The following is a 107,614-nucleotide window of genomic DNA, read 5'->3' as shown; positions in this document are numbered from 1 at the left end:
ACAGGTGGGGGTGGGGAGAGCCATATGTTGCCTACCGATGTATATAAATAGGACAGCCGCTACACACGGAGAACGGTGTAGTATTATGCAATGAGACGCAACATAGCACCGACTCGCGGACTGTGGCGTTTCCCCGAGACTTGGAAATTGGGATGGTAAGGGGCGCCGCTGGCCTTTCTCAGCCTGGAGTTCGTGCATTCGGCTCGGCACACAGGGCAGCTACTTTAATGCCGGAAGCCCAGGGTGGCCGGCAGGGAGGGGAGCAGTCAGGCTGCAGGAGCCCTGTTTTGCTTCAGCCCAGCTGATCTCTGAGGCTGGGGGCTCATCTCAGAATCCCCCCCCCCCAAACCCTCCTTTCTTTCACCAGCGTTGTCCTTGGGAATGCTTTTCATTACTAATCAGGAATGTCTGAGTCCTCTCAGGCGCAATCTTGCTTCGTTGCTGTGGATTTTGTTTCTTGACTCCCGTTGAGCAGCTCCTTTTTCCCCTCTCAGAGAGCCTAGGGGTGCAGAGTGCAGCCTCCAGAACCCCCTTCTGAGTCAGGGCTCTGCAGCACCAGGGACCCAAAGCAGCCATCCTGCAAATGTCAGAGAATTTGGCTCCAGAGCCCATAATGTTTTGAGGACAGATCCCATTCTAAACCCTGTTTGGCCCCCACTGACAATCAAGTGAATTTGTTTTCTCCACGCACAGTCTGTATCGGAGGTGGAGGAAGGCGGGAGGGAGGGAGCTGATGGAACGGGTGGATGGAAGCCGTTTTAGAATCAGTTCTGTGCTGGATGATCCTCAAGCTGAGGGACTGGTTCTCCACCCATTGCTGCATAGGGGTCACTAACCAGATGCTGCCTTCATTGAAAGGATAGGGTTCCTGTCTTGGACTGTAAAGAACTGATACTCTTTCGGCCCATTGTCCTCATCTAAGAAGATGATCCCAAGGACAGACGCCAGAACGTAGTCAGACACGGTGTGACCCATCAATATCTACAGCTTCTGACAGGAAGTCTTAGAAGAGCACCAGGACGCCTCACACTGTATGCCTCAGAGGCATGAAAAGCCATGAAATCTCCCTCCCTGGCAGTGAAGGAAGCATATGTGCCTGGAACACACATGTGCACACACACACACACATGCACACACACATACACACATGTGCACACAGCATCAGGAGTCATGCTTGAATGTCCATCTCCCCTATGCCCCCTCCAGTTGGTGACAAGAAGGGGAAAATATGTTGGGATCTGAACGACTCTCTTAGCTACTTTGGGTAATTTCTAATTGGGATTGGGATCTAAACACAGGTCCTAATCTTCGGGTGAGGTCACTGAGGCAGGGCGGCCAGGAGAGAGGTCAGCCTTGCTGAATCCCGAAGGGCAGGCTTCCAGAGAACCACACCTCAGGATTCACTGTGACTGTCACTCAGGCCAGCTAGCGACACCCCTGCCCCGCCCGAGCCATGGCTGCAGTCACACTGCAGTAACAGCACACTCAGAGAGGCACACACGCACTAGGCCAAGGCCCTCTCATGGGACCTAGAAGTAGTGTCATGCCAAACCCTCTAAAAGAAGGGAAGATGAAAAGGCATCCAATTAGAGGTGTCACCCAGGCAACGAGCAATAACTTGGGGGTGAGAGATCCCCATGACAGAGGCATGTAGACCATGAGGACTTGATAAAAGGCAAAACAAGCAGCCAACCCAGAGGAAGTGAGCCCCCAGCACAGGAAGCTTAAGACCTAGTTAAATAGGTTCTTTGAGCTGGACAAGCCAAAGAGGTGTCCAAGTGATCCCACTGACCAGCACACAGGACCACACAGAACCACGTCTCAGACAGGAGGGAGCAGGACCCGCCTACAGAGAAGAAAAACTCACAACCTTCCTTGGCAGTCTTCTCTGTCAGCAGTGCTTCCTAAAGTCTATCCTAAATTGCTCATGCTGCAGCCTTAGCTGTTTTCACTTCTATGCTTTGCCTTTGGAAGGAGACAATTGTGAGCAGCTTGAGCAAGCTTCTGAAGGAGCCATAAGCCTGGCTTATGGGGACAGGGAGGGGACCCTTCCCTCTCATCAACCTTCCAGAGAAACACCAGCCCTCCAACATACAACGTTGTATGCTCAGGATCCAGAGGAGTGCTTGTATTTTTGCCCTTGTCCCCCTAACCTCCCCACCCCCCAAATTCAGTACATCACTGTCCTTCACCTCAGGCAAAAAAAGGCTCAGTGCCCCAAATGCCAGGGGCTGCTTCTCAGGGGGGGAAAGCTGGGCTTCCAAAGTTAGGGGGATAGCTGGAACCTAGACCCCTGCCTAAAGGCTTATTTGGCATCCTGCGAGCATTGAAAACTAGAACTGGGGTCCGTAGTCATTTCGGGAATAATGATGTTGATAGGGACCCCTTTCTTTGGTGCAGGTTCTCCTGAACCTCAGGCTAATAAAAGGTTCCATTCTCCTAGATGCTGTGGCCTCCCCCACCATGTGGGGATTTCCAGTCTGACCCACAGCTGGTAGCTCCCTATTGTCTGCAACTACCCCCAGCTCCTGGGGTTACTGTCTCACCTTAGGCCCATATTCACCCCTCTCCAGCTGGGTCTGTGGGGCTCTAAGCAGCCCTTGCCACTCACTGTGGCCACACAGAGGTCTTAGTGAGCAGCTGAGACTTCTCCAAGATGAGCAGACAGGTAAAGAAGCCATCCTTATGTCCTTGCTTGCTAATGAGGCCAGGTGGTCAGGCTCCTCTGTCCTCTGATTGAAAGCCAGAGCCCCCCAAGGCCTGGAGGAAGAGTCAGAAGGCTCAGACTGCGTCAGGCCCTCAGCCAGAAAGTCCTGGGCATTTGCCCAGGAGCTTCACACATCATAGCATCATATGTACTTTCACGGGCACGCGTGAGCGCATACACACACACACACACACGCACACACACGCACGCACACACACACACACCAGCCTTACAAAGAGCTACTAGCCCCCTTTCCCCAAGGAAAAATCCCAGTCTGGATCACGTTGAGAAGAAAGCTTTCCCATTTTTAACTCCCTGGAGATTTACTAAGGCCTGGAAAATTCTTCTCCGCCTTGGGGGAGTTTCACGTACACTTTGCATGAATTTGAATTTGTGTTTTACATAGAAGCCAGCGTCCAAACCCAAGCCAAACCGTGGAAGATAGCTGCTAAATTTACGCAGGCTCCTCCATCCCTCAGACAGGCCTCCTAGCAGACGCCCTCCCGTGTGCTTGGCGGTGAGGGTGGCTGCGCCCTCCCAGCCACAGGAGAGGCTTCTGGGCAGATGGGAGCCCACAGGGGTGGCGACCACGGGAGCTGTGGGCCAGGCGGTTCCGTCTTACTGTAACTTTTTACATTCTTAACAAACGAAAAGCACAATTCCACATGCACACTGTCTGGAAAGCACAGCCAGGCAGACTGCTTAGGGCCCTTCTGAGTCCAGAAGAGGCGCCGGGGCTTCTCGATGTCGCAGGGCTGTTGTATGGCGAGCTCATCGCGGCGGCGCTGGAGGCTGCACACTGCGGGCTGGGGTAGGGGAAGGGCTGCTGAAACCATCCCTGAGCCAGGACAGACTCGGGGGGCCTGGACCCGTGCCCCCCCCAACCCCCGCCCTGCACCCAGCAGCTCTAGCACCTTCAGGCACCTCATTAAGCGCTGAGAAGCGATGAGATTTCTGTACTAACCTGGCCCGAGACCCCCCCTCCTCTTTCCTTCAGCCTCTTCCTCCTCTCCCCCCTCCCAAGGGAAGCTCCCCTTCGCTTCACAAATCATTTTCTATGCTACTGTGTTCTCTCAGGAGGGGGGTTAGAGCATGCGGGGCAAGCCTGCAGGGTTTCTTAAACAATACATTTATTTTTCTGAGCAGTACTCCAAGAGAGGAGTCGAAGGGTGTTTAAATTAACGATGAATAAAATGCAGCCTGCCACCCCTTTGAGCTGTTTGCTGTCTGTTTGTCAGGGCCTCCTGCCTCCCCGCCCTCCTGATCACACCTCCTCTCAGGAGGCCCCAGGAGACCTCAGCTTCTTGGATTGGGCCCCAGCAGCAGCTCCCTGGGGAAGTTACTCAGCAAAACAACTGAACATCCTTCTGAGCTGGGGAGGCACCAACGGACCTCGCAGGCAGCTTGGCGGAAGAGATTGGGCCAGGGCCTGTTTCTAAGAGCCAGGCCTGGAGGGAAGATGGGCACCCACCCTGGGGGTGCACAAGTTTCTCCAAAGGCACCCCGAGAAGATCCTGATGCCCAGGCCCCTCCCACCCCACCCCACCTCTGAGATTCTGATTTCAGCCACCCCAGGAAGAGCTCAGGCAGGCACTGGAATTTTGTGGAAGCTGCCCAGGTGCCTCTCATGGGCAGCCAGTGTCTTGAACTCACACTCTAAACACAGAGCACTCTGGTCATGGTGTGGAAAGCACACTCACTTAGAAGCTAGGAAGTCCAGGGGCACCTGGGTGGCTCAGTGGTTGAGCGTCTGCCTTTGGCTCAGGTTGTCATGCCGACGTCCTGGGGTCCTGGGATTGAGTCCCACATCAGGCTCCTGGAGGGAGCCTGCTTCTGTCTCTTCCTCTCTCTGTGTCTCTCATGAAGAAATAAATAAAATCTTAAAAAAAAAAAAAAAGAAGCTAGGAAGTAGTCTGCAATCTAGTTCTGCATCTGGCAGTCACTTTGTTGGATCAGATCCTCAGTTTCCCCACGTCTAAAATGGGATAATGATATCATGTGCCCCCCACCCTCCATCCCCATACCACTCTGGAGTCTTATGAAAAGTAAATGAGAGCCTAAGAACTGAATACTGTGAGCTGTCCACAACTTCAAAAGTGTCACCCTGAGAGGGACCAGGTAGTCCCTATTGCTTCTGCAGTGCCAGCTGGGGAAGAAGGTTCCATCTAGATGATCGCTTCTGCCCATGGTGCCATTGCAAACCTTTTTGGCACCACCTTAATCCTCGTCATAATAGTGCAAACTTGGGACACCTGGGTGGCTCAGCGATAGAGTGTCTGCCTTTGGCTCAGGGCATGATCCCGGTCCTAGGATCAGGCTCCCTGCGAGGAACCTGCTTCTCCCTCTGCCTGTGTCTCTACCTCTCTCTGTGTATCTCTCATGAGTCAATAAATAAATAAATAAATAAATAAATAAATAAATAAATAAATAAATATTTAAAAAGTAGTAGTAGTGCAAACTCCACAGCCCATCCCCAGGTTACCCCTTTCCCTCGGGGTGCCCTCCCTGGAGCTGAGAAGTAGTTTCCAGGTCACTCAAGTATGGCCCTGCCCACCTCAATCTACAAAATCACCCTCTCTCCCTCCCCCAAGCCCAGAGGTTTCAGAGGACTGTAGGACGTGCTATATACTATTTTCCATTCTGTTTTGTTGTGTTTTAATGCTGGTCGAAGCTGTTAAATAGATTTCCTGATGAATCACATCCAGCAGTTTGAAAAACACTGGCCTACAGCGTTCTGGAATGAAGCCTTCCTATTACCCTGCTTCCAGCTAAGATCCATTAGCTAGCTGTGGAGTTGGAGGGGGGGCTTCTGGGGCCCAGCCACCCTCCTGTCCCTCCGGGCCCTGGGCCCCCCACTGCATAATCAGCCCAGGCGGCCCATTTACCTGCACCAAGTGGTCCTTACCTTCTCAAGGCCTGTGACTCCTCTGACGTTTCAGAGTGGCAGCCCGCCAGGCCCGGGGCTGCCAACTGTCTCCTCCTGTGGCCAGTCACTGTTCTGTTTTCCTTTACATTGACCAAGCCAGGCCCTTGGACGAGGGTTTGCCTGTTTGTCTCACTGTCCCCTACCTACTCTAGGGATTTGGTACCTTCCCCCATTTCGTCCTGGGTCAGAGGGGTAAGCAACTCGTCTAGTTTAGGGCCAGCCGCGCCCCCTCTTGTTAGGGGCTAGAGAGACCAGGGTGAGAAAGGCAGCACAGCCCCCACCGTCCCTGAACTCCAGGCCCCTGAGACCGGGCCGCGCAGTACGGCAGGTGCCGCGGGTGCACGGGGCAGCCTGGGCTCTGGGGGGCTTCCAGGAGGAGGCGGCCAGCCCGCCAGCCCACAGTCGGGGAAGGCCCTCAGAGGCAGGCTGTCCAAGCTGAGCGTGCCGCGGGGGGCGGCAAGTGAGACGACCAGAGAGCAGAAGTACGCCGGGAGCCACCTTCGCTGTGGGACTGGAGTCTGGGCAAAGCAAATTACATCCCCGGCCTCTTGCTTCTCCACTGGGGGGAAATGTTCACAGAAGGGAGGCTGGCGGAATGACTAAAGGAAGGCTTACCCAGAGACCTTAGCGCTCCCTTCTGCCTGTGGGAGAGCAAGACCTTCTGCGGGTAAAAGAAACGGTAAGAACAGGGACACGGTGGGACGCCTGGGTGGCTCAGGGATTGAGCATCTGCCTTCGGCTCGGGCGGTGATCCTGGGGTCCTGGGATCAAGTCCCGTGTGGGGCTCCTCCTTCTGCCTGTGTCTCTGTGTCTCTCATGAATAAATAAACAAAATCTGAAGAAAAAAAAAAAAAAAAAGGAACAGGGACACACATAAATGGCAACAGCTTCATGCATGTAGCAGAAGCCTATTATTCTGCCGTCGGTCTGTACTGAAAAGCGCACCCGCTGACACGCGCAGTGCCGGTGGCGGGACAGCCAGGCCTGCTCCAGGTCTCTCATCCCCTGCAGCCCCCGGATCATGCTTCCCTGAGACCCGGTCACCGACCAGCTCCCTGCTGCCCCTCACGTGACTGGTTTCTTGACATATTTTTCCTCCCTCGTTTCCACATACTTTACGTTCTGTGATGATAGTAAAACTGGGAGCCAACCCGGACTCGAGGCTTCACCTTGGCACCTGCACCTCTTGGTGGGGCCTTGGTAGCCCCTTCGGGCCTCTCTTTGTTCCAAGACATTGTCCTCTAAGTAGTCATTTCGTCTCTCAGGGGAACACGCCCCACGCATCTGCCGTGTGGCGGCCTCTCTCGCTGCTGCCAGCGGGCCTCCTCCTCTCACCGGGGCCCCCTTTCCACGTCAGCAAAGTGAGGCCTGGCCTTGGGGCTCTGTCACTCTGAGGCTCAGGAGAAAGGATGGAGGGGGGTGAGGAAAGAGTCCACGGGGATTCCTCCAGGAACCACACTTAGCAAACGTCTCTGCAGCCTCCCTTCTGTGAACATTTCCCCCCAGTGGAGTAGCAAGTGCCTAACCCAACACGGACGACGTGGGCCAGTTCTTGCTCCGTGGACTACGCTGAGCGGGACCAGCCATCTGGATGCAGGATGGAAGGAAGCGTGCCCGCTGAAGGCTGGCCGGCTTCCCCTGAAAGCTGCAGCTTCCACACACATTCCCAACCCTGTGAGAGCCTCTGTGAGCGCCAGGTCTTTGTTTCCATGTGTCTCTGCTCCCCCAGGACACATGAAGGATCATTCTCTAGAGTTGTGCTGTCCAGTGCAGTATTCACCAGCCACATTTTAAATTTAATTGTTTTAAATTTAAATGAATTTAAAATTAAATTAAAATTAAATTATCAATTCAGCTCTTCGGTTGCAGGAACCACATTTCAAGTGTTCAATACCCAAGTGTGGCCAATGGCTGCCATATTAGACAGCACAGATAAAACCCATTGTTGTCATGACAGCAAGGCCTATTACATAGGGCTGTTCTAGAGAGCTCTTGGGTCAGGAAGCTTGAACTCCAGGGCCATCCTGGGGCTGGGAATGGTATTTATTCAAATCTCAGCAGCCAATGAACAGGGGAGTTTATAGGCCTCTTCTACTCACCCTCCATGCTCAGATCCTCCCCCCTTAGATTGCTCAAGATTGGATTCTTAAAGCCCATCTCTTCCTAATCAGGTCACAGTCCTGCTGGGTTTCACTCAGTAGGCACAAACTATGATAGTCGGTCATAGTGATTGGCGTGGTACCCCCTGCAGGTGAGGGTTTAAGGGTGTTGAAAAGGCCTATCAGAGTACACGATGGAGCCTTTGCCTTTCCTGACCAGGACACTCTCCTGTCATCTTCTGGGAACAATATCCCTGTTCATCCCAATTCCCCGTGGTCTAGTGGACCTGTCAATCTCAGGGTGTCTCCTGTGTTAGGAATGTGTTCAGCTGCAATTAACAGAAAATCCAAGAGAGCTTAAAGAAGCAGGAGAAAGGGATTATTTGATTCAAATAAGCAGAAGTCTGGTGGCAGGTGCTGCAGTAAGGCAGGAAGGCCAGCTCCTCTTCTCTTCCCGCTCGCCATTTTTAACATGTTGGCTTTGGTCCTCAAGCTGGTCAACTCAGGTGCTAAGGCAGCCATACCTCTAAGTCTCACGTCTATGCTACCAGCAGCAAACAGTAGGGAGGGAGACTGCCTGGTAAGTGGCTTTCCCAGGCCTCCCTGAAGACATTCTGCTGACATCTCATGGACCAGAAGAGTGTCACACGGTCACCATCACCTGCAACAATCCTCTCTACAAGAGGATGTAAGGGGTGAGGCCACCTATGTACAGTACCTGGCACCCTCCCTGTAGGCTGGATCACCCATGGTTCCACATCTTCAGACATGGCCATTGGTCTAAGGGAAGGCCAGGGGAGGACCTCCTTTGCCTTACAAGGATGGTAGTTGATTGAGTGGCCTTCTCTTTTCTTAGATTACAAGCTAGGTCTGGTGCACCCGTCAAGGCAAAGTTAATGCAATAGAATCCAGTTCAGCTGGCTTAAGAAGAAAAGATTTATTATAGGTGATAAACTCTGACCTGGCCACCTAGGTCCCTGACACTGACAGCCTGACTGTGTGACATCCCTAACTCAGGCATGTTTTCAGGGCACCCCTAGCAGGGTCTTATGTGCTTAGGAGAGACACCTGGACACCATAATCCTGAGACGGGCACCACAAGCACCCAGCAGGTCCCTTCCAGTACCCCGTGTGTATACACCTGACAGGTCCAGTCAGCATCACTAGGAGACTTTGCTTTTCTGCTATGGGACAGAGAGAATTTGCAGTCTTTTTATTTTAAAAGACATTGCCCATTTCTCCTCCCTAAACCTCATCTGAACAGCCTTCCCAGACCCTGCCCTGGATCAGGTTTCCTGCTTGGCCATAAAATGTTTTCACTCTATTTTTGGTCTAATGAGCTTTACTTTGCTTGGCTATCAAATGGCCTGTACATCAGTGGGAAAGCCTCTAGGGAAGGCTCTCAGGACTGACTCTCGGGAGAAACACACCCAGAGAGCCAGGTTACTAAGAGGGCTGCTACCTCTCCCACAGTCAGGAAGCAGCCGTTTGCATAAAGGCGCCATGATAAAGAAGTCACTCCAGAAAAATGAGTCGCACCCACTTGCCAGCAGCAAACAGCAGAAGCACAGCTCTAGATCCAATCTGCCTTTCAAATCTCATGCAAGTGCATCTAACATGCAGAATCTGAATCTCATCCAGATTGGTAGCTGCAAGAGTCCGGGGAATGTAGTTTTCAGCCTCTAGTCTCTGCAGTACAGGACAGCTCTCTAGAAGGAGGGTGGAATGGATGCTGAGTGCCCAGCTACCACATCCTGCTCGCAAAGGCTGTTGGGCAGTTCTTGTCCTCCATCCCTGCCTCAGGGAGCGTCAGCTTGCAGGAAGAGAGAAGGAAACCACTACGGAAAAGGAAGCAGAGCCAGGCCTGCCTTAGCCCAGCTGTGCTCCCTGAGGCTGCCGCCTACATTTCTTCCTCCAAATGTGAGAGGATCCTCAACTTCTTCCCCACCAGTGCAAGCCAGTAATTTCCCTCTTCATCTATGGACTGCGTGAGATCACCCTGCAACTGAAAAAATGTGAACCAACATTGTCCTTTACCCAGGATAACTCCTTTCCTTCCCTGCTCTTGGAGAGCCAGAGTGTCTTTTATAGCAACAGCAACTTTCATGGGAAAGTTCAGCCTTGGAATGCCGACGTCTGTGGGAGAGAGAGTACAATGACATATTCTCACTAAAGTGTAAATGACTGTCAGTGGAGCCTCTTCCAAGACCAGGTTCTGATGGAACAGAAGGAGGTGGAAGCCTTGGCCCCCAGCAGATGGAGATGAGAACCCTACTAATCAGATAAAGGTCACAGAAAAGGCCAGTCTAGGGCATCACTGATCCACCTTCCTGACCCCGAGCTTCAGAGGACTAAAGCTAAATGTAAGCCCTAACAGTCCTTCCTTTAAAAGACAAATTTCCGGGGTGCCTGGGTGGCCTCAGTTGGTTAAGCATCCAACTCTTGATTTGGGCTCAGATCATGATTTGAAGGTGGTGAGATCGAACCCTCCATGCCCAGCATGGATCCTGCTTAAGACTCTCTCTCTCACGCTCTCCCTTTGCCTCTCCCCTTTCTTGTGCTCTCTCTCTTAAAAAAAAAAAAAAAAAAAAAAGAGAGCGAGAAATTCCAGCCACCGCTCCTTGCATTTCTAACAAGTGCTATCTCTAGCAATGACTTCATATTTATGTGACAGGGTCTTTGCCAGCCCAGCTTCTGATACTATTAACCAAACACCCCAAGATTCACAAAAGTATTTCAATCTGTCTCCTTCTTTCATGTTCCAACTTCCCTGGATTCTCTTCTGAGTAGCCAGATCTTGGGGCAAGAGGACTGGAGGGAGGTTTCTACTGGCTAGAGAGCTTCTCTGTTCTAGAAACTGGGAACATTTGTCCCTCCACAGCCCACTTATCCTCTCCTCACCCTCACCAGTAAGGGATTTCCCTTTCCACTGGTTAAAAATCAAAATAATACAAGTGGGGGAAATTGTTATTATGGCAATTTTATTCATCCTAAACAAGTTAATAGGAATAACGCAGAAGCACTAGGCATGGAATCAAGCTTTCTGGCTGGGAGACATCTTAGGGCACAGCCTTTCCCTGGGAGTTACAGCCCCTCACCTTCTTTACTTGATAGCATCAAAGCCCCCCTCCGCCGACAGCCTCAGCGCAGTGAGCACTGCCGTCGTCTGCGGGGCCTGCGTGCAGACTCCAGGCTGGGCTCACACCAGCTGCTCCACTACCAGCGTGACTCAGGAGCTTCACTCCTGCAGCAGAAACTCCAGACAGGGCCGCCTCGGGGGCTCGGCTGGTTAAGTGTCTGCCTGACTCAGGTCATGATCCCGGGGTCTTGGGATCGAGCCCCACATCAGGCTCCCTGCTCAGCGGGGAGTCTGCTTCTCCCTCTTCCTCTGCCTCTTCCCTCCCTGGCTGTGTTCTCTCTCTCTTGGTCTTTCTCAAATAAATAAAATAAAACAAATTTTTAAAAAGAGAGAGAGAGAGAGAAACTCCAGACCGATCTGCCATCAGATCCCAGGGCCCCCTTCAAGGCAGTGGTAACACAAGCCATCTGGTCACAGAAAGAGCAAGCTGAGCATCTCTGGCCTCTCGTTCCCCGCTCCAGCTCCCCCACCGCACACCAGGGGAGCCAGTGACACAAGGAAGGGAGCTGCAAGAACTCCCGCCACCCCCCACCCCAAACTCCAGAGCCTACACTGGCCACCCTGAGCCACAGTTCAGCCTGCCCTTCTGTGTTACAGATGAGGAGCCTGGCTGGAGAAGGGAAGTGCCCTGCCCTCCCGATTGTATGTGGGAAAAGCCTACAACAGAAGCAGATCTGCCTCTGCGATGAGATTTCAGGGCACCTCTTCCTCTTTTCACCAGCAGCACCCCTTAGAGAAAAATAACTGACACCCCCCAGCAGCTTCTGGATGCCCGGCATCAGGAAGACCACCTGCTGGAGGGCCTGTGAAACAGATGCGGGGCTCAGGTCCTGGCACCTTCTGTAGGGGGTCCTCAAGATCACCCTCAGGTCCAGTGAAGGACTCACAGAACTCAGACAAGCCATGATACCCACAGAGGAAGGGCATAGATTAAAATCAGCAATGGAGAAAAGCACAGAGAGCAGAATCATGGAGAAACCAGCTGCAAGCACCGGTGGTCCTCTCCTGGCGGGAGAGTAAAGATGTGTGACATGTGCAAAGTCTCGCCAGCAAGGGAAGCTCCCCTGAGCTGTGATGTCTAGGATTTTTACTGGGGGGCGTGGGGGGGGGGTGCAGTCAGTCACACAGGCACGGAGTACCCGCATGACTGAGCTTAGCTACTCATGCGCCAGCCCCTCCAGAGATCCAACTGATACAGCATCAGCCAGGGCCCAGGTGAACAGACAGGTGTTCACCATGCATCACATTAGCATAAACTACCTGGCAGACTGCCAGCGCTCGGTTGTACAAGGACACTTCTATAGGGACACCTGGGTGGCTCAGCGGTTGAGCACCTGCCTTTGGCTCAGGATGTGATCCCAGGGCCCAGGATCCAGTCCCACTGTTGGGCTCCCTTATGGGGAGCCTGCTTCTCCCTCTGCTTATGTCTCTGCCTCTCTGTGTGTCTCTCCGGAATAAATGAATAAAATCTTTTTTTTTTTTTTAAGATTTTATTTATTTATTCATGAGAGATACACAGAGAGAGAGAAGCAGAGACACAGGCAGGAGGAGAAGCAGGCTCCATGCAGGGAGCCCGACGTGGGACTCGATCCTGGGTCTCCAGGATCACACCCTGGGCTGCAGGCGGTGCTAAACCCCTATGCCACCAGGGCTACCCTAAAATCTTTAAAAAAAAAAAAAAAAAAAAAAGGATACTTCTCTAAGGCAAGATCTTCCAAGAGCTCAGAGGTTATTTCCCTGGAGCAGGTCAAGGGCCACTCCCTCGGTATGTGCTGGGTGCGAGCACCCCAGGCCCGCGGAACTGACCCTCTACCACACACACCTGCAGTTGGGCACAGCTCTTCACTGACAGCAGCCTCTGCCTCCGCGGGTCATGCCACAGAGGCCAGGGGCCAAAGTGGGAGGAAGAGTGGAAGCCACAGCCACCCTTGGCACCACAACCCTCCCAGCAGAACCAGCCCTGCCCAAAGGCCACCCCCTCCTTGAACAGGGACCTGAGGGGCTGATGTGTCCTCCTGATGGCTATTAGATTGTCCTGCTCGGGCCATCTGTGGCGACTTATTGCCCTGTGGGAGCCTCACTGTGCCTTGTCCCTTCTCCTTCTAGATGCCTTGCAGTGCGTGAGAGGCCAACACACTTCTCTCCCACGGCCACTGTTGACATCCTTCACATTTTCACTTTCACACACATCTCATTTTCTTTTTTTTTTTTTAAGATTTTATCTATTTATTCATGAGAGACAGAGAGAGAGAGGCAGAGACACAGGCAGAGGGAGAAGCAGGCTCCATGCAGGGAGCCCAACGAGGGACTCGTTCCCGGGTCTCCAGGATCATGCCTTGGGTGGAAGGCGGTGCTAAACCACTGAGCCACCCCAGCTGCCCCATATCTCGTTTTCCACTCTTTGCAGGGTTAGGTGTTCTCTCCCAACCAATGTTACGGTTTCTAAGAGCATCTCCAAAAGGGGCCTGGTTCTTTTCTTATAGCCCTCTTGCTCAAGGAGCCAGGGATAACGTTGGGTCAAAGGGCACTCTTAGGGCACTACCCTGAGTCCTACCCCCACAGGGCCTCTCCCCATAGAATTGCAACATCTAGCACAAGTGCCTTAGTCTTTGAAACCTTGTGGGAACTTTCTTCTCTACCCTCTCGACTCCCTGGTGGATAGGAGGGGGCAATCTCTCCATCCGTTTCAGGGATGTGCTCCAGGAACCTAGCACCCCTCCAAAGGCCACAAGGACTCCTGAGGGTTCCCATACAAACATACACCCAGAAAGCCAGGGCCTGTCAGAGCTGCCAGGTAAGCAAATGAGTCCCCCACAGAGATGCAAATAAAACAAGGTTATACTAATCCCAAAAGATGACATAGGTGAAAAAATAATGTCTACTATTGGCTCTATGAATAGAAATGAGAATTAGTATTCATTGACTGATAAACTTTTTCCTCCATCATATGACTTGAAGAGTAAATAACCAGGGGCACCGGGTGACTCAGTGGTTGAGCATCTGCCTTTGGCTCAGGTTGCGATCCCAGGGCCCCACAGGGAGCCTGCTTCTCCCTCTGCCTATGTCTTTGCCTCTCTCTCTGTGCCTCTCAGGAATAAATGAATAAAATCTTAAAAAAAAAAAAAAAAAAGAAGAAGAAGAAGCAGCTCAGGAGCCCCATCTCAAAGAAGACATGGGGGCAGCTTGCTCATTGGAGTGGGCCTACTGACAGGAGCCCTTCCCCTCACCGCACAAGACAGAGCATCTGTGAGGGGCAGGCCCATCAGGTCTGCTAGGGATAGACTCTGGAACCAGGATGCTCCCACAGGGCAGACGGCCATCATGTGGGGGAGTCACACAAAGGATTCAATCTCCAGAACCAAATCCCCAGTCTGGGCTCTCAAAATCCTGCTGCCTGCTGGCTCCCAGCCCTGTCTGCTTTGATGGTGACATCAGCTGAAGGCCAGGCCTGACAAATGCTGTTCCCAGACAGCCCCCAGCTTCCAGAATGAGGCTTCCTCTCTCTCTTCCTCTGAGGCCTGCCACTCAAGGTCACACTTGCTCTCAGCTTTTACACTCTGCGGTAGGCACTGAGAAGGGAGAAGGGTACAGTCTGCTGTCGGGGGGTGGGGGGCGGGAGGGAGGGCCACCTGTCTAGGCATACAGCATTCTTTTTTTAAAAAAATATTTTTATTTATTTATTCATTTGAGAAAGAGAGTGAGTGTGCATGAGCAGGAGGGAGGAGAGAATCTATCTTCAGCAGAATCCACACAGCACAGAGTCTGGCACGGGGCTGGATCCTACAACTATGAGATCAGGACCTGAGCCTAAACCAAAAGTTGGTTGCTTAACCAACTGAGCCACATGGGTGACCCTCCAGGACACAGCATTCTAGGCCAGGTGTGCTGAGCGCATGGCCATACCTGCCCTGACTCCTCCGGAACCAAAGAGGGGAAGCAGTCTTCCTGAGCTGACACTCCTGTTGCCCAGGTGTTGGGGAAGCCACCTTCTCCCTTACTCCCACAGCAGACCCTCAATCATGCCCAAAGCTGCTCCACACCAATCTACATCCATATACTTTTGGGGTCAGTGTACTGGGTAAACAACATCATAAAAGTCAACTTTTGGTGCTCACTTGATATGTGACTTCTAGAGTATGGTGGGTTTTTCATTCAGACTGGTTTAGATGAGGTTCCCGTTAAGCAAATCCCATACCCTCTGAGCATCAAACGGCTTGAAATGAGAAAACAAACCCACCTGGCTGCGTTGGTGTAACAATTATTGAAACTGTTATAAAGTGCCAAAAACAGTGTCTTGCAAGGACAGATGTTCAACGGATATCAGTTCCCCTTCTCCCCTCCTCTCTTAAATCCACAAGTTCTATACTTCCTCTGCCAACCTGCCTCTCAGGGGCCATCTATCCAACCAGCTGCCCATCCATCCATCCATCCATCCATCCATCCATCCATCATGTATTTATATTACATTATTTATGGAGCACCTTCCATGTACAAACCACTGCAAGTTGTCCACAGAAATAGATATAGGGACATACCCTCTGGAAGAAGAAATTAAACATTAAGACCAGACCCAAATAACTTGGCAGAAAGTAGAGTGTCCTAAAGGAGGTACAGAGAAAGTGCTGGGAGGTGAAACATTCCCAGGCCTCTCTCCAAGCTCCAACAGAAAGCAATTGCCAGGATTACATATGATTTACTAAAACATTTCTTTCTTTAATGGAGACCACCAGGATGGTTTTCTTTTTTTTCCCTTTTATACAAGGAAGAAGCCTCAAATTCTAATTATCCTAACCTGAGCAATGGCTTTGTCTCACTTTTCATTTTACTCTTTTCAGCTCTTAGTGGCTCCACTGAGGACAATGTACAGAGCCCAGATTCCTTCCAAGATTTTAATTGGACCCTCCATGAGGGCTTGTGAAAGCAGCAAAATGAGCTAAATGAGAAGATGATGGATGCATTGAAGGCAGCTGCTTGGGGCCAGACGGTCCTGCACAGCAGCGCTCAGGCCAGTCGGGGAAGGGAGGCTGGGAGGGGGGCAGCAGCCGACCTCCACCCCTCACACACCTCTCCCACCAGGTGGGTGGGGCCCATACTTCAGCCAGCCCCAGGGGGAGGGGGGTTCGTGTCTCGCTACAAAAGTGCCTGGTAAACAGCGGGGAGAGGCATCTCTCCAACACGAAAGAGGAAAATCTGACAAATTTTGTTGGCACCGTGAGAAAGGGCCCATCAACACGAGAAATGAAATGTTTGGAAATCTCCACAGACCACGGCTCACCCCGCAGGTGGAATTTGGCTGCAAGATTCCTGCGAAGACTCGGGGAGACAGTGCAGCCGCTGCCCCCCCCCCCCCCCCCCCGCGAGTTTGGGCAAGGCGCCCAGGGGGTCTAAGCTCCACGTCCGGGGTGCACGGGGAGGGGGGCGCTCTCGGTGAGCACGGCGCGGGGGTGGGAGGCTCGAGGGGCAGGAGGGGCAGCCCGTCCTTCCATCGCTCAGCTCCGCGACCTGGGGCAGGGGACTCCCTTTCCCATTTCCCAGCCTCCATCTCCATGTCTGCAGAGCTGGCGGGGTTGTGCGTGGATTAAATGAAAGGATGTGTGCAGAGTGCATGGGGCACACCGGGTGCTCGTTGGCTTCAGTTTCCTTCCCCTGGACCTGAGCTGTCCATGCTGTTTCCCTCCGCCCGGGTCAGGGTCTCCCTGGAACCCAAAGCTAAGGCCTCGACTAATGCCTTCGGCTGATTTCCAGTTGGAAAGCTACGTGGGCTCCGTAGCTCTTGACTTCTAGAAAGTGATTGTCCAGGGGATCCCTGGGTGGCTCAGGGGTTAAGCACCTGCCTTTGGCCCAGGATGTGATCCTGGAGTCTGGGGATCGAGTCCCACGTCTGGCTCCCTGCATGGAGCCTGCTTCTCTCTCTGCCTGTGTCTCTGCCATTCTCTGTCTCTGTGTGTTTCTCATGAATAAATAAAATCTTAAAAAAAAAAAAAAAGAAAGTGATTGTCCAAAACCCTTCCTCGTGTCACTACACCACCAGCTGCCAGTTCGTGCTCCCGTTCGGCATTCCTTTATAAAGACTTTAGAATCATTTTTCCAGCTCCAGCCTTTGCCAGTGCGGGGATTTTAGCTCTTTGTGTTTCAGCAGAAAAACATCTTTTTCTTCCTAGAGGCTGTGGCTGCTCATACAGGGCTTTTGTGGGAATGAGAAGGAGGTGGCCCTCTGAGCAGACAAAGCCTGGGCCAGGCCACACAGTGCAGCCGGGGCTGGCACACAGCCCACTCGGCCACCAGCTGGCCACCCTCATGCAAGGTCCAGAGCATGGTACAGCCCTACTCCTGTTCCTTCCATTTCCCTCTCCTCCCCCTCCTCCTCCAGCCACCACCACCACCTTAGTAGCAGCTGTTATTGAGGGCTTCAGAGCAGCACATGCTGCTCAGCTCTTCCCCTGCTGTACCTCTTCGAATCTTGGCCTCCTGGAAGGAAGTGCACAGACATGCTGTTCTCAGCCCAGTACCCCTTCTTCATTCCTTTGGGTCACGGTGCTCCTAGGTTTCCTCTAGGGAACCTGTCCTCCCCCAGGCAGGGAGAAGCAGTGAAGTAGGACAGCAGGAGCTAGCCCAAGCAGAGCTGAGAGCAGGAAGTAGCTGGGCCTGGGCACAATGGGAAGATCAAATTGCTTGTGGTAAGGGGCACAGGACTCAGACAGTCTAAGTGGGGAGAGTGCTCAGTCCTTTGACTGCCTGGACTGGTAGGGAGCATTTGGAGCCAGAACAGCAGAGATCTGGAAGCTCTAGGAAAGGGACCAGAGGGGGTAATAGCTACATGTGGAGTGGAAGCTACTCAGCTTCGAGACTTTTCTTAGTTGGCCATTGGGCTGCCAGGGCCCAGGCAGGATATACAAGAGAATGTCTTAAAGCTGGTAAGAAGCAGAGCCCCCAGAGCCCCCAGGAGGCGGTGTTGGAATTAATCTTTGAGCTGTCACCTGGGACCTCACCGGTGTGACCACAGAATCTGGGCAGGAGTCACCGCAGGGGTGTGTGTTGGGGGGGGGGGGGTGCTGTGCTGCCTCCATAAGCTCACCAGGTGCTCTCAGCCATGTAGATGGAATTGGTCACTAACCCGAGGGACTCAGAAAAAAGGGCAGCCTTTGATACCATGAGGCCAGCTGAGGACAAATAGGAGACTACTTCATGTAAGAAGGGACCAAGAGACAGGCATGGAGTGATCTCAAGCAGTCCAAATGATAATGTCATTAAGAGAGCCACAAAAAGGGGCATTTGGGTGGCTCAGTGTTTGAGTGTCTGCCTTCTGCTCAGGGTGTGATCTTGGGGTCTGGGATCGAGTCTCACGTCGGGCTCCCCGAAGGGACCCTGTTTCTCCCTCTGCCTAGGTCTCTGCTTCTGTGTGTCTTTCATGAATAAATGACTAAATCTTAAAAAAAAAAAAAAAAAAAAAAAGAGCACACCACAAATATGATAAAAGTCAGAAGGAAGCAGAAATGGCCTCAAACCAAAACCAAAAAACCCCTATGAGGTGACCCTGGGCCTCTGTCAGCAAGATTCTGGGAAGGCAGGAATTTGGCCAATGACTGTGTTAGTCCCGAACTGGCCATTCTTCCCCTGGAGTTTATTCTCCAGTGAGGTGTCCTTGAAGCACGATTCTTCCCCAAGGGGAGTACGGTATTTACAGCGCTGCCCTTTAGAAATATGACACAACTCCTAGAAAAAAGAAACTGTTCTTTCTTCCAGCTCATTTATTTTCTGTCTCCTCAGTTCTCAACACTAAGGGGAAAAAAAAAAAAGAAAAAAACTGGTGGGAAGTGGGGGAGAGAAAAGGATCATCTTAATAAGTATTATGGTCTTCTGGAAGTCTATAAGCAAGACACAAGAACAGTAATTACCATTTAGACCTGGTGCTCAAATAATCAGTTCAGGTTTATCTCTAGTGAAGTTAATCAATCCCAAGAGGAGAGGAGAGGAACAGTTTCTGAATACATAAAATTTATTATCCGTTGCTGTTCTCTTAATGACAGAGAATGTCATTGGAGAATGTGTGGGATGAAGCTTTGCTTTGGAGTCAGTGTGTGATTGGGCTGAGTGGTCGGAGGAGGTGCCTGAGGGTCAGGAGGCCCACCACCCAGCTCTGAGACCTGGGGCCACCTCTGCATGTTGGCTTCAGCACTCAGGCTGTCCTGTGGAGGGGCATTTTATTCCAGCCATGCACATGTCCAAGTGCTCCACAACCCTTCATGACCGCCCAGAGGGGGAGGTATATACCCGGGGGCACAGAGTCCATGCTCCAAGGTGCCAATAAGCCAGGCCCCCTGGAGCTTACACAGGTGTGTCCCTGAGGACCTACTCCAGGCCTACTGTGCTCAGAACTGTGGGCACGACAGACAAGGTCCCGAGTTTGTAGCTTAGTCGGATTCAGTGGAAACAGGATTACAGAACAGTGTGGAGTCTGATGAAGTTGTTACACGGGGAAGAGAACAGAAACCAAAAGATGCTTTGAGAGGAAACAAATATTAAAGAAAAGGGAGAGGAGGCTTCCAGACGGTGGGCAGAAGAGGACCAACAGGCAGAAGGGATCATCATCTCACAGCATTTACTAAAGTGCCAAATTAAAAACCCCTTGCTGTGGACAAGCCAGGTGGCTCAGTGGTTTAGTGCTGCCTTCAGCCCAGGGCGTGATCCTGGGGACCCTGGATCGAGTCCCACGTCAGGTTCCCAGTATAGAGCCTGCTTCTCCCTCTGCCTGTGTCTCTGCCTCTCTCTCATGAATAAATAAATAAAATAAAAACCCCTTGTCATTCCTAAAATGAATTTCGCTCATGCCCCAAGGAGGTAGGGAGAGCAGCTGAAGACAGCATTTCCCAGCCCCGTCAGTGTGGGCATGCGACTCAATTCTAGCTAGGAAGATGCAAGTGGAAGTAACGTGTATAGGGGATCCCTGGGGGGCTCAGCGGTTTAGCGCCGCCTTCCACCCAGGGCGTGGTCCTGGAGACTCCGGATCGAGTCCCGCCATCGGGCTCCCTGCATGGAGCCTGCTTCTCTCTCTGTGCCTCTCATGAATAAATACACTACCTTAAAAAAAAAAAAAAAAAAGTGAAGTAACGTGTACAACTTGTTTCCTTAAAGCTAGGAAGAACATCCTTGCTGCTTGAAACGCGGGTGCAGTTGCTGGGGCCCCAGTAGTCCTTGTGGACCATGAGGGGACCTCGAGAAGAGACGCCACACATGGTGGAAAAACAAGCTCAAAGAATCCAGGGTCCTTGATGTTCAGGGAACCACGTTACTGAGACTTCCTACCTCCAGATTTCTTTTACATGATAGAAAATATAGTTTTCAAAAATGAAATCATATTATCGTGATATTCGTAAGAGAAAAGCAGTGGTCCTCCTCTCACCGCTGCCCTGCTCACTGTCCAGAGGTAGCTGCTTTCAGCTCTTAGAATCCTCTGGCATTTGTCCCCTGCTTTTTATAACATGCTTATGCTGCCATTTCCTTATTTTGCAATTTTAGACATTATCTTACAGAAATACTGGCAGATTTCCTCTCTTATGCCCTTCCTTATCCCAAATATGTGGTTGGTTTTTTTTTTTTTTTTTTTTTTTTTTTACTATTTTTCTTGCATTACTTGTTGGTGTTTAAATTATTATGACTAGGGATCCCTGGGTGGCGCAGCGGTTTGGCGCCTGCCTTTGGCCCAGGGCGCGATTCTGGAGACCCAGGATCGAATCCCACGTCGGGCTTCCGGTGCATGGAGCCTGCTTCTCCCTCTGCCTGTGTCTCTGCTTCTCTCTCTATCTCTCTGTGACTATCATAAATAAATAAAAATTAAAAAAAAATAAATTATTATGACTAACTTAATAAAACAGAGTGGAAATCGGTGAAATGGAAATGGACAAATGATAAAAGAAAATCAATGAAACCAAAAGCTGGTTCTTTTAAAAGTTAAATTGATACAAGAGGCACCGAGTACTGTGTAGATTTGCTGAATCACTCTATTGTACACCTGAAACTAACAGAACACTGTTTGCTAGCTATACTGGAATTAAAAAACAAATTATTATAAATAAATGAAGAAGACTGACAGTTGAAGTGGGCAGTATACTATCATGATACTTTTTTTCGAATGAAATTTTGATACCCCTGGAGTTAATCCCACTCACCTTTCTTCCTGCTTTTTCTTTGTAGCTATTATTAATTGAACCCCAAACTCCTCCATTATGCAAAAACCCAGCAGGTTTACCCTCCTAGGGATTCCTGCCCTCCACCTGGTTGCTGCTGGATTTGCTTCAAGCTATTTTTCTCTTTTTTTTTTTTTTTTTTTAAGATTCATTTATTTATTCATGAGAGACACACACAGAGAGAGAGAGGCAGAGACACAGGCAGAGGGAGAAGCAGGCTCCCTGCAGGGAGCCCAATGCAGGACTCGATCCTGGATCTCTCGTGAGCTGATCCTGGATCCTGTGAGCCGAAGGCAGATGCTCAACTGCTGAGCCACCCAGTCGTCCCGAAGCTACTATTTTTCAATCTTAACTTAAATCAGAGCAAATTCCGACCGTCACAGCCTGCTTTATCTCCCCACCCCACTCTCCCCCAAACCTGGACTTAAGCTTATGGAGGTTGGGAGTGCTGCTTTGATTCAATCACCTAGCCTTTCCTCTCTCAGGCAACCAGAGGTCCTTCTCCATTCCGTCTGCTTGGAATTCACCAAGTTGTTTTTCTCCATTGTCCAGTTGTTTTCACCAGTTGTTTTTCTCCATGTCCAGTTCTAGCAAAGGAGCCACCAAGTTTCAGGGAAAAGCATTAACAGTGAGTATTTCTAAACCTCGACATACTTGGATGCTAAGATCACAGCTAATAATAGGAAATAAAGCAGCCAAGTGTGCCGTTCCTGATGAGAGAATTACCAGCTGGATCAGAAACATGGTACTTGGAAAGGGAGAGACGAGGACGGGACCACTTCGGGGTACCAACTGGGGTGCCAGCATAGACTTAGCCGCAACAGGGCTCGAGTCCTTTTTTTTTAGCAGGTGTCCAACATTCATTTCATATAATCAGGAAATGTTAGACTACCCCAACGGACACAAACCGGTGGCCTTTGGACAAAATCAGACCTACATAGTCTCAGTCAGCAGTGTTCCTAAACTTTTGAATGCTTTAAAAAAATTATTTATTTATTCATGGGAGACACAGAGTGAGAGGCAGGCTCCTGAAGGGAACCCAATGTGGGACTCGATCCCAGGACCCGGGGATAATGCCCTGAGCTGAAAGGCAGATGCTCAGGTGCCCCTTGCATGCTTTTTAGGTTGGCATTCCCTTTCACCCCACTTCCCTCCATACCCCACCCCCAAAAGTGTGGCGGAGAACTCTAATAACCCAGTCTCTTTAAGGTACAGAAGATGGAGGGAAAAATATTCGAGGGGGGATGGTTCAAGTCACGCAGCTAGGTGGCGGCCAAGCAAGGACTAAGCAACTCCAACAGCCTTCCGGAGACGCCACATTGCCGCTCTCTCTAACTCAGCCGCACGTCCCGGCCTGTGCAGGCTGAGTCATCAGTTTACTCACTAGGAACAGATTTAGAGCGCAGTGATTGAGAGAAGCGCCAGGGCTATTCCCCACAGGCCGGGCAAAACATTCCTGGCTCACCAGAGAACATCCATAACCTCCAAGTCAAGCGATCAGAGCATCTGAGCGCACCCGCTTCGGTGTCCTGCTATAAACACTGCTGACTTGACTTTCCATTTCATTCCCCCGTCTTGCAGGCTTCTGGCCAACCATCTCTTTTCGTTTAAACATAATCCTTTGTCCAGAGTACAATGCAATCACTTGGTATCAGCTATTTGGTGATTTTTAAACATCTGAAAGAACTCTTGTAGCTGCTTACTCAGTGTCCTTTGGTTAACAAGCCCTAGACGGCGGCCCCGTAGCAGCCGTAAACCAGGCAGGCAGCAGGGCCCTCGTGGATGGACACCTCTTGCTGTGCCTGCAGCTCCCGAGAGAAGGCTTCCACAGGAGTGCCAGCTTCCTCAACAGAATTAGAAACACCTAACATCTGCAGCACACCTCCCTCTATTTTCCTTAACTCCTGTTCCTTTGCCTACACCACTCATTTTGACACTAAATAATATTTAGAAAGATTAAATTTATCACAAGTGTGCCTTTCAGATTCCTAACGATATTTTAAGGCTCTAAAAGGAAAGGGGAAAAAAAGTACAGATTTTGGAGACACACTCCTGGTGTGCAAATCCCAGCTCTGCCTTTTATTGGCTGTGTGACCCAGGCAAGTCCCTGAGCCTCTGGGCCTAAGTGTCTTCATCTGTGGAGCACAGACAGAGGTGCCCACCTCTAAGAGCTTTTGGAGGAACCAGCACAGGACCTTGTCCTTTCAGTTACTCATCGAGTATTTAATGTTGCCAAATTGTTCATCCATGTTGTAAAGTCATTTTCATGATGGACTTGGCTGAGTCACACAATGCTTAACAATAAAATATCACATTAAAATTGATACTAAATTGGAAGTCTTGATCATTATGTGAGGAAAAGATGGATAAAATACATCTTGCTAGATGGACAAGGCAAATTAAAACTTCAGATCAGTGGCTGAAAATAGTTCCGCTGTCCTAGATTTAACTACGTTTAATTTGGTTTTAAGCTATTTCCATTCAAGATTATTTGTAGAATTAAACTGACTGCTAGTTATAAGATTCTAGGAAATAAACACAATAGTAATAGTGTGATGATACAGGTTTATGACAGAATTTTCCTTTCCTTCTGAATTTAACCATTTAAGGGAGTTTGTAATTTCTCTTTACCTTTTTGAGATGAACCAAAGGCAACAGCAATGTGGTTCTCTATTCACCAAACTCTAGAAATAAGATCAGGATGGTCCAGTGAAGGCTGCCCAACATCCCATATTGTTCATGCCACCGCTGAAATTTCCCACAGAGCTGGATGAAGGATGTGTGTGGGCACTTCTGTTGGACAAACCACAAGCCAAAGCAAAAATATGCTAACATACATTGAATTTGGACCATGTTCTGAATGTTGTCTGACACCATGAAACACTGCTTCCAGGGAGGTGGGGAAGCTGCTGTGTCAAAGGCAAGGCGAGGGCTCTGCATTTCCCTCTGCAGAATGAGGGAGGCATCGCTACCAGCCAGCACGGAGACGTTTTCTACAAGGGACTACTTTCTCTGTGACACTCAAGCACTGCAGCACAAGATTCACAGACATCTGAAGGCCAAATGGATACATTCCGAAGCAGGATTAAGAGAAAGCGGCAGCTCTGTCAAGGGAAGTGGAATGAAGAGAACATCACGCAGAAAACTATTATTTTAATTTGGGCTCCACTTCCAGTGTTAGCCTGAAACTGCAGGTATCACTTGGCATTTGCATCACCGTCCCCAGCCACACCCAATCCCCCTAACCCATACACGCTGCTGCGTCCAGGAAGGCAGGGTCAGATTTCCTTACCAAATCCTTTACTCATTTGTTCTTCTTCATAAGCTGATTAACAGTGTTTAATTTATCTCAGACCAGGAACTGGTTTTCCTCCTGTTCAGCACACCATTTTGATCAACAGAATGTAACTAACAAGCTTAAAGAGCCACTCAATACTGAATCAGCAGCTCATACCATATGCTGTGGGTAAAAACATACTTCCCAAAAAAGCTAAATGCAGAAAGACCAAGGATAGAAGATGCATTTAATACTTAAGAAGTCTAACAGGATGTGCTTAGTATGTGGAACATTGAGATTTTGAGGGGAAAAAGTTATTCTTTAAATATATCTATCCTAAAACATTTTTCTTCTGTTCTGTTACAATTTTTATCCTCAAAACAGTATTTTAAGGAAAGAAATCAAATTAATTACAAAAACAATTGCATCTTGGATGGATTCTTAGTGCTAACTTTTAAAAATGCAAAAATCATGTATTTTCTCAGAAACGTGGTTATGTGGCCAACAGATTTCATGGTAACAGTATGGTTAAGTTCTAAATCTTGGAAAATATATATTTGACTTTACTTGATAATATCCAAGTTCATGTCTGAGTGAAGAAAAACCAAACCACACTCAAATTTAAAATTTTAAATGCGACGATCTTTTGCTTTACATCCACCATTCCAAATGGAAGGAGACTGGAATTAAAGGCCTTGTTGCTTCATTAGCATATTCATATAACAAGCACAGCTTAGGTCTGAAATATCTTAAAGGGCTCTATTACGTGTTTTTCAATTTCAAAAACATCTTACAACTAAACACTGTAAGATTTAAAAAGAGATTCTCTGTAAGATTTAAAAAGAGATTCTCTAAATCTCTTTTAGAGAAATGAAAGCAGCCTGATTTATCAGAGCTTGAGAGACTGCGTATGTTTTCTTAGCATCAACACCCCCTCCCCCCATTTCTTGTAGGGCTAACAACTAAAACCATGGGCTGATTTCCGTTTTATGCATGCTTTTGTGTAGCAATCTAAAAACACTCTCACGGCTAACTAGGGGATGAAACATTTCACTGGAATGTTAAAATTGCTTTTGAAATTATATGAAAGTCTTCCACTTGGAAGTGACTGATTTTGTCACCAATAAAAATTTCAACATTTAAATTTTTCCTCTGTAAATTTACCTTCTTCCTAAGCTTTTGGTATCCAGAAAAGACAAACTGATATAACTCATCCTAAACTGTCGATGATGAAAAAGAGCATGGTAAAGTAAAATGAGCATTTTAATATTTTATTTGACAGAGAAGGCCAGCGGGCACAAGCAGGGGAAGTGATAGGGAGAGGGAGAAGCACGGTGGCTGGTTCAATCCCATGACCCTGGGATCATGACCCGAGCCGATGGCAGATGCTTAACTGACTGGGCCACCCAAGTGCCCCTAAAATGAGCATTTTAAAGGGCCCATTAGTCTTAAATTTTCATTTGTTCTTGTAACAAAAATAATGGCAGTTGGAAAGTAACTATAAAGCACCTGCACGACCACACCTGGTAGAAGACAGCAGGCTCTAGCATCCTGGAAGCCTGCTAGGGGCACCCCGGAATTGAGACCCTCATTCTCTCCACTTACATATTCAGTGTTCTTTAGTCTCAGCCCTTGTTAATACACCACCAAGCAGTATTTTACCTATTCTTCGACTTCAAATGAGCAGGAAAAAACTATCATGCCTTATCTCTCATTTCTTTTGCATATTGTTGTTAAGATTCCATCCATGATTATTTTGCAAAGCTGGAATTCATTTCCACAGCTGGGTTGTTTCCAGCTAGGGTCTATCACAAACATTCTTATCTACTCATCGTAGTACAACACGTACAAGCATTTCCAGAGTATGCACCTAGGAGGATTGCTGAGTCCTATGCGTATTTTCAGCCATAGTAGAAAATTATTCCCACCCAGCAGTGTTGTCAGGCATCCTCACCAAGCAAGATTTGGCACTGTCAACACTTTAAATGACTGTCAATCTGGTGGGGAGGGAGGGGTAACACAGTAGAGTTTTCATTTTCATTTTTCTCAGTGGTGACTGATGACCTTTACATGTGTATGAACCATTTAGATTTCTCTTGGATAAAGTCCCTGAACTCTTTTTAAGCCAAGTTTTATGGAGATATAATTCAGACACCATACGATGCACTTATTTAAAGTGTACAATTCAGTGCCTTTTGGTATACTCAGACATGTGCAACCATCACCAATTTTAGAACACTTTCATTTCAGGGCACCTGGGTGGCTCAGGGGTTGAGCAGATATCTGCCTTCGGCTCAGGGCGTGATCCCTAAGTCTTGGGATCGAGTTCCACATCAGGCCATCAGGCTCCCTGTGGGACTTCCCTGTGCTTCTCCCTATGCCTGCCTTTGCCTCCGTGTCACTCATGAATAAATAAATAAAATCTTCACACAAAACACAAAAAAACCCAAAACCACTTTCATTTCAAAACCAAACTTAGCCATCATATCACCTCCCTAGCCACCCATTTTCTGGCCACCAGCCCTGTGCTACTAAACTATTCTTTCTGTAGTATTTTGTATTCCCATATGAACAGAATCATATATAAACTCTTGTGCCTGGCTCCATCACTCATGTCCATCCACAGCTCATCCAAGTTGTTTTTGTTTTTTTAAAGATTTTATCTATTTATTAATTCATGAGAGACACAGAGAGAGAGAGAGACACAGGCAAAGCGAGAAGCAGGTTCCATGCAGGGAGTCTGACGCGGGACTCGATCCCCAGGTCTCCAGAATTACCCCAGGCTGCAGGCAGCACTAAACCGCTGCACCACCAGGGCTGCCCAGCTCATCCAAGTTGTAACATTTATCAGTCTTTCATTCTTTTTATGGCAAAATAATATCCCACTGTATAGTTATCCCACACTTTATATGTTCATTAATTCATCAATTGGCCTTGGCCAATTGAGGTGCTTTCACTTTTTGGTTATTATGAATAATCTTGCTATGACTTTTGTGTACAAGTTTTTGTGTGGATATTTCACTTGGATATATACCTAGGGATGGAAATGCTGCATCATATGTTTGAGAAAATCCAAGGCTGTTTCCCATAGTGACTGTACCACTTAATATTTCTTGGTGTGTGAGAATTCCAATTCTTCTACATCCTCATCAATACTTGTTATCTTGGGACGCCTGGGTGGCTCAGTGATTGAATGTCTGCCTCTGGCTCAGGTGGTGATCTCAGAGTCCTGGGATTGAGTCCTGCATCAGGTTCCTTGCAGGGAGCCTGCTTCTCCTTCTGCCTATGTGTTCAGCCTCTCTGTGTGTCTCTTATGTATAAATAAACAAAATCTTAAAAAAAAAAAAAAAAAACCTTTGTTATCAGACTTTTGATTTTAGCTGTTCTAATGGGTGTTAAGTGGTAGCTTACTGTGGTTTTGATTTGCATCTCCCTAACCGTATCCTTCTGTACCTTGTCAAGTGCCTACTGGCCATGTGCGTATCTTCCGTGGAAAAATACCTCCTCAGATCCTTTGGCTTTTAACTGGATTGTCTTTTTGTTATTGAGACGTATCAAGACTCTTAAATGCCCGTTTTCTTAGTAACTGTATAGTAGTTCTTTATATATTCTGGCAATAAATCTTTGGTATCTTATGTAGTATTGGTATATTCTCCCAATATGGATCTAGTCTTAACATATTGTGAGGACTTTTAACAAAAAGAGGTGCTCAGTTTCAATATAGCTGAGTAGATGGTGTTGTGACTTAAGAGATTTTTCCCAAAGTCAAGATCATGAGAATATATTTCCTTGTATCGTTTTCTGTAGATCCACAAAACTAAACACTAAAAGCTTTGTAGTTTTGTTTGTACATTTATGTAAAAAATTCACTGGAGTTCACTTTGTATATGGAGTAGGGATTCAATTTCTTTTTGTCCTTATATGGACACCCCATCATCCCATCACTATTTATTGAAAAGATGGTCCTCCCCACCCATATTCAGCAGGACTAGTCACTAACCCTTAACCATTCCATCTCCTTCCTGTAAAAGAAGAGAAGTGGACTAAATCAGGGTTCCAAATCTGAAAAGTTTTATTAAAATCTGGATTTCTAAGTCTCCCCACAGACAAAGACAGAATGGCAGACAGGGTGGAGCTAACACCAGAACTCTGGGTTTATAATAAATTCCTTGGCTGATGCATATCTGGCCAACCTGGCTCCTGCCAACAAATGGATACTGTGGGGATCAATGGAAATGATTCCCACAGTTCCTTCTAGCTTAAAGAGCCTTTACTTTTACAAAGTCCTTGGCTGCGACTTGTTTTTTCCATACCATTTGGGAATACACATGTATAGAAGTTCTGTTACAGAGAAATATGATGCATTTCAAATTCCACAAGCTACATTTTATTTATAAAATTCAACACATTGCCTACTATTGCCCATGTCCATTTAAGTATTCCTCAGCTACAGCTCTCATTCTTCCAAAATAAAGATCTTTGAAAATGTACTCAAAGTATTACTAAATATTTTATTAAGTTGATATCCCGTGAGCCTCAAATTGCCAACACTATGAAAACAGGGTTAATATAAAACAATACAAAAGTATTACAGACAATAGCTTATCAGTATTTTCTTCACTCCTTTGGTGGGATTTTCTCATGTAGTAACTTTGATTCGTGAAATGATTTCATTTACAAAACTATTATTCTTTGCTATTACTTCAGCTTTCAGCTGTTTTAACTTCATTGTGATGTTTTCTTCTGACATTTCAGTAAAAGGCACTTGCTTCACCTTGGATAAAAACTCCTGAATAATTTTTTCGCCTTGCTGAAAGACATACGAATGCTCCATTAGTCTTTAAAATGGCTTTTCAGAAAGTCACATTAAATTGTAATGAATTCTTTCCTTACAGAAAGTCCTAAGTTGACCATATTTCTTTATAGCAAATTATTAAAGTATATTTATGTTTTCAGCTGCTAATGAAAAGGGGCTCGATATTTTAGTAGTTCCGAAATCCCTCACCTTTTAAAATCAATATAAATAGTCTTAATCTTCTGGAAGAAAAAGAAATCAAGCTTTATAAATACTGTAAAAGGCATAAACAGTCTCTGAAAATTTGGTGCTCCTATACACACAGAATTTTTAAAGTATTTTACTGGCCAGTTATTGCCATTCTAAAGAATATGGCCATTACTTGCCAAGTGATCCATGGGGAAATCCCACATTCCTCATTCATAAGATGGGGATGATAACATTACCAACCTCACAGGGCTGTTGGGAGAACTAGAGAGTGAATATGTGTGCTTAGAACAGTGCCTGGAGAAGGCTAAGTACTACATAAATATTTATCATCACATATGAAGCAGAACCAAAAAATCTGCCTTTCATACAGGGAGTTAGTTAGTAATAAATAGCTTAAGGGTTGAAAGGTAGCTATCCAAAGGGAAGGTAAAGAAGATGTATTTCTTTATTAAAGAAGTACACTCTTTTTCAAATAAAGATAGAAGCTAGATGCAGCATCCACTGATGCAATGACGCATGCATCTCCCTTAGCTTAAAGTCTTTTCAAAATACAACGTAATTAATATTATTAAAAGTACATGGTTTCTGTTCTAACTGGAAACCAGGGATTACATAAAAGAGCCTACCTAACCACAGATCACCAATAGCTGTGGTGCTGATACCAAGACTATTCCACAGCAACCTTCCAAACAAACCAGGAACAAGATATAATACATTCCTCCTGCCTGTACTGGTATAACAGATAAAACTATACCTTTTAAGCTTAAAAATCATACACAATCATCTATTATTCTAAGAAGTATCTACCCTTCAGGTAAAAACAGCATCAAAAAACTCACTGGGTAAAAGCTACATGACAAGAAGTTCTCACAATGCATAACCGTAAATGGTAAATGTTGCCAGGACCCAGCAGAGAATTAAGATTCTTTTATTTTCCTTAATGCAGAGAATTATTAATTTTAGTTTTTTAAAATTTTTAATTATTTTATTTATTTATTTTTTTCTGCCTAATTATTTTATTTAAAAAATACATTGGGCATATGCTGTACCTTTCTGTGTGAACACCTGAATTTCATCCATCACTCAGAGAAGGCCTAACTTAAGATGCACTTCCCCCCTGAGCATTAAAAACATCCTGCCCACAAAGCTTCCCAGAGCAAACATGTGTCATACACGTTATTCTCTATGACATGCTTATTATCTCCCCAACTAGACTCTAGATAACTGGAAGGCAGGAACTATGTTTATTTCTTTGCTATCCTCTTAATTAAGCACTGAGTAAATATGAAATTAACTAGATTTGATCTATCTGTTTATGAAATAATCAAAAAACTGCCTGGGTGCCTGTAACTCCTTTGAATTACTTACTTTACACCTAGACTAATATTTCCATCCTCCTACATTTTACAGCTGGTACTGAAAATCTCTCTTTTGGTTATGTACATAGTGCAGAAATAAAAACAATACAGATGACATCTTTGCCATGCAAAGAAATCTAAGTGAAAGCCAACACTTATCAAGTAAGTATTAGAATCACACAGGGAACAAATAACTCATCTTGGTGACCTGATAAGATACAATAATACAGGGTTAGATAACTATAGAAACAATCTGACAGACCTCTCTTTCCAGATAGCACCTCTTTGCTGCTGGTTCCATTTCATCATATCCTTGTGATCCTCCAATATTCTGAAACTCCTCTAGTTCCAGGGCTTTTTGTTTAGCACACTCTATTACATGCCTAGGGAAATTTGCAAGCTCTGCAACGTGAATCCCAAAACTTTGATCACAGACACCTATAAGAGATTTGAGGGTTGTGAGGAGCAGGGCAGAAAGAGACAGCAATTGATGTAAATAGAACGTGTTCATCTCACCTTGTCATTAGGAAACTTAATTCTGTATTTCAAGTGTATTTGCCAAATGTTTCAGAGAATCTTAGAGGAAGGACTTTTAATTAAGCCTTCAATGGAAAGTAATTATGACTTGGCACACAATGTTTTATTTTCTCCTTGACAAATGTAGTAGGAAGAATAAAAATATCCCCCAAAAAGTTTGATAATGAATCCTTAGGGGTCTAGACAAGTATCGGAATCTGAAGAAAAATTAATTAACTCAATTATCCCTCTGAGGTTCTCATTTCATAGGGGAGAAACTAAATGAAGTACTAAGAAAAAAACAAGATAAATGTGTGTCACTAATTAAGAGCATTTAATTCAAAATATTACCAAACAGTCTATCCTTTAGATCTGCCTACATTTCCTAGAGACAGTGACTTCAGGAATTTGGCTGGATAAATGTAAATATTTACAATACTGGTCTCGGAAAGTTACCATTCTTACATAATCTTATTCTGATTCTGACCTACTGGAAAACACATGACAATGGAATCTTTGACCCAAATTACTAGTAAATTTTATAGACTGGGTAGCTTTTCTTTACTCCCATTTGCAAAAAATATAGTGACTTAAGGTATTCTTTCCATGTATTTAATACAAATGATGCTCACAGAGTTATCAAGGAGTTTCCATTTTTGCCTCAACTATGTATCAACTGCAAAATTTTTGGCCTAGTTATATATCACATGCATTCTGGGCCTGGACACCCTGCACAACTAAGAGAAACAAAAATAAAATAGAAGCAAATGTTTGATCAACATCCACAGTGATAGAGGATGTATTTCTATCTTCTCCTCATGTCATCTGGTCTTTTAAAATTCTGAAGCCATTTACTGGGGCACCTGGGTGGCTTAGATGGGTAAGTGTCTATCTCTTGGTTTTGGCTCAGGGCATGATTTTGGGGTTTTGAGACTGAGCCCAACAGCAGGCTACACACTCAGCAGGGAGTGTACTAGAAGATTCTCTCCTCTGCCCCTCCCCACCCTCTCACATGCTCACACTCTCTCTCATATCTTTTTTTTTCTCTCAAATCTTTTAAAAATAAAATTAAATTCTGAAACCACTTCTTTATTATATAAAACATAAAACAAAAAACAAAACTTCACGCTAAATGTCAGGTCCAACCAGAAGTATCTGTATCGGTTTTAAGGATTTTATTTTATTTATTCATGAGAGACAGAGAGAGAGAGGCAGAGACACAGGCAGAAGAAGAAGCAGGCTCCTCGCTGGGAGCCTCATGCAGGACTTGATCCTCGGACCAAGGGGATCAGATGACCCAAGCCAAAGACAGATGCTCAACCATTGATCCACCCAGGCGCCCCTAAAAGTATCTGTATTTTATATCAATAATACTAATAATGTAAACACAGTAACTCAAAAGGATTCCCATTGAAGCATAGCAACAAAGGATAAAAGAACCAAAAACAGTATCTCATTTATATGCAACCTACTGATGCAGGAAAACGTGTTCTTGGGAAATCAGAAAGCTATCTGAAAAAGGTATTCCAATGACTGGTGAAATGTTTAATCTCATCAATTTGGTGATCTCATTAGCTGCCAGACCCACAAATGACAAACTTTTCTGAAAGGAGGAAATACCAACAAACCACAATTTCAGGATTTTTGAAAATCCTATCTTTAAATGAACCTGTTTATGTAACACATCCTTAAAAATACAATTAGATAATCATAACAAGTGGTTTATTTAAGATTAACAGAGTCTTGGAACTTCAAAGCCTATAATTGTTAGCATCTACAAGATACTCTGACAAGAAATCAGATTGTCATGGGAAGTAGTACAAAACTCTCAGTAATAATGTTGTAGACAATGGGTTATTCTTCCCGCAATCTTCTTATAATGAGCAGTCCTACTATGAGACACAGAAATATAGTCAATGTATCCTGTCCTTGTACCCAGATTATGAATTGAGAGTAAATGTGTTCTGTACAAACATCAAATTAATTCACACTCAGAATAAGACAATGACTGATGACGTCAAGGGTAGTAAATTTCCCAGTCACGCCCGAATTTATGGTACATAAGTGGTATACACTCACCTTTCTTCACCTGATAAAGCATAGTTAAGGTCTCTTCAGTAGTTAGTGCTGTGACATGTAGATTACTAACAGTTGGTATCTGATTGGCCAAGGCAGTAAGTTCATGAAAATGTGTTGCAAACATGCAAAAAGCACCAATCTTTGTTGCAATGTACTCGGATATAGCCCACGCTAATCCAAATCCATCATAGGTAGAGGTTCCTCTTCCCAATTCATCTATGATTATTAAAGAATCTTTGCTTGCAGACCTGAAACACATAATTACATGAAAATCCCCCAAGATATATGATAATACAAAAACCAAAATTAAGGCAATATAATGGGAAAGAAGTGTTAAGGGACACAAGGGATTATCTTAATATATAAAAAATTAATATCTTAATATATAAAAAACAAGGGATTATCTTAATATATAAAAAAAATTCAGTAGTCAATAAAAAGAAAATGGGCATGATCATAAACAACTGATGGAAAAGGAAACAAATAGTGAATAAGTATTTTTTGAATTACTAATCTCACTAACAATAATCAAAGAATTTCCAAATCAGCTATCATTTATTTTTTGCCAATCAAACCAGCCAATATTTTAGAAATGGGACAAGGGTGTCATGTTATGGACACACACTGGTAGTCATGTAAATTGGCATGCCAGCCACAGCCCTACCAATCAGATATTAGCATTCTCTTCTTTAACCAAATATAAGGTTATGCTCAACCACTGATCCACCCAGGCGCCTGTAAAAGTATCTGTATTTTATATCAATAATACTAATAACAAATACAAATATAAGGAGGGGATTTTGTTTGTTTTTTTTTTTCTCAATTAGAGAATGCGACAGTACTTTTTTTTTTTTTAAAAGTAGGCTCCATGCCCAGTGCGGAGCCCATGTGGGGCTTGAGTTTACAACCTTGAGATCAACAGTTGTGTGTTTAACCAACTGAGCCACCCAGGCGCCCTAAGAATTCAACAATTCTTTGTGTGCTTACTGGTCATTTATTTTTCTGTGAATCACCACTGACATATTTTGCTTATTTCTTTAGTTTTTAAGTTATGAATATTAGCTTGTTGTACTGCTTCTATAATTCCCCACAAACAACAGTAATTGTTGGGATCTACTATATGTGATGTGCTTTAGAAGACACCAAGAAATGGAAGGCATAGCTTCTCTATCTTTAAAGAGGCACCTAAAAAGTGAAATAAAGAGATTTCAGTAACCTTTAAAATAAAAAAACCTAATAAATTACAGGCATGTCAGAGAGTTCAGAGAAGAAACACCCATGACCTGAGGCTTATGTGACAAGGAAAATCATCAGAAAAACAGAATTTCTGTCATTAAGGCCTTCAAAGATTAGAAAGGAAAGGGGTAAACATTCCAGGTACTGTGAATAGTTCAAGCAAAAGCATGGCAGTAGTGAGAGTTACAAGGTGAACACTACCAGAAACCATAAGACAAATTTAAAAATCAAAGCAGCTTTCCTCAGTGATTACCAATTATCCTTTTAAGACAATATGAAGTGCATAAAGTTCACAAGACAACTACTGAACTAGATAAAGATTCTCCGATGTTTTATAGATGAATCTGCAAATATACTTATCACAGGAAGGAAATATTCATTTCCAGTCTGAGGGGACTGGGAAATTCACTCACCTGAGAATAGAAGCAGTCTCTAGCATTTCAGCCATAAATGTGGAGACTCCTTTCAACTGACTGTCACCAGCCCCTACACGGGCCAAGATGCAGTCCACAATGGACACTTCCGCTGACTCACACGGCACAAAACACCCAATCTGGGCCATGAGAACTATCACCCCAGTTTGGCGAATATATGTTGATTTACCTCCCATATTGGGGCCTTTAAAATAAATTACATCAAAAAGCAAGATTATTAAGTTATTTCTGCCACTAATAAATTGCTAGTCCTAAATCATACATTTGTGACTTATCACCTGATTATATAATATGGCATATAAACAGAACCATTAACTGCCAAAGTAATGTTATTTTCTCTTCAGACAAACCTACATGGCATCTTTCATCAAGAGGACCCAAAAAATACATCTTACCTGTAATTTGCCTTTAGAAGAACCAAGATTTTCCCACAGCTCATACAGTTACCTGCACAATAGTTTTATGTCATCCAGAAAAGTACATACCTAATTAACTAACTGAACACGGTAATTCATTAATAAATGAGGCTATTAGGGAATGGGTAGTATGGTCTAATCCCTCAAATCACTTAAACTCCACATTAAAGCCCGAAGAGACATAGCTCTTCTTTTCACTAAAGCATAATTGATCTGTCTAGGTTAGATCATATGGACAACTTAAAGATCTAGTTGGGGAACTAGAATACAGTCACTGTTTCCCAAATACATTTGCCCAAAGACTATCTGCCCTGCTCTTCACTTTTGTTTTCTAAAATCTGGTTAAGATCTAAAAACACTTTAGTCTGAGACATGCTACATTAGTCTAGAAAACAAACTTTTTTCACATTTCACAGGAATACAGTCCCATGTCTTTAAAAGAATTGCTACCTCAAGCTGAGGGCACTGCAGCAGTCAGTTTTGTTTGACCTTCAATGACCTCACTATTGAATGTTCTGGCTCAAAGGGAGGCTTTGAGGTTAAAGGAATATTCCTATCTAAATGCACTAAACCCGTGGAACAGATTTCTTATAAAGATCATTCGCTCTTTAAGGCCTCCTCCTCCTTCCTAAATCTCCCCTCTAACCCAAATGTGAGCATATTACTAACTAGGATGAGTAACACGTTCTTTTTCGAATATCAAAGACCAGGATTTTCTTCATCACTTTAAAATATTTCCACTCCACCATAACAATTACCCCCCCAAAGAAAGCCCATAATTTAGGTGGGGGTTTTTTGTTTTGTTTTTGTGTTTTACCAGTAATGATGTGGAACATCTGTTTATCTTTTTCAAAGTGAACATCATTAGGAATAAATGCAACTTCATCTTGAACTTCAACACAAGCATGTCTGGATGCTTTCAATGTAATTCTTCCTTGTCCTTTTTCCAAAATGACCGGTCGTACATATGGAACAGGTGCTCCATTTGACACATGAGCGAAGCTGACAACAGCGTCTAGCTGAGCTAACACATCATTGAGTGTCTGCATTGGTTCGACATAGCCTATATAAAAATAGAAAATGTGCACAGGAATACTGAATAAAGAAAATATATATAAGCAGTTATGGGAATAAATTTAACTTCCCTATTTGGGAATTTAAAATCCATTTTCTTATTTATATACTTTAAAAAATTAACAGAAGATTGCCATAATTAAACTTGAAAGAATACCTAAAACCTCACAAGATTAAAATGTATTACTACATCTTCCCCTAGTATGAACAGATTTCAAAAAAGTGTGATGCCCTCCCTTACCAAAATCCATTAAACTAAAAAACACACAGCTGCTTATCATAAGAAACATGAAAACACCAGATTGTAAGATATAATAATGTGACCATCAAGGCCTGTGTCTATATAAACCTGACCAGGAGAGTTTCTTAAGCTTTTTTTTTCCATCAGTATCACATGCGGTTGAATTATAGCATAATTTAGATCCATAATTGTCACTCAAAATACTTTCAACGAGATTCTACTCTGCTAGGCAATTAAACTAAAAGCTATTATGTACACTAAAAAGTCCCTGACACATGCCAGGCAATGCATGTTTAAGCGACAAAAATGGTCAAATTTTGTAGAATAGATCCTAAAATTTCAATAGCTCTGAGGGGTTGGTGTGACATACCCACACTTATGTAGAACCATCACATGGGCACCAATGTGTCAAGAGCTTCAAAGGAAATTCACAAGAATAGGGTTTTAGAAAAATACAAAGTTATGAGTTTAATTAAGTGGCAGGAAATAGGATTCCTCTTTGACTTTCTTATTCCCCATAAAAATTATAAAATATTTTAAAAATAAAAATTAACTTATGAATGGCTGAATCTAAGTAATTCTCTTACTGTTACACCACTTTAAAATTCATTCCTGTCTTACCTAACATGTATTCTTTCTTAAAAAGGGGGGAGCAGCCCTGGTGGCCCAGCGGTTTAGAGCTGTCTGCAGCCCAGAGTGTGATCCTGGAGACCTGGGATCGAGTCTCACATCGGGCTCCCTGCATGGAGTCTGCTTCTCCTTCTGCTTGTGTCTCTGCCTCTCTCTCTCTCACTGTGTGTCTCTCATGAATAAATAAATAAAATCTTAAAAAAAAAAAAAAAAAAAGGAATGATTCACACTACTCTCTCATGTAGGAACCCTACAAGAATCACCTGAACATTAATGGAGTATTTACTATATAACTCCTTTAAAAAAGGAAAACCGAAGCCTCTTAAGTCTACACTTGGTATCTCACATCACCTGGCTCAATAGCATCACCTTTTCTGGTTTAACAGCAAGATAGAAAACTACGAAAATAATCCATTACATTTTTAAATAAAGATAATGTGTATATTAGACCAAGAAAAGGTTTCTTTTTTTTTTCTTTTTAAAGATTTTATTTATTTATTCATGAGAGACACACAGAGAGGCAGAGACACACACAGAGGGAGAAGCAGGCTCCACGCAGGGAGCCCGATGTGGGACCCAATCCGGGGACTCCAGGATCACGCCCTGGGCTGAAGGCAGGCGCTAAACCGCTGAGCCACCCACGGATCCCCCAAGAAAAGTTTCATTTAAGTTTAAGGTAACTCTAAATACAAACCACTCTCCTCTATTTAAATGTTTAAAGCTAGCAGCTTTAATAAGTGTTTGATGAATCAGAGGGTTTTTTTTTTTTTTTTTGAGGAAGACTTCTAGTTTGAATATACAGTATTTAGTGGGCCAATAAAAAAATGCATAGTAGGCTCAGGAACATAATTCAACTAGAGTTATGTTACTGTCAAACAAAAACGTAATCTTTACAAATCTCATTCACCTCAAATCAATATATAAAGTATATTAAAATCTTTTAAGTTTATGTTTAACTTACTATAAAATTCGTAATAGTAAAATAATTTACAGAATTATACAAGCGCATATAGTTTTTTTATTTGTGCGTAGCTTTTAAATAACTTTTTACCTAGAAAAACGAGGACATCCTCTTACTTAAGATACACACCCAAAAAATATGACTCCGATACCATATTATCTCTTATTAAATTTCACGTATTTGTCCCAAATGTCCTTGGTAGCTCTTCTCTACCTCCAACTCCTAGTCTTAGATCCAATAAAGGACCATCTATTGCATTTGCTTGTCATGTCTCCATTAAGTCTCCTATAACCTAGAATAGATCCTGCCCATTCTTTTTTTTTTTTTTTGCTACCATGACACAGACAGTTTTAAAGAGTACAGGACTTAAAAAGACTGTCCCACAATCTAAATTTATCTAAGCTTTCCCTTCTTGTTAACAATCAGGTTAAACATTTTTGTCAAGAATACCACATGGGCAATACTGTGCTCTTCCCTCCACATCACATCAGGAAATTACATATATATATATCCTCTGTCCCAGTACTGATGATACCTTTGATCACCTGGTTGAAGTAGTTCTTTGGTATATTTTTGAAATGCACAATAAAAGCTACAGTCAATACACCCATGACGACAGGCAAGCCTTCCAGTTTGACATATTGGCCCTAGTCCTGTGTGAAATATACATTCATTCCGTGCTAAGGTCAATATTGTAGTGTCAAGTCATGCAACTTTCTCAACAGTGCCCTCCATAAGGAAATCTGAAAATCCACATAATGGCACGCAGGGGCAGCCCGGGTGGCTCAGCGGTTTAGTGCCGCCTTCAGCCCAGGGTGTGATCCTGGAGACTCGGGATCAAGTTTCACATTGATCAAGTTTCACATCGGGCTCCCTGCATGGAGCCTGCTTCTCCCTCTGCCTGTGTCTCTACCTCTTTCTCTCTGTGTCTCTCATGAATAAATAATTTAAAAATCTAAAAAAATAAAAGCGGCACACAGAATTCAAAAGGCTTGCTTCATGTGTGATTTTCTATTTGTTTTTCAGTGATATTTATTTCCATAAATTAGAGCATGAGCCACAGATAATCTAAGATTATTAGTGCCTTGTAGCTCTTGAGTGTTTCTTTTCCTTGTTACAACTACACTAAATTTTGTGCTTCTATGCATGTGTTTTTCAGGGTATTCTCATTCCTGAGCCTGTACTAGCTTATCTTTGAATTTACAAGAGTTATTTTCAGTGACTTTTCCGACCACAATACAGCATGCATTATTTCATAGGTTGCCTAACATAATAGTCACAGCGTGTAACAGCTTTTTAAAAAAACGCTTCAAACAACCCAATATTTTTTCTATTACTAGAAACCAGGTTATATTCAGAACATTTAACATATTGGTTCTATTAAATTTACCTGAAGAAATATTGACAATTTCTTTAACAATGGCATCCTGGGCTTCCTCGTACTCAGTTTTATTTTTGGTATACTCTTCATTGAGAGAAGTCAGTTTGCTGCAAATCAAGATAATGATATTATTAAAAATTACCAAATCAGGGGCACCTAGGTGGCTCAGTGGTTGAGCATCTGCCTTTGGCTCAGGTCATGATTCCAGGGTCCAGGGATCGAGTCCCACATCAGGCTCCCTGCAGGAAGTTTGCCTGTCTCTCTGTTTATGTCTCTTATGAATAAAACCTTTAATTAAAAACAAAATCTGGGACACCTGGGTAGCTCTGTGGTTGAGCATCTGCTTTCAACTCAGGGCGTGATCCTGGGTGCAGGGATCGAATCCCATATATTGGGCTCTCCGTGGGGAGCCTGCTTCTCCTCTCTCTCTCACGAATAAATAAATAAAATCTTAAAAAAAAAATCTACTGGAAGTAAATATTACTACATAAAATATGTCCAGAGCATCTGTCCTATAAAGCACAGATGCCCTGTGCTCAGATGTGAGTAGAAAATGGGCAAATCATTAGGGGCAGATGTGGATGAAATCCACTGTATTAATATTTACCCTGTTTAGAAGAGCCCACTGGCACAATTCTTGCTGTAACATTTATTCCCTTGAGTAAAATTCTGATCTGTGACCTTTTCTAAAATATAAATAGAGTAAATCTTCATCCTCATTTCAGATAGTAGTCAAATTCCCTTTTTCAAATACACACACACACACACACACACACACACACACACACACACAATTTCTCTCATTACTGTAGTATAGCTATCTTTTGATAGTGAAGGTTGTCAAAAAGGAAGGAAAATGTTTTGAAAACCAAATCTTGGGATGCCTGGGTGGCTCAGCTGTTGAGCGTCTGCCTTTGGCTCAGGGCGTGATCCCAGGGTCCTGGGATCGAGTCCCATATATCAGGCTCCTTACAGGGAACCTACTTCTCTTTCTGCCTATGTCTCTGCTCCTCTCTGTGTGTCTCAAATAAATAAATAAATAAATAAATAAATAAATAAATCGCAAAGTATAGGTTGAAATAAAAAAGGAAGGAGGAGGAGAATACAGAAAAATATTCATGGATCTCAAAGGAAGGGAATGAAACCCAAAATGAAAAGACAAGATGGGAACATGGAGAAGAGTAAGAGGGGGAAGCATTCACAAGATGGAGGAAGGCAATGACCAAGGCAGTGACTGTGAACTTGATTAGCTGATGGCATGATACATATATACGGCTCAGGAATAGTGCATAGGCAAACAGCAGGCGCAAAGGCTACTAGGAAACAGGCAAATAGGAAGAATTAAAGGAAGACAAACAAAAGACAAAGACATTATAAAAGTGAGACCACTATGTAAAAGAAGAACAAATGAAAGTAGATGAAGATCAAATTCTGCAGGTTACAATAAAGGTTCTAGATTTTTCTGGATGACAGACATAGGAGGTTTTTAAGAAGGAAAAGTAACTGATCAGAGTCAGATATAAAGCAAGCATTCAAAAAAAAAAAATAAAGCAAGCATTCAATTTGTTGACAAAAATAAATAAATGAATCTGCCACAACTTTTGGACTAAATGTGGTTATTCAGCTCAATCTCTTTTATTAAAAACTAACCAATGACGATTTGAAGATGGTTATAATACCCCAAAAGTTCTGTCTTACCTAAGCCATTATTGCATATAGTTTGAATTAGGGATATAGTTTGCTGAAAAAACTACTACTAAATTGGGCAATAGGAGATGTAGCTGTGAGTATCTACTGTTACTACCTGTCTAATCCTGGGGAATTGGGAGTTTTGGTTTTTTTATCTAAATAACGAGAGAAATAGGGCAGCCTGGTGGCTCAGCAGTTTAGTGCCGCCTTCAGCCCAGGGCCTGATCCTGGACACCTGGGATTGAGTCCCACATCGGGTTCCCTACATGGAGCCTGCTTCTCCCTCTGCCTGTGTCTCTGCCTCTCTCTCTCTCATGAGTAAATAAATTAGAAAACCTTTAATAAATAAATGAATAGAGAAATAAACCTATTTATTTCAGAATTGTTACAAGAAACAAACTGAACAGGTTGTTTTCATTCCTGTGGTGTCTGAACACCTAGAATAATAACTGCATGTAATAGACACTCAAAATACTTGCTGAGTAAATGGATAAAAGGGGATCACATACACAAAACTACCCTGTGAAATATGGGGGATATTCAGGAGGGGTGGGTGTAAGGCCTGACATAGATTTTAATAGAGTACAAGAAGGAAAAAGATAAATGTCATCTCAAGTCACAGAAGATTATTTCAAAATAATTATTTTTTTCACCTATAATTTGTTCAGAAACTTCCTTACATCAGTGAAGGAAAAAGAAAACTTGTAAAATCTTTTTTAGCATGAAACAGGATTTTTTTTTAAAAAGATTTATTAATTTATTTATTCATGAGGGACACACAGAGAGAGGCAGAGACACGGCAGAGGGAGAAGCAGGCCCCATGCATGGAGCCCGATGTGGGACTCGACCCCAGGACTCCAGGATCATGCCCTGGGCCAAAGGCAGGCTCTAAACCGCTGAGTCACCCAGGCGTCCCTGAAACAGGATTTTTAAAAAGCAATAACCTAATGAGTGGCCTCACTAAAGCTGGTAGGCATTTCCCTAAACTAATTTATATATCCAGTTGATACAACAGATTTTTAAAAAAGATTTTATTTATTCATGAGACACACAGAAACACAGAGACAGAGGGAGAAGAAGTAGCCTCCCTGCAAGGAGCTTGATGCAGTACTTGATCCTAGGACCCCAGGATCATGCCCAGAGCTAAAGACAGATGCTCAGCCACCTGAGCCAGCCAGGCACCTCATAACAGAATTTTTTAAAAGATTTTATCTGGGGATCCCTGGGTGGCGCAGCGGTTTGGCGCCTGCCTTTGGCCCAGGGCGCAATCCTGGAGACCCGGGATCGAATCCCACATCGGGTTCCCGGTGCATGGAGCCTGCTTCTCCCTCTGCCTGTGTCTCTGCCTCTCTCTCTCACTGTGTGCCTATCATAAATAAATAAAAAATTTAAAAAAAAAAAAAAAAGATTTTATCTGACAGACCAAGAGTGTGTACAAGCAGGGCTAGGGAGAGGCAGGCAGAGGGAGAGGGAGAAGCAGACTCCCCACCAAGCAGGGAGCGCAACTCAGGGCTAGATCCCAGGATCCTGGGATCATGACCTGAGCCGAAGGCAGAGGCCCAACTGATTGGGCCACCCAGGCTCCCTGTGATATACCAGAATTTTTTTAACTGATTAATGATAGCAAAGCTTTCTTAGAAAAAACAAACATGAAAATAATTATAGAGATGATAGGAAACTGACAGATATGGAAGCATAATTGAAACTAACCATGATATGATCTATTTCATATTGACCAAAAGAATGGTGAGAGAGGGCAGCCCAGGTGGCTCAGCGGTTTAGCGCCACTTCAGTCCAGGGCCTCGTCCTGGGGACCAGGGATCGAGTCCCATGTCCAGTGCCCTGCATGGAGCCTGCTTCTCACTCTACCTGTGTCTCTGCCACTGTGTGTGTGTGTGTGTGTGTGTGTGTGTCTCATGAATAAATAAAATCTTAAAAAAAAGAACAATCTTTTTTTTTTTAAATTGGAGTTCAATTTGCCAAACTATAGCATAATATTCAGTGCTCATCCCATCAAGTGCACCCCTCAGTGCCCGTCACCCAGTCACCCCAACCCCCTGTCCATCTCCCTTTCCACTACCCCTTGTTCATTTCCCAGAGTTAGGTGTCTCTCTCTCTCTCTTTTTTAAAGATTTTATTTATTTATTCATGAGACACAGGCAGACGGATAAGTAGGCTCCATACAGGAAGCCCGATGTGGGACTTGATCCAGGGACTCTGGGATCACACCATGAGCAAAAGGCAGACCCTTAACCACTGAGCCACCCAGGTGTTCCGAACAATCTTTTTTCTATTTTTAAAGATTTATTTCTTTTACAAAGAGGAAGAAGAGAAAATCTCAAGCAGACTCCCCGCTGAGCAGGGAGCCGGATTCAGGGCTTGATCCCATGACCCTGGGATCAAGACCTGAGCCAAAATCAAAAGCCAGACGCTCACTCCACTGAGCCACCCAGGTGCCCCATGAAAGAATATTAAAAACAGACCCAAAGTGTCACTTCAGTCAATGAGGAACAGAGGAGTTATTTAACAAGTAGTGTTGAAACACCTGATGAGGCTCTTATAAAAATATAAAGCTTCCATAGAGCCAACATGGCCCCAGCAACTAATAAAGAGCATGGCACAGAGAGAGAACACATTTTCGGTGGGCTGAATAAATTCATCCACATGTAAAAAGAATAATAAAAAGAATATAAAGCTTCTTTCTTACCTGATACCTCATATCAATTAATAAGGTAAAACTTCCTTATGGAACATTCACATTTCATCCGAGAATAATTTAGTTCCTTGGAGCTACTGAAGGCTTAACAAAATAATATAGGTAATACAAACCTGTTGGTAAATTTAACACCATTCTTCTGGATATCTACTGTACTGAAGTTTTTATTGTTACGAAGGACTTTTTCTTCCTTACATGTTACTCGAAAATAATAACCAAACTGTGCACTGGAATCCAGTTTAATCTGTTTGCCAGGATCCAAACCTTCATGAAATGGAAATAAAGAAGAAGTATGTCATAGATGTCTTCAGTTGTTTTTCAATGTAAATATCTAAAACAATTAACTCTAAATGGTGAAAAACATACCTTCATTATAAGACAGCACACTGGAAATTATTAAGGTTAGCTGGGAAATATTCGAACTACTTCTCTCAAAAACTATATGAATGAAGGCTATCTATAAAAACCTTAAGCTCTTTTATTAATGTTAGCTTCTGATGCAGAAATGCTTTCTGGGTGTACCCATCCAAGTCTGCAGAGCACAACAGTGGGCTATGGGCACAAGGATGGATCCGATATGGGCCCTGCCCTTGTGGAGTTCTGCATCAGGGTTCTTTACTTCACTAAAGAATTTCTCTGGAACTAATAAAGAGTATGATTAAAGTGCACAAATATACTTTCCATACAAAAACTTAAAATGCTCACAATCAAACTCTATACAACTAGGACATATATTGTCTGTTAAGTATAGGAAACTTTCCAAAATAAGCAACGATCAATCAGCTAGACTTTACCTAAGATTTTTGAGTTTTTATAAATCTGTCCTCATCACCTCATTCACCAATGTCATCTTTAGAGTGTAAGCCAGAAGGGAGAGATCATATCTACAAATTTAATTGCTAAGGGATGGCTATCAAATATTAGTACCAGCAAACAACTAAAGACAGACTTCACTGGGCTGGGGAGGAAAGATTGTGGAAAGAATGTAGAAAAAAAGAAAAAAGAATGTAAAAAGAGCTATGAAATGAGAAGGGTAAAGAAAGACAAAGATTCTTTACCTAGGGTCTAGCCCATATATGGATTTTTCATGGAAACTATTTGCAAATTTTTTTGTATATGTAGGTATGGACATATTTTTGGGAAGAGGATTCATAACTTTCATCCATTTCTCAAAAAGTAGGATGCCAGGCAGCCCCGGTGGCCCAGTGGTTTAGCACTGCCTTCGGCCCAGGGTGTGATCCTGGAGACCTGGGATTGAGTCCCATGTCAGGCTCCCTGCACAGAGCCTGCTCTTGCCTCTCTCTGTCTGTCATGATTAAATAAATAAAGTCTTGGAAAAAAAAAAAAAAGTAGGATGCTTGGGTGGCTCAGCCGGTTGAGCCTCTGGTTTCAGCTCAGAGGGTGATCCCAGACTTCCAGGATGGAGTTCCACATCGGGCTCCCAGTGGGGAGCCTGCTTCTCCCTCTGCCTAGGTCTCTGTCCCTCTCTCTGTCTCTCATGGATAAATAAATAAAATCTTTTAAAAAAAAATTCTCCAAAAGTTTAATAAGAATTACTACTTGAGGGGTCTTCTAATGTGCTAATATTTATTTATTCATTCAACATATACATGAGAGATTCTCAAACAAAAAGGTTCATAAATTCAAAACAAATTAGGGTGAATAATTAAGACTAAATGGGGAATTAATAATCTAGTATGGTGGTGCTTGGGTGGCTGGGTCAGTTAAGCAACAGACTCTTGATTTCAGCTCATGTCATGATCTCAGGGCTGTGAGATCAAGCCCCACATTGGGCTCTATAGTGGGTGAGGATGACCCTGCTTAAGATTTTCCCTCTGGGGCACCTGGGTGCCCAGTGGTTGAGCGTCTGCCTTTGGCTCAGGTCATGATCCAGGGGTCCTGGAATCAAGTCCCATATCAGGCACCCCGTAGGGAGCCTGCTTCTCCACCTGCCTATGTTTCCGTCTCTCTCTCTCGTAAATAAATAAAATCTTACAAAAAAAAAAGATTTTTCTCTCTTCCTCTCCCTCTCTCCCCACTCACACTCATGCATGCACTCTCACTCTCAAAAAGAAAAAAAAATCTAGTATGGAAGGCAGATGTTTAAAAAATGCTGATGTTAATGAAGTGCTTGGGAACCCAAACACCAAATAAATGAACCATTCCTAGTAGAATGAAGCTTACAGAGGAGGTGACATTTAATACAGATCCTATTTGAAGGAAATGATGCAAGGGCCTCTTAATTGACTTGTCTGTCAGAAATGTGGGATCATCCTAGGGTTATAGTTAGTAAGAGATGAATCTGGAAGAGGGTGAGGCTCCACATGCAAAGAATCTTATACTTCAACTTGGAAGTATTTGTAATTTTACTCTGTGGAGGAAAGGCCTGGCACTTTACACAAGGAAGTGGCATGATCTACTATGTCTTCTAGGAAAGTTAATTCTGGCACTGGTGTGGAGGATATAGAGACAAAAGAATTACTCAAACCACCAATGAGGCATTCTTACCTAGATCTCTTGCTGCACTTATCAATGTTGACTGCATCTTCTTTTCTAAGTCATCCATTATTTCCCTTAATTCACTCAGATTGGGATCAAATGAAGGTTTTACAAGAAATTCATGGTTTTCCACCTAAAGACAGAACAAATAGCTGAATTCTATAAATGATGGGTAAAGATGGAAATAACAATGTACTTTCATTTCCTTCATTTGAATTTCACTTGTATTTTGAGTTAAACTTATGTTTTAAGCCAAGACTATAAGGAGTTTCCATTTATTAGATGTAATATTCTGTTTATAAGGAGCTTAGAGCTCTAGATGTCCAAAAATTAGATGAAAAAGCTGCAGTACTTATGTCACTACTAGTAGTAGCTATTTTTATTTATACTTCCCCCTAAACAATGTTCAACATGTTCTTCCTGAACATTACTAAAGAACGTTCAATGTTCATGGCCTTTAACAGAATGCATAGTTTTTACTCAAACCATGAATTCATCTTCAGAACCTCAGAATTTTTTTTAAAAAGCTACAAATTTCATTTCTGCACACTGAAAGCTGATCAAAATCTCTCAAGGGGATGCCTAGTGGCTCAGCTGGTTGAATGTCGGACTCCTGATTTTGGCTCAGGTCATGATCTCAGGGTTGGGCTCCAAGCTCAGCAGTCTGCTTGGGATTCTTTCTCTCCTCCTCTTTTTGCCCCTTGCCCTACTCCTGCTCTCTAACTCATTCTAAAATAAATAAATAAAATCCTTAAAAAAAAAAAAATCTCTTATTTTGTTTCCCTAAATTCTTACCAGTAATAGCCAGCAAGAAATCATAATGAAAGATAGCTCTCACTTACAATGGCAAATGTATACAGAAAATATTTAGAAACAAAATTTAGGACTTTTATAAAAAAATTACTGCTTATTGGAATATTTAAAACAACTGGTAAACAAAAAGGTAAACCATGAAAAAAGAAAACCAAACTGAACATGAACATCTATCTACTCATTCCTAAGAGACTGTCCAATAGGAATCCCTTTTTGAAACAAAACAATTAATACTGAGACAAAATTAGAAAAGAATATCTTTTAAAAAAGAATGAAGTATATCCTTACAGATACTAAGAATTATTAAAAAGAATTAAAGGGGGGGGCAGCCCTGGTGGCTCAGCGGTTTAGCGCCGCCTTCAGCCTGGGGTGAGAGGCCCAGGATGGAGTCCCATGTCAGGCTCCCTGCATGGAGCCTGCTTCTCCCTCTGCCTGCGTCTCTGCCTCTCTCCGTCTCTCATGAATAAATAAATAAAATCTTAAAAAAAAAAAAAAAGAATTAGAGGAAGCCTGACTGGCTCTGTCAGCAGAGCATGCAACTCGATTTCAGGGATACAAGTTCAAGCCCCACGTTTGCTGTGGAGTCTATTAAAAACAAAACAAAACAAAACAAAAACAAAAACACAAAAACCCTACTAAAAAAGAATTATGTAGAAACACACAATAGAGGACAGTCAGTTTTCTTAGACAAGGAGATTTTTAAAAACATAATAAATGGGATTAATATAATTAATCTCTTTCTAATTACTCTCCACATAATCAGGGCACACCTTCTTTACATACCACAGATGAACACACAAGGACTAAAATTACAAAAAGTTAGCAAAAAAAGAGACTAAAATATTTATCAATTAACTTGTTTAATTTAAACTAATGAGATTTCATTATATTAAAATTTAAATTTTTGAATAAACCTAATTTTTAGAAAACAAAAAGATCTGTAAATGTAGCTTTACAAAAATTTAAAAATGGAAAGGTTAACATTTTCTTTTGTAAAGGAACTTGGTTTGCATGTATGAGAAAAATATCAACATCATTAAATAGGCAAACATAAAAACATAACTCACAGAGAAATTAAGTAGTAAACTAACACACAGGAAAATGCTAAAGCTCAACAATAAAAGATATGAATATTTAAGCAACCTTAAGATACTATTCTACAGCTATTTTTTCAAAGGAAAAGAAATCCTACCACCAAATACTAATGAGGATACAATGAAATTAGTATACTCATTCATTTCTGGTGAGAATCTAAGTTGTTATAACCTTAAAAAAAAAAAAAAGGGCAGTATGCGAGAAGGTTCAGAGATATTTGTTACACTCTTTGACACAGCAATTCTACTCTCAGGAATTCAACCTAAGGAATAATGCAACAGATGCAAAACAACACAGGAATACATAAGATCTCTGCAGATTTATCTGTTCTAGCAAAACCCAAAAATGATAAACATCACAATATCTGCATGATGGTACATCAATAATATTATACTGTTTATTCTAACAGAGAGTGAAGATGATCTAGAAACAAGAGCCAAGACTTATAATTCCAGGGAAAATAATGCTACAGCAGTAGGCTGACACTGCTAAAGCGTTTGCCTCTTCTAGTGAACTTAAGAGAAGTGAGCCCTGGGATCCCTGGGTGGCGCAGCGGTTTGGCGCCTGCCTTTGGCCCGGGGCGCGATCCTGGAGACCCGGGATCGAATCCCACGTCGGGCTCCCGGTGCATGGAGCCTGCTTCTCCCTCTGCCTATGTCTCTGCTTCTCTCTCTCTCACTGTGTGCCTATCATAAAATAAATAAAATTAAAAAAAAAAAAAAAAAAAAGAGAAGTGAGCCCTGTCAAGCTCCTATCCTCACCCCCATCTTCCAGAAGCCTATCGGTCAATCCTGAGAATCCTTGCTAATAATCCCCAACCTAGAGAAGAAAGAAGAACCAGTATCCTTCCATTTCCCAGTCTCAGGAGGGGGAAATACTGTGGTAAAAGCATTGCTGAGGAGACTGGAGTGAAACTAGGGAAAGTGAATGACTGGGTCCTGATGCACTAAAATAAATACTTTAGGTCCACACTCCAAACTGGGTACCCTTCGGCAAGACATCACTCCTCCCTAACAATCTGGGATAGTAAAATATACTACCCAACTCAGTATTCTAACCTAGAACTGAAGTATTCTAACAGGCTTTAGCATACGACCTCTAGTTGTCTGTCCAACAACATCACCTACCTATCACCAGAAACATACACACTCATTACATCAGACTACACACAGAAGATGGAGAAAAAGAAATCCAGGCTTGGAACTCCAAATACGATAATGAAATTAAGAAACAAGATAAAAGAATGAAGAAGAAAGTTAATCAGGTTCTAACACTATCATTTAAATATGAATAAACACAACACACCAAAGAAAAAAGAAGAGACACTGTTGAATCAAATTACCTCTACTACTGGGGCACATGGGTGGGCTTAGTTGGTTAAGCATCTGTCTTTGGCTCAGCACTCAGGTCAGGATCATGGGGTCCTGGGGTTGAGTCCCCACACTGGGCTCCCTGCTCAGTGGAGAGTCTGCTTCTCCCTCTCCCTCTGCCCCTCCCCAATTTTGACTTCTTTCAAATAAAATCTCTTTTTTTTAAGATTTTATTTATTTATTCATGAGAGAGAGAGAGAGAGAAGGCACAGACACAGGCAGAGGGAGAAGCAGGCTTCGTGCAGGGAGCCTGACGTGGGACTCGATCCCGACCCAAGGCGGTGCTAAACCGCTGAGCCACCCAGGCTGCCCCTCAAAAAAAAATCTTAAAAAAAAAAAAAAAAAAAAAGTTACCTGTACTACTGTAGTAGAAAGACTTGCTATAATCAAAAGTCACATGAAAGATAGATTTAAATAATTAAGTAGGAGAAAATAAATAGGGAAGCTACTGGAGATCTTAAAACAAACAAACAAAAAGCACTCCACTACCCTAGAAATACTAACAGCATAAGCAGTTTTTCAAATAAATGTATATAGTTGAGTTAGAAAAAACTAGACGTTAGAGCCCCTGCAAAGTAGAGAACTGCTAGCATAAAGCCAGGCCAGAAGGACCATTTTCAAAACCCATCTCTAGAGGTACCTAGGTGGCTCAGTAGGGTAAGCCCTGGACTCTTGGTTTCATTTCCTGTTATGATCTCAGGGTCCTGGGATGATGCAGCCACGTGTTGGGCTGGCATTGCCCCGCCTGGGCTCCGGGGCCCCTAGCCATGGGGCTCCACACTCAGTGGGAAGCCTCTCCCTCTCCCTCTGCCCCACCCCCTCGAGCACTGCTCTTTCTCAAATCAATCAATCCTAAAAAAAAAAAAAAAAAAAAAAATCTCTTTCAGACTAAGCCCCTAGAAAAGGGAGAGAAAGCACAGGATTTCCTCCCTGACAAAAACCTGGACTTCACTGGGGTTGAGATTTCAAATGTCTGCCACTTTTGTTGGCAGTGGAAAAAGGCTGTTCACTGTTGCCATTTCTATTATCCCTTCCTTTTAGGGTAATAGAACTGACCATTTTTCACAGGATACAGAACTACTAAGAGCAAAGAATCCATCTCCAGTTTCTCTTGCAGCTAGGTGTAGGGATAGGACTAAATTCTGGTCAACAGAATGTGAGCAGAAAAGAGGTGTACCATTTCCATAATGCATCCTCGTCTTCCCCTTTTATCTTCTCCCACTGGCTGGATTAATGATAAGGTAGTAAGCCAACCTGGACCTTGAAGGCAATACCCTTAGGGATCTGGAGCAACAAAGGAGTAAGCAGGTCACAGAGACAGCAGGGTTATCCTGCCAGTCCTTTGCTGCTATGCTCATACTGCTGTGACAGAAAACCATATATTTTTTTTTTTTAATTTTTATTTATTTATGATAGTCACAGAGAGAGAGAGAGGCAGAGACACAGGCGGAGCGGAGAAGCAGGCTCCATGCACCGGGAGCCCGATGTGGGATTCGATCCCGGATCTCCAGGATCGCGCCCTGGGCCAAAGGCAGGCGCCAAACCACTGCGCCACCCAGGGATCCCTTTTTTTTAAATCTTTTTTTTTTTTTTTTAAGAAAACCATATTCTTGATTAAGCCATCTATCTTTCTTTCTCTTGCTTCCTCCCTCCCTCCCTCTCTCCCTCCCTCCCTCTCTTCCTCTTTCTTTTTCTTTCTTGCTTCCTTCTGAGCAGGTAAATCTTTGCTCCAATGGATCAAAAAAAACTCCAGGCTGAGAAATTAACTTAAAAAGTGTTCCTTGCTTATGGGGCACCAGGGTGGCTCAGTCAGTTGAGCATCCAGCTCTTGATTTCAGCTCAGGTCATGATCTCAGGCTCCAGGTGGGGCTCTGCACTCAGCGGAGTCTGCTTGAGATTCTCTCTCCCTCCCCCTGCTCACACATTTTCACTCTCCCTAAACAAATAAACAGAATCTTAAAGAAAAAAAAAAAAAAAAAAAAAGTTCCTGGCTTACATTGTGAGATACACAGCAAAAGCAAATTTTATCTGGGGGAGAGGAGGATGTATGATCTGCACAGACAGAACCCAGACAGATGCAAATTCATAATCTAAATATATGTAACAGACAAGGAAAGAAGCCACCAACAATAAAAGTCACACACACACACACACAAAAAAACTCAGCAGAAACAAGGGGTAGATTTAAACCAAGAAATTGTAGACATGGAATATTAAGTACATTAAAATGTTTGAAGTGATATAACAGAGAATGGAACACATGAGCAAAGAGCAAGATACAACTTAAAAAAAAAACTATGCAGAGTTATAAATGAACCAAGTAACTTTATCAACAAAAATATAATCATTGGGAGAAAAAAAAAAAAAAACCCCTATGGATTGGTTAAACAACGCATCAGAGCTGAAGAGACACTCAGTGAATTGGAACATCTGAAGTGATCACAAAGAGAGCAGCACAGACACATGGCAGAAAAAGAATGTGAAAGTCTAACATATGTCCAACCACAGTTAGGAGAGTGAAGAACACAGCATTCAAAGAGATAATGACTGATAATTTTCCAGAGTTGATAAAAGACATGACTCCTCTGATTAAGAAAACACAGCAAATCCAAATAGGAAAAAGAAATCCACTTTTGGACTCAGAGAAGTAAAAGGAATCAGCATCTGGAGCCAGGACTTCTAAACAGGAATAACACAAGTCAAAGGATGGCATACAATACAATCTCATAGATACTGAGGAAAAATTACTACCGATCTGGAATTGTATACCCACAAAAAATTCCTTTAAGAACAAGGGTGAAATAGACATTTTCAAATAAACAAAACCTGACTAAACAGACTGCCAATAACAGAACTCCTAAAGAATATTCAGGAAGAAGGAATGAATACCAAAGAAACTGGTAGGCATATGGGCAAATCTAAACTTAACTCTGTATAGAATGGAAATGTAAAGGGGTAAAAAAGAACTAAAATATCAGCCAATAATGAAGAGATGTCATTTGATCACAGATATCCTAAGGTCCTAGTATTTTGGGTGATAAATGAGAAGATATTGAGAGGCTTTTGATTTTGATGAGTTATGTATACACATTTTGTAAAAATTTGTGAAAAACTTCCAAACCAGTGTGGATGCAATAGGATGGGGAAGGATAAGGCAAGGCAAAATGGAATTTTAAAAACCCAATCAATGTACACAAAATAAAGACAAAATGAATAATGAGGGGAACCAGGAAGAACAGGAATCACAAGGTAATATAGCAGAAATAAATTCAAATTGCCACTTAAAAGATTATCAAAATAAATAAAATCCAGCTATAAGTTTCGTTACCACAAAAGACTCACAAAGGAAGGTAAAATATACATCATGTAAAAAACGAAATAAAGAAGAACTATGGGATAGCCCTCTTACGATCAGACAAAAACAAAACAAAACAAAGAAAAAACTAAGGCAAAAAGCATTACAAAGGATACTGTCCATAGAGAATGAAGGTTCAGTTCAACACAAACTATAGCTCTGTGTGTTGAAAATATATAAAGGCATAATGGACTGAACTATATAAAGAAGTCCACACATCTCTCAATAACTCAGTATATCAAAAATGAGCAAGCCTACAGACATTGTGAACAAAATTAAGCAATACATATAAAGAAAAGTGTAATCTTAAATGCTTACTGAAAAAGAAAAGGCTGCAAAAATAGTGAGCATTCAACTAAAGAGGTTAAAAAAAGAAACAACCAAAAATTGGTGGGAAAAAATACATAAGAACTGAAATTAATGAAATAAAAAGCAAAGATACAAAAGAGGACTTAAAAAGTCGCCAATTGGGCAGCCCCGGTGGCCCAGCAGTTTAGCGCCGCCATCAGCCCGGGATGTGATCCTGAAGACCCGGAATCGAGTCCCATGTCAGGCTCCCTGAATGAAGCCTGCTTTTCCCTCTGCCTGTATCTCTGCCTCTCTCTCTCTCATGAATAAGTAAATAAAATCTTAAAAAAAAAAAAAAAAAAAAAAAGAAGTCACAAATTGACTCCCTAAAAAAACAAACTATGGAAAGGGAAGAATTGCTGGGGGAGGCACAAATTAAATTAAAAATAAGCAAGGGATGTATCTGCAAATACAGCAGTATTATAAAAAAAAACAATAAGCAATCACTATGAATAACTTGAGGCAAGTGGAAAACTAAGAAGTATATATCCCCTAGAAAAAGGGTCTAGTATCAGAATACATATAGAACTCTTACAACAACAAAAAGACAACCCAATTTTAAGGTGAGCAAAGGATCTGAACAGAAATTTCTCCAAAGTTATACAAATAAATGGCCATCAAACATACGAAAAGATGCCCAACATTAGCCACCAGGGTAACATAAATCAAACAATAATGAAATACCACTTCACACCCAACTAGATTGGCTATTAAGACAAATACCCAAAAAACAAAGAGTCACCTGGGTGGCTCATCAATCAGTTAAATGGCCAAATCTTGATTTCATCTCAGTTATGACCTGAGATCCTTATTGGGTGGGAATGGGGTGGGGGTGTCTGAGTATTCAGCAGGGGATCTGCTTGAGGACTTCTCTCCCTCTGGACACCTGCCTCTCCCCAACCGGGCTCACAAGATCTAAAATAAGTCTTCAAACAAACTGAAACAAAACAACAAAAAACCACAACAGGAAAGAATAATTATTAGCAACAATGTGAAGAAACTGGAATTCTCCTATATTGCTGGCAGGAATGTTAAATGGTGCAGATACTTTATTTTTTTTTTTAATTTTTATTTTTATTTTTTTTATTTATGATAGTCATAGAGAGAGAGAGAGAGAGAGGCAGAGACACAGGCTGAGGAAGAAGCAGGATCCATGCACCGGGAGCCTGATGTGGGATTCGATCCCGGGTCTCCAGGATCGCGCCCTGGGCCAAAGGCAGGAGCCAAACCGTTGCGCCACCCAGGGATCCCGGTGCAGATACTTTAAAAAACAATTTAGTGATTCCTCAAAAAGTTAAACATAAAATTACCATATGACCCAGCAATTCTATTCCTAAATAAATACTTAAAAGAACTAGAAACAGGTACTCAAATACTGGTATATGACTGTTCATAAAAGCCCTAATCCTAATAGCCAAGAGTTAGAAACAATCTAATGGTCCACCAAAAAAAAAAAAAAAAACAGAAATAGACCCATAAATACAAAGAACTGATAACTGTCAGAAGGGAGGGGGATGGGAGGTATAGGCATGAAATCGCAGGCATGAAAGGTACAGCTTAGGGAATATAGTCAATGGTACCGTAATAGCACTTCATGGTAAGCATAGCATTACACATGGAGTTGTCCATGTTGTACACCTAAAACTAATGTTAACATAGTGTGTCAACTATACTTCAACCAAAACATAAAAATAAAAAATAGAAAACAAGGATAATTATAAGCAAAAATGTTAACATGTATTTAGAATTAATTCTAAGTGGGAGGACATGAATATTTTTTCCTTTTGATTTTTTAAATTCATTTCCAAGAACAAAAATATTAAAGCATTTATATACTACAGTATCTTTACAGCTTACATATACTCATACAATGATACAGTTGTATTAGGATCATGCAACTATGTCTTTTTAAAAAACTATTTCAATTTATTTTATTTTTTATTTCAATTTTTTCTATCCCAGTCACTACTTTTCCAGTAATAGAGGAAATGCCATTAAGAAGTGTATGTAAAAATCCATATTCAAAGATAAAATGCTCAAATACAGTATAGAAAGATTTTAAATTTTAATATATCTCAATCACCCAATCTAACTGAAATTGTTTATTTTTTGGTGAAAATGCATTGCCTTTATGAACTTGTCCTGGGGGCAGTATTGATCTACATTTACATATACTTCAGATATAGAAAATCTTTCCATAAGATTTATGGAAAGCAGACACAAAAACACCTGAAGCATTATATACAAAGCTAAGCCTAGGGGGGAAAAAAAAACAAACCCAAATTAATCCAACCATTCATGTTCCCCTTCATTACTTGAGCTCCTAAGTACACAGCTGGAAAACGTGAGTAAAGCTTTCAGAAATCATACACGAAAAGATTGCTATCCTCTGAGGTTTGCTCAAAGTAGTTCTGAGTCATGTAATTTAAATGTCTAAATTCATTACAAATATCTACAATGACAGTGAAGGGTTGAATTCACTTTATAACCCAAGGTAAATTTAAAGGCTTGTAACAGAATAAAGAAGCTATTATTAGGCCAACTCCCTAGAGAATCTAGAGCAGGTTTTAACTAGGAATCATATTTATTTAAAAGATAGCATCACACTATAAAATATGAAAGTCTTTGGTTACAGAACAGTATCTTAGTAGACAAGGTTGGTTGTCCACACCACATTTCCCTCCCTCCCCCTCCCAGTAGTGCTCTCATTTTGTGTATCTCCAATAGAGGGATAACCCACCCCAGTTATCTTAGGCCCGTCATCACATTCTATATCCCTAGCCACAATCACTGCTAAAATGGTTTCATCAAGGCAACTTGCAGGACTCTTCCTTGAAATGTTGCATGAGTTGCTACTGGTAGGTAGCCAACTTAGGGCCGAAGAGGAACCAGCATTTAGTTGAAATTCATATCACAAAGATAGAAAAGATGAAGAAATCAGATCCTCTGGATGGTATCAATGAGCTGCTGGATCAAGCAACTATAAGGTAAAGCCTATTCTATCTGTAGACTTCTCATTTCATGAGCTAGAATGTACTGAGTTTTAAGTTATGTGCAAAAGAAAGAGCCCTAACTGATACTGAGCTTAGCCTTCAACAGTCTATGGGGGGGGGGGGGGGGGGTGAGAGTAACCCACAATTCACATCTTATCAACACAGTACTTAATGTTAATGAGGGGGGTCCAGAATATGCCATAGTAGCATAAAATTTATTCCAAGATGAAGTATCTGAGAATAGATCTTGTTTCTAAACTCTCTCATCTCCATTAAAGCAGAGCCTCCCAAAAGAACTCAGCTGTTGTAAATCCCCTTCCAGGGAGTTTCACAATCAAGTACTAAAAATTATCATATCCTCCATCTATTCTCCAAAGGGTTCATAAATCATTCCTAAAAGTCATTTGTTTTACCCTAAAGTGCGCTTTCTCTCTCTCTCCTCCCTAAGCAAGTGCATAAGCCCCAAATTCTTTTTTTATAAACCCCAAATTCTAACAGCATCCTTGAATCTTACTTTTCTATGAACTCAAAAATCTGTTCTCTTGCTAATCTAACAGTTTAATTTAGCATACCTCCAAACAATGAACAGAAGAGAGCAGAAAAGTTTCTTCTACTCTACAAAATTAACTACTTAATGTTCTACTTTCAGATTAAGAGATCAAAGTTTGTCATAATCTTGAGGTACAGCAATGAAATTAGGACAAATGACTTCTTCTTTTCCAGTCTATATCTACATAATTGAACAGCTTGCCTTCCGAAAATCTACTCTTTCCAGACACAAAATCTTACAACACTCTAATCCTACAGCATCACTGGAGAATTAACACTGACTACTATTTTACAGTCACAGTATAGTCTAGTTTAACAGATACGTATCAAGTATTTCAGATCAAAGTAAAAAATCTTAATCCACAATAAGGAAAGTCAATGTAATGGAGCTGAAGGAAACACACTAGGCTGTCAACAGTGTTTATCTCAAGAGGGAAGCATGGTCACTTTTGCTTCTATACTTCTTCATAGCATTTTGTTTCACTTGTTCTAATACTATGTGTTGCCTTTACACGTAGAAAAGCTTTAAATAAAGAAAACACTTTAAAAATTTATATTTTGTGGCACCCCAGCGGCTCAGCGGTTTAGCGCCGCCTTCAGCCCAGGGTGTGATCCTAGAGACCTGGGATAGAGTCCCATGTTGGACTCCCAGCATGGAGCCTGTGTCTCTGCCTCTCTCTCTGTGTTTCTCATGAATAAATAAATAAAATCTTTTTCAAAGATTAAAATGAAAATTTATATTCTGGTATTTTGGTATACCATCATTTTGGCTTTTTTGTTGTCCATAGGTATGTATCCAAAGGGCTGATCTATGAGGTCAAAACACCACATGACAGGAGGGAAGGCAGGAAGGTGGGAAAGGAATAAATCAAAAGGCATAATATGAAGCAAAAGTATCCAACATTTTATCATCCTGCTGCTTTTTGCAATTATCATAGTAACAGCTAATACCTTGTGTATAATGAAAACTGCTTACTGCAGGAGACAGCTTGTACTGTCTAAGAGGAGAGGGAGGAGAGGAGAGGTCCTATTAGGCAGGACCTCCACATCTCCTGGGCAGGCTGTGAATGTGATGACCCAGATAAAAAGGCAGCTGCATAGGGTCTTCAAAAGATGTGTACATTGACAGAAGGGCTACAAACGTTAAGAAACTCTTAAAATTTCTCAATTTATACACACCAACTTTTGGCCAGATGATACCCAGTGATTGCCCTAAAGCACAGCACTTGCAATAAGCTGCAAATTGGTGAAACAGGATTGCACTCCTAACTTATTAGAAGTAATTTGCTTTATTAGCAAGTAGTTCTCCAAGTATGGTCCCCAGACAAGCAGCATCATTTGGGTACATGTGAGAAATGTAAATTTTCTAGCCCTCCCCCAGATGGAAAGAATCTCATTCTTGGGACAGAGCCCAGGAATCTGTTTCAACAAACCCATCAGACAATTCTGGTAACATGCTTACATTTGAGACCCACAATATTAAAAGCATGGCAACTTTTAAAAGAATAAAGCTGGCCACAAAGGGAAAAGTCAACTGCAGGATTTCAGCAGAACTAAGCTGAAATGTGACAGCTCATATTTCCTGCATAATCATTTTTGACAGGAAATTCAGTATAAAAAAATTTAAAGATAATGATTTTTAAAGTCACATATTTGAAAAACACTATTCAATGGCCCCATATTAAATTTGTTCTATAAAGAAACTTTAAACAGAGTAAATTTTACCATTTCATACATTTTGCTTTCAAATTTATTTTCATACAAAGATATTTTCAACGATTTCAAAAACTATTCCCACTTTATATTTATATACAAATTACTGCTTAACATTGTTAAAGACCTGAGAATATAGATCTCTTACACCCTAAATACTCCTCTCAACTAACAAGAAATTTGGACCTCAACATTATTAGAGTATGGTTAACTTTTTAGTATATCAACAACCTATTTAGGAGATACACACATATTCTAATCTCTTCCCCCAGAGACTTCCCTACATGGAAAATAAACCAAGAAGCTGCCTCTTGTGTTCCATATTTACCTTTATCTTCTCTTCTTCAGTGATTACAATTTTCCCTCTCTCTTGAAATTAAAACAAAATTCAGATTTCATATATGAAATCTTTTATTTGTGAGATTTCCTTTAACCAGGCCAGTTATGCCCAACATTTATTTCCTCTGTTAATCCTCTAAACCAACTGTTATTGTTAAGAAAACAACAAACTTTACCCATCACTTAATCTTACATCCACGGTCTCAAAGATGCCTCTCAAAAATAACATTTTAAGTACTAACAAAAAAATTTGAGAAGTCTTCTGACATGCATTTCAAAAATACTTCGCTGCTGAATTCAAGAGTATATTACATACCTGATCCATATCTAGAGTTGTTTCAATCATTTCCTGAAATTTGGAGAAATCAGAACGAAGATCAATAAGAGGAGTAACAAAAACTGCCAACAATAAACCTTGGTGTTTTCCTAAAAGAAAGCAAAAAATAATAAAATAGTTCTATTTTAAAAAATACAAGGCCACACATCATAAAAATTCATCTGAGATAACAGTATTTGATCCAAAAAAACACAAATAGCGCAAGTCTCCAAAGTTACTATTTATTCCCATATTTTAATTCAAATGTGTTTAGTATTTATTTTATAGAAAAGGAGATCATCTGGCACTCAAAGCTTTGTACTAACAAACACTGCCCCCCCCGTCTGTAATCTCCTTCATACAAAGCACTAGAGATGCAGAAACATGATATTAATTACAATTAAATGAATTGTATTTCTTCATAGATTTAATACCCCTCCAAAAGGATTTAATACCCCAAAGTCAAAGTCATTAAAATAAAATGCCTCTAACTTACCTTATATCCCTAATTTGCATTAATAATACAGTATTCCAATTAACAGAGGTTTAATCAAGCCTAGTATTTACACTGGCACTTTACTTTGATGCTATTTAAGAGCACATGCTGAGCAATTATATGAGAAGGAGTAAGTGAAGCAATGGAGTCTATAGTGTGAAATGCCTGACTACAGACCTGGGTGCCAACCCCAACTCTGCTACCTACTGGCTCTGTGATCTGGAGCATGTTACTCTGAGCCCCTTTCCCGTGTCATCAGGAGTAATGACATCAGCTACCCAGAAGAGGAGTAAGTGAGATAACCACGTAACACTTAATATACTGCTTGACATTTAACAGGAGCTCAGCTATAGTTACTATGTATTTATTGTTATTGGTTACATTGCAAGGATTTTTCTTCCTGATACCTAATTATTCTTTTAGAAGAATTGTGCAAGTGATCTCTACCCTACTGCATTTTGCTCCAAAGCAATAGTTCCCAATCTTTTCTAGAAATAATATTAGCTCTTAATTGAGAAAACGATGAAAAGCTACTATGAAGTCAGCAAAATTATTGTAAGAATTCATGTTTTATTAATCACAACAGCATCTACACATATTTAAAAAATAGTACATATGTGTGAAACATTATTTAGACAGTCTATAAACAACACTTTGCCCACATAATGTCTGTTGTGCTTCAACGCCTGGTTCTTTATTCTGAATTAGCTAGCTCAAATGCTATTGGTAAATAGGGGAATGATGGAAGCAAAGCACAGAGGTGGCACTGATTCACAAATGACTTTTTCCTAGCCCATTAATGTTTTGAAGTGATTAAGGGCAAACTTTTGCATAGTCAAGAGTAAGCTTAGCACTATATGAAGACCTCAGAGTAGTTGGCTTAATGGCCAGGGTACTTATCTACAACTATGCTAAGAACCACAGAAAAGCAGGGTATAGATGAAAAGTACAAAAACATTTGCTGGTGTTTAAAAGAATTTTTTTTTAAACTAAATTCTATATCCCAGTTCAAATGTTTAACTTTTATGAAACTGACCTTTGTTAGAAACAAATACTCTCACAGGGCATCTCAAAGGAGGAACAAGAATCCTAGACTTGAAAGCTGCACGCAACCTTGCTGCAGCTCAAGACTCAATAAGCCCCTTCTGAGTTCACCTGCTCCCTAGCCTGCAAACTTTAACATTTTGAATTCTTTCCCCTACCTATAACTTATACTGAGCCCCAGCTGCCAATTTCCAACTAGGTTTTTCTTCTCCCAAAATGGTTATGGTTTTTTAAATTAAAAATAATAGCTTTACTGAAATATAATTCACATACCAAACAACACTCCATTTTAAAATATACAGTCCGGGGATCCCTGGGTGGCTCAGCGGGTTAGCGCCTGTCTTCAGCCCAGGGCATGATCCTGGAGTCCCAGGATCAAGTCCTACATCGGGCTCCCTGCATGAAGCCTGCTTCTCCCTCTGCCTGTGTCTCTGCTTCTCTCTTTCTATGTGTCTCTCATGAATAAACAAATAAAATCTTTAAAAAAAATGTACAATCCAATTGTTTTCAGTTTATTTACAGATTTGTGTGACCACCACCACAATAAATTTTCAAACACTATCACTGCCCTCAAAGGGAACCCTATACCCATTAACAGTAACCTACCACCATCCTCCAACCTCCTCCCACTCCTCCAAATCCAGGCAACCTCCAATCCATTCACTCTAACTATGGATTTGCCTATAGTTCACATAAATGGATCATAGGATATTGTCACTGCTTTTTTCACTTAGCATAATGTTTTTTTCTTCTTTTTTAAAGGTTTTATTTATGAATTCATGAGACACACAGAGGAAGAAGCAGGCTCCCCGCGGGGAGCCCCATGTGGGACTCCATCCTGGGACCCCAGGATCACGACCTGAGCCCAAGGCAGACGCTCAACCACTGAGCCACCCAGGTGTCCCATAGCATGTTTTCAAGGTTCATCCATGTGGCACCATGCATGAGTACTTCATTCCTTTTTATTGACAACTATGTTGCATTAGATATAGATACATTCTATTTATCTATTCATCAAGTGATGAACATCAATTTTTTTCTTTTGTAAACTCCATTTTTCACTATCACTGCCTAGAAAGCCCTACACAATCTATTCCAGGGTCTTAACTCAAGGACTACAGAGGCTTAAGTTCAAAGTACTACATAAACACGGAAAAGAAATAAATTCCACCTTCTTTTCTCTACCTTTTCCACCTCTAACTGGAATCTGACATTTCCTTCCATTATTAATGTGCACAATAAACGACAGTAGGACTCCCAGTACCTATGTCTTTGTCATCAAAATCCCAGATCTATTTTCATATCATATTATAGTTTTGAGATAATTTTAAGTATCATTTAAACTTATTAAGTTCAAAACTTAAGACCTTAGAACTTCACTCATGTTATTTAATGCACTAATAAAAGGATTTTTTAATTTTATTTATTCATGAGAAAGAGAGAGAGAGAGAGAGAAGAGAGGTGGAGACACAGGCAGAGAGAGAAGCAGGCTCCATGCAGGGAGCCTGATGTGGGACTCGATCCCGGGTCTCCAGGATCATGCCTTAGGCTGAAGATGGCGCTAAACCGCTGAGCCACGGGGGCTGCCCGGGATTTATTTCTTTATCAAGAGTTTGTTTTATTTTTTAAACTTTTTTTTTTTTAATTTATTTTTGATAGTCATACAGAGAGAGAGAGAGAGAAAGGCAGAGACACAGGCAGAGGGAGAAGCAGGCTCCATGCACTGGGAGCCTGACGTGGGATTCGATCCCGGGTCTCCAGGATCGCGCCCTGGGCCAAAGGCAGGCGCCAAACCGCTGCGCCACCCAGGGATCCCTATCAAGAGTTTGTTTTATATTTTGATGTGTGTTTCAATATAATTGGTTTCTTTGCAACTCTGTTTTATGCATTTAAAACCACTATTTTGGATTGGGGTTCATAGGCTTTATTTAGGGTCCACAGAACAAAGTTAAAAACTTCAAACAGGCCTCACCTCTCTGGCCTCTACTCCTAACATGGCCCTTATTCTCTATCTCATGCCTGACCACTCTAGCTTTCCCTCACTCCATCAGCAAATCAAGCCTTAGGCACTTGCACTAGCTGGTCCACTGGCCTTCCCTCAGATCTTAACAGCTGGTTCCTTCTTGTCATTCAAGTTGCGGAACTGAGATAGCAATCCAGGGAAACCATCCTTGACCAACAGATCTAGTATCTCCCTGGCCCCAGCCAAGTTACTCTATCGTAGCAACATATTGTACTTTATTGTACTTATTACTACTTGAAATTCTTGTTTATTGATTTGCTTATTGTCTGTCTCCCTCTATCCTTCCACTATCACTGACCCTCCATAAGAACAGGAACATTTATCTGTCACATCTATGTTGTACCTTCTAGAACAATGCCTGGAACAAATTAACTATCTGTAGAATGAATGACTTGTTGAAGGAAAGAAGGGACTGGTGATATAATCAATTGCTGGTCACTAGTTTTTATACACACAACACTCATCTAGCAAGCATACCAAAGATGACACAAGGAATTAACTGCTATCTTCTTAAGTGCATCAAAATGTGAAATATCAAGTAATCAAATAATTAAGTAATTTCTGTAGGAACTTCAGATTCATTGCCAGCCACTAAAAGATTATAACTTAAGTTGCTTACAGCATACACAAAAATAAAGTTGGAATGGATTAAAGACCTAACTGAAACATGAAACCATAAAACTCCTAGAAGAAAACATAGGCAGTAATTTCTTTGACATTGGCTATAGCAACATTTTTCTAGAAAGGTCTCTTAAGGCCAGGGAAACAAAAGCAAAAAATCAACTATTGGGACTACACAAAATAAAAAGCTTTTGCAGTGAAGAAACCATCAGCAAAATAAAATGGCAACCTACTGAATGGGAGAAGATATTTGCAAATGATATATCCATTAAGGGGTTAATATCCAAAATACGTAAGAACAACATATACTACTCAAGACCAAAAAACCAAACAATTCAATTAAAAATGGGCAGAGGGCCCCTCTCTTCCTCAACACTGCCTGCAGAGGTGGCAGCCATCTACTGCTGAGCATCATGGCTGTCCTCAGACCTCTGGTGAAGCCCAAGATCGTTAAAAAGAGGACCAAAAAGTTCATCCGGCATCAGTCAGACTGATTATGTCAAAATTAAGTGCAACTGGTGGAAACCCAAAGGCACTGACAATAGGGTACACAGAAGATTTTAAGGGCCATATCTTGATACCCAACATTGGTTACAGGAGCAACAAGAAAACAAAGCATATACTGCCCAGTGGCTTCCAAAAGTTCCTAGTCTATAATGTCAAGGAACTTGAAGTGCTGCTGATGTGCAACAAGTGAGATGGGTCCCACATCTGGGTTCAGGAGTCAGTCTGCATCTGTGAGCATTTTTGGTAGGGATTCTAGACTTCATAGGATGCATTTGGAAGAGTTGTTATTATTCTCTCAGGAGCTTTAAGAATGCTTCTTGGGGACTTTGAAATGTTTCCTTTGCTAGAGCTGGGTAAGGGAACTTGTCCTGAAAAGTATAGACACCCAAGACCTGGAAAGAGAAGGACTTTGCCTAACAATAAAAACACTGTGGTAAAATTAATTAATTAATTAATTAATTGAAAAATGGGCAGAGGACCCAAATAGACATTTTCCCAAAGACGACATACAAATGGCCAACAGACACATGAAAAGATGCTTAATATCATTAATCATCACACAAACCAAAAGCACAATATCATCTTATACCTGCTGAATGGCTAGAATAAATAAGACAAGCAATAATGTTAGTGAGGATGTGGAGAAAAAGGAACCATTACACATTGTTGGTGGGAATGTAAACTAGTGCAGCCACTGTGGAAAACAGTATGGAGGCTCCTCAAAAAATTAAAAATAAAAATATTCTTTGATCCAGTAATTCCACTACTGGGTATTTTTTTACCCAAAGAAAACAAAAACACTAATGTGAAAAGATACATGCACCTCTATGTTTACTGCATCATTCACAATAGCCAAGATATGGAAGCAACCCAAGTGTCCATTGACAGGTGAATGAATAAAGATGTGGTACACACACAGCATTATCACTCAGTCATAAAAAAAAAAAAAAAAAAAAGATAATATCGTGCTATTTGTAACAACATGGATGGACCTAGAGAGTATTATGCTAAGTGAAATAAGTCAGACTGAGAAAAACAAATACCATACAACTTCACTTATATGTGGAATCTAAAAAAACCAAATGAATAAACAAGCAAAAAGCAGAAACAGACTCACAAATACAGAGAACTGATGGTTGCCAGAGGGGTAGGGAGTGGGGTGATGGGTAAAATGGGTTAAAGGGAGTAGGAGACAGAGGTGTACAGTTATGGAATGAACAAGTCACAAGGATGAAATGTACAGCACAGGGAATTACAGTCAATGGTACTGTTTAATAGTGTTTATGGTGACAGATGGGAGCTACACTTGTGGTGAGCACAGCATAACAGAGTGCTGAATTACTATCCGTACACCTGAAACTCCTGGATCACTGTATGTCAACCGTACTCAAAACATTTTTAAATTAAAAGAAAACAACTATGAGACTAAGTTCAATGAGCAAGTAACACTAAAGTCAAAATAAACTACAGGACAGTTCTGGACAAGAGATATAAGGGGCCTCCTTCTACATGCCCTCCCAACACTGACCTCAGATCCAAGGTCTGGCACTACTCACAAGTCTGCTAAATCAGGCTATTCAAATAGACCATGACTGAGAAAATCAACCTGAAGTCTAAATTAATTATAAAGTTGACATTAACATTTTATTCTATTAAGTATTAATAGATAAACGGTAAACAGTAATCCAAAGACATGAGTTTCAATTAACAAAGATTTAAACAATTTATTCTATATCCATTTCCTTGACTAATTTTACATAAATTCTTTGTATTAATTTCAATCTCAAAGTTTTATTAAGCATCATTAAACTTTACCTGACTTCTTTAATGAATTTATGAAATGGATTTAAAAGTCCACATAAGGGATCCCTGGGTGGCGCAGCGGTTTGGCACCTGCTTTGGCCCAGGGCGCGATCCTGGAGAACTGGGATCGAATCCCACATCGGGCTCCCGGTGCATGGAGCCTGCTTCTCCCTCTGCCTGTGTCTCTGCCTCTCTCTCTCTCTCTCTCTCTGTGACTATCATAAATAAAAAAAAAAAAAAAAATTTAAAAAGTCCACGTAATAAAAAAATAAATAAATAAATAAAGTAAAAACATAAAAGTCCACGTAAGTGGAAACAATGATGGCAAGATACTGCTAATGAAAGTTTAAGTATTCACAAAATATGAGGCCGGAGCCAAGAAATTCCAAATTAAACAAAGAAGCCAACAGAAGTAGAAGTGCAGGTAAATCATGGTAAAATGTCTAAATGATTAAAAGGCTGTGAATGATGACCTTGGGCACAAGGCCGTCTCTGCTCTTCCTTCAGTACTGTCAGCCACTCTGGAGCATGGGCCTCTCATCCTTCACTCATCTTCTCGTCTGTTTATCCAGCCACATCATTCCTTTTGTTGGGGACAGTCACTTGTCTCAGCTCCCCCATTTTTGCAAGCAATACCTTCTTTGACGCCACCTCTCATTTTCCTTTATTACTACTGTCATTTTGACAAAATTCTACATTTTTTCCCCTATAATGACTTTTTCTCCTGATTCCACTGATTATTTATGAGTATCATTTTACAATTGTGCTAGCAGTCCCTATGAGATAATAGAAAACACACTGGTAAAAAAAAAAAAAAAAGAAAAGAAAAGAAAAGAAAACACACTGGTCTCTGCCCCCAGTTCCTGGCACAGAGTTTCTATAACCCTTGTTAATTTCTTCAATGTGAAGAGCATTAGGAGCAACTCGTTTGACGCTAGAGGCGACTGACTGGCTCAGTAGGTAAAGCATACAACTCTTAATCGCAGGGTTGTGAATTTGGGCCCGAAGTTGGGGTAGAGTTTACCTAAAATAAAATAAAAGAGTGACTTCTAAGTGGGCTCCTTGGATGAGGGATGGTCACCAGAAAGACCAAACCATGACTGTAAGCTTGAAATTTTTAGGTCCATCCCTTCATCCTCCAGAGATAGGAGAGGGCTAGAAATGTAGCTAATAACTGATCGTGCCTACATGAAGAAGCCTTCATAAAATTCTAATAACAGGGAGTTCACAGAGGTTCCAAGTTGAGTAATGTCAGAGCTGAGTTAGTTACATTGTAGGATACCCAGCTGGTGTCTCAGAAAATTGAAGCAAAGGGAAAAGCTCTACACACGTGGTGATAGAAGTATAGCGTTCTGTGTGAGAGCAAACGGGAGACACAGGAAAAAAATTCACAGGAGGAAAAGACAGGAATAAAACTGAGTTTTCCTTTACTGTCCCAACTTCGTACGATTATTTTTCCTTTCTCTCACCCATCAGTTATTATAGCAATTTTCTCATTTTATCTTTTGGTATACATTCTTGGGCCAATAGTCTACATCTCTGTCCTTCCATCCAAATAATCTCATACCCAGATCCCACTAAATATTCCCAACAAGATATACCAACCACCAAAACATACCAACTAATCACCATAATAAAAAGCAAATTGTGTTGGTGAGGATAGAAATTTTCTTATAAATCTTGTGACTGGAACTAAAAACAAGTACAACCTTCTTGGAAAATAACTTGTCAATAAGCAATCATTTGCTATTAAAATGCAGAGCAGACCACTCTGATTCTACAGGTCAGTGGAAGCAATTAATGCGTTCTGAACCGAAGGGGAAGAAATGATATGATCAGATGAGCTAGGAAACATTACTATGGGTTCCCTGAGGAGGAGGTATAAATCACAAGAGGAAACTAGCAAATGTGAGGCTTTTAAGAAGTAATTAAACAGAAACCTGGTTAATTGGATATGGGAAGAGGGAAAAGTTATGTGCCTCAGAATGATGGCCATTAAAATAAAATTTATCAATAAAATAAAATAAAATATAGAGGAGTTGTTTCAAGCACTATCAGAAATTTGCCATAAATGCATAAAATACAATACCATTATTTGAGGTTTTGCCTCAACTTTTTAATTTTAAAAGCTACAAGGAATAAGGGAAGCCAAATATATTTTTCAAGTAACTATTTCTTGGGACGCCTGGGTGGCTCAGCAGTTTAGCACCACCTTCGGTCCAGGGTGTGATCCTGGGGACCCAAGATCAAGTCCTGCGTCGGGCTCCCTACATGGAGCCTGCTTCTTCCTCTGCCTGTGTCTCTGCCTCTCTCTGTGTCTCTCATGAAAAATAAATAAAATCTTTAAAAAATAATAATATTTCTTAGATGATTTAGAGTAGAGCTTCTATTACTCAATGCAAATCTGCTTTCTAGACTGTTGCTGCCCTCTGCTGTCTCTGAACTTATTTAATTTTTTTCAGGAATAATGTTACTATAACTTCAAACCTAGACTTAATCAAAACCCCAAAACACTGTAAGGAGAATATACTAAATTTCTAGCAATATACTAATACGCTAAAATTTAAGAATTTTTGAGAGACAGTGTATGTGGGCATGGGGAGGGGAGAGGTGGAGAGGAAACTCTCAAACAGGCTCCACACCCAGCACATAGCTGGCTTGGAGCTTAATCTCACAACCCTGAGATCATGATGACCTGCGCCGAACACCAAGAGTTTGATGTTTAACCAACTGAATCACCCAGTCTCCCCTAAAAAGAATTTTTTTAAATCATGATTCTGCTTTTAAGAACAGTGTATTTGGTTTATTTCCCTCGTAATTTAGCCTCAGTTTTAGCTTTGTCCATGGAATCAGTAGGCTAAAGAGCTATGCTGAACTCAGCCAAATGCCCCACCCCCCCTTTAAAAGATTTTATTTTTAGGGCTCCCCGGGTAAGCTCAGTTTGTGTACCTTCGGCTCAGGTCATGATCTTCTGCTTCTGCTTCTCCCTCTCCTCTGCCCTTGCTCATGGTCTCTCTCGTTCTTTCTCAAATAAATAAATAAAATTTTTCAACAAATAAATACATCTTTAAAAATTTTTATTTTTAAGCAATCTCTACACCCAATCTGGGGCACAAACTCACAACCCCAAAATCAAGAGTTGCATGCTCCACTGAGCCAGCCAGTAGCCTCCATTTTGTTCATTTTTAAGAAAAAATTCAGGTTATGACTACGGCACACTTGGAGTCTCCAATGTTTTTTCTTTTGGGCTCCATCTCTGCACTGTAGGACCATGACCCTGAGCTGAAGGCAGACAACCGATTGAGCCTCCCACCCAGGTGCCCCCTCCAATGTTTCTTATAGAAAGAAAATAACCTAGCTCTTAGCACCATAACGTCTGGGAACAGTCTTCCTCCTCTAATATTCTCTAGGCTGGGTGACTACAAATTCCATAAAGCAAACATCAGTTGCCAAAATGATAATGTGAAGCTTTTGATTTAGATAATGTTATGTTCTCTCATGGGTATATATTAACTGTAACCCCAAAAAAGTAGGAAATTATTGATTTGTTGTAAAACTCTCAAGTACACTGAGCCACACACATATGCAGAAGGAAGAAAGCCAACCTACTCTTAAGCCCAATTCCTAACTTCTGTGTTTATTCCAGAGAATAAGAAAGTCTCCAAAGAATGTGCACATCAGTATTTTTTACCCTTTCTCGTGGGGGGAGGAGGGTTTACATATACTTTTGAATATCTGATGAAAGTTACAGATCTTCTCCCAGTAAAAATACACACACACAAAATCTTGTATAAAAAAATCCCAGCTTTGGGATCCCTGGGTGGCGCAGCAGTTTGGCGTCTGCCTTTGGCCCAGGGCGCGATCCTGGAGACCCGGGATCGAATCCCACATCGGGCTCCCAGTGCATGGAGCCTGCTTCTCCCTCTGCCTGTGTCTCTGCCTCTCTCTCTCTCTCTGTGACTATCATAAATAAATAAAGATTAAAAAAAAATGTTTAAAAAAAAAAAAAAAAAAGCCCAGCTTTAAAAAAAAAAAAAATTCCCAGCTTTAAAGTTACTGGTACTGACTGAAAAAAGGGCCAAAACAGAACTGGGGTGGAAGACTCTTAAGGTGAAAGCAAAATATAGAAAGATTCAGCAATTCTACTTCTGGGTATATATCTAAAAGAAACAAAATCATTATCTCAAAGAGATCTGTACTCCCTTATTCACTGCGTATACTTGTAACTGCCAAGACATGGAAACAACCTAAGTGTCCCCTGGCAAATAAATGGATAAAGAAAATGTGATACACACAAACACACACACACACACACACACACAGAGGAATATTAGTCATAAAAAAGGAAATCCTGCCATTTGTGACAACCTGTTAGACCATGAAGGCATTATGCTAAGTAAAAGAAGTCAGGCAGAGAAAGTCACTTATGGTCTCCTTATATGTAGAGTCTAATAAAACTAATCTCAACAAAATAGAAAAAAAATGGTGGTTGTCAGCAGCTGGGAGTTGACAAATGGGGAAAGGTGGTCAAAAGGTACAAACTCTCAGTTCTAAGATTTAAGTTCTGAGGATGTAATGTATAGCAGGGTGACCTATAGTAAAAATACTGTATTGTATATTTGAAAGCTCTTAAGAGATTAGATCTTAAAAGTTCTCAACATAAGAAAAAAAAAATATGTGAGTTGACAGGTGTTAACTGAGCCAACTGTAATTACTTCCAATACATACATCTTTCAAATCATAATGTTGCACACCTAGAGCTATACAATGTTATATGTTAGTTATAGCTCCATAAAACTGGAAGGAAGGGCAAGCCCAGGTGGCTTAGTGGTTTAGCACCGCCTTCGGCCCAGGGCGTGATCCTTGGAGACCCGGGATCAAGTACCACGTCGGGCTCCCTGCATGGAGCCTGCTTCTCCCTCTGCCTGTGTCTCTGCCTCTCTCTCTGTGTCTCTCATGAATAAATAAATAAAATCTTCAAAAAAAAAAAAAAAATCTAACTCAGCAGTGAAAGCTGAGACTATAATGACTAGACTGTGCTTGTTGGATTTAGCAACAATAAGTAACTCAGCAAATGCCATTTCAGTGTTGTGGTCAGGGCTGGAAGGCAGTTGAGCAAACAGGAGATGGAAATGTAGGCTTTCAGAAATTTGGCTGGGAACGGATAGTGGAAAAGAGGTGCAGGTACAAGATGACAAAGGGCCAAGGATGCTTTTCTTTCTTTTTTTCACTATGGGAAGGAAGAGATGTAGGAGAGAAAAAGTTGAAAACAGCTGATGTAAGTGAATAAGAGTGAATTAATTGTTTTGAAAGCCTACTTCCATGATAATCTGATTATTATAGTCCTAATACTGGTCAATCCCCTTGTGCTCCCAGTTGATCCTATTAGATAGGGCCAGAGGATATATGGAATCAGAAAAGTGCAGCAGTGAAAGATCTTCTTTTATTGGATAAGGAAATGGAAGCACAGGGAGGGTAAATGGCTACCTAAGCCACACTAAAGAAATATGGGCACAGGAAAGATTTAAGACCCATTTTCTTTTTTTTTTAATATATATTTTTTTATTTTTATTTATTTATGATAGTCACAGAGAGAGAGAGAGAGGCAGAGACACAGGCAGAGGGAGAAGCAGGCTCCATGCACCGGGAGCCCGACGTGGGATTTGATCCCGGGTCTCCAGGATCGCGCCCTGGGCCAAAGGCAGGCGCCAAACCACTGCGCCACCCAGGGATCCCTAATACCACTTTAGTAGAACAAATGCAAGGGCTTTTAAGTGTCATCAGCCTCAAGAAGAGCCTTGGTTAGAAGGGGAATACTCTTTATACAGTGGTTCTTTAAGATAAGCGCTAAAGACGTCTTTCACACTTTGCTAGATAATTAAGGGAAAAGGCTACCATAAAATTAAATCTATGCTTATTTTATATCCTGTCATCATAGAGGTGAGTTTTTTAAAGTCTGTCTGCAGAAAAAGCTTTCTCATAATACTGAAAGGTTTAACAGTTCTAAGGGATGGTGATTTTTAACTTGAAACTTAAAATGTTTTGCATATTGGATCTATAACTTCCTAAGTTTCTGCAACAGTTAAGTAATTATATTCACTTAAAAGCTATGCTTGTAAAAAATTAATTAATTAATTAATTAAAAAAATAAAAACTATGCTTGTAAGAGCAAGCTGATTTTATCCACGAATACTATACTGATTAAATAATGTGACTTGGCACACTTCATTCTGTTAACTTCACTCTGACATCAACTGTTAGAAACCATCAAGACCCTTTGCTTTAAACTTTCTTTATAAGTGTGCTAGAAAGGTTCACTCCAGCAGGCCCAGAATTAACCTGAACTGTCTTCTTAAAGTTCCTTTATGGCAATTCAAGGCACACTGTTTTGTAATCATGGATCTGAGGATATTCAGGGTGGTTTGCTCAGCTTGTCAGCATTGTTTGTGACTGATGATTTGCACCTGGTCTCAGTGAGGCCTCCTTGTGCCAGAGGGTTCTCCTAAAGGCTGGTTACAGAACAGGAATATGCCCACAGGACAAGCAAAATTTTTAAAAGTCCAGCAAGACTCCATTTTAAGCTCCCTAGTTCCAAGGTGTTCTGCACACACTGGTGGTCCCTGAAGTGAGAGCAAGTGCACCTCACCAAGGACCTTTCAAAAGGAAGGACAATAGGAGTCTGCACCTGACTTCCCTGGCTCCCTGTGAAACTTTCGTGGTGATCCCTTACCCTTCCTTTGGTGCTGCTAACTAGGCTCTATCCCTTTCCTTTAATAAACTATAGATTTGAAAGCAGTATCATTTTGGGTCCTGTGAGGTTTTGGCAACTGAATCCTGTTCAACTGCCACCACTAAGGCAATAAACCCAGTTACCCTAACATTTGCTTCTAAAAGCAAAAATTCTAAGTTGTCTCATGATTCTTAACTTCTGCAATGTAAATATAAGTCAAAACAAACCTATTATAAGCATGAGTTACCAGACCCAACTTTATAAGGACAGCACATTTGCTAAGTATATTGAGAGTGAAGGAAAAGAGAAACAAAAATCACTGTTACCTTCATATTTCTCCAGAGCCCGAATAACATTAGGGAGTTGATTTATACCCTGATAGAGTCGGTAACAATCTTGTAAGTTTGCTGCTTGTCTCTGAAATTTCTTGGCAAGTCGGTTAAGATCTGGGAATCGACGAAGTAAATCTTCTTGTAAACTCTGCCTCAATTCTGCATCTTCTACAAAAGCTTCCACTAAATTCAGTCTGAAATAAATTGCACTGGGATTAATCTTAAATATTCTGGTATAAAATTAAAATCTGCCTACTAGGTACCTAAGAATCAACTAAATGAACACAAAAATTCCATGAAGGAAGCTTGAATCTATCCTGAAACATAAGCTTCTTGGAGATGATGGAAAGCTCCATAATCTTGTTGCGTAAACACTTTCTGATTACTTAACAACCAAATTAATGTTTAATAAGTAGTATCAGAAAATACTAATACATACCCAATTTCGTTTGCCTTTCATCAAATTGCCATTTCTTAAACAGAATTTCATTATTGGGACATTACTGTTACTGATACATTAGTGCACATGTAAACAATGATCTTCAATAAAACAATAACAATTCAAGAATGTTGCCAAATCCAATACTTATTCTATCAGAAGGTCTTCTAAATTTTCAGAATGCATTCTAAAATTATCTTATGACAAAGCCAAAAATTTCTAATTAAAAAACTGAAATAAGTTTACTCCTTCCCCGAAATCAATAAATAAAATCTTGGCCTGTTCTAAGAATTATAAAACACGCAGCTCATACTGCTTTTGCAATTTATTGGAATCCACAGCTTTCTGTTTTCTTCCTTGTAACTAACAACAAGAAATGTTTGGGGTGGGAGGGAATGGAAAAAATGGTTTTACATCATGACCCAGCACAAGCATGCATAGATATCGTAGGAGGCAAAATATGCCACGTCAGAACATACCACTTTAGAGTCCCTAAGGACTATTTTGAGCTGACAATTAAGAAGCAAAAAAGGAAAGCTGCCTTCTCCCTATGTGCCCAAAAGCAGGACATAAACTTACAGATGTCCTCTCCCTTCTCTCCTTACCAGAAGACAAAAGTTAACCACAACTTTAGACCCTTATCAGTCTGGAAATGGTACTGGAGGAACTTAGATAACAAATTTTAGCCTTTATCTACCAATAGCTTCCCATAATTTACATCCCTTAGGAACTCAAAACCCTTCCCCTTTGTCTTATCTCTTCTCTGAAAATGTATTGTTCCTTTGCTAAGATGCTATATATGCCCAAGTTCTCATCAACCCTGGAGTTACTCATTTCTGAGTGCTCCCATGCATAAGCATAAACTTCAGTTTGTTTTTCTCTAGCTGATCTATCTTCTGTCAATCTAATTTATAGGACCCCAAGCCAGAGAATCTAGGAGGGTAATAGGAAAAAAGAAAATTTTCTTCCCTGCAATATATAATTAAAATAGGTTTCACAAACAGTACTTACTATTCTCACTATATGTGTGTGTGTGTGTGTATATATATATATATATATATATATACTGTTATTTTTCTCTCATATTTAGCTTGTCAAAAATGCTAGTTTTCACCCACTACACTATAATTTCATTAACTCACTCCGGAGTCACAACTTGCAGTGTGAAAAGCTACATTGTAGATATTACTGCAGTACCATATATATATATATATATATATATATATATATATATATATATATATTGCTGAAAGGTAAATTTTTATAATCAAAGGTAGGGATGGGGCACCTGACTGCCTCAGTTGGTAAAGCACACAACTCTTGATCTTGGGCTCCTGAATTTGAATCACATGAGCCACATGAAAGAAAGAAGAAGAAAAGAAAAGAAAAGAAAAGAAAAGAAAAGAAAAGAAAAGAAAAGAAAAGAAAAGAAAAGAAAAGAAAAGAAAAGAAAAGAAAGGAAAAGAAAGGAAAGGAAAGGAAAGGAAAGGAAAGGAAAGGAAAGGAAAGGAAAGGAAAGGAAAAGAAAAGAAAAAAAAGAAAAAAAAAGAAAGAAAAGAAAAGAAAAGAAAAGAAAAGAAAAGAAAAGAAAAGAAAACTGCTTCTCCCTCTGCCTGTGTCTCTGCCTCTCTCTATCTCTCTGTGACTATCATAAATAAATAAAAAAAATTAAAAAGAAAAGAAAAGAAAAGAAAAGAAAAGAAAAGAAAAGAAGAAAATTGCCATGGGCAGAGCAAATGGTCCTAGGTTCAGAAGGCTACAAATGAGCAAGCATTTCCTTACATTTGTAAATTAGAAGAGCTGTAAATTAACCCTCAAATCACACAAGGACAGAGAAAAAAAACAGTTTCCTAAGTTTCTTAACTAATTACTGATCTCTCCATCAGCATTTACATTTCCTCCACCATCAAAATGTTCATCCAGCATATTATATGAGGGGAAAATTATACTGCTTCCAGAGTAATCACATAAGCAAGATTTCTGAACCGACAATTATTGACATTTAGGCTAGACAAGTCCTTGTTTGGGGCTCTTCTTGAGCTCTTTAACACCATGTAAGCATACTTTATGTTTACAGACCCAAAATGTGTGCAGACACTAACACATGTCCTCTTGCCCCAGGCTGAGAACCATCAGTTTAAAGAAACCTGAATAAAACTTTCTAGGGATGTCTGGGTGGCTTAGTTGGTAAAGCCTTCAGCTCAGGTAACATCCCAGGACCCTGAGATGGAGCCCCACAACGTGGGTAGTCTACTCCCTCTCCTCCTGCTTATACTCTCGTGCTCTCACTCTCTCTCTTGCAAATAAATAAAATCTTAAAAAAAAAAATTGACCTTTAAGATGAAAATTAAAAGAAAAATAAAGTGCTACGGAATATCAAGATAATAGGTAGGCAGCTGGCAGCAGATATATGCATTGTGGCAAATGTCAAATGGGGGGGGGGGGATCTGCTACCAAGCTGGTATTGTACTGTGTACCAGTCCCTAAGGCTATAAACAAACTTCCAGAATACTTCAGGCATTTATCGCTCCAGAAAAGACTTCTATGGCTTGTACTCTAGATTTAAAAGACAAGACAGACCTTGAGCAGACAGATGCAGTCAAGTCCCATAATCCAGTAAGACAAATCTGGGCCTTCGTACCTAAGCCTCTTGCTCTAACAGGCATCTCCAAGTTCGCTCCAAGATCACCAGTATGGAAGTGACTTGGAGGTGGATAGTACAGTATTCCTGGGCAGTGAGGCTCAGCTGTGAAATTTCTATAAGCTTCTCAGGCACCAACAGTTTGACTCTTGTATCCTTAGGCCACTCTCAGGTAAATAATCCGCAAAGAAGATATTTCCAATCGAGAATATTCCAGGGGTGCCCAGGTGGCTCAAGTGGTTAACTGGTTAACTCTTGGTTTCAGCTCAGGTCATGATCTCAAGTAGTATATGAAGCCCTGTGTGGGGCTCCATGCTCAGTGAGGAGTCTGCCTGAGATTGTCTCTCTCCCTCTGCCCCTCCCCCACCCATATATGCTCTAATAAATAATAATCTAAAAAAAAAAAAAAGAATCTTCTCAGGCTTCTTCCCTACTCCATCTATTTTATCACTGTTTCCTCTCAAATTGACCAGGGAATAGGTCCTAAGTCATCAACACCATCTTTTGGCCCTATCATCTGCCAAAATGACCAACACAAAAGGAAAGAGGGGCACCTACTCTGTTCTCCAGGCCTTTTAGAGAATACAGTTGGTCCTTTGGCCACATACAAGCATATCTACCTGAAAGATGATGACAATACTATATAGAAATCGAGGGATTAGCACTATTTAAATAGTCACACCCTACAAATGTTATCCAGCATGCTGTTAGCATTGCTGTAAACAAGTTACGGGCAAGAATCTTGCCAAGAGAATTAGTGTATGTACTAAGCCTTAATATTAAGCAGTTAGCTACCTGAACCTTGAAGGAAAATGATCAGAGAAAAAGGAAGCCAAGAGAAAGGTGCCTGGGTCCAAGTGAAGCACCAGCATGGTCCATGCAGAGAAGCACACTTTGTAGTAACTAATGGGAAAGAGCCTGAGCAGCTGGAACCCATTCCCTAAGGATTTATGGCAGACAGACATTTAAAAAAAAAAAAAAAAAGACCTCTGGAATGTAAAAACGTTTCTTAGTTGAGAAATATGGTGTCCCCTCATCCAAAGAGTGAGTGAGTGAGCTATTTATTTATTTTAAAGATTTTACTTATTTATTCATGAGACACAGAGAGAGAGGCAGAGACACAGGCAGAGGGAGAAGCAGGCTTCGCACAGGGAGCCCAATGCGGGACTCAATCCCAGGACCCCAGGATCATGCCCTGGGCTGAAGGCAGGCACTCAAACACTGAGCCATCCAGGCGTCCCCCAAAGAGATATTTAAAGCAAACTTTGTGTCTTTAAAAAATACTCAACACTATTTAAGAGCATAAAGTTCTAGTAGGAGTATAAAAAGTAAAATAGCAGGGGAATGAAACAGCTTCTAAAACATACAGTACAAGGCAATCTACACCCCCTCAATCTTTGGTCCAGGTATCATTAAAAGCCCAATAAATTGCTAGTTTCACAAATCTCTTCAGTATGTCATTTCAGAAATAATTACAGTGTCAGTTTATGTACTGGCTAACAAAGTTTTTAAAAAAGATTGCTCTGCTGTTTCTATGACAATGCCACTCTTAAATCACAATTTTAGAAACTCCAAAGTTACTGCTGGCATAACACAGTATACAAGTCAATCCTACTCAATAAAATTACTCAGTTGTACCCAATTTGAGACATCAATTTGCAAACTGACTGGAATAAAAGAATTTTTTAGGGCCAGTTCATCTCTAAAATTTGAACAGAAAAATCATGAAATTAATCATGAAATTTTGTTGTTTTAAAATCCACACTCTGGGGACACCTGGGTGGCTCAGTGGTTGAGCATCTGCCTTCAGCTCAAGGGCATGACCCCAGGGTCCTGAGATCGAGTCCCACATCAGGCTCCCCAAAGGGAGCCTGCTTCTCCCTTATGTCTCAGGCCTCTCTCTCTCTCTCATGAATAAACAAATAAAATCTTTTAAAAATAATAAAATCCACATTCTGTCTTTTCTTTAAAACTAGCATTTCTGGGGGCACCTGGGTAGCTCAGGCAGTTAAGCATCCAACTCTTGGTTTCAGCTCAGGTCAGATCTCATGGGTTGTGGGATCAAGCCCCATGGGGCTCTGTGCTCAGCATGGACTCTGCTTGAAAGATTCTTTCCCTCTGCCACTCCCCACACTGGCACTCTCCCTCTCCTCCTCTCTCAAATAGAGTAAAAAAAAAAAAACAAAACTTTTTTTTTTAAACTAGCATTTCTGGTCTCTCACTGTAAGAACAGTTGGCTAGAGTTTCATGGCAGCATATTTATACAGCTAAGAACAAATGTGGTCCCTAAAGAACTACATCATAAATTTCTGAGTCTCTTCTTTATCTGTTCTCGCACAGTTAAATGCAGTCAGAACTACTCATTTGATGTGTATTCTGCTAGGCCTGAGCAGATTAAAAAAGAAAAAGAGTATGGCAAGATATAAAGAGAGAATGCTTTTAAGGAATATTCAATCTAGTGGAGAAGGAAATGTTCCATCTTACAAATAGTGCTGAGTAACAAGGGAGACACAAAATGCAATAAAATGTGATATGGATAAGAGCAAGGATTCCTAGGGGAGCTAGAAAACTTCACTTTGGGGTATTTTATTTGCCTGTATCTTGAACACTTGGGATTTATAGAGATAGGACTTGGGGGAGACTTGGGATAGGACTAGGGATGGGAGACCACAGGAGAAACTTGAAGGGAGAAAAGTACAGGATACACCACAAAGCTGATGCAGAGAAGGAAGAAGAAAAAACTATATCCAAAGGTAAATGGAAAAGTTGGCTTTGGAAAGGAAAAAGTACTATTTCTTCCTCTGAGAAAGAGCCAGGGAGTAAGAGACTCAAAATACAGATACATTTTGAGATTAGAAGAATTAAGAAGGAGATGATCTGCTTAGAAGGAGGAGGTAGCTGAAGGCTTTCAAGAAAAGTGAATAGATATAGATATAGATATAGATATAGATATAGATAGATAGATAGATAGATAGATAAAAATCTGGATTGGTCACTGTAATCTATCATGTAATAAAAATAAGAGGAGATACGTTCCAGGCCTGAAGCAGAGAAGGATGCAAGGTGCTGCAGGACCTGGCTATGCAGACTGTAGGTGGGATGGACACAACCTTGGAGCAGTACTTGGAAGACACAATGATCCACTGATCAGAGTCCTGTGTACAGATTCACAAGGGCTTAATCAGGGCTGCTGTGGGGTCCTGTCAGATGAACATGCTGGCATGCTATCTGTTCTAGCCCGACAAGCAGCAAAGCTAACCGTAGACCCCATTCCTATGGTGTGTCTAGAATCAGATAATGGAACATTACGAACCAGAACCGCAATGGTCATCACAATGACAGTGCACAAAATGGTCTTCTAACTTTTTTTTTTTTTTTTTTTTTTAATTCATGAGAGATACAGAGAGAGAGGCAGAGACATAGATAGGGGGAGAAGTGAGCTCCTCACAGGGAGCTGATGAGGACTCAATCCCAGGACCCTGGAACCACAACCTGAGCCAAAGGTAAATACTCAACCACTAAGCCACCCCGGTGCCCCTGGTCTTCTAACATTTATCATCAGTTCTCCAGTAGCCTGTCATAGGGGCTCAGTCCTACCTTGCAGAATTATTATCTTGCAGAACTATTACAGTTCCGGTAATTAGGCCATTTATTTAGTGTGCAATGGACACTTATCTACTAATTTTAGAATAAGCTGCTTTTTGATACTCGTTGGACTTAACAAAATAATAGTAAGAAAACAGGTGCCTAGATGGCTCAATCTGTTAAGCATCTTGCTTTTGGCTCAGGTCATGATCCTGGGGTCCTGGGATCAAGCCATTGGGCTCCCTGCTTAGCAGAGAGCTTGCTTCTCCTCTACATCCCCTGCTCATGCTTTCTCTCACACTCTCTCTCTCTCTCAAATAAATAGAATCTTTCACAAAAAATATTAGTGAGAAAGGATCATTTGAAGCAGCAGGTCCAGGTCACATTGTACACAGAATATTGTTACATTTAATAAGTCTGGTCAGAGAGGAGAAAAAAAACAAACAAACCCAGATAGCAATGAAAGCCAGCAACTGTTAACTGAGAAAGACAGCTAAGGAGAAAGGCCAGTATGACAAAGGGCTAATGGAGCACAAGAAATTCTATGGTTCCCATGAAAGCACTGGAAAAGCAGTTGCCTTTATGGTGCAGGCCGGACAGGAAGGCAAATGAACTTCAAATGGCTGAGCAGATCAGTCCAGAGATCAGAATAAAGGGTTGCCACTAAACTTGATTTAGAAGCAGAGAAAATGGTGGGAAGCAGTGGAGTGCAAGCCCTCCTGTTCTTCCTCAGAGGTTAGAGCAATGCTTCACTGTTATTAAAGAAACTACATTCACTGTATGACCTCCAGACCACTGTTTCCACAAAATATGAACTATTACTAAAGACATCCTTGCACAAAAGGATTATATAACCTAGAAAGAAGTCTAGGGACTCTAAGAGTACCCCCACTGCCTCAAAAACCATGGTATACTATCACATAAGCACCATCACTATTTATCTAAATTTATGGAGCCATACTTTTTTATTTAGAGACTTACATGTTTCTTTTAAGACTGTACATTAGGCGTACCTAGGTGGCTCACTAGGTTAAGTGCCTGACTCTTGATTTTGGCTCAGGTCATGATTTCAGGGTCATGAGATGGAATCCTGTGTCGGGCTCCATTGCTCTGCACAGAGTGTACTTGATATTCTTTCTCTCCCTCTGCCCCTCCTCCTGCTCACATTCTCTCAAATAAAATCTTTTAAAAGAAGAATGCTACATTACTTGTACATTCTATACAAAGAGCAGTGATTCAATTTTAAACTAGAAAGGGATGCCTGGGTGGCTCAGCAGTTAGAGCATCTGCCTTCGGCCCAGGGTGTGATCCTGGAGACCCGGGATCGAGTCCCACATCGGGCTTGCTGCATGGAGCCTGCTTCTCCCTCTGCCTCCGTCTCTGCCTCTCATGAATAAATAGGTAAAATCTTTAAAAAATAATAAATTAAAAAAATAAACTAGAAAGTAGTAAGAATACCAAATTCAGCATACATAAATTATTTCATCAGCGACTTCATAAAAATGAACTATTTCATATACGACCATATATTCAATGTTCTTTAGAGAATTCTAACTTTAAAATTAGCAAGGCTTCATATGAATCTATGGAAAGACAAAAAACAAAAACCTTGAAGTTAAAAGCAACAGTCCAGAAAACAGTAATATGAAAAAAGTTCCTTTAAAAAAATTAAAGTATTTACTTTATGTACAAAGAGCTAGCATTAGGGTAGATATCTTGGACATCTGCAGTAAAACAGGACTCTTAGATGACCCATTCAACGAAGTTCACTTAATCCAATTTAATGAAGCCCATATCCTTCACATGCTGAAGCTGTATTTCTTTTGTTTTGAGGCCCTATTTCTGGATCAGATCATGCCAGTTTATGCCCATGAAGGACAAAAATCCTGGCTGAATTTTTTTTTTTTTCTTTTTGAAAGTAAACTCTACCTTCAACATGGGGCTTGAACTCATGACCCTGAGATCTAGAGTTGCACACTCTACTGACTAAGCCAGCCAGGGGCCCCTAGCCAATTTTTTTTTAGATGACTCCAGGAAAGTCACCCATCTTCCTCTCTTGGATGCAACAAAGCAAAAGGTAGAGTTCTTATTATAATTTCTAATTTGACTGCTAGATGAAGTACAAAAAAGAAATACCTAGATTATTACTTCCTCAAAGGTAACAACTTCTCATTCTCATGAAGATTAAAGCATTTAAGCCATTAGCTAAGAATAAAAACTATCTGAAGTCTCAGTGCAAAAAGGTTTTAGTGAATGGTAACATGAGAATGACAACAGATAAGGAAGGTGATTCTATGGATATAACTTAAATAAAAACCAAAATAATACGTTCCATTTAAGGTGTTAAAGTCCAATTTGGATCAAATTAAATACCACTTAAAAAAAATTAAATACCACTGATAGAAGTAATAAATACAGTACAGCAATAGGCTCTGTAAAAACAAACAAACAAAAAAACCCAGGCTCTGTTGCCAGGCCAGACTGGCTTTAAATCCAGTCTCCACCACATTACAGCTGATGAATGGGAGATGCTTAGCAAAGTGCCAGGCACAAAGTAGATACCAGTCTTATCACCCTCCTCCTCCTAATAGCTTGACAATAATATAAAAATAATCCCATTTTTAAGTAATCCCATTTTCATCATTATTCCTGAACCTATCAACTGGGCTATTGTCCTTTATAAGAGGTAAACACCAAACTCAAAAGATCTAGTCACATCTGCACCTACCTCTGCTCTAATGAAAAAGAAAAAGAGAAATCTTTGCTTTCTGTAACAGAATTCACCCAACAGCAACATTATTTATTTTTTCAGCAACATTATTTATTTATTTTCAGCAACATAATTTAAAATTAACTCTTGGGGTGCCTGGCTGGCTCAGGCAGTAGAGTATGTGACTCTTGATCTCAAGGTCATGAGTTCAAGCCCCAAGTTGGGTGTAGTGTGTACTTAAAAATTTAAATTAACTCTTCACTTACAGATTTCCACTACTTACTATTCTGGAAATCTAAACAATTAGGACAGTAAGAAACAGAAAACCTGATTTGACTGTTACCCTGAAGAAAGATCAATCCTAAATGCTCAGAGAGGGAGAGAAGAGATTCCCCTGAGGCAACTGGAAGGTGTAAACTACAAGGCAGGACTATCACAGCAGGCAAACGGAGAAAGATAAAACAAGGAGACTATCCAAACAAGAACCTGTATAAGGGTATAACTTTCCCTACTCTGGAATTTCAGTACTTGGTCTTTAAAACCAAAGGCCTCAGACGCCTGGGTGCTCAGTGGTTGAGCATCTGCCTTCAGCTCAGGTCCTGATCCCACGGTGTTGGGATCGATTTCCCATACTGGGCTCACTGGAGGGAGCCTGCTTCTCCCCCTCTGCCTATGTCTCTCTGTCTCTCATGAATGAATAAATGGGATCTTTAGAAAAATAAAATAAAACCAACGGCCTTCCTACTTTTCTTTTTTTTTTTTTAGCCTTCCTATTTACTGACAAAAAAATTCTGACCAAGAGGAGAAAGAAAATCTATCTTCTCATCTTATACAGGTGCAGGAAACCAGATCATATTCTGATTCATAACGCTATCCTCCCAAGTGTTATTTCTAATTAACAAGTCTTGTTAGACTATCAGATTTTTGGAAATTATTGCTATGTCCTGTGAAAAAAAAACCATTTACCCTCAAAATAAATAAATAAATAAAATCGAATTTTGCTATCTTATCTTTGAAGTAACTTGTTATTCTGGTAAGTAATATAAAAGTGATACCCCAGGTTCCAGAACATCTAAATACATGTGTTCTAGTTGTTAAGCCAGAAGGGGACCACTGACACTTGCTCTCTTCCCACAAGACCAAGGTTAAAATAAAAATATAACCATGACCTAGACCTTGAGAGTTAAATTACCTAATTTTTTCTTATTTAAAAAAAAAAAAGAAAAAAACGACTGGTTGCTCCTAGGGCAGTGATGGCAATTCACAAAGAGTACAGAAAGAAATGTGTCCCTGGGAGGGGTGCATGGGTGGCTCAATTGGTTGGGTGTCTGACCTGTGACTTTGACTCAGGTCATGGGGTCCTGAGATCCAGCCTTGTGTTGGGCTTCCTGCTCAGCAGGGAATCAGCTTCTTCCTCTCCCCCCACCCACCCCTCCCCTGCTCATGCTAGAATTGGTGCTCTCTCAGATAAATAAATCTTTAAAAGAAGGGGGGGGGGAATGTGTCCCTGGAGCTGTACAACAGAGGCCCCAAGGAAGAGATCTCAGGAAATTGGGGAACAAGAATAGGATTATCACTGTGTGTCCCTCTGTTGTTTGAATTTTTTTTAAAAGATTTTATTTATTTATTCATGAGACAGAGAGAGAGAGAGAGGCAGGCAGAGACACAGGTAGAGGGAGAAGCAGGCTCCATGCAGGGAGCCCAACGAGGGACTCGATCCCAGGACCCTGGGATCACACCCTGGGCCAAAGGCAGATGCTCAACCACTGAGCCACCCAGGTGTCCCTGTTCTTTGAATTTTGACACATATAAATGTTATTACCTATTCACAAATACTTAAAATTAAAAATTGTAAACTGTTTTACTTGCAAATATCTAATCCTTTCTATTTTAAATTACTAAATCCCACTTTTCTCCAGCAAACCTGATTTCAGAAAGTCACCTTAGCATCTCAACTTCTGCATTTTCAATAAAATACCAGTATGCCCACAAATCACTAACCTCCTGGGTTATTTTATTGTAAGGCTCTTAAGAATCCACAGAATTAACACTCAGCTTAGTAATTATGTGCACAGTGTCTTACAATACTGACCAACTACTTTATGTTTGCCTGGCAACATTCCAATACTGAAGAGATTATGCTTTTTTGTATCATCAGTATTCAGTAGGTATTCAATAAATTATTGAATGATTTGACATCATAGCCATAAAATACTGAATCTTTTACCAATTCAGGCAAGGTAACTTATTTTGCCAAATGGAAAACATTGGGTACAAAATAAGGCCGTGAGAAATAGCCTAATTCTTGAGGAAGGTAAAATAAAGTACATCTAGGGAATAAAATAGTATGCACTTATTAGAAATTTAAAACGTTGAATGTGAAGATAAAACAGCAATGCAAAAAAAAAAAAAACAAAAACCAGCAATGCTAAAAAAATGTTTATGATAATAAGTGTAAGTGGTGAAAAAACTGGGGCACAGAACTATACTAGGATTTACAACGTTTTTGTTTTTTTTAAAGATGTATTCATTTTAGAGAGAGCTCACCCAAGTGGAGGTAGGAGTAGAGGGAGAGAATCCTAAAGCTGATTCCCTACTGAGTGGGGAGCCAGGGCCAAACCCCAAAGAGGGCTTATTCCCACAACCCATGAGATCATGACCTGAGCCAAAATCAAGAGTCTACGATTATGATTTTTTTAAAAGATTTTATTTATTTATTCATGATAGACAAAGAAAGAGAGAGAGGCAGAGACACAGCAGAGGGAGAAGCAGGCCCCATGCAGGGAGCCCGATGCGGGACTCGATCCCAGGTCTCCAGGATCACACCCCGGGCTGAAGGCAGCGCTAAACCCTTGGGCCACTGGGGCTGCCCTGATTTTTTTTTTTTTTTTATAACTAGGAGTTTTAAAACAGGACTAATATAAGTGCACCATGTAAAATGACTCCATTTAAATTTTTTTTTTTTTAATTTTTATTTACTTATGATAGTCACACAGAGAGAGAGAGAGGCAGAGACACAGGCAGAGGGAGAAGCAGGCTCCATGCACCGGGAGCCCGACGTGGGATTCGATCCCGGGACTCCAGGATCGCACCCTGGGCCAAAGGCAGACGCTAAACCACTGCGCCACCCAGGGATCCCAAATGACTCCATTTATATAAAATTCATGGGGCGCCTGGGTGGCTCAGCTGGTTAAGCATCCAACTCTTAGTGTTGGCTAAGGTCATGAGATGGATGGAGCCCAGTGTCCAGCTGCTGAGTGCAGTGCAGTCAGCTTGGGATACTTTTTCCCTTCCCCCTCTGCCCTTCCCTACACCCACAGGCGCGCTCTCTCTCTTGCTTTCTAAAAACAAATAAAATCTTAAAAATAAAGTTCAAAAACAGGCAAAACTAATTACTCTATCGTGTTAGAAGAACAGTGATTACTTTTGAAGTGAAAAGGGGTAATAACCAGCAGGAAAATCAGGGTAGTTACTAGGAATACTAGTGATGTTGTTTCTTGCTTTGACTGTTTTTAACACCAATATGCTCACTTTGTGAAAAATCCACCAACCTGAACACTTAGGATTTGTGCTCTTATGGATATTATACTTCACTGAAAAGCCTTAAAACTCATATCTAAAGCAGAAAAATTAAAATAAAATATACCCAAATGCTAATCATATTCGGGTAGCAGGATTATAAAACTTTTTCTTTCATTTCCTCAATTTTAGAGATTTTTCTGAACTATATGTTTAGGCTGCCCTTAAATCCTTTCTAAAATAATTAAGAGTGTTTCCTATGTACCAGACCTTCTTTAAAGTAGTTTATATATATTAAATCATCTAGCCTTCATAACAACTTTACAAAGTAGGTTATTATTGTCATTTTAAAAAGAAACTACAACATTGAGGTTATGTAACTCGCCCAAGATAATACAGCTATTAAGTGGTAGAGCCATAATTTGTTTTATTTTATTTTATTTTATTTATGATAGTCAGTCACAGAGAGAGAGAGAGAGGCAGAGACACAGGCGGAGGAAGAAGCAGGCTCCATGCACCGGGAGCCTGATGTGGGATTCGATCCCGGGTCTCCAGGATCGCGCCCTGGGCCAAAGGCAGGCGCCAAACCGCTGCGCCACCCAGGGATCCCTAGAGCCATAATTTGAACCAAGGTATTCAGGCTCCCAAGTTCATAGTCTGGGTCATCCATCCATTTTCATAATAAAATCTTACATTTTTAAGGTGAAAAAAACAATAATTAATAAACTAAGTTACTCTGCTAAACTAAGTCATTACTACTTTATTACTATTACTATGTAGGTAACTCTCTGTACAGTCAGATGTCAAAATATAGGAGAAAACTGGCATATTTGATCAAGTGGCATAATCCTAGAGTAATCAGAAGTTACTCAAAGCTTATAGAAATTATACATTAGAAATATACCTCTCTTCTATTCTGTTCTTATCCATGAGAGGCTGCTTAATCCACTGGTTCACCAGTCTTTGTCCTTGAGGGGTTTTGCATTTATTCAGCAATGCAGCCAGAGACTGAGAGCCAGTAGTATCTTCAACAGAACCCTACCAAACAAAAAACAAAATAGGAAGAATGGCATGCTCATTAGTGAAAACCTTACTGTGCTATGAAAAATAATTAAATAATTTTAGAAACAAGAATACTTAATATTCTTCAAATAAAATGAGAAATTTGCACAAAAGTTTCTTTTCCTCAGTTGGGGGGGGTGGGTTTTACTGTCAGGCTAAGTGTCAGTCTACACTGCAGCACACTTCAGTATTTTGAATCCACACAGTGAAAGTTGTGGCTTCCTAAATGTTATCTTATGTTTAGCCTGGCATCTCCTATTTCCATTCTTTTATGATCCTCAAAGTGTGATGACCCCACTCTGAATACTGTCCCATTATATCATCCTAACTCCTCTCTGGGGAACTAGGACTAATGGCCAAACCAAGCTCATTGAAAGTCTTGGGTAAAGCTAACTAGTGATCATTTGTACATGGCATGTGAAGGTCCCCAGTTCCATGAAAGCCTAGCCTATGGCTCACAGGGATTTAGAATGTGTCTATGTGTATATTAATGCACGATAGATATTTATATGTGCTGCTATGGCCATATGTTGAAGACCAACAGAACTGTTAGTGTCCATTAGAGGAAATGATATAGTCTCTAGTGGCTATTAAAGCAAACTGTGTATAAAGAAATAAAATTTTTTTCTTCAAAAAACCCCTCCTCTTCCTAAAATCAAACTTTCAATCTATTAATCTGCAGTGTATTTTTCACCAAACCAAAATCACTTTATAATTACTAAAGTTTTAGGCATAAAACTTCTTAAAACATAATTTCTTAAAAACTGCTGTTAATAAAATTATTCATTAAGCCAGGACAAATACTATTTATATAGCCTGCAACCAGAAAAATACAGTAATTTAAAACTGCTTATCTATTCTAAGTATAATAACATTTTAAAATATTTACGCTTCTTAATTGTATTCTTCAGTATATAACAAAGGAAACATTTTGTCACCATTCAATATTTTTAACCCATGTATTTTTTTTTTTACCTGGAAAAGGTTAAGGGCTCGGACCGCTGCAATATCCAACTTCATATACTGGCTGAAGTCAAAAGTAGTGAGTTCAAACTGTCCAAAGTTTGAATCATCTGATAAAAGTTCTAAAAACTTGATTACTGCAGACAGTGCTGAAGCTGCAACCTAAGATTAGGAATTTAAAAGAAAAGATTCTATCACTAGAATCCTAGAGATTTTAACAAAACAAATAGCAAAATGGCAATAAAATTTTTTTTAAAGATTTTATTTATTTATTCATGAGAGATACAGAAAGAGAGGCAGAGACATAGGCTGAGGGAGAAGCAGGATCCCTGTCTTTGAGATGCTGGTACCATCTTGTTTCATGGATGCTGATTATTTGGGTATTTGCAATTTATGAAAACTCAGTTGTACCTTATGATGTATTATGTACTTTCCTAAAGACGTTTTTTTAATGCTCTCTTCCAGTCGTTACTCCACCAGGTGTAACCCTTGTTCTTAGCTCTGACAGCATAGATTATTTTGGCCTCTTTTTGTATGTAGTTTATATTAATGCAATCATATAGTTTATAGTCTTTTGTGCCTGGTTTCTTTTGTTCAGTATTAGGTTTGTGAGATTCATTCATATTGTTGTGTGGCACTGGATTGCTGGTGCTAATATTTTTTGTGTGCAGTGTGCAGTATTCTATAGGGCCGAACACACCAAACTTGGTAGGCATTTGAGTCATTTCCACTTTTGACTATTATAAATAGTGCTTCTATTACAGTAAATTTATTTATTCATGACAGACAGAGAGACAGGCAGAGACACAGGCAGAGGGAGAAGCAGGTTCCTCGCAGGGAGCCCAATGTCGGACTCAGTCCCAGATCCTGGATCATGCCATGAGCCACAGGCAGACGCTCGACCCAAACCATGCAGGCATCCCAAAAAGCAGCTTAAAAAAAGAAAGTGCCTCTCAAAAAAGTGAGGTAATTTATTAAAGGCTCCACAACCTATACATTATAATGTGGTGATGGATTTTCTTTTCCCCTACAATCACTATGCTATCTCATCCACTTAATCTCTTTCCTGTGAAATTCAAAACTCCTTCTTACCTCAAGAATATATGTTGATATATTCTTTATATAATTATAATGTTTATTATATATACATTACATATATAATGTTTATTATATATATTATATATAATATATAATTTATTATATAAATATAATGTAATTATATTTAAGGTTATATATTTTAAACATTTTATTTATTTATTCATGAGAGACACAGGGAGAGAGAGAGAGGCAGAGACACAGGCAGAGGGAGAAGCAGGCTCCATGCAGGGAGCCCGTGGGACTCAATCCCGGGTCTCCAGGATCACGCCCTGGGCTGAAGGCAGTGCCACTGAGCCCCCGGGCTGCCCTTTAAGGTTATATTTAAAGTTTTCTAGTCATTTCCTTTTTTCACAAGCTTCATCACAGTAAGAATTAACTTAGTATCAGTGATCCACAGTTTAGATTTTGAGGTGAAACAAGTAGTCTTTTAAAAGTCAAGATTATAATTTAAGAATAAATTTATATTGTAATCCACATACCTGATTCTCCATTTCTGGCAAGACAGCACTATTCACCTGTTCTCCCTTTTTGCCTTTCAATAACCGGTTCAGGTCCTGATAAATATCTTTTGTAAAAAAATCAGCTCTTTTTCTTTCTGTGATCAGAATTCCTCCTCTCTGAATAACCTATTTTGTAAAAAATAAATGACTTCAAGAAAAGGAATGAAAAAATAAATGACAAAAAAACTATACCACTAACAAGTACGGTAACAACAGCGTAACAAACCAACCCACATTAAATTTTTATATAATGTGCAAGACATTGGTAACATATACATAATGACAGGTATTTTAAATATCTAAGTAAGTTTTCATGGAAATTTAAAATTATGTTCACATAGAGCTTTCAAAGATTAGTCCCAGTAGTAAAAACTCTTAACAGAATAATATTTGTGGAAAGTTGCTTAGATACTATCTATGCTAATAATGGCCATCACAGATTTACTCTTTCCCGAGCAATTATTATGGTATTTGAGGCCCACAAAAAGAAAACAATCTTCAGGGGCTACAACATCCCTTAAATACCTAAATAAAGCACACAAATAGTACAATCAGAATTTTATAAAAAGACTCAGTGAAATAAAAGGCTAAAAGTCCCATCTGAACTATCAAAAAATAACCCTGAATTTAGCCCTGAATTTAACTCTGAATTTATTCAGATAAAGGGTCTAGACCTATTTTCATCTTATGCTTTGGGCTCAAGTCATGATCCCTGGGTCATGGGATGAGCCCTGGGCTGGGCTAGCTGCTCAGTGGGGAGCCTGCTTCTCCCTCTCCCTCTGCCCTTCCCCTTGTTCATGCTGTGTATGTCTCAAATAAATAAAATTTTTTTAAAAGATCTGTATTTGATAAATCCATGCTAAATACAGTAATATTGGTTTTTTTTTTTAATGGACCTAAATCATCTCCCCCCCATAACTCTGAAAGCATTCTTCTTTATCAGTTGTGATCCCTTTAAGATGATATTCTGTTACTCTTTTAGGAAGGAAGGAAGGAAGGAAGGAAGGAAGGAAGGAAGCAGGAAAAAGGGAAAGGATCTGAGGTCTAACAAGCCTTAACAAGAAATAGCTTGTTCTAAAGTCCTCATAAAGTTTCTGTGAATGACAAACAAGATTACCCTTGAAATATAACAAGACTGTAATTAGATACAAAAAATTGACTTTTGAATTATGCTTTTGAAGTAAAACAGTATCTATCATGTTAGTCTTTCCTAGGCTTAGATTCTCCTTCATCCCTACCTTGATTCCCTTACCTGCCTCAGTTTTCCCATGTCTCCAGCAGTCTCTCCTCCTGGTAAAACACATTCCTTTGGTCCAATCTGAATCAGGAGAGCCTCCAAATTGGAGAACTGATCATTATCAGGGAACTCACAAAGTCCTAGCTTCCTCTGTATGGAGTCAACATACCCAACTCCGACCTGTCTTTGGCCATCAACTGTAGACATTTTAACACCCACGACACCAATGGAGGTTGACATATCATTGTTACCAAAGAGAATGTCTTCAAACTGAGAAAGATTACCTGGAGAAGCCTTAACAAAAATAAAAAATTTTAAGAACTATTGAATGTACTTTAAAATTTTATTAGCAAACAAGCATTACTCAACCTATTGACGAATTTTATTAACAAAGTGTTCTCTTAAAAAAATTGCTTATAACAATATATTCCAATTATTATTATTATCTAATTTTCTATCAAGAATCCTCCCTATTTTTCCAATTATTTCCAGGACACTTGGGCATATGTAAAAATAAACGCATCAAAAGAGATTTTCAAAAGAGACTTTGAAATTTGACAGCTGGATTTATACACAATCATTAAAGTATCCAAGTGATAATCCTATTAATGGTATGCTTAACTTTCTATATCCTATGAAAGTATCTACTTATTAATTGCACATACCAGTATTTCACTAACTATATCACACAGAAGAGCAGTAATATTAGCTAAAAATACTGACCTTCGAAAGTCAATTCTCTATCTTATCAGTAAAATGCAAAGATTGTTCTATATTAGTGATTCAGATAAAGGGTCTAGACCTATTTTCAATATTTCAAAAAGATCAGAAATCCCTCTTTAAGACTACACAAGTCAACTAAAGGGTCAAGCTTCTTTCCTTCTGGCAGGACCTGTGTCAAGTCAGAAGGTTAACACTATATTTCAAACCGATCAGAAGCTGATAGGATGCAGACACCTGGGTGGCTCAGGGCGTGATCCCAGAGTCCTGGGATTGAGTCCTACATCAGGCTCCCTATGGGGAGCCTGTGTCTCCATCTGCCTATGTCTCTGCCTCTCTCTCTGTCTCTCTCATGAATCAATAAATAAAATCTAAAAAAAAAAAAAAAAAAAAAAAAGCTGATAGGAAACTTTTAGCCTGCGGCATTTTCTGGGGCAAATGATGATCCATGGTATGAAACAGGAGACAGTCACAAATCATCAAATGACCATGGTGACAGCCAAATTTAAGCAATCAATAGTTCTTGAAGCATCATAATCATGATAATCATTTATTTTTTTATAATAGGATTCTAAGTAACTTATAACTATGGATTATTGATTAAAACCTGAATCAAGGGACGCCTGGGGGGCTCAGTGGTTGAGCATCTGCCTTTGGTTCAGGGCGTGATCCCAGAGTCCTGGGATCGAGTCCCATATTGGGCTTCTGGCATGGAGCCTGCTTCTCCTGTCTCTGCCTCTCTGTGTCTCTCATGAATAAGTAAATACAATCTTATAAAAAAAAAATCTGAATCAAAAATAAAATGGAGGGAGCACTTGGCTGGCTGTTAGAAGAGCATGACAGTCTTGATATAAGGGTCGTGAGTTTGAGTCCCACACTGGAGAGATTACTCAAAATCTTCAAAAAAATTATTTTATTTAATATTATTTTTTGGGATCCCTGGGTGGCGCAGCGGTTTGGCGCCTGCCTTTGGCCCAGGGCGCGATCCTGGAGACCCGGGATCGAATCCCACGTCGGGCTCCCGATGCATGGAGCCTGCTTCTCCCTCTGCCTGTGTATCTGCCTCTCTCTCTCTCTCTATCATGAATAAATAAATAAAATCTTAAAAAAATATATATATTATTTTTTAAAGTAGGCTCCATGCCCAACATGAGATGTGAATTCATGATCCTGAGATCAGGAGTCACAGGCTCTACCACTCTTTTAAACCAGCTAGGCACTCTTTTAAAAATTTTTTTAAAAAAATGAAATGGTAAAAGCATTTAAAAAAAAAGATTTTATTTATTTCTTCATGACAGACACAGATAGAGAGAGAGAGAGGCAAAGACACAGGCAGAGGGAGAAGCAGGTTCCATGCAGGAAGCCCAACATGGGACTCGATCCCAGGTCTCCAAAATCAGGCCCTGGGCTGAAGGCGACGCCAAACTGCTGGGCCACTGGGGCTGCCCGGCAAAAGCATTCTTGCATTCAAATTTTAAAAGCACTGACTCATGGGACGCCTGGGTGGCTCAGGGCATCTGCCTGTGGCTCAGGGCATAATTCCAGGATCTGGGACCAAGTCCCACATTGGGCTCCCTGCAGGGAGCCTGCTTCTCCTTCCGCCTGTGTCTCTGCCTCTCTGTGTCTCTCATGAATGAATGAATGAATGAATGAATGAATGAATAAATAAATAAATAAATATTTTTTTAAAAAGTCAAAATTCCCATTTGAGGTTTCCTATGTTTTTAAAAAATAATTAAAAAATAAAATAAAAGACTGTTTCGATCACAAATGTAAACATAGTACTTTTACTTCCATACTTTGGATTTGCAGCTATGAAGCACACCTTTAAAACAAACTCTCAAAAAATAAAAAAAATAAAAAAAACTCTCAAAAGAGAACCAGTAGCTAACAAAATTGGGTTCTTGAAAATGATAAGACTGGTAATCTGTGAATTAGATGGTATCCAAAGTCTTTTCCTGCTCTGAACATACCACTGAGAACATGGGAAAGAAATCAATCAGAGAGATCAACTATCTTAAATATCACAGTTTACTGTAGAATCAATAAGCTAAAAAATGTAAAGACAAATCAGCTTTTGCAGTTTTATTTTATTTTTTTTTAAAGATTTTATTTATTTATTCATGAGAAACATAGAGAGAGAGAGAGGTAGAGACACAGGCAGAGGGAGAAGCAGGCTCCACGAAAGGAGCCTGACATGGGACTTGATCCCACATCTGCAGGATCAGGCCCTGGGCCGAAGGCGGCGCTAAACCACTGCGCCACCCAGGCTGCCCAATTTTTGCAGTTTTAGATTTGAACTTAAAATGTCAGGATGAAGATACCACTTCTAATTTGATAAAGATACATATTTGAAAAAATTTCCCCCTGACCTAAATGTCTATTCATCTTGAAGAGAATTCATCTTGAAGGATTCTGGTATGACATAGAGGAGTGAGGTGTGATGGGCTGATATACATGGTAATCTCTTAAACTTAGGATTCCACATTTTGGTGGTGGTAACTAATTGAGTTCTATGAAGAATGAGACAGAAAAAGCACTTTGTGGTACCCTCAATTATCTATTAAAATCTTTCAAGACATAGGCTACAACTCTAAGTAAAAGCCCCCCCACCCCCACCCCACACTCCATTATCAGGAAAACACCAATGAAAATCCCCAGGAAACTCCATAATGTAGAATGCTAAATTCTCGCAATACAATCTTCAGTAAATGTCTACATTTACAAAGGCAGGCTGGGGGAGGAGGACACAATATGGAACAGAGACCAAAGAAGATTGTATCTGGGGTAGTACCAAGATCAAATGTTTAAATATTCTATTAAATCTCACAAGAAGAAAAAACAAACAAACAAAAAAAACCAAAAAAAAAAAAAAATCACAGGACTTTCAAGTTGGAGAACATTTAAAAAAAAAAACAAAAAAAAAAACCTTCCAATTTTACTGTTTATGGAGAAACAGATACAGGAGAAGGGATTGGGAAATTTGCCAAGGACAACCAGAGAGAGGAGAAAAGAAAGGCTACATATATATACTAACTAAAAGCCCATAGCCTTATCATGCATGTATTCCCTTTCAAGAATAAATCTCACCTCCCCAACAACATTCTAACCATTGATTTATTCCAGCATTTATTGAGAACCTACTCTGCAGACACTGCATTTGAACAACCAAACACAGGACCTTACAGACTAACAATGAAGACAGTCATTACATAAAACAAAACAGTACTATTGTCTCCAATCTCCATTAAGCCATAGAAGCATGAAGGTCAATAAGCCTTTCTAAGGGACACCAAGGAATATGATCACCATTTAACAAAGCCCCTGACATACAAGAAATTATAAACTTAATGGAAGAGAAAGACACATACAAAGATATGTACAAACAAGGGGCCCCTGGTTGGCATGTGACTCAATCTCCGGATTGTAAATTCAAGCCACATGTTGAGTATATAGAGATTACTTTAAATAAAGTTTAAAAAATTTTTTTAAAAATTTAAAAAAGGGATCCCTTGGTGGCTTAGCGGTTTAGCGCCGCCTTCAGCCCAGGGCATGATCCTGGAGTCCCGGGATCAAGTCCCACATCAGGCTCCCTGCATGGAGCCTGCTTCTCCCTCTGCCTCTGCCTGTCTGTCTCTCTCTCTCAGGAATGAATGAATGAATGAATGAATGATAAATCAATCTTTAAAAAAGGGAGGGGGGTGCCTGGGTGGCTTATCCAATAAAATGCCACTCTTGATTTCCAGGTCATGATCTCTAGGTCATGAGATCGAGCTGGTCTTGGGGCTCTGCGCTCACCTTAGAGTCGGCTTGAGATTCTCTCCCTCTACCTCTATCACGCTGTTTCTCTCTCTCTCTCAAATAAATAAAATCTTCAAAAATATTTTTAAAATCTCAAAAAAAGTGTATAAATAAGATAATTTGGGATACAGTAAATCTGTGTGATAGTACCTTAAAAACTGTGAAATCAAATCTTTGTTTCATGCTGGCATTCAATTTTATGTAAAGTTTATTTTATTATTTACGTTTCAGGGATATTGACACAGCTCAGAGTATTTATACAGAGTATTCAGTAAATAATAAAGATTTACTGAATTTTTAAATTGCTATTAAACCATGATCTTAAAACCACACACTAAGGAATATTTTTCAAAGCATTTTGTTATCAGAACCTGGTTAAAATATTAAAGCACACAATAGAATTCCCTCACATTTTTATTCTTTCTACTCTTAAAAATAATAACCAATTTAAAGATAATTACCTTAAATGCCAAATACCAATCATTCTCCTTGGAGGCCTTACTTCCAGCTCTATTCTTGTAAACTTCAACTCTATACTGTCGAATTAGAAGAAGATCTTTAACAAAAGACTCAAAATTCATTTTACTAAGCACAACACTCTCCAGGGTCTTTGTTCCTAAAGAAAAATATTAAAAAACATGTTACACAGATTTGAGGATTTAAAGTAGTAAGTGTTCAAGTACCTAACACAATGGATTCCCCAACCTACATTCTTCTCTCATTAATTCATTCCTTCAATAAAAAACTGTTTATCAAGCACTATTACTCATCCCAGGGACTTTGGAAGTTGAAGGGTATAAAAAGGTGAATAGATGTAGTGCCTCATCCCGTCTCCTTCTGCGGAACCTATGCATCAAAATAAAAAATTAAGAAGATACAAAGATAAAACAAGGAGTAAATATATATATATATAAAGCTAAAGTTACTTGTCCTTTCTTTTAATTAGTTTCTCAGAAGTCTGAATAAAAGTCCTATAACTAGGGATCCCTGGGTGGTGCAGCAGTTTAGCGCCTGCCTTTGGCCCAGGGCGCGATCCTGGAGACCCGGGATCGAATCCGTCAGGCTCCCAGTGCATGGAGCCTGCTTCTCCGTCTGCCTATGTCTCTGCCTCTCTCTCTCTCTCTCTCTCTCTGTGTGTGTGTGTGTGTGACTATCATAAATAAATAAAAAAATTTAAAAAGTCTTATAACTATATACAACTATATATAACTATATATAGCTATATATAACTATATAGTATTTGTATGGAATTAAACTTTTCCCAAAAGTTCCATAAAAATGAATGCCATTATTCATTGCAAAATCTTCTAGGTAACAGACAAAAATTCAAAGGTTCAAAAAGTATAGCAAAAAAGGAGACTTCCCTTTCACCACTGCTCCCCTACATCCAATTCCCCAGCCAACTGCTGTTAGTTTATAAAATATATTTCCAAAATAAGCTGCATACACAAGCATTACTTTGTTCCTCTCTTACATCAGTAAGTACATACTACAAACACTCTTCTGTATCTTGGCTTTTTCTTAATTTTAATATATTTTGGAAGATTGTTCCATCAGTACAATCAGCTTCTTTTCTGTTTACAGATGCAAACATTCCAAGGACTTTGAGGATATTCTATAATTAGTCTCTTATTAAGGGACATATCGGTTGTTTCCAGTCTCTGCTGTTACAACAATGCTGCATAAATCATCTTGTACACGCTTCACTCACCAAATATGTTAGTACATCTGTTAACACAAAGCCCCCAAACTGGATTTTATCAAAGAATGTTGAGGGATTTTGATAAATATTGCCAGACGATTCTCATTATCATCCATAAAGTAGGAGTTTATCTATTTCCCCTATCCAATCAACACAGTTTTCAAGCTTTCTGGTCTTTATCTTAGATCGCTGGTTCTCAACCAGGACGGTCTTGCTTCTCTAGCAGACATTTGCTAATGTCTGCGAACATGTGGCTTGTCAGGAACTGGGGGAGAGAAGAAAGGGGAGTACTAATGGAATTGATGGGTAAGGCAGTGATGCTGTTAAACATGTACAGGACAGCCCCTCAAAACAACAAATTATTCAGTCCAAAAAAATCAATAGTTCCAAGGTCAAGAACTATCATTAGATAAAAAACAGCATCTCATCCTAGTTATGATTTGCAATTATCAATTTCTTACAAAATTAATAATCACCCACATCATTAAATGGAATAAAAATTCAATTTTCAAACAGCAGAGGTAATACCAATTATTCACTTAAAGGTAATTATCTGTAGATTATTCTGATAATTCTGGATCTTATTAAAGACTTAACCTAAATTTAATAATAGATCATGCCAATTACAAATATGAAATATAAACAAGCATACAGATTAATTAAATGACTTAAGGCAATTGTCTTGTACAGCTAAGCACAGCTGATATTTTCCTTTCATTAGTTACAAGTACTGTCAAGAAGTCCTGTCAGACACCCTGAAAAAGGGCTCAAATCTTGCCTAAGGTTCTTTCCAAGAACATTCCTTCCTCATTACCTCATCCAGGACTGGCAAAAAACAGGGACCAGGTAGGTATAGGAAGGTATCAAATGAGCAAAGGAAACCCAAAGAAGAGTAACAATAGAGCTGACATGACAAGCGGCTTCAAAAGGTGGGTGGGAACAGTGACAAAAACAGGAAAGTACATCAGGATAAAGGAGGAATGTCAGAGAGAGTAGTCACTGAGCTCCAAATCCACTGCTGAACTGCAGGGATATTTACACCCAGAATTTTCAACTGTGCAGATTTTTCAAAAGCAGCTCAAAATATGAATTTTTCCCTGAAATCTCACAATCTTTAAAAAATAGGCAATCAGTTCAAACTTAGAGCAAAATACTATTTAGGCCACCAGTTTTCAACTCAGTAAGTTTATTTTTTTTAAAGAGTTTATTTATTTATTCATGACAGACACATACAGAAAGAGAGGCAAAGACATAGGCAGAGAGAGAAGCAGGCTCCAAGCAGGGAGCCCAACGTGGGATTCGATCCCAGGACTCCAGGATCACGCCCTGGGCCGAAGGCAGGTGCCCAACCACTAAGCCACCCAGGCGTCCCAATATGCAAGTAGATCCTTCAGTTTTGTTTTGTTTTAAGATTTTATTTATTTATTCATGAGAGACACAGAGGAGGGGGGGGGGAGAGAGAGAGAGAGAGAGAGAGAGAGAGAGGCAAAGACACAGAGGGAGAAGCAGGCTCCATGCAGGGAGCCTGACATGGGACTGGATCCCAGGTCTCTCTGGGATCACACCCTGGGCTGAAGGCGGTGCTAAACCTCTAAGCCACCGGGGCTGCCCTCAACTCAGTAAGTTTAACAGTCATATTTTCTTACAGATTTGAATAGATTGCTGTTTCTGTAGATTGCATTTACAAAGCAAGCTCCATGAAAGTTATGTTTACTCTAGAATCCCATTCAACAAGGCATGTGTGAGACGGGGAGGCCTCCAGTCTGTAACAGACTCACATCTCCCAACTAACACTCACTCGAGATCAGAACCTGAGTGCAACTGTTGACCCTATGGAAATTATTCCCTGATTTTGCCTAGCACTCATTCCATTTTGCTCAAAACACTTCCAGTTTTAATACTGGAAGTCCGATGTTCCAGGAACCCCCTCAGTCACAAGCAAATCAGAAAGACTGGTCACCTTACCAACCTATCCAGTTGAATTCCACATGAGAATGTTATTCCTATGATGAAACATCATAAAAATAAGGAGAAAAAAAAAACTTGCTCAAGAAAAGCAGCAGAGACACTTAGGTGGCTCAGCTGATTAAGCGTCTGACTGTTGGCTTTGGCTGAGGACATGATCTCATGGTTGTGAAATGGAGCCCCACGGTGGGTTCTGCATGGAGTCCACTTGAAATTCTCTCTTGGGACGCCTGGGTGGCTCAGCAGTTGAGCAGCTGAAGGTCTGCCTTTGCCTCAGGTCATGATCCCAGGGTCCCAGAATCAAGTCCCACATCCGGCTCCCTGCATGGAGCCTGCTTCTCCCTCTGTCTGTGTCTCTGCCTCTCCCTCTGTGTGTCTCTCATGAATAAATACATAAAATCTTAAAAAAAAAAAAATTATCTCTCCTTCTGCCCCTCCCCGTTAGTGCAGGCTCTCTAAAATAAATCTTTTTTTCTTAAGCAAATTAGACTTAATACAAAAGCAGATAAGAGTTTCTCAAAGGAAAAAAAAAAGGACGCCTGGGTGGCTCAGCAGTTGGGCATCTGCCTTTGGCTCAGGGCGTGATTCTGGAATCCCAGTCCTGCATCAGGCTCCCTGCATGGAGCCTGCTTCTCCCTCTGCCTGTGTCTCTGCCTCTGTCTCTCATGAATAAATAAATATTTAAAAAAAAGAATTTCTCAAAGGCACTGATAAACACCACTGAGTATTACCAGCAACTTCCAGTAAATACGAGTTTCCAAAACACTGTTTTTCATATCATCCTTTAAATTAAAAGGCAAAATGAAAAAGTCAGCAAAAATAAATCCTGAGAGGGGGAAAAAAATACGAAAAATTCTAAAACAGCTCTTAAATCATCAAACCACTAGGATGTGCCAGTAGAATTGTCTGGCCAGCACAGGGTTTTTAAAATATCTAAAATTAAATGCTATCACAGGATGAATAAGCACTCTCAGATACACAAGCTCCACCACTCTCTATTACACCTAACTACTTTGCACATCAATGTTATCTACTTCGCTCTGGATAGAAGGATCCAGAGCAATCTGGTCAAATCTTTCTACTGACACATTCAACAGGAACACAGGTTCACAACAGTAGTAATTTCTTAAAAGTGGGTGGGGTGAAGAGGCAAATGAGGTGATTCCCACCCCCCCACCCATGGCCTCCTCTATCTCCATTGCTAACATACTGCCAGGCTGCCCAACTGCCAAGGTTATTCTCCAAAGGTACTATTTCTCACAAAGGAGGTTTTGTGACATACTGGGTGGGAGTGCATTTTAAGTCTTGTAAGTGCAGCTGGCATTGTATGCTTTAACCAGCTGGGGAGTAAAACTGACCTCCTGGTGTGAAATGTGGGGAGGAAAGAGGAACAGAAACCTACCCAGACTCCACCTGGGGTACAGCAGAAGGAATAGCCTTGGTTTTGTACAAGATTTTTCTCTTCAAGAATAAATAATCTGGAGCCGGGGCACCTGGGTGGCTCTGTGGTCAGGCATTTGCCTCTAGCTCAGGGTTTGATCCCAGGGATAGAGTCCGGTATCAGGCTTCCCACAGGGAGCCTGCCTCTCCCTCTGCCTATGTCTGTCTCTCTGTGTCTTTCATGAATATATAAATCTTTAAAAAATAATAGTAATTTGGAGCCCCCCAACCTCATTCAGCTGACAATTACCATGTGTCTGCTACATGAAGGCACTGGGCCAGGTGCTAGGGTTCAGAGGTAGACATTGGTTAAAACACAGTTCCTGCTCTCTGGGAGCTTTCAGGCTACTGGGATAGAGAGGCAATAGGTAGACTTAAAGCTGTGCCTAGGGTAAGGAGAACAAGGGCAGGGAATGCCTAAGAGAGACAGCTAACCAGTCTTTTTTTTTTTTTTTTTTTAAAGATTTTATTTATTTATTCATGAGAGACACAGAGAGAGGAAGGAGAAGTAGGCTCCACGCAGGGAGTCATATGTGGGACTCAATCCTGGGACCCTAGGATAACGCACTGAGCTGAAGGCAGGCGCTCAACCAGAGCCACCCAGGCGTCCCCCAGACAGTCTTAACGTGGGAATCAAGAAAGGCTTCCAAAAGGAGATATTTTCTAAGCTGAGTTCTGACAGCAAAAGCGGGAAAAAGTAACTTTCTTTTTCAGTGACTCAAATTCCTTATCTATAAATTGGAGATAGCTACTATTTCACAGGTCTTTATTTATAATAATGTGGGCACTAGATGTTGAAGGGTAAAAGTAGCTAAAAAGATGTGAATAAGTCTAAATGTCAATAAAAGGAACCAGACAGAGAGGAAATAGAAAGTTACCTCTGAGGGACGCCTGGGTGGCTCAGCAGTTGGGTGTCTGCCCCTTTGGCTCAGGGTGTGATCCTAGAGTCCCAGGATCAAGTCCCATATCGGGCTCCTTGCATGGAGCCTGCTTCTCCTGTCTGCCTCTCTCTGTGTCCCCCATGAATAAGTAAATAAAATCTTTTAAAAAAAAAAGGGGGGGGGTGGGCGGGGGGATAGCCTGGGTGGCTCCGAGATTTAGCGTCGCCTTCAGCCCAGGGCATGATCCTGGAGAGCCGGGATTAAGTCTCACAGCAGGCTCCATGCAGGGAACCTGTGTCTCTGCGTCTCTCTCTCATATGAATAAATAAATTAAATCTTAAAAAAAAAAAAAAGAACAAACTGGGGGTTGCTGGAGAGGAGGTAGATGGGAGATGGGTTAAATGAGACATAGGTGGCTCAGCTGATTAAGCATCTGTTGGCTTTGGCTGAGGACATGATCTCATGGTTGTGAAATGGAGCCCCACGGTGGGTTCTGCATGGAGTCCTCTTGAAATTCTCTCGGGATGCCTGGGTGGCTCAGCAGTTGAACGTCTGTCTGCCTTTGCCTCAGGTCATGATCCCAGGGTCTCAGGATCGAGTCCCACATCAGGCTCCCTGCATGGAGCCTGCTTCTCCCTCTGCTTGTGTCTCTGCCTCTCTGTGTCTCTCATGAATAAATAAAATCTTAAAAAAAAAAAAAAAAGGAATGAAGTACTGGTAGCAGAGATGAATCCTGAAAATATTAAGTGAAAAAAAAGTCATGAAAGATCACATTTTGTGATTCTACTCTTATGAAATGTCCAGAATAAGCAAAAGAGAAGGCAGGTTAGCAGTTGCCTAGGGTTGAGAGAACTGGGGGTGGGGCAGGAGGACGACTGCTAATGGGTACAGGGTTTCTTTTGGGGACTGACAAAAATGTTTTAAAAATTTACTGTGGGGGGATCCCTGGGTGGCGCAGCGGTTTGGCGCCTGCCTTTGGCCCAGGGCACGATCCTGGAGACACGGGATCGAATCCCACGTCGGGCTCCTGGTGCAGGAGCCTGCTTCTCCCTCTGCCTATGTCTCTGCCTCTCTCTCTGTGTGTGACTATCATAAATAAATAAAAATTAAAAAAAAAAAATTTACTGTGGGGCCTGCCTGGCTCAGTCAGTAGATTATCTGACTCTTGATCTCAGGGTCTTGAGGTCGAGTCCCATTTTGGGTGAAGAGATTACTTAAAAAAATAAATAAAAATAAATAAATAAAATGCACTGTGGTGGGCTCCTGGGCAGCTCAGCAGGTTGAGTATCCAACTCTTGATCTTAGCTCAGATCTTAATCTCAGGGTCGTGAGTTCAAGCCCCATGTTGGGCTGTTGAGCTCCAAGCTGGGCATGGAGCCTACTTCCAAAAAAAAAAAAAAAAAAAAGATGTACTACAATGGTTGCTTAACTTTGTGAATATACTAAAAGCTACAGATTTATAAAACAAAACACTGAATAGTATACATGTGTCAATCAAGAAATAAATGTGTGAATCATACTATATGTGAATAATCTCAACAAATCTGTTATATTAAAAAAGAAGTATAGGGGATCCCTCAGCGGATTAGCACCTGCCTTTGGCCTGGGGTGTGATCCTAGGGCCCCGGGATTGTCCCTCTTCGGGATCCCTGTGTGGAGCCTGCTTCTCCCTCTGCCTGTGTCTCTGTCTCAATCTCTCTGTGTCTCTCATGAATAAATAAATCTTTAAAATAAATAAAATAATAATAATAATATAGATTTGAGGGCAGGAAATTGGGAAGTTTTCTAACCATTTCTATTTTCTATAGTCAGAGGCAAGTTCAACTGCTAAAGAATGTGGGAAAAGGTCACAGGCTCCAAGAATTGCCTTAAGTGCAAATGCATGGGATCTTCATAGTTCATCTGGCATTAGAGTCCAGATATAATTTACCAATCTAGGGTCATTTCTGCAATAACCAATGCTGCCTAGAGACATAGCTAACTTTCTTAACCTGATCAAGGTTTCCAGGTGGGACAGAGAAGCAAAGGAAAGGATTTTGTTAACCCTTTACCTATATGGCATAATATTAAAACAAAGGAAAACTCCTCCCAAGAAACAAGTTTTGGCAGCCTTACAGTAACATGTATTATTTAAAAAGATGCTCAGTTACAATGCAACCTGCACAGTGAAAACTGCAAGACACTTGCTTTGGTGATGTCTGGGACATTTTTGTTTTTGAGTCCCTCCCTCTTTGGAGTTATTTTACCCAATTTCTAGTAACAAATGATCAATCTTTTTATAACTGTTATTATCCTACTTAAGCATATATAGGACAATCTTTTACCTAAAATGTGCATTTGACATCTCTAATCTTAGAACTAGATCCTTAGGAATAATTCACTTACTTGCTGATCTCTGAAAAGTTAAATTCACTTTTAACGTCATTCTCAATAGAATAGAAGGCGACTGTCTAGGTTACTCTATTCTTAGAAATGCGCCCACTAAACACACTTTAACCTTCAAGAGTAATAAAAAAATATATTTTAATTAAAGTCTACACTTCAGTACAGAAGATTCCTGCATATTCATACTAAATTTCCTTCCCAATAAATGGGTGTGATGTTAGCATCCATTATTCCTTTCATATTATTAATCTATATTAGAAAAATGATGGGGATCCCTGGGTGGCTCAGCGGTTTAGCATCTAGCATCTGCCTTCGGCCCAGGGCGTGATCCTGGAGTCCCGGGATTGAGTACCACATCGAGCTCCCTGCATGGAGCCTGCTTCTCCCTCTGCCTGTGTCTCTGCTCCTCTCTCTCTATCTCTCATGAATAAATAAGATCTTAAAAAAAAAAAAAGAAAAGAAAAATGAAAGTATTAGAATCATTAACAGGTGTTTCGAAAAACCAGTGATTCAATTTACACATACAAGTACATTTAGAACTTTTTACATCATTTTAAATGCTTAAGCTACTCTAAACTGTAATACAAACATTAGAGAGCTAAGTGCACTAGCCTTGAGTAACTTTAAAACTGGAAAGCAATCTAGACCATCATTAACTATGAAGCCATCCTTATCCATCTCTGGCTGGTCTCCATTAATTGTAATACCTCTCCTCTTGCCCCTTCTAACCCATCCCCCATCCTACAGCCAAAGATCCAACATACCACTTCACCTTTACTTAAGCCACCCAGGGCAGCCCGGGTGGCGCAGCGGTTTAGCGCCGCCTGCAGCCTGGGGTGTGATCCTGGAGATCTGGGATCAAGTCCCGCATCGGGCTCCCTGTATGGAGCCTGCTTCTCCCTCTGCCTATGTCTCTGCCTCTCTCTCCGCCTCTGAATAAATAAAAAACTTAAAAAAAAAAAAAAAAAGCCACCCAGTCTCCGGGCTTACAAAAAAAAAAATTTTCAACAACTCAGTCCAAAAAAAAAAAGAAAAAAAAAAAAAGCCTTCCATCCTCTGACTCCATCCACCTGGACCACCCTCCCCCCGGATTCCTACCCCAGCGACACCAATCTGCCTTTCAGGCCTCATCCCAGCCAATGCCTAGTCCTTCAAGACTCAAATGAAATTTAGCTTCTCATGCAATGCTTCTTCTGAGGTCTTCAATCTTTGCCATCCCTGCTTTTATGCCTCTTCAACAACTTGCTATGGAGCAGATCTACACAGTTCTCCACCTTCAATTATTTACTTCTGCCTTGCTCTCCACTAGAGTGAGCTCTGTGAAGGCAGGGATACTAAATGTCTGTCCTAGTGTCCATAACTCTGCCAGACACAGCAACACTCAATTTTGTCTTGATGAATGAAACATTCTTTCCTCAGTAACATCCTATCTGCATGTGGCAAAGGTAGGACCAGAACCCACGACTCCTCAGAATGCTCTTTCCAACATCACAACGGAGCTAGGCAGTAAAACCATCGCCATAAAACATCTAAAACACCTAGCTCGGGCACCTCGGGTGGCCCAGCGGTTTAGCGCCTGCCTTCGGCCCAGGGCGTGATCCTGGAGACCTGGGATGGAGTCCCGCGTCGGGCTCCCTGCACCGAGCCTGCTTCTCCCTCTGCCTGTGTCTCTCATCAATAAGTAAATAAAATAAAAAACAACAGCACCCAGCTCACATTGGGTGAGAAGCGTGTGGCCTTACAGGGAGAGCTGATGCAGGAGGGGTGGGGCCGGGTCACCGAGGGCGCGCAATGCCGAGCCGAGGCCAAGGCATTCGTGACTGGCCCGAAGTCACACGGCTAGCAAGTGGATTCCAAGTAACCTGGCTCCAAGTCCGAGGTCCTGACCACTGGGCGATGCTGCCCACCAACAGTAACCCGTTCCAGATTCTGAGCCAGAGCCCCAGGTGGAGTGCGATGATGTGACAAGGTCTCCCCAACCCCCTGCTATTTTAAATCTCACTGCGGGGCGGGCTTTGCGAGGAGACCGACAGGGCCAAGGCGCGGCCGCTGGCAGACACGCAGGCGACCGCTGGACAATTAAAAAAACAATGCACTAAATAAAGCGCCCGGCACGGGGGCCGCTGCAGGGGGGCAGGGGCAGGGCGCGGGCAGGGCCGGGCGGCGCCCCACCTGGCGGGGCAGCGGCCGGGGCGAGCGCCGTCCCCGTCCCCGCCCCCGGGCCCCGCCGCCCGCCCGCCGCACGGGGAGCCCGCGCCGTCCCCGCCCTCACCTGCCGGCCCGAGGTACTTGATCACCCCCTGCGTCTTGAACACTTCTCGGGCGGCCAGCAGCGCGTCCTCGTGGTGCGCCGTGTAGAAGTCGCCCCGGTCGAAGAGGCGCACCGTGGTGGTCGGCTTCTCCGGCATGGCCTGGAAGAAGCGCACGAAGCCGACTTCGGCCGCGCTCTCCAGCTGCAGCGTCTCCTTCGGCTGCACCGCCATTTCGGAGCGTCCGCGCCGCCTGCCAGAAGCAGCCGTGCGACCCCGCACCCGCTAGGCTGTTTCCCGCCTCCCTTCCCTCCCTCCCTCCCGTGCGGCGTCGGCCTTTGCGGAGACGCCCAATCAGCACCCAGTGCTGCGCGGCGGTGGGCGGGAGCCCGCCGCGGCAGCCAATCAGAAGCGGACGCGGCCCAGCTTCCCGCGCACGCCGGCAGCCCTGGCTACTGCGCATGCGTGAGCCTAGGTCGCGCGCCGCCCCTGGCCCCCTGCCAGCCTTCAGAGCATTCGGTCCAGGTGTTTCTCCTGCTGCGCCCGCCTGGGATCCAGGTGCATGGCTAGTTGGGGAAGGCGGCCGGGGAGGGGGTTTGCGGCGCTTTGGCGTTTCTTATGTACCCGGAAGCATGAGACAGCAGTCAGAAAGAAACTCGAGAACAAGGAAAAACTAGCCTTTCTCCCCACCCTGCTACATTAAAAAAAAAAAAAAAAACCTACCCCCCTCTGAGCACTGAGTAATGTATAGAATCCTTATGTGAGTAACATAACACTACGTGAATACTGGGATTTAAAAAATAAATCTGCACCCCTTTGTCCCTGTTTTCCTTTGTAAGCAGACTGATAACATCGAGATTATAGGTTTTTTCCGTAACTCCCCTAATTGCTTTGCACTAGCCTCATTCTCCTTTCCTCCACTCCTTGATTGACTGATTGGAAGTCCTACTTAGGAGGCCTTCTATGTGCCAGCCTCTTCTGGAATCTGAGGGTCACCAGTAATGTTCAGTTTGCGTTCCAGTGAGTGAATGCAAGACGGTACAGCAAGTAAATCCATAGTAAGTAAACTGTTAGGAGATAACTATTCAGGTGAAAAACAAAGGTAGAGTTCGTTGTTGTTTGTTTGTTTTTGTTTTTAATAATGAGCAAAGAAAAAATAATAATAATGAGCAAAGACCGGAAGGTCAGGATGTGTCCTGCAGTTACCTGGCTTAGGAAAGGAATTGCAGGTTCCTGTTTGGCTCACCCTTGACCTGTGGGAGCAGCACCAACCCTGCTTCAGCTGCAGAATTACCCCCAGGGGCTTTTCAACGGTATTCCTTGGGCCCCACTCACCAATAAAGGCTTGGAATTTCTGAAGGTGGGATCTTGAGATCTTTTTTAAAAAGCTCCCTGGGTAGTCCTGACAATCAGCTCAGTTCTGAAACCACTAGCCTACAAGTTAAAATTTAAATATCTTGGGAAGGGATCCCTGGGTGGCTCAGCAGTTGAGAGCCTGCCTTAGGGCCGTAATCCTGGAGACCCAGGATCAAGTCCCACATTGGGCTCCCTGCATGGAGCCTGCTCCTCCCTCTGCCTGTGTCTCTGCCTCTCTCCCTCTCTCTCTCTCTCTGTGTCATGAATAAATAAATAAAATCTTAAAAAAATATATATATATACATATATATATCTTGGGAAGCAGAGGAAGTGTGGATCCTCTGACT

At 41.5% G+C, this 107,614-nt stretch overlaps 1 protein-coding gene across 1 annotated transcript; it reads right to left on the bottom strand.

Moving 5' to 3' along the window:
* Window positions 1–28,380: 28,380 nt before the first annotated feature.
* On the bottom strand, window positions 28,381–106,205 carry MSH2 (mutS homolog 2). The gene is made up of 16 exons (XM_041757294.1): window positions 105,935–106,205; window positions 95,751–95,905; window positions 90,784–91,062; window positions 89,511–89,657; window positions 87,946–88,095; window positions 86,813–86,946; window positions 73,009–73,208; window positions 59,459–59,568; window positions 46,577–46,700; window positions 44,182–44,332; window positions 39,673–39,770; window positions 36,194–36,439; window positions 34,940–35,144; window positions 33,291–33,538; window positions 30,958–31,133; window positions 28,381–29,142 (listed from the first exon to the last, which is right to left on the bottom strand). Exons 1-16 carry the CDS (start codon window positions 106,143–106,145, stop codon window positions 28,972–28,974), a joined length of 2,805 nt encoding a protein of 934 aa, XP_041613228.1. The 5' UTR covers window positions 106,146–106,205; the 3' UTR covers window positions 28,381–28,971.
* Window positions 106,206–107,614: the final 1,409 nt, after the last annotated feature.

The sequence above is a fragment of the Vulpes lagopus genome, chromosome 5 (assembly GCF_018345385.1).
Source record: "Vulpes lagopus strain Blue_001 chromosome 5, ASM1834538v1, whole genome shotgun sequence".
Taxonomy (NCBI): domain Eukaryota; kingdom Metazoa; phylum Chordata; class Mammalia; order Carnivora; family Canidae; genus Vulpes; species Vulpes lagopus.
Note: the sequence above shows the minus strand (reverse complement) of the source record. Positions and strands in the feature narration are given on the sequence as shown.

Excerpts from the sequence above, each read along its gene's own strand:
- MSH2 (XM_041757294.1), bottom strand. The coding sequence starts at position 106,145 with ATGGCGGTGCAGCCGAAGGAGACGCTGCAGCTGGAGAGCGCGGCCGAA. Across the intron at positions 88,096-89,510 it reads TGCCAGAAATGGAGAATCAG|GTTGCAGCTTCAGCACTGTC; the intron begins GTATGTGGATTA and ends TCCTAATCTTAG. Across the intron at positions 44,333-46,576 it reads AAGTGCAGCAAGAGATCTAG|GTTTGGATCCTGGCAAACAG; the intron begins GTAAGAATGCCT and ends CATTTCATGAAG.